Here is a 144,179-nt window from a genome sequence, read left to right on the forward strand (position 1 = left end):
TCAGACAACTGAATCCCTATGTAACTGCAAGACTCAGAAGAGCCCACACACTCAGCTCTTAACCCCAGTGTGCAGAAAGTGTCAAAACGTGATTTTCAGCAGAAATAAACATGTTTCTGCAAGTTTGGTCACCCCCATGTAAGTTATGGGGCAGTAACAGCACACTTTTGAAAACGTGTTTTTCAGCAAAATAAACGCGTTTTTTCAGACAACTGAATCCATATGTAACTGCAAGACTCAGAAGAGCCCACACACTCAGCTCTTAACCCCAGTGTGCAGAAAGTGTCAAAACGTGATTTTCAACAGAAATAAACATGTTTCTGCAAGTTTGGTCACCCCCATGTAAGTTATGGGGCAGTAACAGCACACTTTTGAAAACGTGTTTTTCAGCCCGAAATAAACGCGTTTTATCAGGCAACTGAATCCCTATGTAACTGCAAGGCTCAGAAGAGCCCACACACTCAGCTCTTAACCCCAGTGTGCAGAAAGTGTCAAAACGTGTTTTTCAGCAGAAATAAACATGTTTCTGCAAGTTTGGTCACCCCCATGTAAGTTATGGGGCAGTAACAGCACACTTTTGAAAACGTGTTTTTCAGCCCGAAATAAACGCGTTTTTTCAGACAACTGAATCCCTATGTAACTGCAAGGCTCAAAAGGGCCCACACACTCAGCTCTTAACCCCAGTGTGCAGAAAGTGTCAAAACGTGTTTTTCAGCAGAAATAAACATGTTTCTGCAAGTTTGGTCACCCCCATGTAAGTTATGGGGCAGTAACAGCACACTTTTGAAAACGTGTTTTTCAGCCCGAAATAAACGCGTTTTTTCAGACAACTGAATCCCTATGTAACTGCAAGACTCAGAAGAGCCCACACACTCAGCTCTTAACCCCAGTGTGCAGAAAGTGTCAAAACGTGATTTTCAGCAGAAATAAACATGTTTCTGCAAGTTTGGTCACCCCCATGTAAGTTATGGGGCAGTAACAGCACACTTTTGAAAACGTGTTTTTCAGCCCGAAATAAACGCGTTTTTTTCAGACAACTGAATCCCTATGTAACTGCAAGGCTCAAAAGAGCCCACACACTCAGCTCTTAACCCCAGTGTGCAGAAAGTGTCAAAACGTGTTTTTCAGCAGAAATAAACATGTTTCTGCAAGTTTGGTCACCCCCATGTAAGTTATGGGGCAGTAACAGCACACTTTTGAAAACGTGTTTTTCAGCCCGGAATAAACGCGTTTTTTCAGACAACTGAATCCCTATGTAGCTGCAAGGCTCAAAAGAGCCCACACACTCAGCTTTTAACCCAAGTGTGCAGAAAGTGTCAAAACGTGTTTTTCAGCAGAAATAAACATGTTTCTGCAAGTTTGGTCACCCCCATGTAAGTTATGGGGCAGTAACAGCACACTTTTGAAAACGTGTTTTTCAGCCCGAAATAAACGCGTTTTTTCAGACAACTGAATCCCTATGTAACTGCAAGGCTCAAAAGAGCCCACACACTCAGCTCTTAACCCCAGTGTGCAGAAAGTGTCAAAACGTGTTTTTCAGCAGAAATAAACATGTTTCTGCAAGTTTGGTCACCCCCATGTAAGTTATGGGGCAGTAACAGCACACTTTTGAAAACGTGTTTTTCAGCCCGAAATAAACGCGTTTTTTCAGACAACTGAATCCCTATGTAACTGCAAGACTCAGAAGAGCCCACACACTCAGCTCTTAACCCCAGTGTGCAGAAAGTGTCAAAACGTGTTTTTCAGCAGAAATAAACATGTTTCTGCAAGTTTGGTCACCCCCATGTAAGTTATGGGGCAGTAACAGCACACTTTTGAAAACGTGTTTTTCAGCCCGAAATAAACGCGTTTTTTCAGGCAACTGAATCCCTATGTAACTGCAAGACTCAGAAGAGCCCACACACTCAGCTCTTAACCCCAGTGTGCAGAAAGTGTCAAAACGTGTTTTTCAGCAGAAATAAACATGTTTCTGCAAGTTTGGTCACCCCCATCTAAGTTATGGGGCAGTAACAGCACACTTTTGAAAACGTGTTTTTCAGCCCGAAATAAACGCGTTTTTTCAGACAACTGAATCCCTATGTAACTGCAAGGCTCAAAAGAGCCCACACACTCAGCTCTTAACCCCAGTGTGCAGAAAGTGTCAAAACGTGATTTTCAGCAGAAATAAACATGTTTCTGCAAGTTTGGTCACCCCGATGTAAGTTATGGGGCAGTAACAGCACACTTTTGAAAACGTGTTTTTCAGCCCGAAATAATCGCGTTTTTTCAGACAACTGAATCCCTATGTAACTGCAAGGCTCAAAAGGGCCCACACACTCAGCTCTTAACCCCAGTGTGCAGAAAGTGTCAAAACGTGTTTTTCAGCAGAAATAAACATGTTTCTGCAAGTTTGGTCACCCCCATATAAGTTATGGGGCAGTAACAGCACACTTTTGAAAACGTGTTTTTCAGCCCGAAATAAACCCGTTTTTTCAGACAACTGAATCCCTATGTAACTGCAAGACTCAGAAGAGCCCACACACTCAGCTCTTAACCCCAGTGTGCAGAAAGTGTCAAAACGTGATTTTCAGCAGAAATAAACATGTTTCTGCAAGTTTGGTCACCCCGATGTAAGTTATGGGGCAGTAACAGCACACTTTTGAAAACGTGTTTTTCAGCCCGAAATAAACGCGTTTTTTCAGACAACTGAATCCCTATGTAACTGCAAGGCTCAGAAGAGCCCACACACTCAGCTCTTAACCCCAGTGTGCAGAAAGTGTTAAAACGTGATTTTCAGCAGAAATAAAAATGTTTCGTCAAGTTTGGTCAACCCCATGTAAGTTATGGGGCAGTAACAGCACAATTTTGAAAACGTGTTTTTCAGCCCGAAATAAACGCGTTTTTTCAGACAACTGAATCCCTATCTAACTGCAAGGCTCAAAAGAGCCCACACACTCAGCTCTTAACCCCAGTGTGCAGAAAGTGTCAAAACGTGGTTTTCAGCAGAAATAAAACATGTTTCTGCAAGTTTGGTCACCCCCATGTAAGTTATGGGGCAGTAACAGCACGCTTTTGAAAACGTGTTTTTCAGCCCGAAATAAACGCGTTTTTTCAGACAACTGAATCCCTATGTAACTGCAAGGCTCAAAAGAGCCCACACACTCAGCTCTTAACCCCAGTGTGCAGAAAGTGTCAAAACGTGTTTTTCAGCAGAAATAAACATGTTTCTGCAAGTTTGGTCACCCCCATGTAAGTTATGGGGCAGTAACAGCACACTTTTGAAAACGTGTTTTTCAGCCCGAAATAAACGCGTTTTTTCAGACAACTGAATCCCTATGTAACTGCAAGACTCAGAAGAGCCCACACACTCAGCTCTTAACCCCAGTGTGCAGAAAGTGTCAAAACGTGTTTTTCAGCAGAAATAAACATGTTTCTGCAAGTTTGGTCACCCCCATGTAAGTTATGGGGCAGTAACAGCACACTTTTGAAAACGTGTTTTTCAGCCCGAAATAAACGCGTTTTTTCAGACAACTGAATCCCTATGTAACTGCAAGGCTCAAAAGAGCCCACACACTCAGCTCTTAACCCCAGTGTGCAGAAAGTGTCAAAACGTGTTTTTCAGCAGAAATAAACATGTTTCTGCAAGTTTGGTCACCCCCATGTAAGTTATGGGGCAGTAACAGCACACTTTTGAAAACGTGTTTTTCAGCCCGAAATAAACGCGTTTTTTCAGGCAACTGAATCCCTATGTAACTGCAAGACTCAGAAGAGCCCACACACTCAGCTCTTAACCCCAGTGTGCAGAAAGTGTCAAAACGTGTTTTTCAGCAGAAATAAACATGTTTCTGCAAGTTTGGTCACCCCCATCTAAGTTATGGGGCAGTAACAGCACACTTTTGAAAACGTGTTTTTCAGCCCGAAATAAACGCGTTTTTTCAGACAACTGAATCCCTATGTAACTGCAAGACTCAGAAGAGCCCACACACTCAGCTCTTAACCCCAGTGTGCAGAAAGTGTCAAAACGTGATTTTCAGCAGAAATAAACATGTTTCTGCAAGTTTGGTCACCCCGATGTAAGTTATGGGGCAGTAACAGCACACTTTTGAAAACGTGTTTTTCAGCCCGAAATAATCGCGTTTTTTCAGACAACTGAATCCCTATGTAACTGCAAGGCTCAAAAGGGCCCACACACTCAGCTCTTAACCCCAGTGTGCAGAAAGTGTCAAAACGTGTTTTTCAGCAGAAATAAACATGTTTCTGCAAGTTTGGTCACCCCCATATAAGTTATGGGGCAGTAACAGCACACTTTTGAAAACGTGTTTTTCAGCCCGAAATAAACGCGTTTTTTCAGACAACTGAATCCCTATGTAACTGCAAGACTCAGAAGAGCCCACACACTCAGCTCTTAACCCCAGTGTGCAGAAAGTGTCAAAACGTGTTTTTCAGCAGAAATAAACATGTTTCTGCAAGTTTGGTCACCCCCATCTAAGTTATGGGGCAGTAACAGCACACTTTTGAAAACGTGTTTTTCAGCCCGAAATAAACGCGTTTTTTCAGACAGCTGAATCCCTATGTAACTGCAAGACTCAGAAGAGCCCACACACTCAGCTCTTAACCCCAGTGTGCAGAAAGTGTCAAAACGTGATTTTCAGCAGAAATAAACATGTTTCTGCAAGTTTGGTCACCCCGATGTAAGTTATGGGGCAGTAACAGCACACTTTTGAAAACGTGTTTTTCAGCCCGAAATAATCGCGTTTTTTCAGACAACTGAATCCCTATGTAACTGCAAGGCTCAAAAGGGCCCACACACTCAGCTCTTAACCCCAGTGTGCAGAAAGTGTCAAAACGTGTTTTTCAGCAGAAATAAACATGTTTCTGCAAGTTTGGTCACCCCCATATAAGTTATGGGGCAGTAACAGCACACTTTTGAAAACGTGTTTTTCAGCCCGAAATAAACGCGTTTTTTCAGACAACTGAATCCCTATGTAACTGCAAGACTCAGAAGAGCCCACACACTCAGCTCTTAACCCCAGTGTGCAGAAAGTGTCAAAACGTGATTTTCAGCAGAAATAAACATGTTTCTGCAAGTTTGGTCACCCCGATGTAAGTTATGGAGCAGTAACAGCACACTTTTGAAAACGTGTTTTTCAGCCCGAAATAAACGCGTTTTTTCAGACAACTGAATCCCTATGCAACTGCAAGACTCAGAAGAGCCCACACACTCAGCTCTTAACCCCAGTGTGCAGAAAGTGTCAAAACGTGTTTTTCAGCAGAAATAAACATGTTTCTGCAAGTTTGGTCACCCCCATCTAAGTTATGGGGCAGTAACAGCACACTTTTGAAAACGTGTTTTTCAGCCCGAAATAAACGGGTTTTTTCAGACAACTGAATCCCTATGTAACTGCAAGGCTCAAAAGAGCCCACACACTCAGCTCTTAACCCAAGTGTGCAGAAAGTGTCAAAACGTGTTTTTCAGCAGAAATAAACATGTTTCTGCAAGTTTGGTCACCCCCATGTAAGTTATGGGGCAGTAACAGCACACTTTTGAAAACGTGTTTTTCAGCCCGAAATAAACGCGTTTTTTCAGACAACTGAATCCCTATGTAACTGCAAGACTCAGAAGAGTCCACACACTCAGCTCTTAACCCCAGTGTGCAGAAAGTGTCAAAACGTGATTTTCAGCAGAAATAAACATGTTTCTGCAAGTTTGGTCACCCCCATGTAAGTTATGGGGCAGTAACAGCACACTTTTGAAAACGTGTTTTTCAGCCCGAAATAAACGCGATTTTTCAGGCAACTGAATCCCTATGTAACTGCAAGGCTCAGAAGAGCCCACACACTCAGCTCTTAACCCCAGGGTGCAGAAAGTGTCAAAACGTGATTTTCAGCAGAAATAAACATGTTTCTGCAAGTTTGGTCAACCCCATGTAAGTTATGGGGCAGTAACAGCACAATTTTGAAAACGTGTTTTTCAGCCCATAATAAACGCGTTTTTTCAGACAACTGAATCCCTATGTAACTGCAAGTCTCAAAAGAGCCCACACACTCAGCTCTTAACCCCAGTGTGCAGAAAGTGTCAAAACGTGTTTTTCAGCAGAAATAAACATGTTTCTGCAAGTTTGGTCACCCCCATGTAAGTTATGGGGCAGTAACAGCACACTTTTGAAAACGTGTTTTTCAGCCCGAAATAAACGCGTTTTTTCAGACAACTGAATCCCTATGTAACTGCAAGACTCAGAAGAGCCCACACACTCAGCTCTTAACCCCAGTGTGCAGAAAGTGTCAAAACGTGATTTTCAGCAGAAATAAACATGTTTCTGCAAGTTTGGTCACCCCCATGTAAGTTATGGGGCAGTAACAGCACACTTTTGAAAACGTGTTTTTCAGCCCGAAATAAACGCGTTTTTTCAGGCAACTGAATCCCTATGTAACTGCAAGACTCAGAAGAGCCCACACACTCAGCTCTTAACCCCAGTGTGCAGAAAGTGTCAAAACGTGTTTTTCAGCAGAAATAAACATGTTTCTGCAAGTTTGGTCACCCCCATCTAAGTTATGGGGCAGTAACAGCACACTTTTGAAAACGTGTTTTTCAGCCCGAAATAAACGCGTTTTTTCAGACAACTGAATCCCTATGTAACTGCAAGGCTCAAAAGAGCCCACACACTCAGCTCTTAACCCAAGTGTGCAGAAAGTGTCAAAACGTGTTTTTCAGCAGAAATAAACATGTTTCTGAAAGTTTGGTCACCCCCATGTAAGTTATGGGGCAGTAACAGCACACTTTTGAAAACGTGTTTTTCAGCCCGAAATAAACGCGTTTTTCAGGCAACTGAATCCCTATGTAACTGCAAGGCTCAGAAGAGCCCACACACTCAGCTCTTAACCCCAGTGTGCAGAAAGTGTCAAAACGTGTTTTTCAGCAGAAATAAACATGTTTCTGCAAGTTTGGTCACCCCCATGTAAGGTATGGGGCAGTAACAGCACACTTTTGAAAACGTGTTTTTCAGCCCGAAATTAACGCGTTTTTTCAGACAACTGAATCCCTATGTAACTGCAAGACTCAGAAGAGCCCACACACTCAGCTCTTAACCCCAGTGTGCAGAAAGTGTCAAAACGTGATTTTCAGCAGAAATAAACATGTTTCTGCATGTTTGGTCACCCCCATGTAAGTTATGGGGCAGTAACAGCACACTTTTGAAAACGTGTTTTTCAGCCCGAAATAAACGCGATTTTTCAGGCAACTGAATCCCTATGTAACTGCAAGGCTCAGAAGAGCCCACACACTCAGCTCTTAACCAAAGGGTGCAGAAAGTGTCAAAACGTGATTTTCAGCAGAAATAAACATGTTTCTGCAAGTTTGGTCAACCCCATGTAAGTTATGGGGCAGTAACAGCACAATTTTGAAAACGTGTTTTTCAGCCCGAAATAAACGCGTTTTTTCAGACAACTGAATCCCTATGTAACTGCAAGTCTCAAAAGAGCCCACACACTCAGCTCTTAACCCCAGTGTGCAGAAAGTGTCAAAACGTGTTTTTCAGCAGAAATAAACATGTTTCTGCAAGTTTGGTCACCCCCATGTAAGTTATGGGGCAGTAACAGCACACTTTTGAAAACGTGTTTTTCAGCCCGAAATAAACGCGTTTTTTCAGACAACTGAATCCCTATGTAACTGCAAGGCTCAAAAGAGCCCACACACTCAGCTCTTAACCCCAGTGTGCAGAAAGTGTCAAAACGTGTTTTTCAGCAGAAATAAACATGTTTCTGCAAGTTTGGTCACCCCCATGTAAGTTATGGGGCAGTAACAGCACACTTTTGAAAACGTGTTTTTCAGCCCGAAATAAACGCGTTTTTTCAGACAACTGAATCCCTATGTAACTGCAAGACTCAGAAGAGCCCACACACTCAGCTCTTAACCCCAGTGTGCAGAAAGTGTCAAAACGTGTTTTTCAGCAGAAATAAACATGTTTCTGCAAGTTTGGTCACCCCCATGTAAGTTATGGGGCAGTAACAGCACACTTTTGAAAACGTGTTTTTCAGCCCGAAATAAACGCGTTTTTTCAGGCAACTGAATCCCTATGTAACTGCAAGACTCAGAAGAGCCCACACACTCAGCTCTTAACCCCAGTGTGCAGAAAGTGTCAAAACGTGTTTTTCAGCAGAAATAAACATGTTTCTGCAAGTTTGGTCACCCCCATCTAAGTTATGGGGCAGTAACAGCACACTTTTGAAAACGTGTTTTTCAGCCCGAAATAAACGCGTTTTTTCAGACAACTGAATCCCTATGTAACTGCAAGACTCAGAAGAGCCCACACACTCAGCTCTTAACCCCAGTGTGCAGAAAGTGTCAAAACGTGATTTTCAGCAGAAATAAACATGTTTCTGCAAGTTTGGTCACCCCGATGTAAGTTATGGGGCAGTAACAGCACACTTTTGAAAACGTGTTTTTCAGCCCGAAATAATCGCGTTTTTTCAGACAACTGAATCCCTATGTAACTGCAAGGCTCAAAAGGGCCCACACACTCAGCTCTTAACCCCAGTGTGCAGAAAGTGTCAAAACGTGTTTTTCAGCAGAAATAAACATGTTTCTGCAAGTTTGGTCACCCCCATATAAGTTATGGGGCAGTAACAGCACACTTTTGAAAACGTGTTTTTCAGCCCGAAATAAACGCGTTTTTTCAGACAACTGAATCCCTATGTAACTGCAAGACTCAGAAGAGCCCACACACTCAGCTCTTAACCCCAGTGTGCAGAAAGTGTCAAAACGTGATTTTCAGCAGAAATAAACATGTTTCTGCAAGTTTGGTCACCCCGATGTAAGTTATGGGGCAGTAACAGCACACTTTTGAAAACGTGTTTTTCAGCCCGAAATAAACGCGTTTTTTCAGACAACTGAATCCCTATGTAACTGCAAGGCTCAGAAGAGCCCACACACTCAGCTCTTAACCCCAGTGTGCAGAAAGTGTTAAAACGTGATTTTCAGCAGAAATAAAAATGTTTCGTCAAGTTTGGTCAACCCCATGTAAGTTATGGGGCAGTAACAGCACAATTTTGAAAACGTGTTTTTCAGCCCGAAATAAACGCGTTTTTTCAGACAACTGAATCCCTATCTAACTGCAAGGCTCAAAAGAGCCCACACACTCAGCTCTTAACCCCAGTGTGCAGAAAGTGTCAAAACGTGGTTTTCAGCAGAAATAAACATGTTTCTGCAAGTTTGGTCACCCCCATGTAAGTTATGGGGCAGTAACAGCACGCTTTTGAAAACGTGTTTTTCAGCCCGAAATAAACGCGTTTTTTCAGACAACTGAATCCCTAAGTAACTGCAAGGCTCAAAAGAGCCCACACACTCAGCTCTTAACCCAAGTGTGCAGAAAGTGTCAAAACGTGTTTTTCAGCAGAAATAAACATGTTTCTGCAAGTTTGGTCACCCCCATGTAAGTTATGGGGCAGTAACAGCACAATTTTGAAAACGTGTTTTTCAGCCCGAAATAAACGCGTTTTTTCAGAAAACTGAATCCCTATGTAACTGCAAGTCTCAAAAGAGCCCACACACTCAGCTCTTAACCCCAGTGTGCAGAAAGTGTCAAAACGTGTTTTTCAGCAGAAATAAACATGTTTCTGCAAGTTTGGTCACCCCCATGTAAGTTATGGGGCAGTAACAGCACACTTTTGAAAACGTGTTTTTCAGCCCGAAATAAACGCGTTTTTTCAGACAACTGAATCCCTATGTAACTGCAAGGCTCAAAAGAGCCCACACACTCAGCTCTTAACCCCAGTGTGCAGAAAGTGTCAAAACGTGTTTTTCAGCAGAAATAAACATGTTTCTGCAAGTTTGGTCACCCCCATGTAAGTTATGGGGCAGTAACAGCACACTTTTGAAAACGTGTTTTTCAGCCCGAAATAAACGCGTTTTTTCAGACAACTGAATCCCTATGTAACTGCAAGACTCAGAAGAGCCCACACACTCAGCTCTTAACCCCAGTGTGCAGAAAGTGTCAAAACGTGTTTTTCAGCAGAAATAAACATGTTTCTGCAAGTTTGGTCACCCCCATGTAAGTTATGGGGCAGTAACAGCACACTTTTGAAAACGTGTTTTTCAGCCCGAAATAAACGCATTTTTTCAGACAACTGAATCCCTATGTAACTGCAAGGCTCAAAAGAGCCCACACACTCAGCTCTTAACCCCAGTGTGCAGAAAGTGTCAAAACGTGTTTTTCAGCAGAAATAAACATGTTTCTGCAAGTTTGGTCACCCCCATGTAAGTTATGGGGCAGTAACAGCACACTTTTGAAAACGTGTTTTTCAGCCCGAAATAAACGCGTTTTTTCAGACAACTGAATCCCTATGTAACTGCAAGACTCAGAAGAGCCCACACACTCAGCTCTTAACCCCAGTGTGCAGAAAGTGTCAAAACGTGTTTTTCAGCAGAAATAAACATGTTTCTGCAAGTTTGGTCACCCCCATGTAAGTTATGGGGCAGTAACAGCACACTTTTGAAAACGTGTTTTTCAGCCCGAAATAAACGCGTTTTTTCAGACAACTGAATCCCTATGTAACTGCAAGGCTCAAAAGAGCCCACACACTCAGCTCTTAACCCCAGTGTGCAGAAAGTGTCAAAACGTGTTTTTCAGCAGAAATAAACATGTTTCTGCAAGTTTGGTCACCCCCATGTAAGTTATGGGGCAGTAACAGCACACTTTTGAAAACGTGTTTTTCAGCCCGAAATAAACGCGTTTTTTCAGACAACTGAATCCCTATGTAACTGCAAGACTCAGAAGAGCCCACACACTCAGCTCTTAACCCCAGTGTGCAGAAAGTGTCAAAACGTGTTTTTCAGCAGAAATAAACATGTTTCTGCAAGTTTGGTCACCCCCATGTAAGTTATGGGGCAGTAACAGCACACTTTTGAAAACGTGTTTTTCAGCCCGAAATAAACGCGTTTTTTCAGACAACTGAATCCCTATGTAACTGCAAGGCTCAAAAGAGCCCACACACTCAGCTCTTAACCCCAGTGTGCAGAAAGTGTCAAAACGTGTTTTTCAGCAGAAATAAACATGTTTCTGCAAGTTTGGTCACCCCCATGTAAGTTATGGGGCAGTAACAGCACACTTTTGAAAACGTGTTTTTCAGCCCGAAATAAACGCGTTTTTTCAGACAACTGAATCCCTATGTAACTGCAAGACTCAGAAGAGCCCACACACTCAGCTCTTAACCCCAGTGTGCAGAAAGTGTCAAAACGTGTTTTTCAGCAGAAATAAACATGTTTCTGCAAGTTTGGTCACCCCCATGTAAGTTATGGGGCAGTAACAGCACACTTTTGAAAACGTGTTTTTCAGCCCGAAATAAACGCGTTTTTTCAGGCAACTGAATCCCTATGTAACTGCAAGACTCAGAAGAGCCCACACACTCAGCTCTTAACCCCAGTGTGCAGAAAGTGTCAAAACGTGTTTTTCAGCAGAAATAAACATGTTTCTGCAAGTTTGGTCACCCCCATCTAAGTTATGGGGCAGTAACAGCACACTTTTGAAAACGTGTTTTTCAGCCCGAAATAAACGCGTTTTTTCAGACAACTGAATCCCTATGTAACTGCAAGACTCAGAAGAGCCCACACACTCAGCTCTTAACCCCAGTGTGCAGAAAGTGTCAAAACGTGATTTTCAGCAGAAATAAACATGTTTCTGCAAGTTTGGTCACCCCGATGTAAGTTATGGGGCAGTAACAGCACACTTTTGAAAACGTGTTTTTCAGCCCGAAATAATCGCGTTTTTTCAGACAACTGAATCCCTATGTAACTGCAAGGCTCAAAAGGGCCCACACACTCAGCTCTTAACCCCAGTGTGCAGAAAGTGTCAAAACGTGTTTTTCAGCAGAAATAAACATGTTTCTGCAAGTTTGGTCACCCCCATATAAGTTATGGGGCAGTAACAGCACACTTTTGAAAACGTGTTTTTCAGCCCGAAATAAACGCGTTTTTTCAGACAACTGAATCCCTATGTAACTGCAAGACTCAGAAGAGCCCACACACTCAGCTCTTAACCCCAGTGTGCAGAAAGTGTCAAAACGTGATTTTCAGCAGAAATAAACATGTTTCTGCAAGTTTGGTCACCCCGATGTAAGTTATGGGGCAGTAACAGCACACTTTTGAAAACGTGTTTTTCAGCCCGAAATAAACGCGTTTTTTCAGACAACTGAATCCCTATGTAACTGCAAGGCTCAGAAGAGCCCACACACTCAGCTCTTAACCCCAGTGTGCAGAAAGTGTTAAAACGTGATTTTCAGCAGAAATAAAAATGTTTCGTCAAGTTTGGTCAACCCCATGTAAGTTATGGGGCAGTAACAGCACAATTTTGAAAACGTGTTTTTCAGCCCGAAATAAACGCGTTTTTTCAGACAACTGAATCCCTATCTAACTGCAAGGCTCAAAAGAGCCCACACACTCAGCTCTTAACCCCAGTGTGCAGAAAGTGTCAAAACGTGGTTTTCAGCAGAAATAAACATGTTTCTGCAAGTTTGGTCACCCCCATGTAAGTTATGGGGCAGTAACAGCACGCTTTTGAAAACGTGTTTTTCAGCCCGAAATAAACGCGTTTTTTCAGACAACTGAATCCCTAAGTAACTGCAAGGCTCAAAAGAGCCCACACACTCAGCTCTTAACCCAAGTGTGCAGAAAGTGTCAAAACGTGTTTTTCAGCAGAAATAAACATGTTTCTGCAAGTTTGGTCACCCCCATGTAAGTTATGGGGCAGTAACAGCACAATTTTGAAAACGTGTTTTTCAGCCCGAAATAAACGCGTTTTTTCAGAAAACTGAATCCCTATGTAACTGCAAGTCTCAAAAGAGCCCACACACTCAGCTCTTAACCCCAGTGTGCAGAAAGTGTCAAAACGTGTTTTTCAGCAGAAATAAACATGTTTCTGCAAGTTTGGTCACCCCCATGTAAGTTATGGGGCAGTAACAGCACACTTTTGAAAACGTGTTTTTCAGCCCGAAATAAACGCGTTTTTTCAGACAACTGAATCCCTATGTAACTGCAAGGCTCAAAAGAGCCCACACACTCAGCTCTTAACCCCAGTGTGCAGAAAGTGTCAAAACGTGTTTTTCAGCAGAAATAAACATGTTTCTGCAAGTTTGGTCACCCCCATGTAAGTTATGGGGCAGTAACAGCACACTTTTGAAAACGTGTTTTTCAGCCCGAAATAAACGCGTTTTTTCAGACAACTGAATCCCTATGTAACTGCAAGACTCAGAAGAGCCCACACACTCAGCTCTTAACCCCAGTGTGCAGAAAGTGTCAAAACGTGTTTTTCAGCAGAAATAAACATGTTTCTGCAAGTTTGGTCACCCCCATGTAAGTTATGGGGCAGTAACAGCACACTTTTGAAAACGTGTTTTTCAGCCCGAAATAAACGCGTTTTTTCAGACAACTGAATCCCTATCTAACTGCAAGGCTCAAAAGAGCCCACACACTCAGCTCTTAACCCCAGTGTGCAGAAAGTGTCAAAACGTGGTTTTCAGCAGAAATAAACATGTTTCTGCAAGTTTGGTCACCCCCATGTAAGTTATGGGGCAGTAACAGCACGCTTTTGAAAACGTGTTTTTCAGCCCGAAATAAACGCGTTTTTTCAGACAACTGAATCCCTAAGTAACTGCAAGGCTCAAAAGAGCCCACACACTCAGCTCTTAACCCAAGTGTGCAGAAAGTGTCAAAACGTGTTTTTCAGCAGAAATAAACATGTTTCTGCAAGTTTGGTCACCCCCATGTAAGTTATGGGGCAGTAACAGCACAATTTTGAAAACGTGTTTTTCAGCCCGAAATAAACGCGTTTTTTCAGAAAACTGAATCCCTATGTAACTGCAAGTCTCAAAAGAGCCCACACACTCAGCTCTTAACCCCAGTGTGCAGAAAGTGTCAAAACGTGTTTTTCAGCAGAAATAAACATGTTTCTGCAAGTTTGGTCACCCCCATGTAAGTTATGGGGCAGTAACAGCACACTTTTGAAAACGTGTTTTTCAGCCCGAAATAAACGCGTTTTTTCAGACAACTGAATCCCTATGTAACTGCAAGGCTCAAAAGAGCCCACACACTCAGCTCTTAACCCCAGTGTGCAGAAAGTGTCAAAACGTGTTTTTCAGCAGAAATAAACATGTTTCTGCAAGTTTGGTCACCCCCATGTAAGTTATGGGGCAGTAACAGCACACTTTTGAAAACGTGTTTTTCAGCCCGAAATAAACGCGTTTTTTCAGACAACTGAATCCCTATGTAACTGCAAGACTCAGAAGAGCCCACACACTCAGCTCTTAACCCCAGTGTGCAGAAAGTGTCAAAACGTGTTTTTCAGCAGAAATAAACATGTTTCTGCAAGTTTGGTCACCCCCATGTAAGTTATGGGGCAGTAACAGCACACTTTTGAAAACGTGTTTTTCAGCCCGAAATAAACGCGTTTTTTCAGACAACTGAATCCCTATCTAACTGCAAGGCTCAAAAGAGCCCACACACTCAGCTCTTAACCCCAGTGTGCAGAAAGTGTCAAAACGTGGTTTTCAGCAGAAATAAACATGTTTCTGCAAGTTTGGTCACCCCCATGTAAGTTATGGGGCAGTAACAGCACGCTTTTGAAAACGTGTTTTTCAGCCCGAAATAAACGCGTTTTTTCAGACAACTGAATCCCTAAGTAACTGCAAGGCTCAAAAGAGCCCACACACTCAGCTCTTAACCCAAGTGTGCAGAAAGTGTCAAAACGTGTTTTTCAGCAGAAATAAACATGTTTCTGCAAGTTTGGTCACCCCCATGTAAGTTATGGGGCAGTAACAGCACAATTTTGAAAACGTGTTTTTCAGCCCGAAATAAACGCGTTTTTTCAGAAAACTGAATCCCTATGTAACTGCAAGTCTCAAAAGAGCCCACACACTCAGCTCTTAACCCCAGTGTGCAGAAAGTGTCAAAACGTGTTTTTCAGCAGAAATAAACATGTTTCTGCAAGTTTGGTCACCCCCATGTAAGTTATGGGGCAGTAACAGCACACTTTTGAAAACGTGTTTTTCAGCCCGAAATAAACGCGTTTTTTCAGACAACTGAATCCCTATGTAACTGCAAGGCTCAAAAGAGCCCACACACTCAGCTCTTAACCCCAGTGTGCAGAAAGTGTCAAAACGTGTTTTTCAGCAGAAATAAACATGTTTCTGCAAGTTTGGTCACCCCCATGTAAGTTATGGGGCAGTAACAGCACACTTTTGAAAACGTGTTTTTCAGCCCGAAATAAACGCGTTTTTTCAGACAACTGAATCCCTATGTAACTGCAAGACTCAGAAGAGCCCACACACTCAGCTCTTAACCCCAGTGTGCAGAAAGTGTCAAAACGTGTTTTTCAGCAGAAATAAACATGTTTCTGCAAGTTTGGTCACCCCCATGTAAGTTATGGGGCAGTAACAGCACACTTTTGAAAACGTGTTTTTCAGCCCGAAATAAACGCGTTTTTTCAGACAACTGAATCCCTATGTAACTGCAAGGCTCAAAAGAGCCCACACACTCAGCTCTTAACCCCAGTGTGCAGAAAGTGTCAAAACGTGTTTTTCAGCAGAAATAAACATGTTTCTGCAAGTTTGGTCACCCCCATGTAAGTTATGGGGCAGTAACAGCACACTTTTGAAAACGTGTTTTTCAGCCCGAAATAAACGCGTTTTTTCAGGCAACTGAATCCCTATGTAACTGCAAGACTCAGAAGAGCCCACACACTCAGCTCTTAACCCCAGTGTGCAGAAAGTGTCAAAACGTGTTTTTCAGCAGAAATAAACATGTTTCTGCAAGTTTGGTCACCCCCATCTAAGTTATGGGGCAGTAACAGCACACTTTTGAAAACGTGTTTTTCAGCCCGAAATAAACGCGTTTTTTCAGACAACTGAATCCCTATGTAACTGCAAGACTCAGAAGAGCCCACACACTCAGCTCTTAACCCCAGTGTGCAGAAAGTGTCAAAACGTGATTTTCAGCAGAAATAAACATGTTTCTGCAAGTTTGGTCACCCCGATGTAAGTTATGGGGCAGTAACAGCACACTTTTGAAAACGTGTTTTTCAGCCCGAAATAATCGCGTTTTTTCAGACAACTGAATCCCTATGTAACTGCAAGGCTCAAAAGGGCCCACACACTCAGCTCTTAACCCCAGTGTGCAGAAAGTGTCAAAACGTGTTTTTCAGCAGAAATAAACATGTTTCTGCAAGTTTGGTCACCCCCATATAAGTTATGGGGCAGTAACAGCACACTTTTGAAAACGTGTTTTTCAGCCCGAAATAAACGCGTTTTTTCAGACAACTGAATCCCTATGTAACTGCAAGACTCAGAAGAGCCCACACACTCAGCTCTTAACCCCAGTGTGCAGAAAGTGTCAAAACGTGATTTTCAGCAGAAATAAACATGTTTCTGCAAGTTTGGTCACCCCGATGTAAGTTATGGGGCAGTAACAGCACACTTTTGAAAACGTGTTTTTCAGCCCGAAATAAACGCGTTTTTTCAGACAACTGAATCCCTATGTAACTGCAAGGCTCAGAAGAGCCCACACACTCAGCTCTTAACCCCAGTGTGCAGAAAGTGTTAAAACGTGGTTTTCAGCAGAAATAAACATGTTTCTGCAAGTTTGGTCACCCCCATGTAAGTTATGGGGCAGTAACAGCACGCTTTTGAAAACGTGTTTTTCAGCCCGAAATAAACGCGTTTTTTCAGACAACTGAATCCCTAAGTAACTGCAAGGCTCAAAAGAGCCCACACACTCAGCTCTTAACCCAAGTGTGCAGAAAGTGTCAAAACGTGTTTTTCAGCAGAAATAAACATGTTTCTGCAAGTTTGGTCACCCCCATGTAAGTTATGGGGCAGTAACAGCACACTTTTGAAAACGTGTTTTTCAGCCCGAAATAAACGCGTTTTTTCAGGCAACTGAATCCCTATGTAACTGCAAGACTCAGAAGAGCCCACACACTCAGCTCTTAACCCCAGTGTGCAGAAAGTGTCAAAACGTGTTTTTCAGCAGAAATAAACATGTTTCTGCAAGTTTGGTCACCCCCATCTAAGTTATGGGGCAGTAACAGCACACTTTTGAAAACGTGTTTTTCAGCCCGAAATAAACGCGTTTTTTCAGACAACTGAATCCCTATGTAACTGCAAGACTCAGAAGAGCCCACACACTCAGCTCTTAACCCCAGTGTGCAGAAAGTGTCAAAACGTGATTTTCAGCAGAAATAAACATGTTTCTGCAAGTTTGGTCACCCCGATGTAAGTTATGGGGCAGTAACAGCACACTTTTGAAAACGTGTTTTTCAGCCCGAAATAATCGCGTTTTTTCAGACAACTGAATCCCTATGTAACTGCAAGGCTCAAAAGGGCCCACACACTCAGCTCTTAACCCCAGTGTGCAGAAAGTGTCAAAACGTGTTTTTCAGCAGAAATAAACATGTTTCTGCAAGTTTGGTCACCCCCATATAAGTTATGGGGCAGTAACAGCACACTTTTGAAAACGTGTTTTTCAGCCCGAAATAAACGCGTTTTTTCAGACAACTGAATCCCTATGTAACTGCAAGACTCAGAAGAGCCCACACACTCAGCTCTTAACCCCAGTGTGCAGAAAGTGTCAAAACGTGATTTTCAGCAGAAATAAACATGTTTCTGCAAGTTTGGTCACCCCGATGTAAGTTATGGGGCAGTAACAGCACACTTTTGAAAACGTGTTTTTCAGCCCGAAATAAACGCGTTTTTTCAGACAACTGAATCCCTATGTAACTGCAAGACTCAGAAGAGCCCACACACTCAGCTCTTAACCCCAGTGTCCAGAAAGTGTTAAAACGTGATTTTCAGCAGAAATAAAAATGTTTCGTCAAGTTTGGTCAACCCCATGTAAGTTATGGGGCAGTAACAGCACAATTTTGAAAACGTGTTTTTCAGCCCGAAATAAACGCGTTTTTTCAGACAACTGAATCCCTATGTAACTGCAAGTCTCAAAAGAGCCCACACACTCAGCTCTTAACCCCAGTGTGCAGAAAGTGTCAAAACGTGTTTTTCAGCAGAAATAAACATGTTTCTGCAAGTTTGGTCACCCCCATGTTAGTTATGGGGCAGTAACAGCACACTTTTGAAAACGTGTTTTTCAGCCCGAAATAAACGCGTTTTTTCAGACAACTGAATCCCTATGTAACTGCAAGACTCAGAAGAGCCCACACACTCAGCTCTTAACCCCAGTGTGCAGAAAGTGTCAAAACGTGATTTTCAGCAGAAATAAACATGTTTCTGCAAGTTTGGTCACCCCCATGTAAGTTATGGGGCAGTAACAGCACACTTTTGAAAACGTGTTTTTCAGCCCGAAATAAACGCGTTTTTTCAGGCAACTGAATCCCTATGTAACTGCAAGACTCAGAAGAGCCCACACACTCAGCTCTTAACCCCAGTGTGCAGAAAGTGTCAAAACGTGTTTTTCAGCAGAAATAAACATGTTTCTGCAAGTTTGGTCACCCCCATCTAAGTTATGGGGCAGTAACAGCACACTTTTGAAAACGTGTTTTTCAGCCCGAAATAAACGCGTTTTTTCAGACAACTGAATCCCTATGTAACTGCAAGGCTCAAAAGAGCCCACACACTCAGCTCTTAACCCAAGTGTGCAGAAAGTGTCAAAACGTGTTTTTCAGCAGAAATAAACATGTTTCTGAAAGTTTGGTCACCCCCATGTAAGTTATGGGGCAGTAACAGCACACTTTTGAAAACGTGTTTTTCAGCCCGAAATAAACGCGTTTTTCAGGCAACTGAATCCCTATGTAACTTCAAGGCTCAGAAGAGCCCACACACTCAGCTCTTAACCCCAGTGTGCAGAAAGTGTCAAAACGTGTTTTTCAGCAGAAATAAACATGTTTCTGCAAGTTTGGTCACCCCCATGTAAGGTATGGGGCAGTAACAGCACACTTTTGAAAACGTGTTTTTCAGCCCGAAATTAACGCGTTTTTTCAGACAACTGAATCCCTATGTAACTGCAAGACTCAGAAGAGCCCACACACTCAGCTCTTAACCCCAGTGTGCAGAAAGTGTCAAAACGTGATTTTCAGCAGAAATAAACATGTTTCTGCATGTTTGGTCACCCCCATGTAAGTTATGGGGCAGTAACAGCACACTTTTGAAAACGTGTTTTTCAGCCCGAAATAAACGCGATTTTTCAGGCAACTGAATCCCTATGTAACTGCAAGGCTCAGAAGAGCCCACACACTCAGCTCTTAACCCCAGGGTGCAGAAAGTGTCAAAACGTGATTTTCAGCAGAAATAAACATGTTTCTGCAAGTTTGGTCAACCCCATGTAAGTTATGGGGCAGTAACAGCACAATTTTGAAAACGTGTTTTTCAGCCCGAAATAAACGCGTTTTTTCAGACAACTGAATCCCTATGTAACTGCAAGTCTCAAAAGAGCCCACACACTCAGCTCTTAACCCCAGTGTGCAGAAAGTGTCAAAACGTGTTTTTCAGCAGAAATAAACATGTTTCTGCAAGTTTGGTCACCCCCATGTAAGTTATGGGGCAGTAACAGCACACTTTTGAAAACGTGTTTTTCAGCCCGAAATAAACGCGTTTTTTCAGACAACTGAATCCCTATGTAACTGCAAGGCTCAAAAGAGCCCACACACTCAGCTCTTAACCCCAGTGTGCAGAAAGTGTCAAAACGTGTTTTTCAGCAGAAATAAACATGTTTCTGCAAGTTTGGTCACCCCCATGTAAGTTATGGGGCAGTAACAGCACACTTTTGAAAACGTGTTTTTCAGCCCGAAATAAACGCGTTTTTTCAGACAACTGAATCCCTATGTAACTGCAAGACTCAGAAGAGCCCACACACTCAGCTCTTAACCCCAGTGTGCAGAAAGTGTCAAAACGTGTTTTTCAGCAGAAATAAACATGTTTCTGCAAGTTTGGTCACCCCCATGTAAGTTATGGGGCAGTAACAGCACACTTTTGAAAACGTGTTTTTCAGCCCGAAATAAACGCGTTTTTTCAGGCAACTGAATCCCTATGTAACTGCAAGACTCAGAAGAGCCCACACACTCAGCTCTTAACCCCAGTGTGCAGAAAGTGTCAAAACGTGTTTTTCAGCAGAAATAAACATGTTTCTGCAAGTTTGGTCACCCCCATCTAAGTTATGGGGCAGTAACAGCACACTTTTGAAAACGTGTTTTTCAGCCCGAAATAAACGCGTTTTTTCAGACAACTGAATCCCTATGTAACTGCAAGACTCAGAAGAGCCCACACACTCAGCTCTTAACCCCAGTGTGCAGAAAGTGTCAAAACGTGATTTTCAGCAGAAATAAACATGTTTCTGCAAGTTTGGTCACCCCGATGTAAGTTATGGGGCAGTAACAGCACACTTTTGAAAACGTGTTTTTCAGCCCGAAATAATCGCGTTTTTTCAGACAACTGAATCCCTATGTAACTGCAAGGCTCAAAAGGGCCCACACACTCAGCTCTTAACCCCAGTGTGCAGAAAGTGTCAAAACGTGTTTTTCAGCAGAAATAAACATGTTTCTGCAAGTTTGGTCACCCCCATATAAGTTATGGGGCAGTAACAGCACACTTTTGAAAACGTGTTTTTCAGCCCGAAATAAACGCGTTTTTTCAGACAACTGAATCCCTATGTAACTGCAAGACTCAGAAGAGCCCACACACTCAGCTCTTAACCCCAGTGTGCAGAAAGTGTCAAAACGTGATTTTCAGCAGAAATAAACATGTTTCTGCAAGTTTGGTCACCCCGATGTAAGTTATGGGGCAGTAACAGCACACTTTTGAAAACGTGTTTTTCAGCCCGAAATAAACGCGTTTTTTCAGACAACTGAATCCCTATGTAACTGCAAGGCTCAGAAGAGCCCACACACTCAGCTCTTAACCCCAGTGTGCAGAAAGTGTTAAAACGTGATTTTCAGCAGAAATAAAAATGTTTCGTCAAGTTTGGTCAACCCCATGTAAGTTATGGGGCAGTAACAGCACAATTTTGAAAACGTGTTTTTCAGCCCGAAATAAACGCGTTTTTTCAGACAACTGAATCCCTATCTAACTGCAAGGCTCAAAAGAGCCCACACACTCAGCTCTTAACCCCAGTGTGCAGAAAGTGTCAAAACGTGGTTTTCAGCAGAAATAAACATGTTTCTGCAAGTTTGGTCACCCCCATGTAAGTTATGGGGCAGTAACAGCACGCTTTTGAAAACGTGTTTTTCAGCCCGAAATAAACGCGTTTTTTCAGACAACTGAATCCCTAAGTAACTGCAAGGCTCAAAAGAGCCCACACACTCAGCTCTTAACCCAAGTGTGCAGAAAGTGTCAAAACGTGTTTTTCAGCAGAAATAAACATGTTTCTGCAAGTTTGGTCACCCCCATGTAAGTTATGGGGCAGTAACAGCACAATTTTGAAAACGTGTTTTTCAGCCCGAAATAAACGCGTTTTTTCAGACAACTGAATCCCTATGTAACTGCAAGTCTCAAAAGAGCCCACACACTCAGCTCTTAACCCCAGTGTGCAGAAAGTGTCAAAACGTGTTTTTCAGCAGAAATAAACATGTTTCTGCAAGTTTGGTCACCCCCATGTAAGTTATGGGGCAGTAACAGCACACTTTTGAAAACGTGTTTTTCAGCCCGAAATAAACGCGTTTTTTCAGACAACTGAATCCCTATGTAACTGCAAGGCTCAAAAGAGCCCACACACTCAGCTCTTAACCCAAGTGTGCAGAAAGTGTCAAAACGTGTTTTTCAGCAGAAATAAACATGTTTCTGAAAGTTTGGTCACCCCCATGTAAGTTATGGGGCAGTAACAGCACACTTTTGAAAACGTGTTTTTCAGCCCGAAATAAACGCGTTTTTCAGGCAACTGAATCCCTATGTAACTGCAAGGCTCAGAAGAGCCCACACACTCAGCTCTTAACCCCAGTGTGCAGAAAGTGTCAAAACGTGTTTTTCAGCAGAAATAAACATGTTTCTGCAAGTTTGGTCACCCCCATGTAAGGTATGGGGCAGTAACAGCACACTTTTGAAAACGTGTTTTTCAGCCCGAAATTAACGCGTTTTTTCAGACAACTGAATCCCTATGTAACTGCAAGACTCAGAAGAGCCCACACACTCAGCTCTTAACCCCAGTGTGCAGAAAGTGTCAAAACGTGATTTTCAGCAGAAATAAACATGTTTCTGCATGTTTGGTCACCCCCATGTAAGTTATGGGGCAGTAACAGCACACTTTTGAAAACGTGTTTTTCAGCCCGAAATAAACGCGATTTTTCAGGCAACTGAATCCCTATGTAACTGCAAGGCTCAGAAGAGCCCACACACTCAGCTCTTAACCCCAGGGTGCAGAAAGTGTCAAAACGTGATTTTCAGCAGAAATAAACATGTTTCTGCAAGTTTGGTCAACCCCATGTAAGTTATGGGGCAGTAACAGCACAATTTTGAAAACGTGTTTTTCAGCCCGAAATAAACGCGTTTTTTCAGACAACTGAATCCCTATGTAACTGCAAGTCTCAAAAGAGCCCACACACTCAGCTCTTAACCCCAGTGTGCAGAAAGTGTCAAAACGTGTTTTTCAGCAGAAATAAACATGTTTCTGCAAGTTTGGTCACCCCCATGTAAGTTATGGGGCAGTAACAGCACACTTTTGAAAACGTGTTTTTCAGCCCGAAATAAACGCGTTTTTTCAGACAACTGAATCCCTATGTAACTGCAAGGCTCAAAAGAGCCCACACACTCAGCTCTTAACCCCAGTGTGCAGAAAGTGTCAAAACGTGTTTTTCAGCAGAAATAAACATGTTTCTGCAAGTTTGGTCACCCCCATGTAAGTTATGGGGCAGTAACAGCACACTTTTGAAAACGTGTTTTTCAGCCCGAAATAAACGCGTTTTTTCAGACAACTGAATCCCTATGTAACTGCAAGACTCAGAAGAGCCCACACACTCAGCTCTTAACCCCAGTGTGCAGAAAGTGTCAAAACGTGTTTTTCAGCAGAAATAAACATGTTTCTGCAAGTTTGGTCACCCCCATGTAAGTTATGGGGCAGTAACAGCACACTTTTGAAAACGTGTTTTTCAGCCCGAAATAAACGCGTTTTTTCAGGCAACTGAATCCCTATGTAACTGCAAGACTCAGAAGAGCCCACACACTCAGCTCTTAACCCCAGTGTGCAGAAAGTGTCAAAACGTGTTTTTCAGCAGAAATAAACATGTTTCTGCAAGTTTGGTCACCCCCATCTAAGTTATGGGGCAGTAACAGCACACTTTTGAAAACGTGTTTTTCAGCCCGAAATAAACGCGTTTTTTCAGACAACTGAATCCCTATGTAACTGCAAGACTCAGAAGAGCCCACACACTCAGCTCTTAACCCCAGTGTGCAGAAAGTGTCAAAACGTGATTTTCAGCAGAAATAAACATGTTTCTGCAAGTTTGGTCACCCCGATGTAAGTTATGGGGCAGTAACAGCACACTTTTGAAAACGTGTTTTTCAGCCCGAAATAATCGCGTTTTTTCAGACAACTGAATCCCTATGTAACTGCAAGGCTCAAAAGGGCCCACACACTCAGCTCTTAACCCCAGTGTGCAGAAAGTGTCAAAACGTGTTTTTCAGCAGAAATAAACATGTTTCTGCAAGTTTGGTCACCCCCATATAAGTTATGGGGCAGTAACAGCACACTTTTGAAAACGTGTTTTTCAGCCCGAAATAAACGCGTTTTTTCAGACAACTGAATCCCTATGTAACTGCAAGACTCAGAAGAGCCCACACACTCAGCTCTTAACCCCAGTGTGCAGAAAGTGTCAAAACGTGATTTTCAGCAGAAATAAACATGTTTCTGCAAGTTTGGTCACCCCGATGTAAGTTATGGGGCAGTAACAGCACACTTTTGAAAACGTGTTTTTCAGCCCGAAATAAACGCGTTTTTTCAGACAACTGAATCCCTATGTAACTGCAAGGCTCAGAAGAGCCCACACACTCAGCTCTTAACCCCAGTGTGCAGAAAGTGTTAAAACGTGATTTTCAGCAGAAATAAAAATGTTTCGTCAAGTTTGGTCAACCCCATGTAAGTTATGGGGCAGTAACAGCACAATTTTGAAAACGTGTTTTTCAGCCCGAAATAAACGCGTTTTTTCAGACAACTGAATCCCTATCTAACTGCAAGGCTCAAAAGAGCCCACACACTCAGCTCTTAACCCCAGTGTGCAGAAAGTGTCAAAACGTGGTTTTCAGCAGAAATAAACATGTTTCTGCAAGTTTGGTCACCCCCATGTAAGTTATGGGGCAGTAACAGCACGCTTTTGAAAACGTGTTTTTCAGCCCGAAATAAACGCGTTTTTTCAGACAACTGAATCCCTAAGTAACTGCAAGGCTCAAAAGAGCCCACACACTCAGCTCTTAACCCAAGTGTGCAGAAAGTGTCAAAACGTGTTTTTCAGTAGAAATAAACATGTTTCTGCAAGTTTGGTCACCCCCATGTAAGTTATGGGGCAGTAACAGCACAATTTTGAAAACGTGTTTTTCAGCCCGAAATAAACGCGTTTTTTCAGACAACTGAATCCCTATGTAACTGCAAGTCTCAAAAGAGCCCACACACTCAGCTCTTAACCCCAGTGTGCAGAAAGTGTCAAAACGTGTTTTTCAGCAGAAATAAACATGTTTCTGCAAGTTTGGTCACCCCCATGTAAGTTATGGGGCAGTAACAGCACACTTTTGAAAACGTGTTTTTCAGCCCGAAATAAACGCGTTTTTTCAGACAACTGAATCCCTATGTAACTGCAAGGCTCAAAAGAGCCCACACACTCAGCTCTTAACCCCAGTGTGCAGAAAGTGTCAAAACGTGTTTTTCAGCAGAAATAAACATGTTTCTGCAAGTTTGGTCACCCCCATGTAAGTTATGGGGCAGTAACAGCACACTTTTGAAAACGTGTTTTTCAGCCCGAAATAAACGCGTTTTTTCAGACAACTGAATCCCTATGTAACTGCAAGACTCAGAAGAGCCCACACACTCAGCTCTTAACCCCAGTGTGCAGAAAGTGTCAAAACGTGTTTTTCAGCAGAAATAAACATGTTTCTGCAAGTTTGGTCACCCCCATGTAAGTTATGGGGCAGTAACAGCACACTTTTGAAAACGTGTTTTTCAGCCCGAAATAAACGCGTTTTTTCAGACAACTGAATCCCTATGTAACTGCAAGGCTCAAAAGAGCCCACACACTCAGCTCTTAACCCCAGTGTGCAGAAAGTGTCAAAACGTGTTTTTCAGCAGAAATAAACATGTTTCTGCAAGTTTGGTCACCCCCATCTAAGTTATGGGGCAGTAACAGCACACTTTTGAAAACGTGTTTTTCAGCCCGAAATAAACGCGTTTTTTCAGACAACTGAATCCCTATGTAACTGCAAGACTCAGAAGAGCCCACACACTCAGCTCTTAACCCCAGTGTGCAGAAAGTGTCAAAACGTGATTTTCAGCAGAAATAAACATGTTTCTGCAAGTTTGGTCACCCCGATGTAAGTTATGGGGCAGTAACAGCACACTTTTGAAAACGTGTTTTTCAGCCCGAAATAATCGCGTTTTTTCAGACAACTGAATCCCTATGTAACTGCAAGGCTCAAAAGAGCCCACACACTCAGCTCTTAACCCCAGTGTGCAGAAAGTGTCAAAACGTGTTTTTCAGCAGAAATAAACATGTTTCTGCAAGTTTGGTCACCCCCATGTAAGTTATGGGGCAGTAACAGCACACTTTTGAAAACGTGTTTTTCAGCCCGAAATAAACGCGTTTTTTCAGGCAACTGAATCCCTATGTAACTGCAAGACTCAGAAGAGCCCACACACTCAGCTCTTAACCCCAGTGTGCAGAAAGTGTCAAAACGTGTTTTTCAGCAGAAATAAACATGTTTCTGCAAGTTTGGTCACCCCCATCTAAGTTATGGGGCAGTAACAGCACACTTTTGAAAACGTGTTTTTCAGCCCGAAATAAACGCGTTTTTTCAGACAACTGAATCCCTATGTAACTGCAAGACTCAGAAGAGCCCACACACTCAGCTCTTAACCCCAGTGTGCAGAAAGTGTCAAAACGTGATTTTCAGCAGAAATAAACATGTTTCTGCAAGTTTGGTCACCCCGATGTAAGTTATGGGGCAGTAACAGCACACTTTTGAAAACGTGTTTTTCAGCCCGAAATAATCGCGTTTTTTCAGACAACTGAATCCCTATGTAACTGCAAGGCTCAAAAGGGCCCACACACTCAGCTCTTAACCCCAGTGTGCAGAAAGTGTCAAAACGTGTTTTTCAGCAGAAATAAACATGTTTCTGCAAGTTTGGTCACCCCCATATAAGTTATGGGGCAGTAACAGCACACTTTTGAAAACGTGTTTTTCAGCCCGAAATAAACGCGTTTTTTCAGACAACTGAATCCCTATGTAACTGCAAGACTCAGAAGAGCCCACACACTCAGCTCTTAACCCCAGTGTGCAGAAAGTGTCAAAACGTGATTTTCAGCAGAAATAAACATGTTTCTGCAAGTTTGGTCACCCCGATGTAAGTTATGGGGCAGTAACAGCACACTTTTGAAAACGTGTTTTTCAGCCCGAAATAAACGCGTTTTTTCAGACAACTGAATCCCTATGTAACTGCAAGACTCAGAAGAGCCCACACACTCAGCTCTTAACCCCAGTGTGCAGAAAGTGTTAAAACGTGATTTTCAGCAGAAATAAAAATGTTTCGTCAAGTTTGGTCAACCCCATGTAAGTTATGGGGCAGTAACAGCACAATTTTGAAAACGTGTTTTTCAGCCCGAAATAAACGCGTTTTTTCAGACAACTGAATCCCTATGTAACTGCAAGGCTCAAAAGAGCCCACACACTCAGCTCTTAACCCCAGTGTGCAGAAAGTGTCAAAACGTGTTTTTCAGCAGAAATAAACATGTTTCTGCAAGTTTGGTCACCCCCATGTAAGTTATGGGGCAGTAACAGCACACTTTTGAAAACGTGTTTTTCAGCCCGAAATAAACGCGTTTTTTCAGACAACTGAATCCCTATGTAACTGCAAGACTCAGAAGAGCCCACACACTCAGCTCTTAACCCCAGTGTGCAGAAAGTGTCAAAACTTGATTTTCAGCAGAAATAAACATGTTTCTGCAAGTTTGGTCACCCCCATGTAAGTTATGGGGCAGTAACAGCACACTTTTGAAAACGTGTTTTTCAGCCCGAAATAAACGCGTTTTTTCAGGCAACTGAATCCCTATGTAACTGCAAGACTCAGAAGAGCCCACACACTCAGCTCTTAACCCCAGTGTGCAGAAAGTGTCAAAACGTGTTTTTCAGCAGAAATAAACATGTTTCTGCAAGTTTGGTCACCCCCATCTAAGTTATGGGGCAGTAACAGCACACTTTTGAAAACGTGTTTTTCAGCCCGAAATAAACGCGTTTTTTCAGACAACTGAATCCCTATGTAACTGCAAGGCTCAAAAGAGCCCACACACTCAGCTCTTAACCCAAGTGTGCAGAAAGTGTCAAAACGTGTTTTTCAGCAGAAATAAACATGTTTCTGAAAGTTTGGTCACCCCCATGTAAGTTATGGGGCAGTAACAGCACACTTTTGAAAACGTGTTTTTCAGCCCGAAATAAACGCGTTTTTCAGGCAACTGAATCCCTATGTAACTGCAAGGCTCAGAAGAGCCCACACACTCAGCTCTTAACCCCAGTGTGCAGAAAGTGTCAAAACGTGTTTTTCAGCAGAAATAAACATGTTTCTGCAAGTTTGGTCACCCCCATGTAAGGTATGGGGCAGTAACAGCACACTTTTGAAAACGTGTTTTTCAGCCCGAAATTAACGCGTTTTTTCAGACAACTGAATCCCTATGTAACTGCAAGACTCAGAAGAGCCCACACACTCAGCTCTTAACCCCAGTGTGCAGAAAGTGTCAAAACGTGATTTTCAGCAGAAATAAACATGTTTCTGCATGTTTGGTCACCCCCATGTAAGTTATGGGGCAGTAACAGCACACTTTTGAAAACGTGTTTTTCAGCCCGAAATAAACGCGATTTTTCAGGCAACTGAATCCCTATGTAACTGCAAGGCTCAGAAGAGCCCACACACTCAGCTCTTAACCCCAGGGTGCAGAAAGTGTCAAAACGTGATTTTCAGCAGAAATAAACATGTTTCTGCAAGTTTGGTCAACCCCATGTAAGTTATGGGGCAGTAACAGCACAATTTTGAAAACGTGTTTTTCAGCCCGAAATAAACGCGTTTTTTCAGACAACTGAATCCCTATGTAACTGCAAGTCTCAAAAGAGCCCACACACTCAGCTCTTAACCCCAGTGTGCAGAAAGTGTCAAAACGTGTTTTTCAGCAGAAATAAACATGTTTCTGCAAGTTTGGTCACCCCCATGTAAGTTATGGGGCAGTAACAGCACACTTTTGAAAACGTGTTTTTCAGCCCGAAATAAACGCGTTTTTTCAGACAACTGAATCCCTATGTAACTGCAAGGCTCAAAAGAGCCCACACACTCAGCTCTTAACCCCAGTGTGCAGAAAGTGTCAAAACGTGATTTTCAGCAGAAATAAACATGTTTCTGCAAGTTTGGTCACCCCGATGTAAGTTATGGGGCAGTAACAGCACACTTTTGAAAACGTGTTTTTCAGCCCGAAATAATCGCGTTTTTTCAGACAACTGAATCCCTATGTAACTGCAAGGCTCAAAAGGGCCCACACACTCAGCTCTTAACCCCAGTGTGCAGAAAGTGTCAAAACGTGTTTTTCAGCAGAAATAAACATGTTTCTGCAAGTTTGGTCACCCCCATATAAGTTATGGGGCAGTAACAGCACACTTTTGAAAACGTGTTTTTCAGCCCGAAATAAACGCGTTTTTTCAGACAACTGAATCCCTATGTAACTGCAAGACTCAGAAGAGCCCACACACTCAGCTCTTAACCCCAGTGTGCAGAAAGTGTCAAAACGTGATTTTCAGCAGAAATAAACATGTTTCTGCAAGTTTGGTCACCCCGATGTAAGTTATGGGGCAGTAACAGCACACTTTTGAAAACGTGTTTTTCAGCCCGAAATAAACGCGTTTTTTCAGACAACTGAATCCCTATGTAACTGCAAGGCTCAGAAGAGCCCACACACTCAGCTCTTAACCCCAGTGTGCAGAAAGTGTTAAAACGTGATTTTCAGCAGAAATAAAAATGTTTCGTCAAGTTTGGTCAACCCCATGTAAGTTATGGGGCAGTAACAGCACAATTTTGAAAACGTGTTTTTCAGCCCGAAATAAACGCGTTTTTTCAGACAACTGAATCCCTATCTAACTGCAAGGCTCAAAAGAGCCCACACACTCAGCTCTTAACCCCAGTGTGCAGAAAGTGTCAAAACGTGGTTTTCAGCAGAAATAAACATGTTTCTGCAAGTTTGGTCACCCCCATGTAAGTTATGGGGCAGTAACAGCACGCTTTTGAAAACGTGTTTTTCAGCCCGAAATAAACGCGTTTTTTCAGACAACTGAATCCCTAAGTAACTGCAAGGCTCAAAAGAGCCCACACACTCAGCTCTTAACCCAAGTGTGCAGAAAGTGTCAAAACGTGTTTTTCAGCAGAAATAAACATGTTTCTGCAAGTTTGGTCACCCCCATGTAAGTTATGGGGCAGTAACAGCACACTTTTGAAAACGTGTTTTTCAGCCCGAAATAAACGCGTTTTTTCAGACAACTGAATCCCTATGTAACTGCAAGGCTCAAAAGAGCCCACACACTCAGCTCTTAACCCCAGTGTGCAGAAAGTGTCAAAACGTGTTTTTCAGCAGAAATAAACATGTTTCTGCAAGTTTGGTCACCCCCATGTAAGTTATGGGGCAGTAACAGCACACTTTTGAAAACGTGTTTTTCAGCCCGAAATAAACGCGTTTTTTCAGGCAACTGAATCCCTATGTAACTGCAAGACTCAGAAGAGCCCACACACTCAGCTCTTAACCCCAGTGTGCAGAAAGTGTCAAAACGTGTTTTTCAGCAGAAATAAACATGTTTCTGCAAGTTTGGTCACCCCCATCTAAGTTATGGGGCAGTAACAGCACACTTTTGAAAACGTGTTTTTCAGCCCGAAATAAACGCGTTTTTTCAGACAACTGAATCCCTATGTAACTGCAAGACTCAGAAGAGCCCACACACTCAGCTCTTAACCCCAGTGTGCAGAAAGTGTCAAAACGTGATTTTCAGCAGAAATAAACATGTTTCTGCAAGTTTGGTCACCCCGATGTAAGTTATGGGGCAGTAACAGCACACTTTTGAAAACGTGTTTTTCAGCCCGAAATAATCGCGTTTTTTCAGACAACTGAATCCCTATGTAACTGCAAGGCTCAAAAGGGCCCACACACTCAGCTCTTAACCCCAGTGTGCAGAAAGTGTCAAAACGTGTTTTTCAGCAGAAATAAACATGTTTCTGCAAGTTTGGTCACCCCCATATAAGTTATGGGGCAGTAACAGCACACTTTTGAAAACGTGTTTTTCAGCCCGAAATAAACGCGTTTTTTCAGACAACTGAATCCCTATGTAACTGCAAGACTCAGAAGAGCCCACACACTCAGCTCTTAACCCCAGTGTGCAGAAAGTGTCAAAACGTGATTTTCAGCAGAAATAAACATGTTTCTGCAAGTTTGGTCACCCCGATGTAAGTTATGGGGCAGTAACAGCACACTTTTGAAAACGTGTTTTTCAGCCCGAAATAAACGCGTTTTTTCAGACAACTGAATCCCTATGTAACTGCAAGGCTCAGAAGAGCCCACACACTCAGCTCTTAACCCCAGTGTGCAGAAAGTGTTAAAACGTGGTTTTCAGCAGAAATAAACATGTTTCTGCAAGTTTGGTCACCCCCATGTAAGTTATGGGGCAGTAACAGCACGCTTTTGAAAACGTGTTTTTCAGCCCGAAATAAACGCGTTTTTTCAGACAACTGAATCCCTATGTAACTGCAAGACTCAGAAGAGCCCACACACTCAGCTCTTAACCCCAGTGTGCAGAAAGTGTCAAAACGTGTTTTTCAGCAGAAATAAACATGTTTCTGCAAGTTTGGTCACCCCCATCTAAGTTATGGGGCAGTAACAGCACACTTTTGAAAACGTGTTTTTCAGCCCGAAATAAACGCGTTTTTTCAGACAACTGAATCCCTATGTAACTGCAAGACTCAGAAGAGCCCACACACTCAGCTCTTAACCCCAGTGTGCAGAAAGTGTCAAAACGTGATTTTCAGCAGAAATAAACATGTTTCTGCAAGTTTGGTCACCCCGATGTAAGTTATGGGGCAGTAACAGCACACTTTTGAAAACGTGTTTTTCAGCCCGAAATAATCGCGTTTTTTCAGACAACTGAATCCCTATGTAACTGCAAGGCTCAAAAGGGCCCACACACTCAGCTCTTAACCCCAGTGTGCAGAAAGTGTCAAAACGTGATTTTCAGCAGAAATAAACATGTTTCTGCAAGTTTGGTCACCCCGATGTAAGTTATGGGGCAGTAACAGCACACTTTTGAAAACGTGTTTTTCAGCCCGAAATAAACGCGTTTTTTCAGACAACTGAATCCCTATGTAACTGCAAGACTCAGAAGAGCCCACACACTCAGCTCTTAACCCCAGTGTGCAGAAAGTGTTAAAACGTGATTTTCAGCAGAAATAAACATGTTTCTGCAAGTTTGGTCACCCCCATGTAAGTTATGGGGCAGTAACAGCACACTTTTGAAAACGTGTTTTTCAGCCCGAAATAAACGCGTTTTTTCAGGCAACTGAATCCCTATGTAACTGCAAGACTCAGAAGAGCCCACACACTCAGCTCTTAACCCCAGTGTGCAGAAAGTGTCAAAACGTGTTTTTCAGCAGAAATAAACATGTTTCTGCAAGTTTGGTCACCCCCATCTAAGTTATGGGGCAGTAACAGCACACTTTTGAAAACGTGTTTTTCAGCCCGAAATAAACGCGTTTTTTCAGACAACTGAATCCCTATGTAACTGCAAGGCTCAAAAGAGCCCACACACTCAGCTCTTAACCCAAGTGTGCAGAAAGTGTCAAAACGTGTTTTTCAGCAGAAATAAACATGTTTCTGAAAGTTTGGTCACCCCCATGTAAGTTATGGGGCAGTAACAGCACACTTTTGAAAACGTGTTTTTCAGCTCGAAATAAACGCGTTTTTCAGGCAACTGAATCCCTATGTAACTGCAAGGCTCAGAAGAGCCCACACACTCAGCTCTTAACCCCAGTGTGCAGAAAGTGTCAAAACGTGTTTTTCAGCAGAAATAAACATGTTTCTGCAAGTTTGGTCACCCCCATGTAAGGTATGGGGCAGTAACAGCACACTTTTGAAAACGTGTTTTTCAGCCCGAAATTAACGCGTTTTTTCAGACAACTGAATCCCTATGTAACTGCAAGACTCAGAAGAGCCCACACACTCAGCTCTTAACCCCAGTGTGCAGAAAGTGTCAAAACGTGATTTTCAGCAGAAATAAACATGTTTCTGCATGTTTGGTCACCCCCATGTAAGTTATGGGGCAGTAACAGCACACTTTTGAAAACGTGTTTTTCAGCCCGAAATAAACGCGATTTTTCAGGCAACTGAATCCCTATGTAACTGCAAGGCTCAGAAGAGCCCACACACTCAGCTCTTAACCCCAGGGTGCAGAAAGTGTCAAAACGTGATTTTCAGCAGAAATAAACATGTTTCTGCAAGTTTGGTCAACCCCATGTAAGTTATGGGGAAGTAACAGCACAATTTTGAAAACGTGTTTTTCAGCCCGAAATAAACGCGTTTTTTCAGACAACTGAATCCCTATGTAACTGCAAGTCTCAAAAGAGCCCACACACTCAGCTCTTAACCCCAGTGTGCAGAAAGTGTCAAAACGTGTTTTTCAGCAGAAATAAACATGTTTCTGCAAGTTTGGTCACCCCCATGTAAGTTATGGGGCAGTAACAGCACACTTTTGAAAACGTGTTTTTCAGCCCGAAATAAACGCGTTTTTTCAGACAACTGAATCCCTATGTAACTGCAAGGCTCAAAAGAGCCCACACACTCAGCTCTTAACCCCAGTGTGCAGAAAGTGTCAAAACGTGTTTTTCAGCAGAAATAAACATGTTTCTGCAAGTTTGGTCACCCCCATGTAAGTTATGGGGCAGTAACAGCACACTTTTGAAAACGTGTTTTTCAGCCCGAAATAAACGCGTTTTTTCAGACAACTGAATCCCTATGTAACTGCAAGACTCAGAAGAGCCCACACACTCAGCTCTTAACCCCAGTGTGCAGAAAGTGTCAAAACGTGTTTTTCAGCAGAAATAAACATGTTTCTGCAAGTTTGGTCACCCCCATGTAAGTTATGGGGCAGTAACAGCACACTTTTGAAAACGTGTTTTTCAGCCCGAAATAAACGCGTTTTTTCAGGCAACTGAATCCCTATGTAACTGCAAGACTCAGAAGAGCCCACACACTCAGCTCTTAACCCCAGTGTGCAGAAAGTGTCAAAACGTGTTTTTCAGCAGAAATAAACATGTTTCTGCAAGTTTGGTCACCCCCATCTAAGTTATGGGGCAGTAACAGCACACTTTTGAAAACGTGTTTTTCAGCCCGAAATAAACGCGTTTTTTCAGACAACTGAATCCCTATGTAACTGCAAGACTCAGAAGAGCCCACACACTCAGCTCTTAACCCCAGTGTGCAGAAAGTGTCAAAACGTGATTTTCAGCAGAAATAAACATGTTTCTGCAAGTTTGGTCACCCCGATGTAAGTTATGGGGCAGTAACAGCACACTTTTGAAAACGTGTTTTTCAGCCCGAAATAATCGCGTTTTTTCAGACAACTGAATCCCTATGTAACTGCAAGGCTCAAAAGGGCCCACACACTCAGCTCTTAACCCCAGTGTGCAGAAAGTGTCAAAACGTGTTTTTCAGCAGAAATAAACATGTTTCTGCAAGTTTGGTCACCCCCATATAAGTTATGGGGCAGTAACAGCACACTTTTGAAAACGTGTTTTTCAGCCCGAAATAAACGCGTTTTTTCAGACAACTGAATCCCTATGTAACTGCAAGACTCAGAAGAGCCCACACACTCAGCTCTTAACCCCAGTGTGCAGAAAGTGTCAAAACGTGATTTTCAGCAGAAATAAACATGTTTCTGCAAGTTTGGTCACCCCGATGTAAGTTATGGGGCAGTAACAGCACACTTTTGAAAACGTGTTTTTCAGCCCGAAATAAACGCGTTTTTTCAGACAACTGAATCCCTATGTAACTGCAAGGCTCAGAAGAGCCCACACACTCAGTTCTTAACCCCAGTGTGCAGAAAGTGTTAAAACGTGATTTTCAGCAGAAATAAAAATGTTTCGTCAAGTTTGGTCAACCCCATGTAAGTTATGGGGCAGTAACAGCACAATTTTGAAAACGTGTTTTTCAGCCCGAAATAAACGCGTTTTTTCAGACAACTGAATCCCTATCTAACTGCAAGGCTCAATAGAGCCCACACACTCAGCTCTTAACCCCAGTGTGCAGAAAGTGTCAAAACGTGGTTTTCAGCAGAAATAAACATGTTTCTGCAAGTTTGGTCACCCCCATGTAAGTTATGGGGCAGTAACAGCACGCTTTTGAAAACGTGTTTTTCAGCCCGAAATAAACGCGTTTTTTCAGACAACTGAATCCCTAAGTAACTGCAAGGCTCAAAAGAGCCCACACACTCAGCTCTTAACCCAAGTGTGCAGAAAGTGTCAAAACGTGTTTTTCAGCAGAAATAAACATGTTTCTGCAAGTTTGGTCACCCCCATGTAAGTTATGGGGCAGTAACAGCACACTTTTGAAAACGTGTTTTTCAGCCCGAAATAAACGCGTTTTTTCAGACAACTGAATCCCTATGTAACTGCAAGGCTCAAAAGAGCCCACACACTCAGCTCTTAACCCCAGTGTGCAGAAAGTGTCAAAACGTGTTTTTCAGCAGAAATAAACATGTTTCTGCAAGTTTGGTCACCCCCATGTAAGTTATGGGGCAGTAACAGCACACTTTTGAAAACGTGTTTTTCAGCCCGAAATAAACGCGTTTTTTCAGACAACTGAATCCCTATGTAACTGCAAGGCTCAAAAGAGCCCACACACTCAGCTCTTAACCCCAGTGTGCAGAAAGTGTCAAAACGTGTTTTTCAGCAGAAATAAACATGTTTCTGCAAGTTTGGTCACCCCCATCTAAGTTATGGGGCAGTAACAGCACACTTTTGAAAACGTGTTTTTCAGCCCGAAATAAACGCGTTTTTTCAGACAACTGAATCCCTATGTAACTGCAAGACTCAGAAGAGCCCACACACTCAGCTCTTAACCCCAGTGTGCAGAAAGTGTCAAAACGTGATTTTCAGCAGAAATAAACATGTTTCTGCAAGTTTGGTCACCCCGATGTAAGTTATGGGGCAGTAACAGCACACTTTTGAAAACGTGTTTTTCAGCCCGAAATAAACGCGTTTTTTCAGACAACTGAATCCCTATGTAACTGCAAGACTCAGAAGAGCCCACACACTCAGCTCTTAACCCCAGTGTGCAGAAAGTGTCAAAACGTGATTTTCAGCAGAAATAAACATGTTTCTGCAAGTTTGGTCACCCCGATGTAAGTTATGGGGCAGTAACAGCACACTTTTGAAAACGTGTTTTTCAGCCCGAAATAAACGCGTTTTTTCAGACAACTGAATCCCTATGTAACTGCAAGGCTCAGAAGAGCCCACACACTCAGCTCTTAACCCCAGTGTGCAGAAAGTGTTAAAACGTGATTTTCAGCAGAAATAAAAATGTTTCGTCAAGTTGGGTCAACCCCATGTAAGTTATGGGGCAGTAACAGCACAATTTTGAAAACGTGTTTTTCAGCCCGAAATAAACGCGTTTTTTCAGACAACTGAATCCCTATCTAACTGCAAGGCTCAAAAGAGCCCACACACTCAGCTCTTAACCCCAGTGTGCAGAAAGTGTCAAAACGTGGTTTTCAGCAGAAATAAACATGTTTCTGCAAGTTTGGTCACCCCCATGTAAGTTATGGGGCAGTAACAGCACGCTTTTGAAAACGTGTTTTTCAGCCCGAAATAAACGCGTTTTTTCAGACAACTGAATCCCTAAGTAACTGCAAGGCTCAAAAGAGCCCACACACTCAGCTCTTAACCCAAGTGTGCAGAAAGTGTCAAAACGTGTTTTTCAGCAGAAATAAACATGTTTCTGCAAGTTTGGTCACCCCCATGTAAGTTATGGGGCAGTAACAGCACACTTTTGAAAACGTGTTTTTCAGCCCGAAATAAACGCGTTTTATCAGGCAACTGAATCCCTATGTAACTGCAAGGCTCAGAAGAGCCCACACACTCAGCTCTTAACCCCAGTGTGCAGAAAGTGTCAAAACGTGTTTTTCAGCAGAAATAAACATGTTTCTGCAAGTTTGGTCACCCCCATGTAAGTTATGGGGCAGTAACAGCACACTTTTGAAAACGTGTTTTTCAGCCCGAAATAAACGCGTTTTTTCAGACAACTGAATCCCTATGTAACTGCAAGGCTCAAAAGAGCCCACACACTCAGCTCTTAACCCCAGTGTGCAGAAAGTGTCAAAACGTGTTTTTCAGCAGAAATAAACATGTTTCTGCAAGTTTGGTCACCCCCATCTAAGTTATGGGGCAGTAACAGCACACTTTTGAAAACGTGTTTTTCAGCCCGAAATAAACGCGTTTTTTCAGACAACTGAATCCCTATGTAACTGCAAGACTCAGAAGAGCCCACACACTCAGCTCTTAACCCCAGTGTGCAGAAAGTGTCAAAACGTGATTTTCAGCAGAAATAAACATGTTTCTGCAAGTTTGGTCACCCCGATGTAAGTTATGGGGCAGTAACAGCACACTTTTGAAAACGTGTTTTTCAGCCCGAAATAAACGCGTTTTTTCAGACAACTGAATCCCTATGTAACTGCAAGACTCAGAAGAGCCCACACACTCAGCTCTTAACCCCAGTGTGCAGAAAGTGTCAAAACGTGATTTTCAGCAGAAATAAACATGTTTCTGCAAGTTTGGTCACCCCGATGTAAGTTATGGGGCAGTAACAGCACACTTTTGAAAACGTGTTTTTCAGCCCGAAATAAACGCGTTTTTTCAGACAACTGAATCCCTATGTAACTGCAAGGCTCAGAAGAGCCCACACACTCAGCTCTTAACCCCAGTGTGCAGAAAGTGTTAAAACGTGATTTTCAGCAGAAATAAAAATGTTTCGTCAAGTTGGGTCAACCCCATGTAAGTTATGGGGCAGTAACAGCACAATTTTGAAAACGTGTTTTTCAGCCCGAAATAAACGCGTTTTTTCAGACAACTGAATCCCTATCTAACTGCAAGGCTCAAAAGAGCCCACACACTCAGCTCTTAACCCCAGTGTGCAGAAAGTGTCAAAACGTGGTTTTCAGCAGAAATAAACATGTTTCTGCAAGTTTGGTCACCCCCATGTAAGTTATGGGGCAGTAACAGCACGCTTTTGAAAACGTGTTTTTCAGCCCGAAATAAACGCGTTTTTTCAGACAACTGAATCCCTAAGTAACTGCAAGGCTCAAAAGAGCCCACACACTCAGCTCTTAACCCAAGTGTGCAGAAAGTGTCAAAACGTGTTTTTCAGCAGAAATAAACATGTTTCTGCAAGTTTGGTCACCCCCATGTAAGTTATGGGGCAGTAACAGCACACTTTTGAAAACGTGTTTTTCAGCCCGAAATAAACGCGTTTTATCAGGCAACTGAATCCCTATGTAACTGCAAGGCTCAGAAGAGCCCACACACTCAGCTCTTAACCCCAGTGTGCAGAAAGTGTCAAAACGTGTTTTTCAGCAGAAATAAACATGTTTCTGCAAGTTTGGTCACCCCCATGTAAGTTATGGGGCAGTAACAGCACGCTTTTGAAAACGTGTTTTTCAGCCCGAAATAAACGCGTTTTTTCAGACAACTGAATCCCTAAGTAACTGCAAGGCTCAAAAGAGCCCACACACTCAGCTCTTAACCCAAGTGTGCAGAAAGTGTCAAAATGTGTTTTTCAGCAGAAATAAACATGTTTCTGCAAGTTTGGTCACCCCCATGTAAGTTATGGGGCAGTAACAGCACACTTTTGAAAACGTGTTTTTCAGCCCGAAATAAACGCGTTTTTTCAGGCAACTGAATCCCTATGTAACTGCAAGACTCAGAAGAGCCCACACACTCAGCTCTTAACCCCAGTGTGCAGAAAGTGTCAAAACGTGTTTTTCAGCAGAAATAAACATGTTTCTGCAAGTTTGGTCACCCCCATCTAAGTTATGGGGCAGTAACAGCACACTTTTGAAAACGTGTTTTTCAGCCCGAAATAAACGCGTTTTTTCAGACAACTGAATCCCTATGTAACTGCAAGACTCAGAAGAGCCCACACACTCAGCTCTTAACCCCAGTGTGCAGAAAGTGTCAAAACGTGATTTTCAGCAGAAATAAACATGTTTCTGCAAGTTTGGTCACCCCGATGTAAGTTATGGGGCAGTAACAGCACACTTTTGAAAACGTGTTTTTCAGCCCGAAATAATCGCGTTTTTTCAGACAACTGAATCCCTATGTAACTGCAAGGCTCAAAAGGGCCCACACACTCAGCTCTTAACCCCAGTGTGCAGAAAGTGTCAAAACGTGTTTTTCAGCAGAAATAAACATGTTTCTGCAAGTTTGGTCACCCCCATATAAGTTATGGGGCAGTAACAGCACACTTTTGAAAACGTGTTTTTCAGCCCGAAATAAACGCGTTTTTTCAGACAACTGAATCCCTATGTAACTGCAAGACTCAGAAGAGCCCACACACTCAGCTCTTAACCCCAGTGTGCAGAAAGTGTCAAAACGTGATTTTCAGCAGAAATAAACATGTTTCTGCAAGTTTGGTCACCCCGATGTAAGTTATGGGGCAGTAACAGCACACTTTTGAAAACGTGTTTTTCAGCCCGAAATAAACGCGTTTTTTCAGACAACTGAATCCCTATGTAACTGCAAGGCTCAGAAGAGCCCACACACTCAGTTCTTAACCCCAGTGTGCAGAAAGTGTTAAAACGTGATTTTCAGCAGAAATAAAAATGTTTCGTCAAGTTTGGTCAACCCCATGTAAGTTATGGGGCAGTAACAGCACAATTTTGAAAACGTGTTTTTCAGCCCGAAATAAACGCGTTTTTTCAGACAACTGAATCCCTATCTAACTGCAAGGCTCAATAGAGCCCACACACTCAGCTCTTAACCCCAGTGTGCAGAAAGTGTCAAAACGTGGTTTTCAGCAGAAATAAACATGTTTCTGCAAGTTTGGTCACCCCCATGTAAGTTATGGGGCAGTAACAGCACGCTTTTGAAAACGTGTTTTTCAGCCCGAAATAAACGCGTTTTTTCAGACAACTGAATCCCTAAGTAACTGCAAGGCTCAAAAGAGCCCACACACTCAGCTCTTAACCCAAGTGTGCAGAAAGTGTCAAAACGTGTTTTTCAGCAGAAATAAACATGTTTCTGCAAGTTTGGTCACCCCCATGTAAGTTATGGGGCAGTAACAGCACACTTTTGAAAACGTGTTTTTCAGCCCGAAATAAACGCGTTTTTTCAGACAACTGAATCCCTATGTAACTGCAAGGCTCAAAAGAGCCCACACACTCAGCTCTTAACCCCAGTGTGCAGAAAGTGTCAAAACGTGTTTTTCAGCAGAAATAAACATGTTTCTGCAAGTTTGGTCACCCCCATGTAAGTTATGGGGCAGTAACAGCACACTTTTGAAAACGTGTTTTTCAGCCCGAAATAAACGCGTTTTTTCAGACAACTGAATCCCTATGTAACTGCAAGGCTCAAAAGAGCCCACACACTCAGCTCTTAACCCCAGTGTGCAGAAAGTGTCAAAACGTGTTTTTCAGCAGAAATAAACATGTTTCTGCAAGTTTGGTCACCCCCATCTAAGTTATGGGGCAGTAACAGCACACTTTTGAAAACGTGTTTTTCAGCCCGAAATAAACGCGTTTTTTCAGACAACTGAATCCCTATGTAACTGCAAGACTCAGAAGAGCCCACACACTCAGCTCTTAACCCCAGTGTGCAGAAAGTGTCAAAACGTGATTTTCAGCAGAAATAAACATGTTTCTGCAAGTTTGGTCACCCCGATGTAAGTTATGGGGCAGTAACAGCACACTTTTGAAAACGTGTTTTTCAGCCCGAAATAAACGCGTTTTTTCAGACAACTGAATCCCTATGTAACTGCAAGACTCAGAAGAGCCCACACACTCAGCTCTTAACCCCAGTGTGCAGAAAGTGTCAAAACGTGATTTTCAGCAGAAATAAACATGTTTCTGCAAGTTTGGTCACCCCGATGTAAGTTATGGGGCAGTAACAGCACACTTTTGAAAACGTGTTTTTCAGCCCGAAATAAACGCGTTTTTTCAGACAACTGAATCCCTATGTAACTGCAAGGCTCAGAAGAGCCCACACACTCAGCTCTTAACCCCAGTGTGCAGAAAGTGTTAAAACGTGATTTTCAGCAGAAATAAAAATGTTTCGTCAAGTTGGGTCAACCCCATGTAAGTTATGGGGCAGTAACAGCACAATTTTGAAAACGTGTTTTTCAGCCCGAAATAAACGCGTTTTTTCAGACAACTGAATCCCTATCTAACTGCAAGGCTCAAAAGAGCCCACACACTCAGCTCTTAACCCCAGTGTGCAGAAAGTGTCAAAACGTGGTTTTCAGCAGAAATAAACATGTTTCTGCAAGTTTGGTCACCCCCATGTAAGTTATGGGGCAGTAACAGCACGCTTTTGAAAACGTGTTTTTCAGCCCGAAATAAACGCGTTTTTTCAGACAACTGAATCCCTAAGTAACTGCAAGGCTCAAAAGAGCCCACACACTCAGCTCTTAACCCAAGTGTGCAGAAAGTGTCAAAACGTGTTTTTCAGCAGAAATAAACATGTTTCTGCAAGTTTGGTCACCCCCATGTAAGTTATGGGGCAGTAACAGCACACTTTTGAAAACGTGTTTTTCAGCCCGAAATAAACGCGTTTTATCAGGCAACTGAATCCCTATGTAACTGCAAGGCTCAGAAGAGCCCACACACTCAGCTCTTAACCCCAGTGTGCAGAAAGTGTCAAAACGTGTTTTTCAGCAGAAATAAACATGTTTCTGCAAGTTTGGTCACCCCCATGTAAGTTATGGGGCAGTAACAGCACACTTTTGAAAACGTGTTTTTCAGCCCGAAATAAACGCGTTTTTTCAGACAACTGAATCCCTATGTAACTGCAAGGCTCAAAAGAGCCCACACACTCAGCTCTTAACCCCAGTGTGCAGAAAGTGTCAAAACGTGTTTTTCAGCAGAAATAAACATGTTTCTGCAAGTTTGGTCACCCCCATCTAAGTTATGGGGCAGTAACAGCACACTTTTGAAAACGTGTTTTTCAGCCCGAAATAAACGCGTTTTTTCAGACAACTGAATCCCTATGTAACTGCAAGACTCAGAAGAGCCCACACACTCAGCTCTTAACCCCAGTGTGCAGAAAGTGTCAAAACGTGATTTTCAGCAGAAATAAACATGTTTCTGCAAGTTTGGTCACCCCGATGTAAGTTATGGGGCAGTAACAGCACACTTTTGAAAACGTGTTTTTCAGCCCGAAATAAACGCGTTTTTTCAGACAACTGAATCCCTATGTAACTGCAAGACTCAGAAGAGCCCACACACTCAGCTCTTAACCCCAGTGTGCAGAAAGTGTCAAAACGTGATTTTCAGCAGAAATAAACATGTTTCTGCAAGTTTGGTCACCCCGATGTAAGTTATGGGGCAGTAACAGCACACTTTTGAAAACGTGTTTTTCAGCCCGAAATAAACGCGTTTTTTCAGACAACTGAATCCCTATGTAACTGCAAGGCTCAGAAGAGCCCACACACTCAGCTCTTAACCCCAGTGTGCAGAAAGTGTTAAAACGTGATTTTCAGCAGAAATAAAAATGTTTCGTCAAGTTGGGTCAACCCCATGTAAGTTATGGGGCAGTAACAGCACAATTTTGAAAACGTGTTTTTCAGCCCGAAATAAACGCGTTTTTTCAGACAACTGAATCCCTATCTAACTGCAAGGCTCAAAAGAGCCCACACACTCAGCTCTTAACCCCAGTGTGCAGAAAGTGTCAAAACGTGGTTTTCAGCAGAAATAAACATGTTTCTGCAAGTTTGGTCACCCCCATGTAAGTTATGGGGCAGTAACAGCACGCTTTTGAAAACGTGTTTTTCAGCCCGAAATAAACGCGTTTTTTCAGACAACTGAATCCCTAAGTAACTGCAAGGCTCAAAAGAGCCCACACACTCAGCTCTTAACCCAAGTGTGCAGAAAGTGTCAAAACGTGTTTTTCAGCAGAAATAAACATGTTTCTGCAAGTTTGGTCACCCCCATGTAAGTTATGGGGCAGTAACAGCACACTTTTGAAAACGTGTTTTTCAGCCCGAAATAAACGCGTTTTATCAGGCAACTGAATCCCTATGTAACTGCAAGGCTCAGAAGAGCCCACACACTCAGCTCTTAACCCCAGTGTGCAGAAAGTGTCAAAACGTGTTTTTCAGCAGAAATAAACATGTTTCTGCAAGTTTGGTCACCCCCATGTAAGTTATGGGGCAGTAACAGCACGCTTTTGAAAACGTGTTTTTCAGCCCGAAATAAACGCGTTTTTTCAGACAACTGAATCCCTAAGTAACTGCAAGGCTCAAAAGAGCCCACACACTCAGCTCTTAACCCAAGTGTGCAGAAAGTGTCAAAACGTGTTTTTCAGCAGAAATAAACATGTTTCTGCAAGTTTGGTCACCCCCATGTAAGTTATGGGGCAGTAACAGCACACTTTTGAAAACGTGTTTTTCAGCCCGAAATAAACGCGTTTTTTCAGGCAACTGAATCCCTATGTAACTGCAAGACTCAGAAGAGCCCACACACTCAGCTCTTAACCCCAGTGTGCAGAAAGTGTCAAAACGTGTTTTTCAGCAGAAATAAACATGTTTCTGCAAGTTTGGTCACCCCCATCTAAGTTATGGGGCAGTAACAGCACACTTTTGAAAACGTGTTTTTCAGCCCGAAATAAACGCGTTTTTTCAGACAACTGAATCCCTATGTAACTGCAAGACTCAGAAGAGCCCACACACTCAGCTCTTAACCCCAGTGTGCAGAAAGTGTCAAAACGTGATTTTCAGCAGAAATAAACATGTTTCTGCAAGTTTGGTCACCCCGATGTAAGTTATGGGGCAGTAACAGCACACTTTTGAAAACGTGTTTTTCAGCCCGAAATAATCGCGTTTTTTCAGACAACTGAATCCCTATGTAACTGCAAGGCTCAAAAGGGCCCACACACTCAGCTCTTAACCCCAGTGTGCAGAAAGTGTCAAAACGTGTTTTTCAGCAGAAATAAACATGTTTCTGCAAGTTTGGTCACCCCCATATAAGTTATGGGGCAGTAACAGCACACTTTTGAAAACGTGTTTTTCAGCCCGAAATAAACGCGTTTTTTCAGACAACTGAATCCCTAAGTAACTGCAAGGCTCAAAAGAGCCCACACACTCAGCTCTTAACCCAAGTGTGCAGAAAGTGTCAAAACGTGTTTTTCAGCAGAAATAAACATGTTTCTGCAAGTTTGGTCACCCCCATCTAAGTTATGGGGCAGTAACAGCACACTTTTGAAAACGTGTTTTTCAGCCCGAAATAAACGCGTTTTTTCAGACAACTGAATCCCTATGTAACTGCAAGACTCAGAAGAGCCCACACACTCAGCTCTTAACCCCAGTGTGCAGAAAGTGTCAAAACGTGATTTTCAGCAGAAATAAACATGTTTCTGCAAGTTTGGTCACCCCGATGTAAGTTATGGGGCAGTAACAGCACACTTTTGAAAACGTGTTTTTCAGCCCGAAATAATCGCGTTTTTTCAGACAACTGAATCCCTATGTAACTGCAAGGCTCAAAAGGGCCCACACACTCAGCTCTTAACCCCAGTGTGCAGAAAGTGTCAAAACGTGTTTTTCAGCAGAAATAAACATGTTTCTGCAAGTTTGGTCACCCCCATATAAGTTATGGGGCAGTAACAGCACACTTTTGAAAACGTGTTTTTCAGCCCGAAATAAACGCGTTTTTTCAGACAACTGAATCCCTATGTAACTGCAAGACTCAGAAGAGCCCACACACTCAGCTCTTAACCCCAGTGTGCAGAAAGTGTCAAAACGTGATTTTCAGCAGAAATAAACATGTTTCTGCAAGTTTGGTCACCCCGATGTAAGTTATGGGGCAGTAACAGCACACTTTTGAAAACGTGTTTTTCAGCCCGAAATAAACGCGTTTTTTCAGACAACTGAATCCCTATGTAACTGCAAGGCTCAGAAGAGCCCACACACTCAGCTCTTAACCCCAGTGTGCAGAAAGTGTTAAAACGTGATTTTCAGCAGAAATAAAAATGTTTCGTCAAGTTTGGTCAACCCCATGTAAGTTATGGGGCAGTAACAGCACAATTTTGAAAACGTGTTTTTCAGCCCGAAATAAACGCGTTTTTTCAGACAACTGAATCCCTATGTAACTGCAAGGCTCAAAAGAGCCCACACACTCAGCTCTTAACCCCAGTGTGCAGAAAGTGTCAAAACGTGGTTTTCAGCAGAAATAAACATGTTTCTGCAAGTTTGGTCACCCCCATGTAAGTTATGGGGCAGTAACAGCACGCTTTTGAAAACGTGTTTTTCAGCCCGAAATAAACGCGTTTTTTCAGACAACTGAATCCCTAAGTAACTGCAAGGCTCAAAAGGGCCCACACACTCAGCTCTTAACCCCAGTGTGCAGAAAGTGTCAAAACGTGTTTTTCAGCAGAAATAAACATGTTTCTGCAAGTTTGGTCACCCCCATGTAAGTTATGGGGCAGTAACAGCACGCTTTTGAAAACGTGTTTTTCAGCCCGAAATAAACGCGTTTTTTCAGACAACTGAATCCCTAAGTAACTGCAAGGCTCAAAAGGGCCCACACACTCAGCTCTTAACCCCAGTGTGCAGAAAGTGTCAAAACGTGTTTTTCAGCAGAAATAAACATGTTTCTGCAAGTTTGGTCACCCCCATGTAAGTTATGGGGCAGTAACAGCACACTTTTGAAAACGTGTTTTTCAGCCCGAAATAAACGCGTTTTTCAGGCAACTGAATCCCTATGTAACTGCAAGACTCAGAAGAGCCCACACACTCAGCTCTTAACCCCAGTGTGCAGAAAGTGTCAAAACGTGATTTTCAGCAGAAATAAACATGTTTCTGCAAGTTTGGTCACCCCCATGTAAGTTATGGGGCAGTAACAGCACACTTTTGAAAACGTGTTTTTCAGCCCGAAATAAACGCGTTTTTTCAGACAACTGAATCCCTAAGTAACTGCAAGGCTCAAAAGAGCCCACACACTCAGCTCTTAACCCAAGTGTGCAGAAAGTGTCAAAACGTGTTTTTCAGCAGAAATAAACATGTTTCTGCAAGTTTGGTCACCCCCATGTAAGTTATGGGGCAGTAACAGCACACTTTTGAAAACGTGTTTTTCAGCCCGAAATAAACGCGTTTTTTCAGGCAACTGAATCCCTATGTAACTGCAAGGCTCAGAAGAGCCCACACACTCAGCTCTTAACCCCAGGGTGCAGAAAGTGTCAAAACGTGATTTTCAGCAGAAATAAACATGTTTCTGCAAGTTTGGTCACCCCCATGTAAGTTATGGGGCAGTAACAGCACACTTTTGAAAACGTGTTTTTCAGCCCGAAATAAACGCGTTTTTTCAGGCAACTGAATCCCTATGTAACTGCAAGGCTCAGAAGAGCCCACACACTCAGCTCTTAACCCCAGGGTGCAGAAAGTGTCAAAACGTGATTTTCAGCAGAAATAAACATGTTTCTGCAAGTTTGGTCAACCCCATGTAAGTTATGGGGCAGTAACAGCACAATTTTGAAAACGTGTTTTTCAGCCCGAAATAAACGCGTTTTTTCAGACAACTGAATCCCTATGTAACTGCAAGACTCAGAAGAGCCCACACACTCAGCTCTTAACCCCAGTGTGCAGAAAGTGTCAAAACGTGATTTTCAGCAGAAATAAACGTTTCTGCAAGTTTGGTCAACCCCATGTAAGTTATGGGGCAGTAACAGCACAATTTTGAAAACGTGTTTTTCAGCCCGAAATAAACGCGTTTTTTCAGACAACTGAATCCCTAAGTAACTGCAAGGCTCAAAAGGGCCCACACACTCAGCTCTTAACCCCAGTGTGCAGAAAGTGTCAAAACGTGTTTTTCAGCAGAAATAAACATGTTTCTGCAAGTTTGGTCACCCCCATGTAAGTTATGGGGCAGTAACAGCACACTTTTGAAAACGTGTTTTTCAGCAAAATAAACGCGTTTTTTCAGACAACTGAATCCATATGTAACTGCAAGACTCAGAAGAGCCCACACACTCAGCTCTTAACCCCAGTGTGCAGAAAGTGTCAAAACGTGATTTTCAACAGAAATAAACATGTTTCTGCAAGTTTGGTCACCCCCATGTAAGTTATGGGGCAGTAACAGCACACTTTTGAAAACGTGTTTTTCAGCCCGAAATAAACGCGTTTTATCAGGCAACTGAATCCCTATGTAACTGCAAGGCTCAGAAGAGCCCACACACTCAGCTCTTAACCCCAGTGTGCAGAAAGTGTCAAAACGTGTTTTTCAGCAGAAATAAACATGTTTCTGCAAGTTTGGTCACCCCCATGTAAGTTATGGGGCAGTAACAGCACACTTTTGAAAACGTGTTTTTCAGCCCGAAATAAACGCGTTTTTTCAGACAACTGAATCCCTATGTAACTGCAAGGCTCAAAAGGGCCCACACACTCAGCTCTTAACCCCAGTGTGCAGAAAGTGTCAAAACGTGTTTTTCAGCAGAAATAAACATGTTTCTGCAAGTTTGGTCACCCCCATGTAAGTTATGGGGCAGTAACAGCACACTTTTGAAAACGTGTTTTTCAGCCCGAAATAAACGCGTTTTTTCAGACAACTGAATCCCTATGTAACTGCAAGACTCAGAAGAGCCCACACACTCAGCTCTTAACCCCAGTGTGCAGAAAGTGTCAAAACGTGATTTTCAGCAGAAATAAACATGTTTCTGCAAGTTTGGTCACCCCCATGTAAGTTATGGGGCAGTAACAGCACACTTTTGAAAACGTGTTTTTCAGCCCGAAATAAACGCGTTTTTTTCAGACAACTGAATCCCTATGTAACTGCAAGGCTCAAAAGAGCCCACACACTCAGCTCTTAACCCCAGTGTGCAGAAAGTGTCAAAACGTGTTTTTCAGCAGAAATAAACATGTTTCTGCAAGTTTGGTCACCCCCATGTAAGTTATGGGGCAGTAACAGCACACTTTTGAAAACGTGTTTTTCAGCCCGGAATAAACGCGTTTTTTCAGACAACTGAATCCCTATGTAGCTGCAAGGCTCAAAAGAGCCCACACACTCAGCTTTTAACCCAAGTGTGCAGAAAGTGTCAAAACGTGTTTTTCAGCAGAAATAAACATGTTTCTGCAAGTTTGGTCACCCCCATGTAAGTTATGGGGCAGTAACAGCACACTTTTGAAAACGTGTTTTTCAGCCCGAAATAAACGCGTTTTTTCAGACAACTGAATCCCTATGTAACTGCAAGGCTCAAAAGAGCCCACACACTCAGCTCTTAACCCCAGTGTGCAGAAAGTGTCAAAACGTGTTTTTCAGCAGAAATAAACATGTTTCTGCAAGTTTGGTCACCCCCATGTAAGTTATGGGGCAGTAACAGCACACTTTTGAAAACGTGTTTTTCAGCCCGAAATAAACGCGTTTTTTCAGACAACTGAATCCCTATGTAACTGCAAGACTCAGAAGAGCCCACACACTCAGCTCTTAACCCCAGTGTGCAGAAAGTGTCAAAACGTGTTTTTCAGCAGAAATAAACATGTTTCTGCAAGTTTGGTCACCCCCATGTAAGTTATGGGGCAGTAACAGCACACTTTTGAAAACGTGTTTTTCAGCCCGAAATAAACGCGCTTTTTCAGGCAACTGAATCCCTATGTAACTGCAAGACTCAGAAGAGCCCACACACTCAGCTCTTAACCCCAGTGTGCAGAAAGTGTCAAAACGTGTTTTTCAGCAGAAATAAACATGTTTCTGCAAGTTTGGTCACCCCCATCTAAGTTATGGGGCAGTAACAGCACACTTTTGAAAACGTGTTTTTCAGCCCGAAATAAACGCGTTTTTTCAGACAACTGAATCCCTATGTAACTGCAAGACTCAGAAGAGCCCACACACTCAGCTCTTAACCCCAGTGTGCAGAAAGTGTCAAAACGTGATTTTCAGCAGAAATAAACATGTTTCTGCAAGTTTGGTCACCCCGATGTAAGTTATGGGGCAGTAACAGCACACTTTTGAAAACGTGTTTTTCAGCCCGAAATAATCGCGTTTTTTCAGACAACTGAATCCCTATGTAACTGCAAGGCTCAAAAGGGCCCACACACTCAGCTCTTAACCCCAGTGTGCAGAAAGTGTCAAAACGTGTTTTTCAGCAGAAATAAACATGTTTCTGCAAGTTTGGTCACCCCCATATAAGTTATGGGGCAGTAACAGCACACTTTTGAAAACGTGTTTTTCAGCCCGAAATAAACGCGTTTTTTCAGACAACTGAATCCCTATGTAACTGCAAGACTCAGAAGAGCCCACACACTCAGCTCTTAACCCCAGTGTGCAGAAAGTGTCAAAACGTGATTTTCAGCAGAAATAAACATGTTTCTGCAAGTTTGGTCACCCCGATGTAAGTTATGGGGCAGTAACAGCACACTTTTGAAAACGTGTTTTTCAGCCCGAAATAAACGCGTTTTTTCAGACAACTGAATCCCTATGTAACTGCAAGGCTCAGAAGAGCCCACACACTCAGCTCTTAACCCCAGTGTGCAGAAAGTGTTAAAACGTGATTTTCAGCAGAAATAAAAATGTTTCGTCAAGTTTCGTCAACCCCATGTAAGTTATGGGGCAGTAACAGCACAATTTTGAAAACGTGTTTTTCAGCCCGAAATAAACGCGTTTTTTCAGACAACTGAATCCCTATCTAACTGCAAGGCTCAAAAGAGCCCACACACTCAGCTCTTAACCCCAGTGTGCAGAAAGTGTCAAAACGTGGTTTTCAGCAGAAATAAACATGTTTCTGCAAGTTTGGTCACCCCCATGTAAGTTATGGGGCAGTAACAGCACGCTTTTGAAAACGTGTTTTTCAGCCCGAAATAAACGCGTTTTTTCAGACAACTGAATCCCTAAGTAACTGCAAGGCTCAAAAGAGCCCACACACTCAGCTCTTAACCCAAGTGTGCAGAAAGTGTCAAAACGTGTTTTTCAGCAGAAATAAACATGTTTCTGCAAGTTTGGTCACCCCCATGTAAGTTATGGGGCAGTAACAGCACAATTTTGAAAACGTGTTTTTCAGCCCGAAATAAACGCGTTTTTTCAGACAACTGAATCCCTATGTAACTGCAAGTCTCAAAAGAGCCCACACACTCAGCTCTTAACCCCAGTGTGCAGAAAGTGTCAAAACGTGTTTTTCAGCAGAAATAAACATGTTTCTGCAAGTTTGGTCACCCCCATGTAAGTTATGGGGCAGTAACAGCACACTTTTGAAAACGTGTTTTTCAGCCCGAAATAAACGCGTTTTTTCAGACAACTGAATCCCTATGTAACTGCAAGGCTCAAAAGAGCCCACACACTCAGCTCTTAACCCCAGTGTGCAGAAAGTGTCAAAACGTGTTTTTCAGCAGAAATAAACATGTTTCTGCAAGTTTGGTCACCCCCATCTAAGTTATGGGGCAGTAACAGCACACTTTTGAAAACGTGTTTTTCAGCCCGAAATAAACGCGTTTTTTCAGACAACTGAATCCCTATGTAACTGCAAGACTCAGAAGAGCCCACACACTCAGCTCTTAACCCCAGTGTGCAGAAAGTGTCAAAACGTGATTTTCAGCAGAAATAAACATGTTTCTGCAAGTTTGGTCACCCCGATGTAAGTTATGGGGCAGTAACAGCACACTTTTGAAAACGTGTTTTTCAGCCCGAAATAAACGCGTTTTTTCAGACAACTGAATCCCTATGTAACTGCAAGACTCAGAAGAGCCCACACACTCAGCTCTTAACCCCAGTGTGCAGAAAGTGTCAAAACGTGATTTTCAGCAGAAATAAACATGTTTCTGCAAGTTTGGTCACCCCGATGTAAGTTATGGGGCAGTAACAGCACACTTTTGAAAACGTGTTTTTCAGCCCGAAATAAACGCGTTTTTTCAGACAACTGAATCCCTATGTAACTGCAAGGCTCAGAAGAGCCCACACACTCAGCTCTTAACCCCAGTGTGCAGAAAGTGTTAAAACGTGATTTTCAGCAGAAATAAAAATGTTTCGTCAAGTTGGGTCAACCCCATGTAAGTTATGGGGCAGTAACAGCACAATTTTGAAAACGTGTTTTTCAGCCCGAAATAAACGCGTTTTTTCAGACAACTGAATCCCTATCTAACTGCAAGGCTCAAAAGAGCCCACACACTCAGCTCTTAACCCCAGTGTGCAGAAAGTGTCAAAACGTGGTTTTCAGCAGAAATAAACATGTTTCTGCAAGTTTGGTCACCCCCATGTAAGTTATGGGGCAGTAACAGCACGCTTTTGAAAACGTGTTTTTCAGCCCGAAATAAACGCGTTTTTTCAGACAACTGAATCCCTAAGTAACTGCAAGGCTCAAAAGAGCCCACACACTCAGCTCTTAACCCAAGTGTGCAGAAAGTGTCAAAACGTGTTTTTCAGCAGAAATAAACATGTTTCTGCAAGTTTGGTCACCCCCATGTAAGTTATGGGGCAGTAACAGCACACTTTTGAAAACGTGTTTTTCAGCCCGAAATAAACGCGTTTTATCAGGCAACTGAATCCCTATGTAACTGCAAGGCTCAGAAGAGCCCACACACTCAGCTCTTAACCCCAGTGTGCAGAAAGTGTCAAAACGTGTTTTTCAGCAGAAATAAACATGTTTCTGCAAGTTTGGTCACCCCCATGTAAGTTATGGGGCAGTAACAGCACGCTTTTGAAAACGTGTTTTTCAGCCCGAAATAAACGCGTTTTTTCAGACAACTGAATCCCTAAGTAACTGCAAGGCTCAAAAGAGCCCACACACTCAGCTCTTAACCCAAGTGTGCAGAAAGTGTCAAAACGTGTTTTTCAGCAGAAATAAACATGTTTCTGCAAGTTTGGTCACCCCCATGTAAGTTATGGGGCAGTAACAGCACACTTTTGAAAACGTGTTTTTCAGCCCGAAATAAACGCGTTTTTTCAGGCAACTGAATCCCTATGTAACTGCAAGACTCAGAAGAGCCCACACACTCAGCTCTTAACCCCAGTGTGCAGAAAGTGTCAAAACGTGTTTTTCAGCAGAAATAAACATGTTTCTGCAAGTTTGGTCACCCCCATCTAAGTTATGGGGCAGTAACAGCACACTTTTGAAAACGTGTTTTTCAGCCCGAAATAAACGCGTTTTTTCAGACAACTGAATCCCTATGTAACTGCAAGACTCAGAAGAGCCCACACACTCAGCTCTTAACCCCAGTGTGCAGAAAGTGTCAAAACGTGATTTTCAGCAGAAATAAACATGTTTCTGCAAGTTTGGTCACCCCGATGTAAGTTATGGGGCAGTAACAGCACACTTTTGAAAACGTGTTTTTCAGCCCGAAATAATCGCGTTTTTTCAGACAACTGAATCCCTATGTAACTGCAAGGCTCAAAAGGGCCCACACACTCAGCTCTTAACCCCAGTGTGCAGAAAGTGTCAAAACGTGTTTTTCAGCAGAAATAAACATGTTTCTGCAAGTTTGGTCACCCCCATATAAGTTATGGGGCAGTAACAGCACACTTTTGAAAACGTGTTTTTCAGCCCGAAATAAACGCGTTTTTTCAGACAACTGAATCCCTATGTAACTGCAAGACTCAGAAGAGCCCACACACTCAGCTCTTAACCCCAGTGTGCAGAAAGTGTCAAAACGTGATTTTCAGCAGAAATAAACATGTTTCTGCAAGTTTGGTCACCCCGATGTAAGTTATGGGGCAGTAACAGCACACTTTTGAAAACGTGTTTTTCAGCCCGAAATAAACGCGTTTTTTCAGACAACTGAATCCCTATGTAACTGCAAGACTCAGAAGAGCCCACACACTCAGCTCTTAACCCCAGTGTGCAGAAAGTGTTAAAACGTGATTTTCAGCAGAAATAAAAATGTTTCGTCAAGTTTGGTCAACCCCATGTAAGTTATGGGGCAGTAACAGCACAATTTTGAAAACGTGTTTTTCAGCCCGAAATAAACGCGTTTTTTCAGACAACTGAATCCCTATGTAACTGCAAGGCTCAAAAGAGCCCACACACTCAGCTCTTAACCCCAGTGTGCAGAAAGTGTCAAAACGTGTTTTTCAGCAGAAATAAACATGTTTCTGCAAGTTTGGTCACCCCCATGTAAGTTATGGGGCAGTAACAGCACGCTTTTGAAAACGTGTTTTTCAGCCCGAAATAAACGCGTTTTTTCAGACAACTGAATCCCTAAGTAACTGCAAGGCTCAAAAGGGCCCACACACTCAGCTCTTAACCCCAGTGTGCAGAAAGTGTCAAAACGTGTTTTTCAGCAGAAATAAACATGTTTCTGCAAGTTTGGTCACCCCCATGTAAGTTATGGGGCAGTAACAGCACGCTTTTGAAAACGTGTTTTTCAGCCCGAAATAAACGCGTTTTTTCAGACAACTGAATCCCTAAGTAACTGCAAGGCTCAAAAGGGCCCACACACTCAGCTCTTAACCCCAGTGTGCAGAAAGTGTCAAAACGTGTTTTTCAGCAGAAATAAACATGTTTCTGCAAGTTTGGTCACCCCCATGTAAGTTATGGGGCAGTAACAGCACACTTTTGAAAACGTGTTTTTCAGCCCGAAATAAACGCGTTTTTCAGGCAACTGAATCCCTATGTAACTGCAAGACTCAGAAGAGCCCACACACTCAGCTCTTAACCCCAGTGTGCAGAAAGTGTCAAAACGTGATTTTCAGCAGAAATAAACATGTTTCTGCAAGTTTGGTCACCCCCATGTAAGTTATGGGGCAGTAACAGCACACTTTTGAAAACGTGTTTTTCAGCCCGAAATAAACGCGTTTTTTCAGACAACTGAATCCCTAAGTAACTGCAAGGCTCAAAAGAGCCCACACACTCAGCTCTTAACCCAAGTGTGCAGAAAGTGTCAAAACGTGTTTTTCAGCAGAAATAAACATGTTTCTGCAAGTTTGGTCACCCCCATGTAAGTTATGGGGCAGTAACAGCACACTTTTGAAAACGTGTTTTTCAGCCCGAAATAAACGCGTTTTTTCAGGCAACTGAATCCCTATGTAACTGCAAGGCTCAGAAGAGCCCACACACTCAGCTCTTAACCCCAGGGTGCAGAAAGTGTCAAAACGTGATTTTCAGCAGAAATAAACATGTTTCTGCAAGTTTGGTCACCCCCATGTAAGTTATGGGGCAGTAACAGCACACTTTTGAAAACGTGTTTTTCAGCCCGAAATAAACGCGTTTTTTCAGGCAACTGAATCCCTATGTAACTGCAAGGCTCAGAAGAGCCCACACACTCAGCTCTTAACCCCAGGGTGCAGAAAGTGTCAAAACGTGATTTTCAGCAGAAATAAACATGTTTCTGCAAGTTTGGTCAACCCCATGTAAGTTATGGGGCAGTAACAGCACAATTTTGAAAACGTGTTTTTCAGCCCGAAATAAACGCGTTTTTTCAGACAACTGAATCCCTATGTAACTGCAAGACTCAGAAGAGCCCACACACTCAGCTCTTAACCCCAGTGTGCAGAAAGTGTCAAAACGTGATTTTCAGCAGAAATAAACGTTTCTGCAAGTTTGGTCAACCCCATGTAAGTTATGGGGCAGTAACAGCACAATTTTGAAAACGTGTTTTTCAGCCCGAAATAAACGCGTTTTTTCAGACAACTGAATCCCTAAGTAACTGCAAGGCTCAAAAGGGCCCACACACTCAGCTCTTAACCCCAGTGTGCAGAAAGTGTCAAAACGTGTTTTTCAGCAGAAATAAACATGTTTCTGCAAGTTTGGTCACCCCCATGTAAGTTATGGGGCAGTAACAGCACACTTTTGAAAACGTGTTTTTCAGCAAAATAAACGCGTTTTTTCAGACAACTGAATCCATATGTAACTGCAAGACTCAGAAGAGCCCACACACTCAGCTCTTAACCCCAGTGTGCAGAAAGTGTCAAAACGTGATTTTCAACAGAAATAAACATGTTTCTGCAAGTTTGGTCACCCCCATGTAAGTTATGGGGCAGTAACAGCACACTTTTGAAAACGTGTTTTTCAGCCCGAAATAAACGCGTTTTATCAGGCAACTGAATCCCTATGTAACTGCAAGGCTCAGAAGAGCCCACACACTCAGCTCTTAACCCCAGTGTGCAGAAAGTGTCAAAACGTGTTTTTCAGCAGAAATAAACATGTTTCTGCAAGTTTGGTCACCCCCATGTAAGTTATGGGGCAGTAACAGCACACTTTTGAAAACGTGTTTTTCAGCCCGAAATAAACGCGTTTTTTCAGACAACTGAATCCCTATGTAACTGCAAGGCTCAAAAGGGCCCACACACTCAGCTCTTAACCCCAGTGTGCAGAAAGTGTCAAAACGTGTTTTTCAGCAGAAATAAACATGTTTCTGCAAGTTTGGTCACCCCCATGTAAGTTATGGGGCAGTAACAGCACACTTTTGAAAACGTGTTTTTCAGCCCGAAATAAACGCGTTTTTTCAGACAACTGAATCCCTATGTAACTGCAAGACTCAGAAGAGCCCACACACTCAGCTCTTAACCCCAGTGTGCAGAAAGTGTCAAAACGTGATTTTCAGCAGAAATAAACATGTTTCTGCAAGTTTGGTCACCCCCATGTAAGTTATGGGGCAGTAACAGCACACTTTTGAAAACGTGTTTTTCAGCCCGAAATAAACGCGTTTTTTTCAGACAACTGAATCCCTATGTAACTGCAAGGCTCAAAAGAGCCCACACACTCAGCTCTTAACCCCAGTGTGCAGAAAGTGTCAAAACGTGTTTTTCAGCAGAAATAAACATGTTTCTGCAAGTTTGGTCACCCCCATGTAAGTTATGGGGCAGTAACAGCACACTTTTGAAAACGTGTTTTTCAGCCCGGAATAAACGCGTTTTTTCAGACAACTGAATCCCTATGTAGCTGCAAGGCTCAAAAGAGCCCACACACTCAGCTTTTAACCCAAGTGTGCAGAAAGTGTCAAAACGTGTTTTTCAGCAGAAATAAACATGTTTCTGCAAGTTTGGTCACCCCCATGTAAGTTATGGGGCAGTAACAGCACACTTTTGAAAACGTGTTTTTCAGCCCGAAATAAACGCGTTTTTTCAGACAACTGAATCCCTATGTAACTGCAAGGCTCAAAAGAGCCCACACACTCAGCTCTTAACCCCAGTGTGCAGAAAGTGTCAAAACGTGTTTTTCAGCAGAAATAAACATGTTTCTGCAAGTTTGGTCACCCCCATGTAAGTTATGGGGCAGTAACAGCACACTTTTGAAAACGTGTTTTTCAGCCCGAAATAAACGCGTTTTTTCAGGCAACTGAATCCCTATGTAACTGCAAGGCTCAGAAGAGCCCACACACTCAGCTCTTAACCCCAGGGTGCAGAAAGTGTCAAAACGTGATTTTCAGCAGAAATAAACATGTTTCTGCAAGTTTGGTCACCCCCATGTAAGTTATGGGGCAGTAACAGCACACTTTTGAAAACGTGTTTTTCAGCCCGAAATAAACGCGTTTTTTCAGGCAACTGAATCCCTATGTAACTGCAAGGCTCAGAAGAGCCCACACACTCAGCTCTTAACCCCAGGGTGCAGAAAGTGTCAAAACGTGATTTTCAGCAGAAATAAACATGTTTCTGCAAGTTTGGTCAACCCCATGTAAGTTATGGGGCAGTAACAGCACAATTTTGAAAACGTGTTTTTCAGCCCGAAATAAACGCGTTTTTTCAGACAACTGAATCCCTATGTAACTGCAAGACTCAGAAGAGCCCACACACTCAGCTCTTAACCCCAGTGTGCAGAAAGTGTCAAAACGTGATTTTCAGCAGAAATAAACGTTTCTGCAAGTTTGGTCAACCCCATGTAAGTTATGGGGCAGTAACAGCACAATTTTGAAAACGTGTTTTTCAGCCCGAAATAAACGCGTTTTTTCAGACAACTGAATCCCTAAGTAACTGCAAGGCTCAAAAGGGCCCACACACTCAGCTCTTAACCCCAGTGTGCAGAAAGTGTCAAAACGTGTTTTTCAGCAGAAATAAACATGTTTCTGCAAGTTTGGTCACCCCCATGTAAGTTATGGGGCAGTAACAGCACACTTTTGAAAACGTGTTTTTCAGCAAAATAAACGCGTTTTTTCAGACAACTGAATCCATATGTAACTGCAAGACTCAGAAGAGCCCACACACTCAGCTCTTAACCCCAGTGTGCAGAAAGTGTCAAAACGTGATTTTCAACAGAAATAAACATGTTTCTGCAAGTTTGGTCACCCCCATGTAAGTTATGGGGCAGTAACAGCACACTTTTGAAAACGTGTTTTTCAGCCCGAAATAAACGCGTTTTATCAGGCAACTGAATCCCTATGTAACTGCAAGGCTCAGAAGAGCCCACACACTCAGCTCTTAACCCCAGTGTGCAGAAAGTGTCAAAACGTGTTTTTCAGCAGAAATAAACATGTTTCTGCAAGTTTGGTCACCCCCATGTAAGTTATGGGGCAGTAACAGCACACTTTTGAAAACGTGTTTTTCAGCCCGAAATAAACGCGTTTTTTCAGACAACTGAATCCCTATGTAACTGCAAGGCTCAAAAGGGCCCACACACTCAGCTCTTAACCCCAGTGTGCAGAAAGTGTCAAAACGTGTTTTTCAGCAGAAATAAACATGTTTCTGCAAGTTTGGTCACCCCCATGTAAGTTATGGGGCAGTAACAGCACACTTTTGAAAACGTGTTTTTCAGCCCGAAATAAACGCGTTTTTTCAGACAACTGAATCCCTATGTAACTGCAAGACTCAGAAGAGCCCACACACTCAGCTCTTAACCCCAGTGTGCAGAAAGTGTCAAAACGTGATTTTCAGCAGAAATAAACATGTTTCTGCAAGTTTGGTCACCCCCATGTAAGTTATGGGGCAGTAACAGCACACTTTTGAAAACGTGTTTTTCAGCCCGAAATAAACGCGTTTTTTTCAGACAACTGAATCCCTATGTAACTGCAAGGCTCAAAAGAGCCCACACACTCAGCTCTTAACCCCAGTGTGCAGAAAGTGTCAAAACGTGTTTTTCAGCAGAAATAAACATGTTTCTGCAAGTTTGGTCACCCCCATGTAAGTTATGGGGCAGTAACAGCACACTTTTGAAAACGTGTTTTTCAGCCCGGAATAAACGCGTTTTTTCAGACAACTGAATCCCTATGTAGCTGCAAGGCTCAAAAGAGCCCACACACTCAGCTTTTAACCCAAGTGTGCAGAAAGTGTCAAAACGTGTTTTTCAGCAGAAATAAACATGTTTCTGCAAGTTTGGTCACCCCCATGTAAGTTATGGGGCAGTAACAGCACACTTTTGAAAACGTGTTTTTCAGCCCGAAATAAACGCGTTTTTTCAGACAACTGAATCCCTATGTAACTGCAAGGCTCAAAAGAGCCCACACACTCAGCTCTTAACCCCAGTGTGCAGAAAGTGTCAAAACGTGTTTTTCAGCAGAAATAAACATGTTTCTGCAAGTTTGGTCACCCCCATGTAAGTTATGGGGCAGTAACAGCACACTTTTGAAAACGTGTTTTTCAGCCCGAAATAAACGCGTTTTTTCAGACAACTGAATCCCTATGTAACTGCAAGACTCAGAAGAGCCCACACACTCAGCTCTTAACCCCAGTGTGCAGAAAGTGTCAAAACGTGTTTTTCAGCAGAAATAAACATGTTTCTGCAAGTTTGGTCACCCCCATGTAAGTTATGGGGCAGTAACAGCACACTTTTGAAAACGTGTTTTTCAGCCCGAAATAAACGCGTTTTTTCAGGCAACTGAATCCCTATGTAACTGCAAGACTCAGAAGAGCCCACACACTCAGCTCTTAACCCCAGTGTGCAGAAAGTGTCAAAACGTGTTTTTCAGCAGAAATAAACATGTTTCTGCAAGTTTGGTCACCCCCATCTAAGTTATGGGGCAGTAACAGCACACTTTTGAAAACGTGTTTTTCAGCCCGAAATAAACGCGTTTTTTCAGACAACTGAATCCCTATGTAACTGCAAGACTCAGAAGAGCCCACACACTCAGCTCTTAACCCCAGTGTGCAGAAAGTGTCAAAACGTGATTTTCAGCAGAAATAAACATGTTTCTGCAAGTTTGGTCACCCCGATGTAAGTTATGGGGCAGTAACAGCACACTTTTGAAAACGTGTTTTTCAGCCCGAAATAATCGCGTTTTTTCAGACAACTGAATCCCTATGTAACTGCAAGGCTCAAAAGGGCCCACACACTCAGCTCTTAACCCCAGTGTGCAGAAAGTGTCAAAACGTGTTTTTCAGCAGAAATAAACATGTTTCTGCAAGTTTGGTCACCCCCATATAAGTTATGGGGCAGTAACAGCACACTTTTGAAAACGTGTTTTTCAGCCCGAAATAAACGCGTTTTTTCAGACAACTGAATCCCTATGTAACTGCAAGACTCAGAAGAGCCCACACACTCAGCTCTTAACCCCAGTGTGCAGAAAGTGTCAAAACGTGATTTTCAGCAGAAATAAACATGTTTCTGCAAGTTTGGTCACCCCGATGTAAGTTATGGGGCAGTAACAGCACACTTTTGAAAACGTGTTTTTCAGCCCGAAATAAACGCGTTTTTTCAGACAACTGAATCCCTATGTAACTGCAAGGCTCAGAAGAGCCCACACACTCAGCTCTTAACCCCAGTGTGCAGAAAGTGTTAAAACGTGATTTTCAGCAGAAATAAAAATGTTTCGTCAAGTTTGGTCAACCCCATGTAAGTTATGGGGCAGTAACAGCACAATTTTGAAAACGTGTTTTTCAGCCCGAAATAAACGCGTTTTTTCAGACAACTGAATCCCTATCTAACTGCAAGGCTCAAAAGAGCCCACACACTCAGCTCTTAACCCCAGTGTGCAGAAAGTGTCAAAACGTGGTTTTCAGCAGAAATAAACATGTTTCTGCAAGTTTGGTCACCCCCATGTAAGTTATGGGGCAGTAACAGCACGCTTTTGAAAACGTGTTTTTCAGCCCGAAATAAACGCGTTTTTTCAGACAACTGAATCCCTAAGTAACTGCAAGGCTCAAAAGAGCCCACACACTCAGCTCTTAACCCAAGTGTGCAGAAAGTGTCAAAACGTGTTTTTCAGCAGAAATAAACATGTTTCTGCAAGTTTGGTCACCCCCATGTAAGTTATGGGGCAGTAACAGCACAATTTTGAAAACGTGTTTTTCAGCCCGAAATAAACGCGTTTTTTCAGACAACTGAATCCCTATGTAACTGCAAGTCTCAAAAGAGCCCACACACTCAGCTCTTAACCCCAGTGTGCAGAAAGTGTCAAAACGTGTTTTTCAGCAGAAATAAACATGTTTCTGCAAGTTTGGTCACCCCCATGTAAGTTATGGGGCAGTAACAGCACACTTTTGAAAACGTGTTTTTCAGCCCGAAATAAACGCGTTTTTTCAGACAACTGAATCCCTATGTAACTGCAAGGCTCAAAAGAGCCCACACACTCAGCTCTTAACCCCAGTGTGCAGAAAGTGTCAAAACGTGTTTTTCAGCAGAAATAAACATGTTTCTGCAAGTTTGGTCACCCCCATCTAAGTTATGGGGCAGTAACAGCACACTTTTGAAAACGTGTTTTTCAGCCCGAAATAAACGCGTTTTTTCAGACAACTGAATCCCTATGTAACTGCAAGACTCAGAAGAGCCCACACACTCAGCTCTTAACCCCAGTGTGCAGAAAGTGTCAAAACGTGATTTTCAGCAGAAATAAACATGTTTCTGCAAGTTTGGTCACCCCGATGTAAGTTATGGGGCAGTAACAGCACACTTTTGAAAACGTGTTTTTCAGCCCGAAATAAACGCGTTTTTTCAGACAACTGAATCCCTATGTAACTGCAAGACTCAGAAGAGCCCACACACTCAGCTCTTAACCCCAGTGTGCAGAAAGTGTCAAAACGTGATTTTCAGCAGAAATAAACATGTTTCTGCAAGTTTGGTCACCCCGATGTAAGTTATGGGGCAGTAACAGCACACTTTTGAAAACGTGTTTTTCAGCCCGAAATAAACGCGTTTTTTCAGACAACTGAATCCCTATGTAACTGCAAGGCTCAGAAGAGCCCACACACTCAGCTCTTAACCCCAGTGTGCAGAAAGTGTTAAAACGTGATTTTCAGCAGAAATAAAAATGTTTCGTCAAGTTGGGTCAACCCCATGTAAGTTATGGGGCAGTAACAGCACAATTTTGAAAACGTGTTTTTCAGCCCGAAATAAACGCGTTTTTTCAGGCAACTGAATCCCTATGTAACTGCAAGGCTCAGAAGAGCCCACACACTCAGCTCTTAACCCCAGTGTGCAGAAAGTGTCAAAACGTGTTTTTCAGCAGAAATAAACATGTTTCTGCAAGTTTGGTCACCCCCATGTAAGTTATGGGGCAGTAACAGCACGCTTTTGAAAACGTGTTTTTCAGCCCGAAATAAACGCGTTTTTTCAGACAACTGAATCCCTAAGTAACTGCAAGGCTCAAAAGAGCCCACACACTCAGCTCTTAACCCCAGTGTGCAGAAAGTGTCAAAACGTGTTTTTCAGCAGAAATAAACATGTTTCTGCAAGTTTGGTCACCCCCATGTAAGTTATGGGGCAGTAACAGCACACTTTTGAAAACGTGTTTTTCAGCCCGAAATAAACGCGTTTTTTCAGGCAACTGAATCCCTATGTAACTGCAAGACTCAGAAGAGCCCACACACTCAGCTCTTAACCCCAGTGTGCAGAAAGTGTCAAAACGTGTTTTTCAGCAGAAATAAACATGTTTCTGCAAGTTTGGTCACCCCCATCTAAGTTATGGGGCAGTAACAGCACACTTTTGAAAACGTGTTTTTCAGCCCGAAATAAACGCGTTTTTTCAGACAACTGAATCCCTATGTAACTGCAAGACTCAGAAGAGCCCACACACTCAGCTCTTAACCCCAGTGTGCAGAAAGTGTCAAAACGTGATTTTCAGCAGAAATAAACATGTTTCTGCAAGTTTGGTCACCCCCATGTAAGTTATGGGGCAGTAACAGCACACTTTTGAAAACGTGTTTTTCAGCCCGAAATAATCGCGTTTTTTCAGACAACTGAATCCCTATGTAACTGCAAGGCTCAAAAGGGCCCACACACTCAGCTCTTAACCCCAGTGTGCAGAAAGTGTCAAAACGTGTTTTTCAGCAGAAATAAACATGTTTCTGCAAGTTTGGTCACCCCCATATAAGTTATGGGGCAGTAACAGCACACTTTTGAAAACGTGTTTTTCAGCCCGAAATAAACGCGTTTTTTCAGACAACTGAATCCCTATGTAACTGCAAGACTCAGAAGAGCCCACACACTCAGCTCTTAACCCCAGTGTGCAGAAAGTGTCAAAACGTGATTTTCAGCAGAAATAAACATGTTTCTGCAAGTTTGGTCACCCCGATGTAAGTTATGGGGCAGTAACAGCACACTTTTGAAAACGTGTTTTTCAGCCCGAAATAAACGCGTTTTTTCAGACAACTGAATCCCTATGTAACTGCAAGACTCAGAAGAGCCCACACACTCAGCTCTTAACCCCAGTGTGCAGAAAGTGTTAAAACGTGATTTTCAGCAGAAATAAAAATGTTTCGTCAAGTTTGGTCAACCCCATGTAAGTTATGGGGCAGTAACAGCACAATTTTGAAAACGTGTTTTTCAGCCCGAAATAAACGCGTTTTTTCAGACAACTGAATCCCTATGTAACTGCAAGGCTCAAAAGAGCCCACACACTCAGCTCTTAACCCCAGTGTGCAGAAAGTGTCAAAACGTGTTTTTCAGCAGAAATAAACATGTTTCTGCAAGTTTGGTCACCCCCATGTAAGTTATGGGGCAGTAACAGCACGCTTTTGAAAACGTGTTTTTCAGCCCGAAATAAACGCGTTTTTTCAGACAACTGAATCCCTAAGTAACTGCAAGGCTCAAAAGGGCCCACACACTCAGCTCTTAACCCCAGTGTGCAGAAAGTGTCAAAACGTGTTTTTCAGCAGAAATAAACATGTTTCTGCAAGTTTGGTCACCCCCATGTAAGTTATGGGGCAGTAACAGCACGCTTTTGAAAACGTGTTTTTCAGCCCGAAATAAACGCGTTTTTTCAGACAACTGAATCCCTAAGTAACTGCAAGGCTCAAAAGGGCCCACACACTCAGCTCTTAACCCCAGTGTGCAGAAAGTGTCAAAACGTGTTTTTCAGCAGAAATAAACATGTTTCTGCAAGTTTGGTCACCCCCATGTAAGTTATGGGGCAGTAACAGCACACTTTTGAAAACGTGTTTTTCAGCCCGAAATAAACGCGTTTTTCAGGCAACTGAATCCCTATGTAACTGCAAGACTCAGAAGAGCCCACACACTCAGCTCTTAACCCCAGTGTGCAGAAAGTGTCAAAACGTGATTTTCAGCAGAAATAAACATGTTTCTGCAAGTTTGGTCACCCCCATGTAAGTTATGGGGCAGTAACAGCACACTTTTGAAAACGTGTTTTTCAGCCCGAAATAAACGCGTTTTTTCAGGCAACTGAATCCCTATGTAACTGCAAGGCTCAGAAGAGCCCACACACTCAGCTCTTAACCCCAGGGTGCAGAAAGTGTCAAAACGTGATTTTCAGCAGAAATAAACATGTTTCTGCAAGTTTGGTCACCCCCATGTAAGTTATGGGGCAGTAACAGCACACTTTTGAAAACGTGTTTTTCAGCCCGAAATAAACGCGTTTTTTCAGGCAACTGAATCCCTATGTAACTGCAAGGCTCAGAAGAGCCCACACACTCAGCTCTTAACCCCAGGGTGCAGAAAGTGTCAAAACGTGATTTTCAGCAGAAATAAACATGTTTCTGCAAGTTTGGTCAACCCCATGTAAGTTATGGGGCAGTAACAGCACAATTTTGAAAACGTGTTTTTCAGCCCGAAATAAACGCGTTTTTTCAGTCAACTGAATCCCTATGTAACTGCAAGACTCAGAAGAGCCCACACACTCAGCTCTTAACCCCAGTGTGCAGAAAGTGTCAAAACGTGATTTTCAGCAGAAATAAACGTTTCTGCAAGTTTGGTCAACCCCATGTAAGTTATGGGGCAGTAACAGCACAATTTTGAAAACGTGTTTTTCAGCCCGAAATAAACGCGTTTTTTCAGACAACTGAATCCCTAAGTAACTGCAAGGCTCAAAAGGGCCCACACACTCAGCTCTTAACCCCAGTGTGCAGAAAGTGTCAAAACGTGTTTTTCAGCAGAAATAAACATGTTTCTGCAAGTTTGGTCACCCCCATGTAAGTTATGGGGCAGTAACAGCACACTTTTGAAAACGTGTTTTTCAGCAAAATAAACGCGTTTTTTCAGACAACTGAATCCATATGTAACTGCAAGACTCAGAAGAGCCCACACACTCAGCTCTTAACCCCAGTGTGCAGAAAGTGTCAAAACGTGATTTTCAACAGAAATAAACATGTTTCTGCAAGTTTGGTCACCCCCATGTAAGTTATGGGGCAGTAACAGCACACTTTTGAAAACGTGTTTTTCAGCCCGAAATAAACGCGTTTTATCAGGCAACTGAATCCCTATGTAACTGCAAGGCTCAGAAGAGCCCACACACTCAGCTCTTAACCCCAGTGTGCAGAAAGTGTCAAAACGTGTTTTTCAGCAGAAATAAACATGTTTCTGCAAGTTTGGTCACCCCCATGTAAGTTATGGGGCAGTAACAGCACACTTTTGAAAACGTGTTTTTCAGCCCGAAATAAACGCGTTTTTTCAGACAACTGAATCCCTATGTAACTGCAAGGCTCAAAAGGGCCCACACACTCAGCTCTTAACCCCAGTGTGCAGAAAGTGTCAAAACGTGTTTTTCAGCAGAAATAAACATGTTTCTGCAAGTTTGGTCACCCCCATGTAAGTTATGGGGCAGTAACAGCACACTTTTGAAAACGTGTTTTTCAGCCCGAAATAAACGCGTTTTTTCAGACAACTGAATCCCTATGTAACTGCAAGACTCAGAAGAGCCCACACACTCAGCTCTTAACCCCAGTGTGCAGAAAGTGTCAAAACGTGATTTTCAGCAGAAATAAACATGTTTCTGCAAGTTTGGTCACCCCCATGTAAGTTATGGGGCAGTAACAGCACACTTTTGAAAACGTGTTTTTCAGCCCGAAATAAACGCGTTTTTTTCAGACAACTGAATCCCTATGTAACTGCAAGGCTCAAAAGAGCCCACACACTCAGCTCTTAACCCCAGTGTGCAGAAAGTGTCAAAACGTGTTTTTCAGCAGAAATAAACATGTTTCTGCAAGTTTGGTCACCCCCATGTAAGTTATGGGGCAGTAACAGCACACTTTTGAAAACGTGTTTTTCAGCCCGGAATAAACGCGTTTTTTCAGACAACTGAATCCCTATGTAGCTGCAAGGCTCAAAAGAGCCCACACACTCAGCTTTTAACCCAAGTGTGCAGAAAGTGTCAAAACGTGTTTTTCAGCAGAAATAAACATGTTTCTGCAAGTTTGGTCACCCCCATGTAAGTTATGGGGCAGTAACAGCACACTTTTGAAAACGTGTTTTTCAGCCCGAAATAAACGCGTTTTTTCAGACAACTGAATCCCTATGTAACTGCAAGGCTCAAAAGAGCCCACACACTCAGCTCTTAACCCCAGTGTGCAGAAAGTGTCAAAACGTGTTTTTCAGCAGAAATAAACATGTTTCTGCAAGTTTGGTCACCCCCATGTAAGTTATGGGGCAGTAACAGCACACTTTTGAAAACGTGTTTTTCAGCCCGAAATAAACGCGTTTTTTCAGACAACTGAATCCCTATGTAACTGCAAGACTCAGAAGAGCCCACACACTCAGCTCTTAACCCCAGTGTGCAGAAAGTGTCAAAACGTGTTTTTCAGCAGAAATAAACATGTTTCTGCAAGTTTGGTCACCCCCATGTAAGTTATGGGGCAGTAACAGCACACTTTTGAAAACGTGTTTTTCAGCCCGAAATAAACGCGTTTTTTCAGGCAACTGAATCCCTATGTAACTGCAAGACTCAGAAGAGCCCACACACTCAGCTCTTAACCCCAGTGTGCAGAAAGTGTCAAAACGTGTTTTTCAGCAGAAATAAACATGTTTCTGCAAGTTTGGTCACCCCCATCTAAGTTATGGGGCAGTAACAGCACACTTTTGAAAACGTGTTTTTCAGCCCGAAATAAACGCGTTTTTTCAGACAACTGAATCCCTATGTAACTGCAAGACTCAGAAGAGCCCACACACTCAGCTCTTAACCCCAGTGTGCAGAAAGTGTCAAAACGTGATTTTCAGCAGAAATAAACATGTTTCTGCAAGTTTGGTCACCCCGATGTAAGTTATGGGGCAGTAACAGCACACTTTTGAAAACGTGTTTTTCAGCCCGAAATAATCGCGTTTTTTCAGACAACTGAATCCCTATGTAACTGCAAGGCTCAAAAGGGCCCACACACTCAGCTCTTAACCCCAGTGTGCAGAAAGTGTCAAAACGTGTTTTTCAGCAGAAATAAACATGTTTCTGCAAGTTTGGTCACCCCCATATAAGTTATGGGGCAGTAACAGCACACTTTTGAAAACGTGTTTTTCAGCCCGAAATAAACGCGTTTTTTCAGACAACTGAATCCCTATGTAACTGCAAGACTCAGAAGAGCCCACACACTCAGCTCTTAACCCCAGTGTGCAGAAAGTGTCAAAACGTGATTTTCAGCAGAAATAAACATGTTTCTGCAAGTTTGGTCACCCCGATGTAAGTTATGGGGCAGTAACAGCACACTTTTGAAAACGTGTTTTTCAGCCCGAAATAAACGCGTTTTTTCAGACAACTGAATCCCTATGTAACTGCAAGGCTCAGAAGAGCCCACACACTCAGCTCTTAACCCCAGTGTGCAGAAAGTGTTAAAACGTGATTTTCAGCAGAAATAAAAATGTTTCGTCAAGTTTGGTCAACCCCATGTAAGTTATGGGGCAGTAACAGCACAATTTTGAAAACGTGTTTTTCAGCCCGAAATAAACGCGTTTTTTCAGACAACTGAATCCCTATCTAACTGCAAGGCTCAAAAGAGCCCACACACTCAGCTCTTAACCCCAGTGTGCAGAAAGTGTCAAAACGTGGTTTTCAGCAGAAATAAACATGTTTCTGCAAGTTTGGTCACCCCCATGTAAGTTATGGGGCAGTAACAGCACGCTTTTGAAAACGTGTTTTTCAGCCCGAAATAAACGCGTTTTTTCAGACAACTGAATCCCTATGTAACTGCAAGGCTCAAAAGAGCCCACACACTCAGCTCTTAACCCCAGTGTGCAGAAAGTGTCAAAACGTGTTTTTCAGCAGAAATAAACATGTTTCTGCAAGTTTGGTCACCCCCATGTAAGTTATGGGGCAGTAACAGCACAATTTTGAAAACGTGTTTTTCAGCCCGAAATAAACGCGTTTTTTCAGACAACTGAATCCCTATGTAACTGCAAGTCTCAAAAGAGCCCACACACTCAGCTCTTAACCCCAGTGTGCAGAAAGTGTCAAAACGTGTTTTTCAGCAGAAATAAACATGTTTCTGCAAGTTTGGTCACCCCCATGTAAGTTATGGGGCAGTAACAGCACACTTTTGAAAACGTGTTTTTCAGCCCGAAATAAACGCGTTTTTTCAGACAACTGAATCCCTATGTAACTGCAAGGCTCAAAAGAGCCCACACACTCAGCTCTTAACCCCAGTGTGCAGAAAGTGTCAAAACGTGTTTTTCAGCAGAAATAAACATGTTTCTGCAAGTTTGGTCACCCCCATGTAAGTTATGGGGCAGTAACAGCACACTTTTGAAAACGTGTTTTTCAGCCCGAAATAAACGCGTTTTTTCAGACAACTGAATCCCTATGTAACTGCAAGACTCAGAAGAGCCCACACACTCAGCTCTTAACCCCAGTGTGCAGAAAGTGTCAAAACGTGTTTTTCAGCAGAAATAAACATGTTTCTGCAAGTTTGGTCACCCCCATGTAAGTTATGGGGCAGTAACAGCACACTTTTGAAAACGTGTTTTTCAGCCCGAAATAAACGCGTTTTTTCAGACAACTGAATCCCTATGTAACTGCAAGGCTCAAAAGAGCCCACACACTCAGCTCTTAACCCCAGTGTGCAGAAAGTGTCAAAACGTGTTTTTCAGCAGAAATAAACATGTTTCTGCAAGTTTGGTCACCCCCATGTAAGTTATGGGGCAGTAACAGCACACTTTTGAAAACGTGTTTTTCAGCCCGAAATAAACGCGTTTTTTCAGGCAACTGAATCCCTATGTAACTGCAAGACTCAGAAGAGCCCACACACTCAGCTCTTAACCCCAGTGTGCAGAAAGTGTCAAAACGTGTTTTTCAGCAGAAATAAACATGTTTCTGCAAGTTTGGTCACCCCCATCTAAGTTATGGGGCAGTAACAGCACACTTTTGAAAACGTGTTTTTCAGCCCGAAATAAACGCGTTTTTTCAGACAACTGAATCCCTATGTAACTGCAAGACTCAGAAGAGCCCACACACTCAGCTCTTAACCCCAGTGTGCAGAAAGTGTCAAAACGTGATTTTCAGCAGAAATAAACATGTTTCTGCAAGTTTGGTCACCCCGATGTAAGTTATGGGGCAGTAACAGCACACTTTTGAAAACGTGTTTTTCAGCCCGAAATAAACGCGTTTTTTCAGACAACTGAATCCCTATGTAACTGCAAGACTCAGAAGAGCCCACACACTCAGCTCTTAACCCCAGTGTGCAGAAAGTGTCAAAACGTGATTTTCAGCAGAAATAAACATGTTTCTGCAAGTTTGGTCACCCCGATGTAAGTTATGGGGCAGTAACAGCACACTTTTGAAAACGTGTTTTTCAGCCCGAAATAAACGCGTTTTTTCAGACAACTGAATCCCTATGTAACTGCAAGGCTCAGAAGAGCCCACACACTCAGCTCTTAACCCCAGTGTGCAGAAAGTGTTAAAACGTGATTTTCAGCAGAAATAAAAATGTTTCGTCAAGTTGGGTCAACCCCATGTAAGTTATGGGGCAGTAACAGCACAATTTTGAAAACGTGTTTTTCAGCCCGAAATAAACGCGTTTTTTCAGACAACTGAATCCCTATCTAACTGCAAGGCTCAAAAGAGCCCACACACTCAGCTCTTAACCCCAGTGTGCAGAAAGTGTCAAAACGTGGTTTTCAGCAGAAATAAACATGTTTCTGCAAGTTTGGTCACCCCCATGTAAGTTATGGGGCAGTAACAGCACGCTTTTGAAAACGTGTTTTTCAGCCCGAAATAAACGCGTTTTTTCAGACAACTGAATCCCTAAGTAACTGCAAGGCTCAAAAGAGCCCACACACTCAGCTCTTAACCCAAGTGTGCAGAAAGTGTCAAAACGTGTTTTTCAGCAGAAATAAACATGTTTCTGCAAGTTTGGTCACCCCCATGTAAGTTATGGGGCAGTAACAGCACACTTTTGAAAACTTGTTTTTCAGCCCGAAATAAACGCGTTTTTTCAGGCAACTGAATCCCTATGTAACTGCAAGACTCAGAAGAGCCCACACACTCAGCTCTTAACCCCAGTGTGCAGAAAGTGTCAAAACGTGTTTTTCAGCAGAAATAAACATGTTTCTGCAAGTTTGGTCACCCCCATCTAAGTTATGGGGCAGTAACAGCACACTTTTGAAAACGTGTTTTTCAGCCCGAAATAAACGCGTTTTTTCAGACAACTGAATCCCTATGTAACTGCAAGACTCAGAAGAGCCCACACACTCAGCTCTTAACCCCAGTGTGCAGAAAGTGTCAAAACGTGATTTTCAGCAGAAATAAACATGTTTCTGCAAGTTTGGTCACCCCGATGTAAGTTATGGGGCAGTAACAGCACACTTTTGAAAACGTGTTTTTCAGCCCGAAATAATCGCGTTTTTTCAGACAACTGAATCCCTATGTAACTGCAAGGCTCAAAAGGGCCCACACACTCAGCTCTTAACCCCAGTGTGCAGAAAGTGTCAAAACGTGTTTTTCAGCAGAAATAAACATGTTTCTGCAAGTTTGGTCACCCCCATATAAGTTATGGGGCAGTAACAGCACACTTTTGAAAACGTGTTTTTCAGCCCGAAATAAACGCGTTTTTTCAGACAACTGAATCCCTATGTAACTGCAAGACTCAGAAGAGCCCACACACTCAGCTCTTAACCCCAGTGTGCAGAAAGTGTCAAAACGTGATTTTCAGCAGAAATAAACATGTTTCTGCAAGTTTGGTCACCCCGATGTAAGTTATGGGGCAGTAACAGCACACTTTTGAAAACGTGTTTTTCAGCCCGAAATAAACGCGTTTTTTCAGACAACTGAATCCCTATGTAACTGCAAGGCTCAGAAGAGCCCACACACTCAGCTCTTAACCCCAGTGTGCAGAAAGTGTTAAAACGTGATTTTCAGCAGAAATAAAAATGTTTCGTCAAGTTTGGTCAACCCCATGTAAGTTATGGGGCAGTAACAGCACAATTTTGAAAACGTGTTTTTCAGCCCGGAATAAACGCGTTTTTTCAGACAACTGAATCCCTATGTAGCTGCAAGGCTCAAAAGAGCCCACACACTCAGCTTTTAACCCAAGTGTGCAGAAAGTGTCAAAACGTGTTTTTCAGCAGAAATAAACATGTTTCTGCAAGTTTGGTCACCCCCATGTAAGTTATGGGGCAGTAACAGCACACTTTTGAAAACGTGTTTTTCAGCCCGAAATAAACGCGTTTTTTCAGACAACTGAATCCCTATCTAACTGCAAGGCTCAAAAGAGCCCACACACTCAGCTCTTAACCCCAGTGTGCAGAAAGTGTCAAAACGTGTTTTTCAGCAGAAATAAACATGTTTCTGCAAGTTTGGTCACCCCCATGTAAGTTATGGGGCAGTAACAGCACACTTTTGAAAACGTGTTTTTCAGCCCGAAATAAACGCGTTTTTTCAGACAACTGAATCCCTATGTAACTGCAAGACTCAGAAGAGCCCACACACTCAGCTCTTAACCCCAGTGTGCAGAAAGTGTCAAAACGTGTTTTTCAGCAGAAATAAACATGTTTCTGCAAGTTTGGTCACCCCCATGTAAGTTATGGGGCAGTAACAGCACACTTTTGAAAACGTGTTTTTCAGCCCGAAATAAACGCGTTTTTTCAGGCAACTGAATCCCTATGTAACTGCAAGACTCAGAAGAGCCCACACACTCAGCTCTTAACCCCAGTGTGCAGAAAGTGTCAAAACGTGTTTTTCAGCAGAAATAAACATGTTTCTGCAAGTTTGGTCACCCCCATCTAAGTTATGGGGCAGTAACAGCACACTTTTGAAAACGTGTTTTTCAGCCCGAAATAAACGCGTTTTTTCAGACAACTGAATCCCTATGTAACTGCAAGACTCAGAAGAGCCCACACACTCAGCTCTTAACCCCAGTGTGCAGAAAGTGTCAAAACGTGATTTTCAGCAGAAATAAACATGTTTCTGCAAGTTTGGTCACCCCGATGTAAGTTATGGGGCAGTAACAGCACACTTTTGAAAACGTGTTTTTCAGCCCGAAATAATCGCGTTTTTTCAGACAACTGAATCCCTATGTAACTGCAAGGCTCAAAAGGGCCCACACACTCAGCTCTTAACCCCAGTGTGCAGAAAGTGTCAAAACGTGTTTTTCAGCAGAAATAAACATGTTTCTGCAAGTTTGGTCACCCCCATATAAGTTATGGGGCAGTAACAGCACACTTTTGAAAACGTGTTTTTCAGCCCGAAATAAACGCGTTTTTTCAGACAACTGAATCCCTATGTAACTGCAAGACTCAGAAGAGCCCACACACTCAGCTCTTAACCCCAGTGTGCAGAAAGTGTCAAAACGTGATTTTCAGCAGAAATAAACATGTTTCTGCAAGTTTGGTCACCCCGATGTAAGTTATGGGGCAGTAACAGCACACTTTTGAAAACGTGTTTTTCAGCCCGAAATAAACGCGTTTTTTCAGACAACTGAATCCCTATGTAACTGCAAGACTCAGAAGAGCCCACACACTCAGCTCTTAACCCCAGTGTGCAGAAAGTGTTAAAACGTGATTTTCAGCAGAAATAAAAATGTTTCGTCAAGTTTGGTCAACCCCATGTAAGTTATGGGGCAGTAACAGCACAATTTTGAAAACGTGTTTTTCAGCCCGAAATAAACGCGTTTTTTCAGACAACTGAATCCCTATGTAACTGCAAGGCTCAAAAGAGCCCACACACTCAGCTCTTAACCCCAGTGTGCAGAAAGTGTCAAAACGTGTTTTTCAGCAGAAATAAACATGTTTCTGCAAGTTTGGTCACCCCCATGTAAGTTATGGGGCAGTAACAGCACGCTTTTGAAAACGTGTTTTTCAGCCCGAAATAAACGCGTTTTTTCAGACAACTGAATCCCTAAGTAACTGCAAGGCTCAAAAGGGCCCACACACTCAGCTCTTAACCCCAGTGTGCAGAAAGTGTCAAAACGTGTTTTTCAGCAGAAATAAACATGTTTCTGCAAGTTTGGTCACCCCCATGTAAGTTATGGGGCAGTAACAGCACGCTTTTGAAAACGTGTTTTTCAGCCCGAAATAAACGCGTTTTTTCAGACAACTGAATCCCTAAGTAACTGCAAGGCTCAAAAGGGCCCACACACTCAGCTCTTAACCCCAGTGTGCAGAAAGTGTCAAAACGTGTTTTTCAGCAGAAATAAACATGTTTCTGCAAGTTTGGTCACCCCCATGTAAGTTATGGGGCAGTAACAGCACACTTTTGAAAACGTGTTTTTCAGCCCGAAATAAACGCGTTTTTCAGGCAACTGAATCCCTATGTAACTGCAAGACTCAGAAGAGCCCACACACTCAGCTCTTAACCCCAGTGTGCAGAAAGTGTCAAAACGTGATTTTCAGCAGAAATAAACATGTTTCTGCAAGTTTGGTCACCCCCATGTAAGTTATGGGGCAGTAACAGCACACTTTTGAAAACGTGTTTTTCAGCCCGAAATAAACGCGTTTTTTCAGACAACTGAATCCCTAAGTAACTGCAAGGCTCAAAAGAGCCCACACACTCAGCTCTTAACCCAAGTGTGCAGAAAGTGTCAAAACGTGTTTTTCAGCAGAAATAAACATGTTTCTGCAAGTTTGGTCACCCCCATGTAAGTTATGGGGCAGTAACAGCACACTTTTGAAAACGTGTTTTTCAGCCCGAAATAAACGCGTTTTTTCAGGCAACTGAATCCCTATGTAACTGCAAGGCTCAGAAGAGCCCACACACTCAGCTCTTAACCCCAGGGTGCAGAAAGTGTCAAAACGTGATTTTCAGCAGAAATAAACATGTTTCTGCAAGTTTGGTCACCCCCATGTAAGTTATGGGGCAGTAACAGCACACTTTTGAAAACGTGTTTTTCAGCCCGAAATAAACGCGTTTTTTCAGGCAACTGAATCCCTATGTAACTGCAAGGCTCAGAAGAGCCCACACACTCAGCTCTTAACCCCAGGGTGCAGAAAGTGTCAAAACGTGATTTTCAGCAGAAATAAACATGTTTCTGCAAGTTTGGTCAACCCCATGTAAGTTATGGGGCAGTAACAGCACAATTTTGAAAACGTGTTTTTCAGCCCGAAATAAACGCGTTTTTTCAGACAACTGAATCCCTATGTAACTGCAAGACTCAGAAGAGCCCACACACTCAGCTCTTAACCCCAGTGTGCAGAAAGTGTCAAAACGTGATTTTCAGCAGAAATAAACGTTTCTGCAAGTTTGGTCAACCCCATGTAAGTTATGGGGCAGTAACAGCACAATTTTGAAAACGTGTTTTTCAGCCCGAAATAAACGCGTTTTTTCAGACAACTGAATCCCTAAGTAACTGCAAGGCTCAAAAGGGCCCACACACTCAGCTCTTAACCCCAGTGTGCAGAAAGTGTCAAAACGTGTTTTTCAGCAGAAATAAACATGTTTCTGCAAGTTTGGTCACCCCCATGTAAGTTATGGGGCAGTAACAGCACACTTTTGAAAACGTGTTTTTCAGCAAAATAAACGCGTTTTTTCAGACAACTGAATCCATATGTAACTGCAAGACTCAGAAGAGCCCACACACTCAGCTCTTAACCCCAGTGTGCAGAAAGTGTCAAAACGTGATTTTCAACAGAAATAAACATGTTTCTGCAAGTTTGGTCACCCCCATGTAAGTTATGGGGCAGTAACAGCACACTTTTGAAAACGTGTTTTTCAGCCCGAAATAAACGCGTTTTATCAGGCAACTGAATCCCTATGTAACTGCAAGGCTCAGAAGAGCCCACACACTCAGCTCTTAACCCCAGTGTGCAGAAAGTGTCAAAACGTGTTTTTCAGCAGAAATAAACATGTTTCTGCAAGTTTGGTCACCCCCATGTAAGTTATGGGGCAGTAACAGCACACTTTTGAAAACGTGTTTTTCAGCCCGAAATAAACGCGTTTTTTCAGACAACTGAATCCCTATGTAACTGCAAGGCTCAAAAGGGCCCACACACTCAGCTCTTAACCCCAGTGTGCAGAAAGTGTCAAAACGTGTTTTTCAGCAGAAATAAACATGTTTCTGCAAGTTTGGTCACCCCCATGTAAGTTATGGGGCAGTAACAGCACACTTTTGAAAACGTGTTTTTCAGCCCGAAATAAACGCGTTTTTTCAGACAACTGAATCCCTATGTAACTGCAAGACTCAGAAGAGCCCACACACTCAGCTCTTAACCCCAGTGTGCAGAAAGTGTCAAAACGTGATTTTCAGCAGAAATAAACATGTTTCTGCAAGTTTGGTCACCCCCATGTAAGTTATGGGGCAGTAACAGCACACTTTTGAAAACGTGTTTTTCAGCCCGAAATAAACGCGTTTTTTTCAGACAACTGAATCCCTATGTAACTGCAAGGCTCAAAAGAGCCCACACACTCAGCTCTTAACCCCAGTGTGCAGAAAGTGTCAAAACGTGTTTTTCAGCAGAAATAAACATGTTTCTGCAAGTTTGGTCACCCCCATGTAAGTTATGGGGCAGTAACAGCACACTTTTGAAAACGTGTTTTTCAGCCCGGAATAAACGCGTTTTTTCAGACAACTGAATCCCTATGTAGCTGCAAGGCTCAAAAGAGCCCACACACTCAGCTTTTAACCCAAGTGTGCAGAAAGTGTCAAAACGTGTTTTTCAGCAGAAATAAACATGTTTCTGCAAGTTTGGTCACCCCCATGTAAGTTATGGGGCAGTAACAGCACACTTTTGAAAACGTGTTTTTCAGCCCGAAATAAACGCGTTTTTTCAGACAACTGAATCCCTATGTAACTGCAAGGCTCAAAAGAGCCCACACACTCAGCTCTTAACCCCAGTGTGCAGAAAGTGTCAAAACGTGTTTTTCAGCAGAAATAAACATGTTTCTGCAAGTTTGGTCACCCCCATGTAAGTTATGGGGCAGTAACAGCACACTTTTGAAAACGTGTTTTTCAGCCCGAAATAAACGCGTTTTTTCAGACAACTGAATCCCTATGTAACTGCAAGACTCAGAAGAGCCCACACACTCAGCTCTTAACCCCAGTGTGCAGAAAGTGTCAAAACGTGTTTTTCAGCAGAAATAAACATGTTTCTGCAAGTTTGGTCACCCCCATGTAAGTTATGGGGCAGTAACAGCACACTTTTGAAAACGTGTTTTTCAGCCCGAAATAAACGCGTTTTTTCAGGCAACTGAATCCCTATGTAACTGCAAGACTCAGAAGAGCCCACACACTCAGCTCTTAACCCCAGTGTGCAGAAAGTGTCAAAACGTGTTTTTCAGCAGAAATAAACATGTTTCTGCAAGTTTGGTCACCCCCATCTAAGTTATGGGGCAGTAACAGCACACTTTTGAAAACGTGTTTTTCAGCCCGAAATAAACGCGTTTTTTCAGACAACTGAATCCCTATGTAACTGCAAGACTCAGAAGAGCCCACACACTCAGCTCTTAACCCCAGTGTGCAGAAAGTGTCAAAACGTGATTTTCAGCAGAAATAAACATGTTTCTGCAAGTTTGGTCACCCCGATGTAAGTTATGGGGCAGTAACAGCACACTTTTGAAAACGTGTTTTTCAGCCCGAAATAATCGCGTTTTTTCAGACAACTGAATCCCTATGTAACTGCAAGGCTCAAAAGGGCCCACACACTCAGCTCTTAACCCCAGTGTGCAGAAAGTGTCAAAACGTGTTTTTCAGCAGAAATAAACATGTTTCTGCAAGTTTGGTCACCCCCATATAAGTTATGGGGCAGTAACAGCACACTTTTGAAAACGTGTTTTTCAGCCCGAAATAAACGCGTTTTTTCAGACAACTGAATCCCTATGTAACTGCAAGACTCAGAAGAGCCCACACACTCAGCTCTTAACCCCAGTGTGCAGAAAGTGTCAAAACGTGATTTTCAGCAGAAATAAACATGTTTCTGCAAGTTTGGTCACCCCGATGTAAGTTATGGGGCAGTAACAGCACACTTTTGAAAACGTGTTTTTCAGCCCGAAATAAACGCGTTTTTTCAGACAACTGAATCCCTATGTAACTGCAAGGCTCAGAAGAGCCCACACACTCAGCTCTTAACCCCAGTGTGCAGAAAGTGTTAAAACGTGATTTTCAGCAGAAATAAAAATGTTTCGTCAAGTTTGGTCAACCCCATGTAAGTTATGGGGCAGTAACAGCACAATTTTGAAAACGTGTTTTTCAGCCCGAAATAAACGCGTTTTTTCAGACAACTGAATCCCTATCTAACTGCAAGGCTCAAAAGAGCCCACACACTCAGCTCTTAACCCCAGTGTGCAGAAAGTGTCAAAACGTGGTTTTCAGCAGAAATAAACATGTTTCTGCAAGTTTGGTCACCCCCATGTAAGTTATGGGGCAGTAACAGCACGCTTTTGAAAACGTGTTTTTCAGCCCGAAATAAACGCGTTTTTTCAGACAACTGAATCCCTAAGTAACTGCAAGGCTCAAAAGAGCCCACACACTCAGCTCTTAACCCAAGTGTGCAGAAAGTGTCAAAACGTGTTTTTCAGCAGAAATAAACATGTTTCTGCAAGTTTGGTCACCCCCATGTAAGTTATGGGGCAGTAACAGCACAATTTTGAAAACGTGTTTTTCAGCCCGAAATAAACGCGTTTTTTCAGACAACTGAATCCCTATGTAACTGCAGGTCTCAAAAGAGCCCACACACTCAGCTCTTAACCCCAGTGTGCAGAAAGTGTCAAAACGTGTTTTTCAGCAGAAATAAACATGTTTCTGCAAGTTTGGTCACCCCCATGTAAGTTATGGGGCAGTAACAGCACACTTTTGAAAACGTGTTTTTCAGCCCGAAATAAACGCGTTTTTTCAGACAACTGAATCCCTATGTAACTGCAAGGCTCAAAAGAGCCCACACACTCAGCTCTTAACCCCAGTGTGCAGAAAGTGTCAAAACGTGTTTTTCAGCAGAAATAAACATGTTTCTGCAAGTTTGGTCACCCCCATCTAAGTTATGGGGCAGTAACAGCACACTTTTGAAAACGTGTTTTTCAGCCCGAAATAAACGCGTTTTTTCAGACAACTGAATCCCTATGTAACTGCAAGACTCAGAAGAGCCCACACACTCAGCTCTTAACCCCAGTGTGCAGAAAGTGTCAAAACGTGATTTTCAGCAGAAATAAACATGTTTCTGCAAGTTTGGTCACCCCGATGTAAGTTATGGGGCAGTAACAGCACACTTTTGAAAACGTGTTTTTCAGCCCGAAATAAACGCGTTTTTTCAGACAACTGAATCCCTATGTAACTGCAAGACTCAGAAGAGCCCACACACTCAGCTCTTAACCCCAGTGTGCAGAAAGTGTCAAAACGTGATTTTCAGCAGAAATAAACATGTTTCTGCAAGTTTGGTCACCCCGATGTAAGTTATGGGGCAGTAACAGCACACTTTTGAAAACGTGTTTTTCAGCCCGAAATAAACGCGTTTTTTCAGACAACTGAATCCCTATGTAACTGCAAGGCTCAGAAGAGCCCACACACTCAGCTCTTAACCCCAGTGTGCAGAAAGTGTTAAAACGTGATTTTCAGCAGAAATAAAAATGTTTCGTCAAGTTGGGTCAACCCCATGTAAGTTATGGGGCAGTAACAGCACAATTTTGAAAACGTGTTTTTCAGCCCGAAATAAACGCGTTTTTTCAGGCAACTGAATCCCTATGTAACTGCAAGGCTCAGAAGAGCCCACACACTCAGCTCTTAACCCCAGTGTGCAGAAAGTGTCAAAACGTGTTTTTCAGCAGAAATAAACATGTTTCTGCAAGTTTGGTCACCCCCATGTAAGTTATGGGGCAGTAACAGCACGCTTTTGAAAACGTGTTTTTCAGCCCGAAATAAACGCGTTTTTTCAGACAACTGAATCCCTAAGTAACTGCAAGGCTCAAAAGAGCCCACACACTCAGCTCTTAACCCCAGTGTGCAGAAAGTGTCAAAACGTGTTTTTCAGCAGAAATAAACATGTTTCTGCAAGTTTGGTCACCCCCATGTAAGTTATGGGGCAGTAACAGCACACTTTTGAAAACGTGTTTTTCAGCCCGAAATAAACGCGTTTTTTCAGGCAACTGAATCCCTATGTAACTGCAAGACTCAGAAGAGCCCACACACTCAGCTCTTAACCCCAGTGTGCAGAAAGTGTCAAAACGTGTTTTTCAGCAGAAATAAACATGTTTCTGCAAGTTTGGTCACCCCCATCTAAGTTATGGGGCAGTAACAGCACACTTTTGAAAACGTGTTTTTCAGCCCGAAATAAACGCGTTTTTTCAGACAACTGAATCCCTATGTAACTGCAAGACTCAGAAGAGCCCACACACTCAGCTCTTAACCCCAGTGTGCAGAAAGTGTCAAAACGTGATTTTCAGCAGAAATAAACATGTTTCTGCAAGTTTGGTCACCCCGATGTAAGTTATGGGGCAGTAACAGCACACTTTTGAAAACGTGTTTTTCAGCCCGAAATAATCGCGTTTTTTCAGACAACTGAATCCCTATGTAACTGCAAGGCTCAAAAGGGCCCACACACTCAGCTCTTAACCCCAGTGTGCAGAAAGTGTCAAAACGTGTTTTTCAGCAGAAATAAACATGTTTCTGCAAGTTTGGTCACCCCCATATAAGTTATGGGGCAGTAACAGCACACTTTTGAAAACGTGTTTTTCAGCCCGAAATAAACGCGTTTTTTCAGACAACTGAATCCCTATGTAACTGCAAGACTCAGAAGAGCCCACACACTCAGCTCTTAACCCCAGTGTGCAGAAAGTGTCAAAACGTGATTTTCAGCAGAAATAAACATGTTTCTGCAAGTTTGGTCACCCCGATGTAAGTTATGGGGCAGTAACAGCACACTTTTGAAAACGTGTTTTTCAGCCCGAAATAAACGCGTTTTTTCAGACAACTGAATCCCTATGTAACTGCAAGACTCAGAAGAGCCCACACACTCAGCTCTTAACCCCAGTGTGCAGAAAGTGTTAAAACGTGATTTTCAGCAGAAATAAAAATGTTTCGTCAAGTTTGGTCAACCCCATGTAAGTTATGGGGCAGTAACAGCACAATTTTGAAAACGTGTTTTTCAGCCCGAAATAAACGCGTTTTTTCAGACAACTGAATCCCTATGTAACTGCAAGGCTCAAAAGAGCCCACACACTCAGCTCTTAACCCCAGTGTGCAGAAAGTGTCAAAACGTGTTTTTCAGCAGAAATAAACATGTTTCTGCAAGTTTGGTCACCCCCATGTAAGTTATGGGGCAGTAACAGCACGCTTTTGAAAACGTGTTTTTCAGCCCGAAATAAACGCGTTTTTTCAGACAACTGAATCCCTAAGTAACTGCAAGGCTCAAAAGGGCCCACACACTCAGCTCTTAACCCCAGTGTGCAGAAAGTGTCAAAACGTGTTTTTCAGCAGAAATAAACATGTTTCTGCAAGTTTGGTCACCCCCATGTAAGTTATGGGGCAGTAACAGCACGCTTTTGAAAACGTGTTTTTCAGCCCGAAATAAACGCGTTTTTTCAGACAACTGAATCCCTAAGTAACTGCAAGGCTCAAAAGGGCCCACACACTCAGCTCTTAACCCCAGTGTGCAGAAAGTGTCAAAACGTGTTTTTCAGCAGAAATAAACATGTTTCTGCAAGTTTGGTCACCCCCATGTAAGTTATGGGGCAGTAACAGCACACTTTTGAAAACGTGTTTTTCAGCCCGAAATAAACGCGTTTTTTCAGGCAACTGAATCCCTATGTAACTGCAAGGCTCAGAAGAGCCCACACACTCAGCTCTTAACCCCAGGGTGCAGAAAGTGTCAAAACGTGATTTTCAGCAGAAATAAACATGTTTCTGCAAGTTTGGTCACCCCCATGTAAGTTATGGGGCAGTAACAGCACACTTTTGAAAACGTGTTTTTCAGCCCGAAATAAACACGTTTTTTCAGGCAACTGAATCCCTATGTAACTGCAAGGCTCAGAAGAGCCCACACACTCAGCTCTTAACCCCAGGGTGCAGAAAGTGTCAAAACGTGATTTTCAGCAGAAATAAACATGTTTCTGCAAGTTTGGTCAACCCCATGTAAGTTATGGGGCAGTAACAGCACAATTTTGAAAACGTGTTTTTCAGCCCGAAATAAACGCGTTTTTTCAGTCAACTGAATCCCTATGTAACTGCAAGACTCAGAAGAGCCCACACACTCAGCTCTTAACCCCAGTGTGCAGAAAGTGTCAAAACGTGATTTTCAGCAGAAATAAACGTTTCTGCAAGTTTGGTCAACCCCATGTAAGTTATGGGGCAGTAACAGCACAATTTTGAAAACGTGTTTTTCAGCCCGAAATAAACGCGTTTTTTCAGACAACTGAATCCCTAAGTAACTGCAAGGCTCAAAAGGGCCCACACACTCAGCTCTTAACCCCAGTGTGCAGAAAGTGTCAAAACGTGTTTTTCAGCAGAAATAAACATGTTTCTGCAAGTTTGGTCACCCCCATGTAAGTTATGGGGCAGTAACAGCACACTTTTGAAAACGTGTTTTTCAGCAAAATAAACGCGTTTTTTCAGACAACTGAATCCATATGTAACTGCAAGACTCAGAAGAGCCCACACACTCAGCTCTTAACCCCAGTGTGCAGAAAGTGTCAAAACGTGATTTTCAACAGAAATAAACATGTTTCTGCAAGTTTGGTCACCCCCATGTAAGTTATGGGGCAGTAACAGCACACTTTTGAAAACGTGTTTTTCAGCCCGAAATAAACGCGTTTTATCAGGCAACTGAATCCCTATGTAACTGCAAGGCTCAGAAGAGCCCACACACTCAGCTCTTAACCCCAGTGTGCAGAAAGTGTCAAAACGTGTTTTTCAGCAGAAATAAACATGTTTCTGCAAGTTTGGTCACCCCCATGTAAGTTATGGGGCAGTAACAGCACACTTTTGAAAATGTGTTTTTCAGCCCGAAATAAACGCGTTTTTTCAGACAACTGAATCCCTATGTAACTGCAAGGCTCAAAAGGGCCCACACACTCAGCTCTTAACCCCAGTGTGCAGAAAGTGTCAAAACGTGTTTTTCAGCAGAAATAAACATGTTTCTGCAAGTTTGGTCACCCCCATGTAAGTTATGGGGCAGTAACAGCACACTTTTGAAAACGTGTTTTTCAGCCCGAAATAAACGCGTTTTTTCAGACAACTGAATCCCTATGTAACTGCAAGACTCAGAAGAGCCCACACACTCAGCTCTTAACCCCAGTGTGCAGAAAGTGTCAAAACGTGATTTTCAGCAGAAATAAACATGTTTCTGCAAGTTTGGTCACCCCCATGTAAGTTATGGGGCAGTAACAGCACACTTTTGAAAACGTGTTTTTCAGCCCGAAATAAACGCGTTTTTTTCAGACAACTGAATCCCTATGTAACTGCAAGGCTCAAAAGAGCCCACACACTCAGCTCTTAACCCCAGTGTGCAGAAAGTGTCAAAACGTGTTTTTCAGCAGAAATAAACATGTTTCTGCAAGTTTGGTCACCCCCATGTAAGTTATGGGGCAGTAACAGCACACTTTTGAAAACGTGTTTTTCAGCCCGGAATAAACGCGTTTTTTCAGACAACTGAATCCCTATGTAGCTGCAAGGCTCAAAAGAGCCCACACACTCAGCTTTTAACCCAAGTGTGCAGAAAGTGTCAAAACGTGTTTTTCAGCAGAAATAAACATGTTTCTGCAAGTTTGGTCACCCCCATGTAAGTTATGGGGCAGTAACAGCACACTTTTGAAAACGTGTTTTTCAGCCCGAAATAAACGCGTTTTTTCAGACAACTGAATCCCTATGTAACTGCAAGGCTCAAAAGAGCCCACACACTCAGCTCTTAACCCCAGTGTGCAGAAAGTGTCAAAACGTGTTTTTCAGCAGAAATAAACATGTTTCTGCAAGTTTGGTCACCCCCATGTAAGTTATGGGGCAGTAACAGCACACTTTTGAAAACGTGTTTTTCAGCCCGAAATAAACGCGTTTTTTCAGACAACTGAATCCCTATGTAACTGCAAGACTCAGAAGAGCCCACACACTCAGCTCTTAACCCCAGTGTGCAGAAAGTGTCAAAACGTGTTTTTCAGCAGAAATAAACATGTTTCTGCAAGTTTGGTCACCCCCATGTAAGTTATGGGGCAGTAACAGCACACTTTTGAAAACGTGTTTTTCAGCCCGAAATAAACGCGTTTTTTCAGGCAACTGAATCCCTATGTAACTGCAAGACTCAGAAGAGCCCACACACTCAGCTCTTAACCCCAGTGTGCAGAAAGTGTCAAAACGTGTTTTTCAGCAGAAATAAACATGTTTCTGCAAGTTTGGTCACCCCCATCTAAGTTATGGGGCAGTAACAGCACACTTTTGAAAACGTGTTTTTCAGCCCGAAATAAACGCGTTTTTTCAGACAACTGAATCCCTATGTAACTGCAAGACTCAGAAGAGCCCACACACTCAGCTCTTAACCCCAGTGTGCAGAAAGTGTCAAAACGTGATTTTCAGCAGAAATAAACATGTTTCTGCAAGTTTGGTCACCCCGATGTAAGTTATGGGGCAGTAACAGCACACTTTTGAAAACGTGTTTTTCAGCCCGAAATAATCGCGTTTTTTCAGACAACTGAATCCCTATGTAACTGCAAGGCTCAAAAGGGCCCACACACTCAGCTCTTAACCCCAGTGTGCAGAAAGTGTCAAAACGTGTTTTTCAGCAGAAATAAACATGTTTCTGCAAGTTTGGTCACCCCCATATAAGTTATGGGGCAGTAACAGCACACTTTTGAAAACGTGTTTTTCAGCCCGAAATAAACGCGTTTTTTCAGACAACTGAATCCCTATGTAACTGCAAGACTCAGAAGAGCCCACACACTCAGCTCTTAACCCCAGTGTGCAGAAAGTGTCAAAACGTGATTTTCAGCAGAAATAAACATGTTTCTGCAAGTTTGGTCACCCCGATGTAAGTTATGGGGCAGTAACAGCACACTTTTGAAAACGTGTTTTTCAGCCCGAAATAAACGCGTTTTTTCAGACAACTGAATCCCTATGTAACTGCAAGGCTCAGAAGAGCCCACACACTCAGCTCTTAACCCCAGTGTGCAGAAAGTGTTAAAACGTGATTTTCAGCAGAAATAAAAATGTTTCGTCAAGTTTGGTCAACCCCATGTAAGTTATGGGGCAGTAACAGCACAATTTTGAAAACGTGTTTTTCAGCCCGAAATAAACGCGTTTTTTCAGACAACTGAATCCCTATCTAACTGCAAGGCTCAAAAGAGCCCACACACTCAGCTCTTAACCCCAGTGTGCAGAAAGTGTCAAAACGTGGTTTTCAGCAGAAATAAACATGTTTCTGCAAGTTTGGTCACCCCCATGTAAGTTATGGGGCAGTAACAGCACGCTTTTGAAAACGTGTTTTTCAGCCCGAAATAAACGCGTTTTTTCAGACAACTGAATCCCTAAGTAACTGCAAGGCTCAAAAGAGCCCACACACTCAGCTCTTAACCCAGGTGTGCAGAAAGTGTCAAAACGTGTTTTTCAGCAGAAATAAACATGTTTCTGCAAGTTTGGTCACCCCCATGTAAGTTATGGGGCAGTAACAGCACAATTTTGAAAACGTGTTTTTCAGCCCGAAATAAACGCGTTTTTTCAGACAACTGAATCCCTATGTAACTGCAAGTCTCAAAAGAGCCCACACACTCAGCTCTTAACCCCAGTGTGCAGAAAGTGTCAAAACGTGTTTTTCAGCAGAAATAAACATGTTTCTGCAAGTTTGGTCACCCCCATGTAAGTTATGGGGCAGTAACAGCACACTTTTGAAAACGTGTTTTTCAGCCCGAAATAAACGCGTTTTTTCAGACAACTGAATCCCTATGTAACTGCAAGGCTCAAAAGAGCCCACACACTCAGCTCTTAACCCCAGTGTGCAGAAAGTGTCAAAACGTGTTTTTCAGCAGAAATAAACATGTTTCTGCAAGTTTGGTCACCCCCATGTAAGTTATGGGGCAGTAACAGCACACTTTTGAAAACGTGTTTTTCAGCCCGAAATAAACGCGTTTTTTCAGACAACTGAATCCCTATGTAACTGCAAGACTCAGAAGAGCCCACACACTCAGCTCTTAACCCCAGTGTGCAGAAAGTGTCAAAACGTGTTTTTCAGCAGAAATAAACATGTTTCTGCAAGTTTGGTCACCCCCATGTAAGTTATGGGGCAGTAACAGCACACTTTTGAAAACGTGTTTTTCAGCCCGAAATAAACGCGTTTTTTCAGACAACTGAATCCCTATGTAACTGCAAGGCTCAAAAGAGCCCACACACTCAGCTCTTAACCCCAGTGTGCAGAAAGTGTCAAAACGTGTTTTTCAGCAGAAATAAACATGTTTCTGCAAGTTTGGTCACCCCCATGTAAGTTATGGGGCAGTAACAGCACACTTTTGAAAACGTGTTTTTCAGCCCGAAATAAACGCGTTTTTTCAGGCAACTGAATCCCTATGTAACTGCAAGACTCAGAAGAGCCCACACACTCAGCTCTTAACCCCAGTGTGCAGAAAGTGTCAAAACGTGTTTTTCAGCAGAAATAAACATGTTTCTGCAAGTTTGGTCACCCCCATCTAAGTTATGGGGCAGTAACAGCACACTTTTGAAAACGTGTTTTTCAGCCCGAAATAAACGCGTTTTTTCAGACAACTGAATCCCTATGTAACTGCAAGACTCAGAAGAGCCCACACACTCAGCTCTTAACCCCAGTGTGCAGAAAGTGTCAAAACGTGATTTTCAGCAGAAATAAACATGTTTCTGCAAGTTTGGTCACCCCGATGTAAGTTATGGGGCAGTAACAGCACACTTTTGAAAACGTGTTTTTCAGCCCGAAATAAACGCGTTTTTTCAGACAACTGAATCCCTATGTAACTGCAAGACTCAGAAGAGCCCACACACTCAGCTCTTAACCCCAGTGTGCAGAAAGTGTCAAAACGTGATTTTCAGCAGAAATAAACATGTTTCTGCAAGTTTGGTCACCCCGATGTAAGTTATGGGGCAGTAACAGCACACTTTTGAAAACGTGTTTTTCAGCCCGAAATAAACGCGTTTTTTCAGACAACTGAATCCCTATGTAACTGCAAGGCTCAGAAGAGCCCACACACTCAGCTCTTAACCCCAGTGTGCAGAAAGTGTTAAAACGTGATTTTCAGCAGAAATAAAAATGTTTCGTCAAGTTGGGTCAACCCCATGTAAGTTATGGGGCAGTAACAGCACAATTTTGAAAACGTGTTTTTCAGCCCGAAATAAACGCGTTTTTTCAGACAACTGAATCCCTATCTAACTGCAAGGCTCAAAAGAGCCCACACACTCAGCTCTTAACCCCAGTGTGCAGAAAGTGTCAAAACGTGGTTTTCAGCAGAAATAAACATGTTTCTGCAAGTTTGGTCACCCCCATGTAAGTTATGGGGCAGTAACAGCACGCTTTTGAAAACGTGTTTTTCAGCCCGAAATAAACGCGTTTTTTCAGACAACTGAATCCCTAAGTAACTGCAAGGCTCAAAAGAGCCCACACACTCAGCTCTTAACCCAAGTGTGCAGAAAGTGTCAAAACGTGTTTTTCAGCAGAAATAAACATGTTTCTGCAAGTTTGGTCACCCCCATGTAAGTTATGGGGCAGTAACAGCACACTTTTGAAAACTTGTTTTTCAGCCCGAAATAAACGCGTTTTTTCAGGCAACTGAATCCCTATGTAACTGCAAGACTCAGAAGAGCCCACACACTCAGCTCTTAACCCCAGTGTGCAGAAAGTGTCAAAACGTGTTTTTCAGCAGAAATAAACATGTTTCTGCAAGTTTGGTCACCCCCATGTAAGTTATGGGGCAGTAACAGCACGCTTTTGAAAACGTGTTTTTCAGCCCGAAATAAACGCGTTTTTTCAGACAACTGAATCCCTAAGTAACTGCAAGGCTCAAAAGAGCCCACACACTCAGCTCTTAACCCAAGTGTGCAGAAAGTGTCAAAACGTGTTTTTCAGCAGAAATAAACATGTTTCTGCAAGTTTGGTCACCCCCATGTAAGTTATGGGGCAGTAACAGCACAATTTTGAAAACGTGTTTTTCAGCCCGAAATAAACGCGTTTTTTCAGACAACTGAATCCCTATGTAACTGCAGGTCTCAAAAGAGCCCACACACTCAGCTCTTAACCCCAGTGTGCAGAAAGTGTCAAAACGTGTTTTTCAGCAGAAATAAACATGTTTCTGCAAGTTTGGTCACCCCCATGTAAGTTATGGGGCAGTAACAGCACACTTTTGAAAACGTGTTTTTCAGCCCGAAATAAACGCGTTTTTTCAGACAACTGAATCCCTATGTAACTGCAAGGCTCAAAAGAGCCCACACACTCAGCTCTTAACCCCAGTGTGCAGAAAGTGTCAAAACGTGTTTTTCAGCAGAAATAAACATGTTTCTGCAAGTTTGGTCACCCCCATCTAAGTTATGGGGCAGTAACAGCACACTTTTGAAAACGTGTTTTTCAGCCCGAAATAAACGCGTTTTTTCAGACAACTGAATCCCTATGTAACTGCAAGACTCAGAAGAGCCCACACACTCAGCTCTTAACCCCAGTGTGCAGAAAGTGTCAAAACGTGATTTTCAGCAGAAATAAACATGTTTCTGCAAGTTTGGTCACCCCGATGTAAGTTATGGGGCAGTAACAGCACACTTTTGAAAACGTGTTTTTCAGCCCGAAATAAACGCGTTTTTTCAGACAACTGAATCCCTATGTAACTGCAAGACTCAGAAGAGCCCACACACTCAGCTCTTAACCCCAGTGTGCAGAAAGTGTCAAAACGTGATTTTCAGCAGAAATAAACATGTTTCTGCAAGTTTGGTCACCCCGATGTAAGTTATGGGGCAGTAACAGCACACTTTTGAAAACGTGTTTTTCAGCCCGAAATAAACGCGTTTTTTCAGACAACTGAATCCCTATGTAACTGCAAGGCTCAGAAGAGCCCACACACTCAGCTCTTAACCCCAGTGTGCAGAAAGTGTTAAAACGTGATTTTCAGCAGAAATAAAAATGTTTCGTCAAGTTGGGTCAACCCCATGTAAGTTATGGGGCAGTAACAGCACAATTTTGAAAACGTGTTTTTCAGCCCGAAATAAACGCGTTTTTTCAGACAACTGAATCCCTAAGTAACTGCAAGGCTCAAAAGAGCCCACACACTCAGCTCTTAACCCCAGTGTGCAGAAAGTGTCAAAACGTGTTTTTCAGCAGAAATAAACATGTTTCTGCAAGTTTGGTCACCCCCATGTAAGTTATGGGGCAGTAACAGCACACTTTTGAAAACGTGTTTTTCAGCCCGAAATAAACGCGTTTTTTCAGGCAACTGAATCCCTATGTAACTGCAAGACTCAGAAGAGCCCACACACTCAGCTCTTAACCCCAGTGTGCAGAAAGTGTCAAAACGTGTTTTTCAGCAGAAATAAACATGTTTCTGCAAGTTTGGTCACCCCCATCTAAGTTATGGGGCAGTAACAGCACACTTTTGAAAACGTGTTTTTCAGCCCGAAATAAACGCGTTTTTTCAGACAACTGAATCCCTATGTAACTGCAAGACTCAGAAGAGCCCACACACTCAGCTCTTAACCCCAGTGTGCAGAAAGTGTCAAAACGTGATTTTCAGCAGAAATAAACATGTTTCTGCAAGTTTGGTCACCCCGATGTAAGTTATGGGGCAGTAACAGCACACTTTTGAAAACGTGTTTTTCAGCCCGAAATAATCGCGTTTTTTCAGACAACTGAATCCCTATGTAACTGCAAGGCTCAAAAGGGCCCACACACTCAGCTCTTAACCCCAGTGTGCAGAAAGTGTCAAAACGTGTTTTTCAGCAGAAATAAACATGTTTCTGCAAGTTTGGTCACCCCCATATAAGTTATGGGGCAGTAACAGCACACTTTTGAAAACGTGTTTTTCAGCCCGAAATAAACGCGTTTTTTCAGACAACTGAATCCCTATGTAACTGCAAGACTCAGAAGAGCCCACACACTCAGCTCTTAACCCCAGTGTGCAGAAAGTGTCAAAACGTGATTTTCAGCAGAAATAAACATGTTTCTGCAAGTTTGGTCACCCCGATGTAAGTTATGGGGCAGTAACAGCACACTTTTGAAAACGTGTTTTTCAGCCCGAAATAAACGCGTTTTTTCAGACAACTGAATCCCTATGTAACTGCAAGACTCAGAAGAGCCCACACACTCAGCTCTTAACCCCAGTGTGCAGAAAGTGTTAAAACGTGATTTTCAGCAGAAATAAAAATGTTTCGTCAAGTTTGGTCAACCCCATGTAAGTTATGGGGCAGTAACAGCACAATTTTGAAAACGTGTTTTTCAGCCCGAAATAAACGCGTTTTTTCAGACAACTGAATCCCTATGTAACTGCAAGGCTCAAAAGAGCCCACACACTCAGCTCTTAACCCCAGTGTGCAGAAAGTGTCAAAACGTGTTTTTCAGCAGAAATAAACATGTTTCTGCAAGTTTGGTCACCCCCATGTAAGTTATGGGGCAGTAACAGCACGCTTTTGAAAACGTGTTTTTCAGCCCGAAATAAACGCGTTTTTTCAGACAACTGAATCCCTAAGTAACTGCAAGGCTCAAAAGGGCCCACACACTCAGCTCTTAACCCCAGTGTGCAGAAAGTGTCAAAACGTGTTTTTCAGCAGAAATAAACATGTTTCTGCAAGTTTGGTCACCCCCATGTAAGTTATGGGGCAGTAACAGCACGCTTTTGAAAACGTGTTTTTCAGCCCGAAATAAACGCGTTTTTTCAGACAACTGAATCCCTAAGTAACTGCAAGGCTCAAAAGGGCCCACACACTCAGCTCTTAACCCCAGTGTGCAGAAAGTGTCAAAACGTGTTTTTCAGCAGAAATAAACATGTTTCTGCAAGTTTGGTCACCCCCATGTAAGTTATGGGGCAGTAACAGCACACTTTTGAAAACGTGTTTTTCAGCCCGAAATAAACGCGTTTTTTCAGGCAACTGAATCCCTATGTAACTGCAAGGCTCAGAAGAGCCCACACACTCAGCTCTTAACCCCAGGGTGCAGAAAGTGTCAAAACGTGATTTTCAGCAGAAATAAACATGTTTCTGCAAGTTTGGTCACCCCCATGTAAGTTATGGGGCAGTAACAGCACACTTTTGAAAACGTGTTTTTCAGCCCGAAATAAACACGTTTTTTCAGGCAACTGAATCCCTATGTAACTGCAAGGCTCAGAAGAGCCCACACACTCAGCTCTTAACCCCAGGGTGCAGAAAGTGTCAAAACGTGATTTTCAGCAGAAATAAACATGTTTCTGCAAGTTTGGTCAACCCCATGTAAGTTATGGGGCAGTAACAGCACAATTTTGAAAACGTGTTTTTCAGCCCGAAATAAACGCGTTTTTTCAGTCAACTGAATCCCTATGTAACTGCAAGACTCAGAAGAGCCCACACACTCAGCTCTTAACCCCAGTGTGCAGAAAGTGTCAAAACGTGATTTTCAGCAGAAATAAACGTTTCTGCAAGTTTGGTCAACCCCATGTAAGTTATGGGGCAGTAACAGCACAATTTTGAAAACGTGTTTTTCAGCCCGAAATAAACGCGTTTTTTCAGACAACTGAATCCCTAAGTAACTGCAAGGCTCAAAAGGGCCCACACACTCAGCTCTTAACCCCAGTGTGCAGAAAGTGTCAAAACGTGTTTTTCAGCAGAAATAAACATGTTTCTGCAAGTTTGGTCACCCCCATGTAAGTTATGGGGCAGTAACAGCACACTTTTGAAAACGTGTTTTTCAGCAAAATAAACGCGTTTTTTCAGACAACTGAATCCATATGTAACTGCAAGACTCAGAAGAGCCCACACACTCAGCTCTTAACCCCAGTGTGCAGAAAGTGTCAAAACGTGATTTTCAACAGAAATAAACATGTTTCTGCAAGTTTGGTCACCCCCATGTAAGTTATGGGGCAGTAACAGCACACTTTTGAAAACGTGTTTTTCAGCCCGAAATAAACGCGTTTTATCAGGCAACTGAATCCCTATGTAACTGCAAGGCTCAGAAGAGCCCACACACTCAGCTCTTAACCCCAGTGTGCAGAAAGTGTCAAAACGTGTTTTTCAGCAGAAATAAACATGTTTCTGCAAGTTTGGTCACCCCCATGTAAGTTATGGGGCAGTAACAGCACACTTTTGAAAATGTGTTTTTCAGCCCGAAATAAACGCGTTTTTTCAGACAACTGAATCCCTATGTAACTGCAAGGCTCAAAAGGGCCCACACACTCAGCTCTTAACCCCAGTGTGCAGAAAGTGTCAAAACGTGTTTTTCAGCAGAAATAAACATGTTTCTGCAAGTTTGGTCACCCCCATGTAAGTTATGGGGCAGTAACAGCACACTTTTGAAAACGTGTTTTTCAGCCCGAAATAAACGCGTTTTTTCAGACAACTGAATCCCTATGTAACTGCAAGACTCAGAAGAGCCCACACACTCAGCTCTTAACCCCAGTGTGCAGAAAGTGTCAAAACGTGATTTTCAGCAGAAATAAACATGTTTCTGCAAGTTTGGTCACCCCCATGTAAGTTATGGGGCAGTAACAGCACACTTTTGAAAACGTGTTTTTCAGCCCGAAATAAACGCGTTTTTTTCAGACAACTGAATCCCTATGTAACTGCAAGGCTCAAAAGAGCCCACACACTCAGCTCTTAACCCCAGTGTGCAGAAAGTGTCAAAACGTGTTTTTCAGCAGAAATAAACATGTTTCTGCAAGTTTGGTCACCCCCATGTAAGTTATGGGGCAGTAACAGCACACTTTTGAAAACGTGTTTTTCAGCCCGGAATAAACGCGTTTTTTCAGACAACTGAATCCCTATGTAGCTGCAAGGCTCAAAAGAGCCCACACACTCAGCTTTTAACCCAAGTGTGCAGAAAGTGTCAAAACGTGTTTTTCAGCAGAAATAAACATGTTTCTGCAAGTTTGGTCACCCCCATGTAAGTTATGGGGCAGTAACAGCACACTTTTGAAAACGTGTTTTTCAGCCCGAAATAAACGCGTTTTTTCAGACAACTGAATCCCTATGTAACTGCAAGGCTCAAAAGAGCCCACACACTCAGCTCTTAACCCCAGTGTGCAGAAAGTGTCAAAACGTGTTTTTCAGCAGAAATAAACATGTTTCTGCAAGTTTGGTCACCCCCATGTAAGTTATGGGGCAGTAACAGCACACTTTTGAAAACGTGTTTTTCAGCCCGAAATAAACGCGTTTTTTCAGACAACTGAATCCCTATGTAACTGCAAGACTCAGAAGAGCCCACACACTCAGCTCTTAACCCCAGTGTGCAGAAAGTGTCAAAACGTGTTTTTCAGCAGAAATAAACATGTTTCTGCAAGTTTGGTCACCCCCATGTAAGTTATGGGGCAGTAACAGCACACTTTTGAAAACGTGTTTTTCAGCCCGAAATAAACGCGTTTTTTCAGGCAACTGAATCCCTATGTAACTGCAAGACTCAGAAGAGCCCACACACTCAGCTCTTAACCCCAGTGTGCAGAAAGTGTCAAAACGTGTTTTTCAGCAGAAATAAACATGTTTCTGCAAGTTTGGTCACCCCCATCTAAGTTATGGGGCAGTAACAGCACACTTTTGAAAACGTGTTTTTCAGCCCGAAATAAACGCGTTTTTTCAGACAACTGAATCCCTATGTAACTGCAAGACTCAGAAGAGCCCACACACTCAGCTCTTAACCCCAGTGTGCAGAAAGTGTCAAAACGTGATTTTCAGCAGAAATAAACATGTTTCTGCAAGTTTGGTCACCCCGATGTAAGTTATGGGGCAGTAACAGCACACTTTTGAAAACGTGTTTTTCAGCCCGAAATAATCGCGTTTTTTCAGACAACTGAATCCCTATGTAACTGCAAGGCTCAAAAGGGCCCACACACTCAGCTCTTAACCCCAGTGTGCAGAAAGTGTCAAAACGTGTTTTTCAGCAGAAATAAACATGTTTCTGCAAGTTTGGTCACCCCCATATAAGTTATGGGGCAGTAACAGCACACTTTTGAAAACGTGTTTTTCAGCCCGAAATAAACGCGTTTTTTCAGACAACTGAATCCCTATGTAACTGCAAGACTCAGAAGAGCCCACACACTCAGCTCTTAACCCCAGTGTGCAGAAAGTGTCAAAACGTGATTTTCAGCAGAAATAAACATGTTTCTGCAAGTTTGGTCACCCCGATGTAAGTTATGGGGCAGTAACAGCACACTTTTGAAAACGTGTTTTTCAGCCCGAAATAAACGCGTTTTTTCAGACAACTGAATCCCTATGTAACTGCAAGGCTCAGAAGAGCCCACACACTCAGCTCTTAACCCCAGTGTGCAGAAAGTGTTAAAACGTGATTTTCAGCAGAAATAAAAATGTTTCGTCAAGTTTGGTCAACCCCATGTAAGTTATGGGGCAGTAACAGCACAATTTTGAAAACGTGTTTTTCAGCCCGAAATAAACGCGTTTTTTCAGACAACTGAATCCCTATCTAACTGCAAGGCTCAAAAGAGCCCACACACTCAGCTCTTAACCCCAGTGTGCAGAAAGTGTCAAAACGTGGTTTTCAGCAGAAATAAACATGTTTCTGCAAGTTTGGTCACCCCCATGTAAGTTATGGGGCAGTAACAGCACGCTTTTGAAAACGTGTTTTTCAGCCCGAAATAAACGCGTTTTTTCAGACAACTGAATCCCTAAGTAACTGCAAGGCTCAAAAGAGCCCACACACTCAGCTCTTAACCCAGGTGTGCAGAAAGTGTCAAAACGTGTTTTTCAGCAGAAATAAACATGTTTCTGCAAGTTTGGTCACCCCCATGTAAGTTATGGGGCAGTAACAGCACAATTTTGAAAACGTGTTTTTCAGCCCGAAATAAACGCGTTTTTTCAGACAACTGAATCCCTATGTAACTGCAAGTCTCAAAAGAGCCCACACACTCAGCTCTTAACCCCAGTGTGCAGAAAGTGTCAAAACGTGTTTTTCAGCAGAAATAAACATGTTTCTGCAAGTTTGGTCACCCCCATGTAAGTTATGGGGCAGTAACAGCACACTTTTGAAAACGTGTTTTTCAGCCCGAAATAAACGCGTTTTTTCAGACAACTGAATCCCTATGTAACTGCAAGGCTCAAAAGAGCCCACACACTCAGCTCTTAACCCCAGTGTGCAGAAAGTGTCAAAACGTGTTTTTCAGCAGAAATAAACATGTTTCTGCAAGTTTGGTCACCCCCATGTAAGTTATGGGGCAGTAACAGCACACTTTTGAAAACGTGTTTTTCAGCCCGAAATAAACGCGTTTTTTCAGACAACTGAATCCCTATGTAACTGCAAGACTCAGAAGAGCCCACACACTCAGCTCTTAACCCCAGTGTGCAGAAAGTGTCAAAACGTGTTTTTCAGCAGAAATAAACATGTTTCTGCAAGTTTGGTCACCCCCATGTAAGTTATGGGGCAGTAACAGCACACTTTTGAAAACGTGTTTTTCAGCCCGAAATAAACGCGTTTTTTCAGACAACTGAATCCCTATGTAACTGCAAGGCTCAAAAGAGCCCACACACTCAGCTCTTAACCCCAGTGTGCAGAAAGTGTCAAAACGTGTTTTTCAGCAGAAATAAACATGTTTCTGCAAGTTTGGTCACCCCCATGTAAGTTATGGGGCAGTAACAGCACACTTTTGAAAACGTGTTTTTCAGCCCGAAATAAACGCGTTTTTTCAGGCAACTGAATCCCTATGTAACTGCAAGACTCAGAAGAGCCCACACACTCAGCTCTTAACCCCAGTGTGCAGAAAGTGTCAAAACGTGTTTTTCAGCAGAAATAAACATGTTTCTGCAAGTTTGGTCACCCCCATCTAAGTTATGGGGCAGTAACAGCACACTTTTGAAAACGTGTTTTTCAGCCCGAAATAAACGCGTTTTTTCAGACAACTGAATCCCTATGTAACTGCAAGACTCAGAAGAGCCCACACACTCAGCTCTTAACCCCAGTGTGCAGAAAGTGTCAAAACGTGATTTTCAGCAGAAATAAACATGTTTCTGCAAGTTTGGTCACCCCGATGTAAGTTATGGGGCAGTAACAGCACACTTTTGAAAACGTGTTTTTCAGCCCGAAATAAACGCGTTTTTTCAGACAACTGAATCCCTATGTAACTGCAAGACTCAGAAGAGCCCACACACTCAGCTCTTAACCCCAGTGTGCAGAAAGTGTCAAAACGTGATTTTCAGCAGAAATAAACATGTTTCTGCAAGTTTGGTCACCCCGATGTAAGTTATGGGGCAGTAACAGCACACTTTTGAAAACGTGTTTTTCAGCCCGAAATAAACGCGTTTTTTCAGACAACTGAATCCCTATGTAACTGCAAGGCTCAGAAGAGCCCACACACTCAGCTCTTAACCCCAGTGTGCAGAAAGTGTTAAAACGTGATTTTCAGCAGAAATAAAAATGTTTCGTCAAGTTGGGTCAACCCCATGTAAGTTATGGGGCAGTAACAGCACAATTTTGAAAACGTGTTTTTCAGCCCGAAATAAACGCGTTTTTTCAGACAACTGAATCCCTATCTAACTGCAAGGCTCAAAAGAGCCCACACACTCAGCTCTTAACCCCAGTGTGCAGAAAGTGTCAAAACGTGGTTTTCAGCAGAAATAAACATGTTTCTGCAAGTTTGGTCACCCCCATGTAAGTTATGGGGCAGTAACAGCACGCTTTTGAAAACGTGTTTTTCAGCCCGAAATAAACGCGTTTTTTCAGACAACTGAATCCCTAAGTAACTGCAAGGCTCAAAAGAGCCCACACACTCAGCTCTTAACCCAAGTGTGCAGAAAGTGTCAAAACGTGTTTTTCAGCAGAAATAAACATGTTTCTGCAAGTTTGGTCACCCCCATGTAAGTTATGGGGCAGTAACAGCACACTTTTGAAAACTTGTTTTTCAGCCCGAAATAAACGCGTTTTTTCAGGCAACTGAATCCCTATGTAACTGCAAGACTCAGAAGAGCCCACACACTCAGCTCTTAACCCCAGTGTGCAGAAAGTGTCAAAACGTGTTTTTCAGCAGAAATAAACATGTTTCTGCAAGTTTGGTCACCCCCATCTAAGTTATGGGGCAGTAACAGCACACTTTTGAAAACGTGTTTTTCAGCCCGAAATAAACGCGTTTTTTCAGACAACTGAATCCCTATGTAACTGCAAGACTCAGAAGAGCCCACACACTCAGCTCTTAACCCCAGTGTGCAGAAAGTGTCAAAACGTGATTTTCAGCAGAAATAAACATGTTTCTGCAAGTTTGGTCACCCCGATGTAAGTTATGGGGCAGTAACAGCACACTTTTGAAAACGTGTTTTTCAGCCCGAAATAATCGCGTTTTTTCAGACAACTGAATCCCTATGTAACTGCAAGGCTCAAAAGGGCCCACACACTCAGCTCTTAACCCCAGTGTGCAGAAAGTGTCAAAACGTGTTTTTCAGCAGAAATAAACATGTTTCTGCAAGTTTGGTCACCCCCATATAAGTTATGGGGCAGTAACAGCACACTTTTGAAAACGTGTTTTTCAGCCCGAAATAAACGCGTTTTTTCAGACAACTGAATCCCTATGTAACTGCAAGACTCAGAAGAGCCCACACACTCAGCTCTTAACCCCAGTGTGCAGAAAGTGTCAAAACGTGATTTTCAGCAGAAATAAACATGTTTCTGCAAGTTTGGTCACCCCGATGTAAGTTATGGGGCAGTAACAGCACACTTTTGAAAACGTGTTTTTCAGCCCGAAATAAACGCGTTTTTTCAGACAACTGAATCCCTATGTAACTGCAAGGCTCAGAAGAGCCCACACACTCAGCTCTTAACCCCAGTGTGCAGAAAGTGTTAAAACGTGATTTTCAGCAGAAATAAAAATGTTTCGTCAAGTTTGGTCAACCCCATGTAAGTTATGGGGCAGTAACAGCACAATTTTGAAAACGTGTTTTTCAGCCCGGAATAAACGCGTTTTTTCAGACAACTGAATCCCTATGTAGCTGCAAGGCTCAAAAGAGCCCACACACTCAGCTTTTAACCCAAGTGTGCAGAAAGTGTCAAAACGTGTTTTTCAGCAGAAATAAACATGTTTCTGCAAGTTTGGTCACCCCCATGTAAGTTATGGGGCAGTAACAGCACACTTTTGAAAACGTGTTTTTCAGCCCGAAATAAACGCGTTTTTTCAGACAACTGAATCCCTATGTAACTGCAAGGCTCAAAAGAGCCCACACACTCAGCTCTTAACCCCAGTGTGCAGAAAGTGTCAAAACGTGTTTTTCAGCAGAAATAAACATGTTTCTGCAAGTTTGGTCACCCCCATGTAAGTTATGGGGCAGTAACAGCACACTTTTGAAAACGTGTTTTTCAGCCCGAAATAAACGCGTTTTTTCAGACAACTGAATCCCTATGTAACTGCAAGACTCAGAAGAGCCCACACACTCAGCTCTTAACCCCAGTGTGCAGAAAGTGTCAAAACGTGTTTTTCAGCAGAAATAAACATGTTTCTGCAAGTTTGGTCACCCCCATGTAAGTTATGGGGCAGTAACAGCACACTTTTGAAAACGTGTTTTTCAGCCCGAAATAAACGCGTTTTTTCAGGCAACTGAATCCCTATGTAACTGCAAGACTCAGAAGAGCCCACACACTCAGCTCTTAACCCCAGTGTGCAGAAAGTGTCAAAACGTGTTTTTCAGCAGAAATAAACATGTTTCTGCAAGTTTGGTCACCCCCATCTAAGTTATGGGGCAGTAACAGCACACTTTTGAAAACGTGTTTTTCAGCCCGAAATAAACGCGTTTTTTCAGACAACTGAATCCCTATGTAACTGCAAGACTCAGAAGAGCCCACACACTCAGCTCTTAACCCCAGTGTGCAGAAAGTGTCAAAACGTGATTTTCAGCAGAAATAAACATGTTTCTGCAAGTTTGGTCACCCCGATGTAAGTTATGGGGCAGTAACAGCACACTTTTGAAAACGTGTTTTTCAGCCCGAAATAATCGCGTTTTTTCAGACAACTGAATCCCTATGTAACTGCAAGGCTCAAAAGGGCCCACACACTCAGCTCTTAACCCCAGTGTGCAGAAAGTGTCAAAACGTGTTTTTCAGCAGAAATAAACATGTTTCTGCAAGTTTGGTCACCCCCATATAAGTTATGGGGCAGTAACAGCACACTTTTGAAAACGTGTTTTTCAGCCCGAAATAAACGCGTTTTTTCAGACAACTGAATCCCTATGTAACTGCAAGACTCAGAAGAGCCCACACACTCAGCTCTTAACCCCAGTGTGCAGAAAGTGTCAAAACGTGATTTTCAGCAGAAATAAACATGTTTCTGCAAGTTTGGTCACCCCGATGTAAGTTATGGGGCAGTAACAGCACACTTTTGAAAACGTGTTTTTCAGCCCGAAATAAACGCGTTTTTTCAGACAACTGAATCCCTATGTAACTGCAAGGCTCAGAAGAGCCCACACACTCAGCTCTTAACCCCAGTGTGCAGAAAGTGTTAAAACGTGATTTTCAGCAGAAATAAAAATGTTTCGTCAAGTTTGGTCAACCCCATGTAAGTTATGGGGCAGTAACAGCACAATTTTGAAAACGTGTTTTTCAGCCCGAAATAAACGCGTTTTTTCAGACAACTGAATCCCTATCTAACTGCAAGGCTCAAAAGAGCCCACACACTCAGCTCTTAACCCCAGTGTGCAGAAAGTGTCAAAACGTGGTTTTCAGCAGAAATAAACATGTTTCTGCAAGTTTGGTCACCCCCATGTAAGTTATGGGGCAGTAACAGCACGCTTTTGAAAACGTGTTTTTCAGCCCGAAATAAACGCGTTTTTTCAGACAACTGAATCCCTAAGTAACTGCAAGGCTCAAAAGAGCCCACACACTCAGCTCTTAACCCAAGTGTGCAGAAAGTGTCAAAACGTGTTTTTCAGCAGAAATAAACATGTTTCTGCAAGTTTGGTCACCCCCATGTAAGTTATGGGGCAGTAACAGCACAATTTTGAAAACGTGTTTTTCAGCCCGAAATAAACGCGTTTTTTCAGACAACTGAATCCCTATGTAACTGCAAGTCTCAAAAGAGCCCACACACTCAGCTCTTAACCCCAGTGTGCAGAAAGTGTCAAAACGTGTTTTTCAGCAGAAATAAACATGTTTCTGCAAGTTTGGTCACCCCCATGTAAGTTATGGGGCAGTAACAGCACACTTTTGAAAACGTGTTTTTCAGCCCGAAATAAACGCGTTTTTTCAGACAACTGAATCCCTATGTAACTGCAAGGCTCAAAAGAGCCCACACACTCAGCTCTTAACCCCAGTGTGCAGAAAGTGTCAAAACGTGTTTTTCAGCAGAAATAAACATGTTTCTGCAAGTTTGGTCACCCCCATGTAAGTTATGGGGCAGTAACAGCACACTTTTGAAAACGTGTTTTTCAGCCCGAAATAAACGCGTTTTTTCAGGCAACTGAATCCCTATGTAACTGCAAGACTCAGAAGAGCCCACACACTCAGCTCTTAACCCCAGTGTGCAGAAAGTGTCAAAACGTGTTTTTCAGCAGAAATAAACATGTTTCTGCAAGTTTGGTCACCCCCATCTAAGTTATGGGGCAGTAACAGCACACTTTTGAAAACGTGTTTTTCAGCCCGAAATAAACGCGTTTTTTCAGACAACTGAATCCCTATGTAACTGCAAGACTCAGAAGAGCCCACACACTCAGCTCTTAACCCCAGTGTGCAGAAAGTGTCAAAACGTGATTTTCAGCAGAAATAAACATGTTTCTGCAAGTTTGGTCACCCCGATGTAAGTTATGGGGCAGTAACAGCACACTTTTGAAAACGTGTTTTTCAGCCCGAAATAAACGCGTTTTTTCAGACAACTGAATCCCTATGTAACTGCAAGACTCAGAAGAGCCCACACACTCAGCTCTTAACCCCAGTGTGCAGAAAGTGTCAAAACGTGATTTTCAGCAGAAATAAACATGTTTCTGCAAGTTTGGTCACCCCGATGTAAGTTATGGGGCAGTAACAGCACACTTTTGAAAACGTGTTTTTCAGCCCGAAATAAACGCGTTTTTTCAGACAACTGAATCCCTATGTAACTGCAAGGCTCAGAAGAGCCCACACACTCAGCTCTTAACCCCAGTGTGCAGAAAGTGTTAAAACGTGATTTTCAGCAGAAATAAAAATGTTTCGTCAAGTTGGGTCGACCCCATGTAAGTTATGGGGCAGTAACAGCACAATTTTGAAAACGTGTTTTTCAGCCCGAAATAAACGCGTTTTTTCAGACAACTGAATCCCTATCTAACTGCAAGGCTCAAAAGAGCCCACACACTCAGCTCTTAACCCCAGTGGGCAGAAAGTGTCAAAACGTGGTTTTCAGCAGAAATAAACATGTTTCTGCAAGTTTGGTCACCCCCATGTAAGTTATGGGGCAGTAACAGCACGCTTTTGAAAACGTGTTTTTCAGCCCGAAATAAACGCGTTTTTTCAGACAACTGAATCCCTAAGTAACTGCAAGGCTCAAAAGAGCCCACACACTCAGCTCTTAACCCAAGTGTGCAGAAAGTGTCAAAACGTGTTTTTCAGCAGAAATAAACATGTTTCTGCAAGTTTGGTCACCCCCATGTAAGTTATGGGGCAGTAACAGCACACTTTTGAAAACGTGTTTTTCAGCCCGAAATAAACGCGTTTTTTCAGGCAACTGAATCCCTATGTAACTGCAAGACTCAGAAGAGCCCACACACTCAGCTCTTAACCCCAGTGTGCAGAAAGTGTCAAAACGTGTTTTTCAGCAGAAATAAACATGTTTCTGCAAGTTTGGTCACCCCCATCTAAGTTATGGGGCAGTAACAGCACACTTTTGAAAACGTGTTTTTCAGCCCGAAATAAACGCGTTTTTTCAGACAACTGAATCCCTATGTAACTGCAAGACTCAGAAGAGCCCACACACTCAGCTCTTAACCCCAGTGTGCAGAAAGTGTCAAAACGTGATTTTCAGCAGAAATAAACATGTTTCTGCAAGTTTGGTCACCCCGATGTAAGTTATGGGGCAGTAACAGCACACTTTTGAAAACGTGTTTTTCAGCCCGAAATAATCGCGTTTTTTCAGACAACTGAATCCCTATGTAACTGCAAGGCTCAAAAGGGCCCACACACTCAGCTCTTAACCCCAGTGTGCAGAAAGTGTCAAAACGTGTTTTTCAGCAGAAATAAACATGTTTCTGCAAGTTTGGTCACCCCCATATAAGTTATGGGGCAGTAACAGCACACTTTTGAAAACGTGTTTTTCAGCCCGAAATAAACGCGTTTTTTCAGACAACTGAATCCCTATGTAACTGCAAGACTCAGAAGAGCCCACACACTCAGCTCTTAACCCCAGTGTGCAGAAAGTGTCAAAACGTGATTTTCAGCAGAAATAAACATGTTTCTGCAAGTTTGGTCACCCCGATGTAAGTTATGGGGCAGTAACAGCACACTTTTGAAAACGTGTTTTTCAGCCCGAAATAAACGCGTTTTTTCAGACAACTGAATCCCTATGTAACTGCAAGGCTCAGAAGAGCCCACACACTCAGCTCTTAACCCCAGTGTGCAGAAAGTGTTAAAACGTGATTTTCAGCAGAAATAAAAATGTTTCGTCAAGTTTGGTCAACCCCATGTAAGTTATGGGGCAGTAACAGCACAATTTTGAAAACGTGTTTTTCAGCCCGAAATAAACGCGTTTTTTCAGACAACTGAATCCCTATGTAACTGCAAAGCTCAGAAGAGCCCACACACTCAGCTCTTAACCCCAGTGTGCAGAAAGTGTCAAAACGTGATTTTCAGCAGAAATAAACATGTTTCTGCAAGTTTGGTCACCCCCATGTAAGTTATGGGGCAGTAACAGCACACTTTTGAAAACGTGTTTTTAAGCCCGAAATAAACGCGTTTTTTCAGGCAACTGAATCCCTATGTAACTGCAAGGCTCAGAAGAGCCCACACACTCAGCTCTTAACCCCAGGGTGCAGAAAGTGTCAAAACGTGATTTTCAGCAGAAATAAACATGTTTCTGCAAGTTTGGTCAACCCCATGTAAGTTATGGGGCAGTAACAGCACAATTTTGAAAACGTGTTTTTCAGCCCGAAATAAACGCGTTTTTTCAGACAACTGAATCCCTATGTAACTGCAAGTCTCAAAAGAGCCCACACACTCAGCTCTTAACCCCAGTGTGCAGAAAGTGTCAAAACGTGTTTTTCAGCAGAAATAAACATGTTTCTGCAAGTTTGGTCACCCCCATGTAAGTTATGGGGCAGTAACAGCACACTTTTGAAAACGTGTTTTTCAGCCCGAAATAAACGCGTTTTTTCAGACAACTGAATCCCTATGTAACTGCAAGGCTCAAAAGAGCCCACACACTCAGCTCTTAACCCCAGTGTGCAGAAAGTGTCAAAACGTGTTTTTCAGCAGAAATAAACATGTTTCTGCAAGTTTGGTCACCCCCATGTAAGTTATGGGGCAGTAACAGCACACTTTTGAAAACGTGTTTTTCAGCCCGAAATAAACGCGTTTTTTCAGACAACTGAATCCCTATGTAACTGCAAGACTCAGAAGAGCCCACACACTCAGCTCTTAACCCCAGTGTGCAGAAAGTGTCAAAACGTGTTTTTCAGCAGAAATAAACATGTTTCTGCAAGTTTGGTCACCCCCATGTAAGTTATGGGGCAGTAACAGCACACTTTTGAAAACGTGTTTTTCAGCCCGAAATAAACGCGTTTTTTCAGACAACTGAATCCCTATGTAACTGCAAGGCTCAAAAGAGCCCACACACTCAGCTCTTAACCCCAGTGTGCAGAAAGTGTCAAAACGTGTTTTTCAGCAGAAATAAACATGTTTCTGCAAGTTTGGTCACCCCCATGTAAGTTATGGGGCAGTAACAGCACACTTTTGAAAACGTGTTTTTCAGCCCGAAATAAACGCGTTTTTTCAGGCAACTGAATCCCTATGTAACTGCAAGACTCAGAAGAGCCCACACACTCAGCTCTTAACCCCAGTGTGCAGAAAGTGTCAAAACGTGTTTTTCAGCAGAAATAAACATGTTTCTGCAAGTTTGGTCACCCCCATCTAAGTTATGGGGCAGTAACAGCACACTTTTGAAAACGTGTTTTTCAGCCCGAAATAAACGCGTTTTTTCAGACAACTGAATCCCTATGTAACTGCAAGACTCAGAAGAGCCCACACACTCAGCTCTTAACCCCGGTGTGCAGAAAGTGTCAAAACGTGATTTTCAGCAGAAATAAACATGTTTCTGCAAGTTTGGTCACCCCGATGTAAGTTATGGGGCAGTAACAGCACACTTTTGAAAACGTGTTTTTCAGCCCGAAATAATCGCGTTTTTTCAGACAACTGAATCCCTATGTAACTGCAAGGCTCAAAAGGGCCCACACACTCAGCTCTTAACCCCAGTGTGCAGAAAGTGTCAAAACGTGTTTTTCAGCAGAAATAAACATGTTTCTGCAAGTTTGGTCACCCCCATATAAGTTATGGGGCAGTAACAGCACACTTTTGAAAACGTGTTTTTCAGCCCGAAATAAACGCGTTTTTTCAGACAACTGAATCCCTATGTAACTGCAAGACTCAGAAGAGCCCACACACTCAGCTCTTAACCCCAGTGTGCAGAAAGTGTCAAAACGTGATTTTCAGCAGAAATAAACATGTTTCTGCAAGTTTGGTCACCCCGATGTAAGTTATGGGGCAGTAACAGCACACTTTTGAAAACGTGTTTTTCAGCCCGAAATAAACGCGTTTTTTCAGACAACTGAATCCCTATGTAACTGCAAGGCTCAGAAGAGCCCACACACTCAGCTCTTAACCCCAGTGTGCAGAAAGTGTTAAAACGTGATTTTCAGCAGAAATAAAAATGTTTCGTCAAGTTGGGTCAACCCCATGTAAGTTATGGGGCAGTAACAGCACAATTTTGAAAACGTGTTTTTCAGCCCGAAATAAACGCGTTTTTTCAGACAACTGAATCCCTATCTAACTGCAAGGCTCAAAAGAGCCCACACACTCAGCTCTTAACCCCAGTGTGCAGAAAGTGTCAAAACGTGGTTTTCAGCAGAAATAAACATGTTTCTGCAAGTTTGGTCACCCCCATGTAAGTTATGGGGCAGTAACAGCACGCTTTTGAAAACGTGTTTTTCAGCCCGAAATAAACGCGTTTTTTCAGACAACTGAATCCCTAAGTAACTGCAAGGCTCAAAAGAGCCCACACACTCAGCTCTTAACCCAAGTGTGCAGAAAGTGTCAAAACGTGTTTTTCAGCAGAAATAAACATGTTTCTGCAAGTTTGGTCACCCCCATGTAAGTTATGGGGCAGTAACAGCACACTTTTGAAAACGTGTTTTTCAGCCCGAAATAAACGCGTTTTTTCAGGCAACTGAATCCCTATGTAACTGCAAGACTCAGAAGAGCCCACACACTCAGCTCTTAACCCCAGTGTGCAGAAAGTGTCAAAACGTGTTTTTCAGCAGAAATAAACATGTTTCTGCAAGTTTGGTCACCCCCATCTAAGTTATGGGGCAGTAACAGCACACTTTTGAAAACGTGTTTTTCAGCCCGAAATAAACGCGTTTTTTCAGACAACTGAATCCCTATGTAACTGCAAGACTCAGAAGAGCCCACACACTCAGCTCTTAACCCCAGTGTGCAGAAAGTGTCAAAACGTGATTTTCAGCAGAAATAAACATGTTTCTGCAAGTTTGGTCACCCCGATGTAAGTTATGGGGCAGTAACAGCACACTTTTGAAAACGTGTTTTTCAGCCCGAAATAATCGCGTTTTTTCAGACAACTGAATCCCTATGTAACTGCAAGGCTCAAAAGGGCCCACACACTCAGCTCTTAACCCCAGTGTGCAGAAAGTGTCAAAACGTGTTTTTCAGCAGAAATAAACATGTTTCTGCAAGTTTGGTCACCCCCATATAAGTTATGGGGCAGTAACAGCACACTTTTGAAAACGTGTTTTTCAGCCCGAAATAAACGCGTTTTTTCAGACAACTGAATCCCTATGTAACTGCAAGACTCAGAAGAGCCCACACACTCAGCTCTTAACCCCAGTGTGCAGAAAGTGTTAAAACGTGATTTTCAGCAGAAATAAAAATGTTTCGTCAAGTTTGGTCAACCCCATGTAAGTTATGGGGCAGTAACAGCACAATTTTGAAAACGTGTTTTTCAGCCCGAAATAAACGCGTTTTTTCAGACAACTGAATCCCTATGTAACTGCAAGGCTCAAAAGAGCCCACACACTCAGCTCTTAACCCCAGTGTGCAGAAAGTGTCAAAACGTGTTTTTCAGCAGAAATAAACATGTTTCTGCAAGTTTGGTCACCCCCATGTAAGTTATGGGGCAGTAACAGCACGCTTTTGAAAACGTGTTTTTCAGCCCGAAATAAACGCGTTTTTTCAGACAACTGAATCCCTAAGTAACTGCAAGGCTCAAAAGGGCCCACACACTCAGCTCTTAACCCCAGTGTGCAGAAAGTGTCAAAACGTGTTTTTCAGCAGAAATAAACATGTTTCTGCAAGTTTGGTCACCCCCATGTAAGTTATGGGGCAGTAACAGCACACTTTTGAAAACGTGTTTTTCAGCCCGAAATAAACGCGTTTTTCAGGCAACTGAATCCCTATGTAACTGCAAGGCTCAGAAGAGCCCACACACTCAGCTCTTAACCCCAGTGTGCAGAAAGTGTCAAAACGTGTTTTTCAGCAGAAATAAACATGTTTCTGCAAGTTTGGTCACCCCCATGTAAGGTATGGGGCAGTAACAGCACACTTTTGAAAACGTGTTTTTCAGCCCGAAATAAACGCGTTTTTTCAGACAACTGAATCCCTATGTAACTGCAAGACTCAGAAGAGCCCACACACTCAGCTCTTAACCCCAGTGTGCAGAAAGTGTCAAAACGTGATTTTCAGCAGAAATAAACATGTTTCTGGAAGTTTGGTCACCCCCATGTAAGTTATGGGGCAGTAACAGCACACTTTTGAAAACGTGTTTTTCAGCCCGAAATAAACGCGTTTTTTCAGGCAACTGAATCCCTATGTAACTGCAAGACTCAGAAGAGCCCACACACTCAGCTCTTAACCCCAGTGTGCAGAAAGTGTCAAAACGTGATTTTCAGCAGAAATAAACGTTTCTGCAAGTTTGGTCAAACCCATGTAAGTTATGGGGCAGTAACAGCACAATTTTGAAAACGTGTTTTTCAGCCCGAAATAAACGCGTTTTTTCAGACAACTGAATCCCTAAGTAACTGCAAGGCTCAAAAGGGCCCACACACTCAGCTCTTAACCCCAGTGTGCAGAAAGTGTCAAAACGTGTTTTTCAGCAGAAATAAACATGTTTCTGCAAGTTTGGTCACCCCCATGTAAGTTATGGGGCAGTAACAGCACACTTTTGAAAACGTGTTTTTCAGCAAAATAAACGCGTTTTTTCAGACAACTGAATCCATATGTAACTGCAAGACTCAGAAGAGCCCACACACTCAGCTCTTAACCCCAGTGTGCAGAAAGTGTCAAAACGTGATTTTCAACAGAAATAAACATGTTTCTGCAAGTTTGGTCACCCCCATGTAAGTTATGGGGCAGTAACAGCACACTTTTGAAAACGTGTTTTTCAGCCCGAAATAAACGCGTTTTATCAGGCAACTGAATCCCTATGTAACTGCAAGGCTCAGAAGAGCCCACACACTCAGCTCTTAACCCCAGTGTGCAGAAAGTGTCAAAACGTGTTTTTCAGCAGAAATAAACATGTTTCTGCAAGTTTGGTCACCCCCATGTAAGTTATGGGGCAGTAACAGCACACTTTTGAAAACGTGTTTTTCAGCCCGAAATAAACGCGTTTTTTCAGACAACTGAATCCCTATGTAACTGCAAGGCTCAAAAGGGCCCACACACTCAGCTCTTAACCCCAGTGTGCAGAAAGTGTCAAAACGTGTTTTTCAGCAGAAATAAACATGTTTCTGCAAGTTTGGTCACCCCCATGTAAGTTATGGGGCAGTAACAGCACACTTTTGAAAACGTGTTTTTCAGCCCGAAATAAACGCGTTTTTTCAGACAACTGAATCCCTATGTAACTGCAAGACTCAGAAGAGCCCACACACTCAGCTCTTAATCCCAGTGTGCAGAAAGTGTCAAAACGTGATTTTCAGCAGAAATAAACATGTTTCTGCAAGTTTGGTCACCCCCATGTAAGTTATGGGGCAGTAACAGCACACTTTTGAAAACGTGTTTTTCAGCCCGAAATAAACGCGTTTTTTTCAGACAACTGAATCCCTATGTAACTGCAAGGCTCAAAAGAGCCCACACACTCAGCTCTTAACCCCAGTGTGCAGAAAGTGTCAAAACGTGTTTTTCAGCAGAAATAAACATGTTTCTGCAAGTTTGGTCACCCCCATGTAAGTTATGGGGCAGTAACAGCACACTTTTGAAAACGTGTTTTTCAGCCCGAAATAAACGCGTTTTTTCAGACAACTGAATCCCTATGTAGCTGCAAGGCTCAAAAGAGCCCACACACTCAGCTTTTAACCCAAGTGTGCAGAAAGTGTCAAAACGTGTTTTTCAGCAGAAATAAACATGTTTCTGCAAGTTTGGTCACCCCCATGTAAGTTATGGGGCAGTAACAGCACACTTTTGAAAACGTGTTTTTCAGCCCGAAATAAACGCGTTTTTTCAGACAACTGAATCCCTATGTAACTGCAAGGCTCAAAAGAGCCCACACACTCAGCTCTTAACCCCAGTGTGCAGAAAGTGTCAAAACGTGTTTTTCAGCAGAAATAAACATGTTTCTGCAAGTTTGGTCACCCCCATTTAAGTTATGGGGCAGTAACAGCACACTTTTGAAAACGTGTTTTTCAGCCCGAAATAAACGCGTTTTTTCAGACAACTGAATCCCTATGTAACTGCAAGACTCAGAAGAGCCCACACACTCAGCTCTTAACCCCAGTGTGCAGAAAGTGTCAAAACGTGTTTTTCAGCAGAAATAAACATGTTTCTGCAAGTTTGGTCACCCCCATGTAAGTTATGGGGCAGTAACAGCACACTTTTGAAAACGTGTTTTTCAGCCCGAAATAAACGCGTTTTTTCAGGCAACTGAATCCCTATGTAACTGCAAGACTCAGAAGAGCCCACACACTCAGCTCTTAACCCCAGTGTGCAGAAAGTGTCAAAACGTGTTTTTCAGCAGAAATAAACATGTTTCTGCAAGTTTGGTCACCCCCATCTAAGTTATGGGGCAGTAACAGCACACTTTTGAAAACGTGTTTTTCAGCCCGAAATAAACGCGTTTTTTCAGACAACTGAATCCCTATGTAACTGCAAGACTCAGAAGAGCCCACACACTCAGCTCTTAACCCCAGTGTGCAGAAAGTGTCAAAACGTGATTTTCAGCAGAAATAAACATGTTTCTGCAAGTTTGGTCACCCCGATGTAAGTTATGGGGCAGTAACAGCACACTTTTGAAAACGTGTTTTTCAGCCCGAAATAATCGCGTTTTTTCAGCAACTGAATCCCTATGTAACTGCAAGGCTCAAAAGGGCCCACACACTCAGCTCTTAACCCCAGTGTGCAGAAAGTGTCAAAACGTGTTTTTCAGCAGAAATAAACATGTTTCTGCAAGTTTGGTCACCCCCATATAAGTTATGGGGCAGTAACAGCACACTTTTGAAAACGTGTTTTTCAGCCCGAAATAAACGCGTTTTTTCAGACAACTGAATCCCTATGTAACTGCAAGACTCAGAAGAGCCCACACACTCAGCTCTTAACCCCAGTGTGCAGAAAGTGTCAAAACGTGATTTTCAGCAGAAATAAACATGTTTCTGCAAGTTTGGTCACTCCGATGTAAGTTATGGGGCAGTAACAGCACACTTTTGAAAACGTGTTTTTCAGCCCGAAATAAACGCGTTTTTTCAGACAACTGAATCCCTATGTAACTGCAAGGCTCAGAAGAGCCCACACACTCAGCTCTTAACCCCAGTGTGCAGAAAGTGTTAAAACGTGATTTTCAGCAGAAATAAAAATGTTTCGTCAAGTTTGGTCAACCCCATGTAAGTTATGGGGCAGTAACAGCACAATTTTGAAAACGTGTTTTTCAGCCCGAAATAAACGCGTTTTTTCAGACAACTGAATCCCTATCTAACTGCAAGGCTCAAAAGAGCCCACACACTCAGCTCTTAACCCCAGTGTGCAGAAAGTGTCAAAACGTGGTTTTCAGCAGAAATAAACATGTTTCTGCAAGTTTGGTCACCCCCATGTAAGTTATGGGGCAGTAACAGCACGCTTTTGAAAACGTGTTTTTCAGCCCGAAATAAACGCGTTTTTTCAGACAACTGAATCCCTAAGTAACTGCAAGGCTCAAAAGAGCCCACACACTCAGCTCTTAACCCAAGTGTGCAGAAAGTGTCAAAACGTGTTTTTCAGCAGAAATAAACATGTTTCTGCAAGTTTGGTCACCCCCATGTAAGTTATGGGGCAGTAACAGCACAATTTTGAAAACGTGTTTTTCAGCCCGAAATAAACGCGTTTTTTCAGACAACTGAATCCCTAAGTAACTGCAAGGCTCAAAAGGGCCCACACACTCAGCTCTTAACCCCAGTGTGCAGAAAGTGTCAAAACGTGTTTTTCAGCAGAAATAAACATGTTTCTGCAAGTTTGGTCACCCCCATGTAAGTTATGGGGCAGTAACAGCACACTTTTGAAAACGTGTTTTTCAGCCCGAAATAAACGCGTTTTTTCAGACAACTGAATCCCTATGTAACTGCAAGGCTCAAAAGAGCCCACACACTCAGCTCTTAACCCCAGTGTGCAGAAAGTGTCAAAACGTGTTTTTCAGCAGAAATAAACATGTTTCTGCAAGTTTGGTCACCCCCATGTAAGTTATGGGGCAGTAACAGCACACTTTTGAAAACGTGTTTTTCAGCCCGAAATAAACGCGTTTTTTCAGACAACTGAATCCCTATGTAACTGCAAGACTCAGAAGAGCCCACACACTCAGCTCTTAACCCCAGTGTGCAGAAAGTGTCAAAACGTGTTTTTCAGCAGAAATAAACATGTTTCTGCAAGTTTGGTCACCCCCATGTAAGTTATGGGGCAGTAACAGCACACTTTTGAAAACGTGTTTTTCAGCCCGAAATAAACGCGTTTTTTCAGACAACTGAATCCCTATGTAACTGCAAGGCTCAAAAGAGCCCACACACTCAGCTCTTAACCCCAGTGTGCAGAAAGTGTCAAAACGTGTTTTTCAGCAGAAATAAACATGTTTCTGCAAGTTTGGTCACCCCCATGTAAGTTATGGGGCAGTAACAGCACACTTTTGAAAACGTGTTTTTCAGCCCGAAATAAACGCGTTTTTTCAGGCAACTGAATCCCTATGTAACTGCAAGACTCAGAAGAGCCCACACACTCAGCTCTTAACCCCAGTGTGCAGAAAGTGTCAAAACGTGTTTTTCAGCAGAAATAAACATGTTTCTGCAAGTTTGGTCACCCCCATCTAAGTTATGGGGCAGTAACAGCACACTTTTGAAAACGTGTTTTTCAGCCCGAAATAAACGCGTTTTTTCAGACAACTGAATCCCTATGTAACTGCAAGACTCAGAAGAGCCCACACACTCAGCTCTTAACCCCAGTGTGCAGAAAGTGTCAAAACGTGATTTTCAGCAGAAATAAACATGTTTCTGCAAGTTTGGTCACCCCGATGTAAGTTATGGGGCAGTAAGAGCACACTTTTGAAAACGTGTTTTTCAGCCCGAAATAATCGCGTTTTTTCAGACAACTGAATCCCTATGTAACTGCAAGGCTCAAAAGGGCCCACACACTCAGCTCTTAACCCCAGTGTGCAGAAAGTGTCAAAACGTGTTTTTCAGCAGAAATAAACATGTTTCTGCAAGTTTGGTCACCCCCATATAAGTTATGGGGCAGTAACAGCACACTTTTGAAAACGTGTTTTTCAGCCCGAAATAAACGCGTTTTTTCAGACAACTGAATCCCTATGTAACTGCAAGGCTCAGAAGAGCCCACACACTCAGCTCTTAACCCCAGTGTGCAGAAAGTGTTAAAACGTGATTTTCAGCAGAAATAAAAATGTTTCGTCAAGTTGGGTCAACCCCATGTAAGTTATGGGGCAGTAACAGCACAATTTTGAAAACGTGTTTTTCAGCCCGAAATAAACGCGTTTTTTCAGACAACTGAATCCCTATCTAACTGCAAGGCTCAAAAGAGCCCACACACTCAGCTCTTAACCCCAGTGTGCAGAAAGTGTCAAAACGTGGTTTTCAGCAGAAATAAACATGTTTCTGCAAGTTTGGTCACCCCCATGTAAGTTATGGGGCAGTAACAGCACGCTTTTGAAAACGTGTTTTTCAGCCCGAAATAAACGCGTTTTTTCAGACAACTGAATCCCTAAGTAACTGCAAGGCTCAAAAGAGCCCACACACTCAGCTCTTAACCCAAGTGTGCAGAAAGTGTCAAAACGTGTTTTTCAGCAGAAATAAACATGTTTCTGCAAGTTTGGTCACCCCCATGTAAGTTATGGGGCAGTAACAGCACACTTTTGAAAACGTGTTTTTCAGCCCGAAATAAACGCGTTTTTTCAGGCAACTGAATCCCTATGTAACTGCAAGACTCAGAAGAGCCCACACACTCAGCTCTTAACCCCAGTGTGCAGAAAGTGTCAAAACGTGTTTTTCAGCAGAAATAAACATGTTTCTGCAAGTTTGGTCACCCCCATCTAAGTTATGGGGCAGTAACAGCACACTTTTGAAAACGTGTTTTTCAGCCCGAAATAAACGCGTTTTTTCAGACAACTGAATCCCTATGTAACTGCAAGACTCAGAAGAGCCCACACACTCAGCTCTTAACCCCAGTGTGCAGAAAGTGTCAAAACGTGATTTTCAGCAGAAATAAACATGTTTCTGCAAGTTTGGTCACCCCGATGTAAGTTATGGGGCAGTAACAGCACACTTTTGAAAACGTGTTTTTCAGCCCGAAATAATCGCGTTTTTTCAGACAACTGAATCCCTATGTAACTGCAAGGCTCAAAAGGGCCCACACACTCAGCTCTTAACCCCAGTGTGCAGAAAGTGTCAAAACGTGTTTTTCAGCAGAAATAAACATGTTTCTGCAAGTTTGGTCACCCCCATATAAGTTATGGGGCAGTAACAGCACACTTTTGAAAACGTGTTTTTCAGCCCGAAATAAACGCGTTTTTTCAGACAACTGAATCCCTATGTAACTGCAAGACTCAGAAGAGCCCACACACTCAGCTCTTAACCCCAGTGTGCAGAAAGTGTCAAAACGTGATTTTCAGCAGAAATAAACATGTTTCTGCAAGTTTGGTCACCCCGATGTAAGTTATGGGGCAGTAACAGCACACTTTTGAAAACGTGTTTTTCAGCCCGAAATAAACGCGTTTTTTCAGACAACTGAATCCCTATGTAACTGCAAGGCTCAGAAGAGCCCACACACTCAGCTCTTAACCCCAGTGTGCAGAAAGTGTTAAAACGTGATTTTCAGCAGAAATAAACATGTTTCTGCAAGTTTGGTCAACCCCATGTAAGTTATGGGGCAGTAACAGCACAATTTTGAAAACGTGTTTTTCAGCCCGAAATAAACGCGTTTTTTCAGACAACTGAATCCCTATGTAACTGCAAGGCTCAAAAGAGCCCACACACTCAGCTCTTAACCCCAGTGTGCAGAAAGTGTCAAAACGTGTTTTTCAGCAGAAATAAACATGTTTCTGCAAGTTTGGTCACCCCCATGTAAGTTATGGGGCAGTAACAGCACACTTTTGAAAACGTGTTTTTCAGCCCGAAATAAACGCGTTTTTTCAGACAACTGAATCCCTATGTAACTGCAAGACTCAGAAGAGCCCACACACTCAGCTCTTAACCCCAGTGTGCAGAAAGTGTCAAAACGTGATTTTCAGCAGAAATAAACATGTTTCTGCAAGTTTGGTCACCCCGATGTAAGTTATGGGGCAGTAACAGCACACTTTTGAAAACGTGTTTTTCAGCCCGAAATAATCGCGTTTTTTCAGACAACTGAATCCCTATGTAACTGCAAGGCTCAAAAGGGCCCACACACTCAGCTCTTAACCCCAGTGTGCAGAAAGTGTCAAAACGTGTTTTTCAGCAGAAATAAACATGTTTCTGCAAGTTTGGTCACCCCCATGTAAGTTATGGGGCAGTAACAGCACACTTTTGAAAACGTGTTTTTCAGCAAAATAAACGCGTTTTTTCAGACAACTGAATCCATATGTAACTGCAAGACTCAGAAGAGCCCACACACTCAGCTCTTAACCCCAGTGTGCAGAAACTGTCAAAACGTGATTTTCAACAGAAATAAACATGTTTCTGCAAGTTTGGTCACCCCCATGTAAGTTATGGGGCAGTAACAGCACACTTTTGAAAACGTGTTTTTCAGCCCGAAATAAACGCGTTTTTTCAGACAACTGAATCCCTATGTAACTGCAAGACTCAGAAGAGCCCACACACTCAGCTCTTAACCCCAGTGTGCAGAAAGTGTCAAAACGTGATTTTCAGCAGAAATAAACATGTTTCTGCAAGTTTGGTCACCCCGATGTAAGTTATGGGGCAGTAACAGCACACTTTTGAAAACGTGTTTTTCAGCCCGAAATAATCGCGTTTTTTCAGACAACTGAATCCCTATGTAACTGCAAGGCTCAAAAGGGCCCACACACTCAGCTCTTAACCCCAGTGTGCAGAAAGTGTCAAAACGTGTTTTTCAGCAGAAATAAACATGTTTCTGCAAGTTTGGTCACCCCCATATAAGTTATGGGGCAGTAACAGCACACTTTTGAAAACGTGTTTTTCAGCCCGAAATAAACGCGTTTTTTCAGACAACTGAATCCCTATGTAACTGCAAGACTCAGAAGAGCCCACACACTCAGCTCTTAACCCCAGTGTGCAGAAAGTGTCAAAACGTGATTTTCAGCAGAAATAAACATGTTTCTGCAAGTTTGGTCACCCCGATGTAAGTTATGGGGCAGTAACAGCACACTTTTGAAAACGTGTTTTTCAGCCCGAAATAAACGCGTTTTTTCAGACAACTGAATCCCTATGTAACTGCAAGGCTCAGAAGAGCCCACACACTCAGCTCTTAACCCCAGTGTGCAGAAAGTGTTAAAACGTGATTTTCAGCAGAAATAAACATGTTTCTGCAAGTTTGGTCAACCCCATGTAAGTTATGGGGCAGTAACAGCACAATTTTGAAAACGTGTTTTTCAGCCCGAAATAAACGCGTTTTTTCAGACAACTGAATCCCTATGTAAATGCAAGGCTCAAAAGAGCCCACACACTCAGCTCTTAATCCCAGTGTGCAGAAAGTGTCAAAACGTGTTTTTCAGCAGAAATAAACATGTTTCTGCAAGTTTGGTCACCCCCATGTAAGTTATGGGGCAGTAACAGCACACTTTTGAAAACGTGTTTTTCAGCCCGAAATAAACGCGTTTTTTCAGACAACTGAATCCCTATGTAACTGCAAGACTCAGAAGAGCCCACACACTCAGCTCTTAACCCCAGTGTGCAGAAAGTGTCAAAACGTGATTTTCAGCAGAAATAAACGTTTCTGCAAGTTTGGTCAACCCCATGTAAGTTATGGGGCAGTAACAGCACAATTTTGAAAACGTGTTTTTCAGCCCGAAATAAACGCGTTTTTTCAGACAACTGAATCCCTAAGTAACTGCAAGGCTCAAAAGGGCCCACACACTCAGCTCTTAACCCCAGTGTGCAGAAAGTGTCAAAACGTGTTTTTCAGCAGAAATAAACATGTTTCTGCAAGTTTGGTCACCCCCATGTAAGTTATGGGGCAGTAACAGCACACTTTTGAAAACGTGTTTTTCAGCAAAATAAACGCGTTTTTTCAGACAACTGAATCCATATGTAACTGCAAGACTCAGAAGAGCCCACACACTCAGCTCTTAACCCCAGTGTGCAGAAAGTGTCAAAACGTGATTTTCAACAGAAATAAACATGTTTCTGCAAGTTTGGTCACCCCCATGTAAGTTATGGGGCAGTAACAGCACACTTTTGAAAACGTGTTTTTCAGCCCGAAATAAACGCGTTTTATCAGGCAACTGAATCCCTATGTAACTGCAAGACTCAGAAGAGCCCACACACTCAGCTCTTAACCCCAGTGTGCAGAAAGTGTCAAAACGTGTTTTTCAGCAGAAATAAACATGTTTCTGCAAGTTTGGTCACCCCCATGTAAGTTATGGGGCAGTAACAGCACACTTTTGAAAACGTGTTTTTCAGCCCGAAATAAACGCGTTTTTTCAGACAACTGAATCCCTATGTAACTGCAAGACTCAGAAGAGCCCACACACTCAGCTCTTAACCCCAGTGTGAAGAAAGTGTCAAAACGTGTTTTTCAGCAGAAATAAACATGTTTCTGCAAGTTTGGTCACCCCCATCTAAGTTATGGGGCAGTAACAGCACACTTTTGAAAACGTGTTTTTCAGCCCGAAATAAACGCGTTTTTTCAGACAACTGAATCCCTATGTAACTGCAAGACTCAGAAGAGCCCACACACTCAGCTCTTAACCCCAGTGTGCAGAAAGTGTCAAAACGTGATTTTCAGCAGAAATAAACATGTTTCTGCAAGTTTGGTCACCCCGATGTAAGTTATGGGGCAGTAACAGCACACTTTTGAAAACGTGTTTTTCAGCCCGAAATAATCGCGTTTTTTCAGACAACTGAATCCCTATGTAACTGCAAGGCTCAAAAGGGCCCACACACTCAGCTCTTAACCCCAGTGTGCAGAAAGTGTCAAAACGTGTTTTTCAGCAGAAATAAACATGTTTCTGCAAGTTTGGTCACCCCCATATAAGTTATGGGGCAGTAACAGCACACTTTTGAAAACGTGTTTTTCAGCCCGAAATAAACGCGTTTTTTCAGACAACTGAATCCCTATGTAACTGCAAGACTCAGAAGAGCCCACACACTCAGCTCTTAACCCCAGTGTGCAGAAAGTGTCAAAACGTGATTTTCAGCAGAAATAAACATGTTTCTGCAAGTTTGGTCACCCCGATGTAAGTTATGGGGCAGTAACAGCACACTTTTGAAAACGTGTTTTTCAGCCCGAAATAAACGCGTTTTTTCAGACAACTGAATCCCTATGTAACTGCAAGGCTCAGAAGAGCCCACACACTCAGCTCTTAACCCCAGTGTGCAGAAAGTGTTAAAACGTGATTTTCAGCAGAAATAAAAATGTTTCGTCAAGTTTGGTCAACCCCATGTAAGTTATGGGGCAGTAACAGCACAATTTTGAAAACGTGTTTTTCAGCCCGAAATAAACGCGTTTTTTCAGACAACTGAATCCCTATGTAACTGCAAAGCTCAAAAGAGCCCACACACTCAGCTCTTAACCCCAGTGTGCAGAAAGTGTCAAAACGTGATTTTCAGCAGAAATAAACATGTTTCTGCAAGTTTGGTTACCCCCATGTAAGTTATGGGGCAGTAACAGCACACTTTTGAAAACGTGTTTTTCAGCCCGAAATAAACGCTTTTTTTCAGGCAACTGAATCCCTATGTAACTGCAAGGCTCAGAAGAGCCCACACACTCAGCTCTTAACCCCAGGGTGCAGAAAGTGTCAAAACGTGATTTTCAGCAGAAATAAACATGTTTCTGCAAGTTTGGTCAACCCCATGTAAGTTATGGGGCAGTAACAGCACAATTTTGAAAACGTGTTTTTCAGCCCGAAATAAACGCGTTTTTTCAGACAACTGAATCCCTATGTAACTGCAAGGCTCAAAAGAGCCCACACACTCAGCTCTTAACCCCAGTGTGCAGAAAGTGTCAAAACGTGTTTTTCAGCAGAAATAAACATGTTTCTGCAAGTTTGGTCACCCCCATGTAAGTTATGGGGCAGTAACAGCACACTTTTGAAAACGTGTTTTTCAGCCCGAAATAAACGCGTTTTTTCAGACAACTGAATCCCTATGTAACTGCAAGACTCAGAAGAGCCCACACACTCAGCTCTTAACCCCAGTGTGCAGAAAGTGTCAAAACGTGATTTTCAGCAGAAATAAACGTTTCGGCAAGTTTGGTCAACCCCATGTAAGTTATGGGGCAGTAACAGCACAATTTTGAAAACGTGTTTTTCAGCCCGAAATAAACGCGTTTTTTCAGACAACTGAATCTCTAAGTAACTGCAAGGCTCAAAAGGGCCCACACACTCAGCTCTTAACCCCAGTGTGCAGAAAGTGTCAAAACGTGTTTTTCAGCAGAAATAAACATGTTTCTGCAAGTTTGGTCACCCCCATGTAAGTTATGGGGCAGTAACAGCACACTTTTGAAAACGTGTTTTTCAGCAAAATAAACGCGTTTTTTCAGACAACTGAATCCATATGTAACTGCAAGACTCAGAAGAGCCCACACACTCAGCTCTTAACCCCAGTGTGCAGAAAGTGTCAAAACGTGATTTTCAACAGAAATAAACATGTTTCTGCAAGTTTGGTCACCCCCATGTAAGTTATGGGGCAGTAACAGCACACTTTTGAAAACGTGTTTTTCAGCCCGAAATAAACGCGTTTTATCAGGCAACTGAATCCCTATGTAACTGCAAGGCTCAGAAGAGCCCACACACTCAGCTCTTAACCCCAGTGTGCAGAAAGTGTCAAAACGTGTTTTTCAGCAGAAATAAACATGTTTCTGCAAGTTTGGTCACCCCCATGTAAGTTATGGGGCAGTAACAGCACACTTTTGAAAACGTGTTTTTCAGCCCGAAATAAACGCGTTTTTTCAGACAACTGAATCCCTATGTAACTGCAAGGCTCAAAAGGGCCCACACACTCAGCTCTTAACCCCAGTGTGCAGAAAGTGTCAAAACGTGTTTTTCAGCAGAAATAAACATGTTTCTGCAAGTTTGGTCACCCCCATGTAAGTTATGGGGCAGTAACAGCACACTTTTGAAAACGTGTTTTTCAGCCCGAAATAAACGCGTTTTTTCAGACAACTGAATCCCTATGTAACTGCAAGACTCAGAAGAGCCCACACACTCAGCTCTTAACCCCAGTGTGCAGAAAGTGTCAAAACGTGATTTTCAGCAGAAATAAACATGTTTCTGCAAGTTTGGTCACCCCCATGTAAGTTATGGGGCAGTAACAGCACACTTTTGAAAACGTGTTTTTCAGCCCGAAATAAACGCGTTTTTTTCAGACAACTGAATCCCTATGTAACTGCAAGGCTCAAAAGAGCCCACACACTCAGCTCTTAACCCCAGTGTGCAGAAAGTGTCAAAACGTGTTTTTCAGCAGAAATAAACATGTTTCTGCAAGTTTGGTCACCCCCATGTAAGTTATGGGGCAGTAACAGCACACTTTTGAAAACGTGTTTTTCAGCCCGAAATAAACGCGTTTTTTCAGACAACTGAATCCCTATGTAGCTGCAAGGCTCAAAAGAGCCCACACACTCAGCTTTTAACCCAAGTGTGCAGAAAGTGTCAAAACGTGTTTTTCAGCAGAAATAAACATGTTTCTGCAAATTTGGTCACCCCCATGTAAGTTATGGGGCAGTAACAGCACACTTTTGAAAACGTGTTTTTCAGCCCGAAATAAAAGCGTTTTTTCAGACAACTGAATCCCTATGTAACTGCAAGGCTCAGAAGAGCCCACACACTCAGCTCTTAACCCCAGTGTGCAGAAAGTGTCAAAACGTGTTTTTCAGCAGAAATAAACATGTTTCTGCAAGTTTGGTCACCCCCATGTAAGTTATGGGGCAGTAACAGCACACTTTTGAAAACGTGTTTTTCAGCCCGAAATAAACGCGTTTTTTCAGACAACTGAATCCCTATGTAACTGCAAGGCTCAAAAGAGCCCACACACTCAGCTCTTAACCCCAGTGTGCAGAAAGTGTCAAAACGTGTTTTTCAGCAGAAATAAACATGTTTCTGCAAGTTTGGTCACCCCCATGTAAGTTATGGGGCAGTAACAGCACACTTTTGAAAACGTGTTTTTCAGCCCGAAATAAACGCGTTTTTTCAGACAACTGAATCCCTATGTAACTGCAAGACTCAGAAGAGCCCACACACTCAGCTCTTAACCCCAGGGTGCAGAAAGTGTCAAAACGTGATTTTCAGCAGAAATAAACATGTTTCTGCAAGTTTGGTCAACCCCATGTAAGTTATGGGGCAGTAACAGCACAATTTTGAAAACGTGTTTTTCAGCCCGAAATAAACGCGTTTTTTCAGACAACTGAATCCCTATGTAACTGCAAGACTCAGAAGAGCCCACACACTCAGCTCTTAACCCCAGTGTGCAGAAAGTGTCAAAACGTGATTTTCAGCAGAAATAAACATGTTTCTGCAAGTTTGGTCACCCCCATGTAAGTTATGGGGCAGTAACAGCACACTTTTGAAAACGTGTTTTTCAGCCCGAAATAAACGCATTTTTTTTAGACAACTGAATCCCTATGTAACTGCAAGGCTCAAAAGAGCCCACACACTCAGCTCTTAACCCCAGTGTGCAGAAAGTGTCAAAACGTGTTTTTCAGCAGAAATTAACATGTTTCTGCAAGTTTGGTCACCCCCATGTAAGTTATGGGGCAGTAACAGCACACTTTTGAAAACGTGTTTTTCAGCCCGAAATAAACGCGTTTTATCAGGCAACTGAATCCCTATGTAACTGCAAGGCTCAGAAGAGCCCACACACTCAGCTCTTAACACCAGTGTGCAGAAAGTGTCAAAACGTGATTTTCAGCAGAAATAAACATGTTTCTGCAAGTTTGGTCACCCCCATGTAAGTTATGGGGCAGTAACAGCACACTTTTGAAAACGTGTTTTTCAGCCCGAAATAAACGCGTTTTTTCAGACAACTGAATCCCTATGTAGCTGCAAGGCTCAAAAGAGCCCACACACTCAGCTTTTAACCCAAGTGTGCAGAAAGTGTCAAAACGTGTTTTTCAGCAGAAATAAACATGTTTCTGCAAATTTGGTCACCCCCATGTAAGTTATGGGGCAGTAACAGCACACTTTTGAAAACGTGTTTTTCAGCCCGAAATAAAAGCGTTTTTTCAGACAACTGAATCCCTATGTAACTGCAAGGCTCAGAAGAGCCCACACACTCAGCTCTTAACCCCAGTGTGCAGAAAGTGTCAAAACGTGTTTTTCAGCAGAAATAAACATGTTTCTGCAAGTTTGGTCACCCCCATGTAAGTTATGGGGCAGTAACAGCACACTTTTGAAAACGTGTTTTTCAGCCCGAAATAAACGCGTTTTTTCAGACAACTGAATCCCTATGTAACTGCAAGGCTCAAAAGAGCCCACACACTCAGCTCTTAACCCCAGTGTGCAGAAAGTGTCAAAACGTGTTTTTCAGCAGAAATAAACATGTTTCTGCAAGTTTGGTCACCCCCATGTAAGTTATGGGGCAGTAACAGCACACTTTTGAAAACGTGTTTTTCAGCCCGAAATAAACGCGTTTTTTCAGACAACTGAATCCCTATGTAACTGCAAGACTCAGAAGAGCCCACACACTCAGCTCTTAACCCCAGGGTGCAGAAAGTGTCAAAACGTGATTTTCAGCAGAAATAAACATGTTTCTGCAAGTTTGGTCAACCCCATGTAAGTTATGGGGCAGTAACAGCACAATTTTGAAAACGTGTTTTTCAGCCCGAAATAAACGCGTTTTTTCAGACAACTGAATCCCTATGTAACTGCAAGACTCAGAAGAGCCCACACACTCAGCTCTTAACCCCAGTGTGCAGAAAGTGTCACAACGTGATTTTCAGCAGAAATAAACATGTTTCTGCAAGTTTGGTCACCCCCATGTAAGTTATGGGGCAGTAACAGCACACTTTTGAAAACGTGTTTTTCAGCCCGAAATAAACGCATTTTTTTTAGACAACTGAATCCCTATGTAACTGCAAGGCTCAAAAGAGCCCACACACTCAGCTCTTAACCCCAGTGTGCAGAAAGTGTCAAAACGTGTTTTTCAGCAGAAATTAACATGTTTCTGCAAGTTTGGGCACCCCCATGTAAGTTATGGGGCAGTAACAGCACACTTTTGAAAACGTGTTTTTCAGCCCGAAATAAACGCGTTTTATCAGGCAACTGAATCCCTATGTAACTGCAAGGCTCAGAAGAGCCCACACACTCAGCTCTTAACACCAGTGTGCAGAAAGTGTCAAAGTGTGTTTTTCAGCAGAAATAAACATGTTTCTGCAAGTTTGGTCACCCCCATGTAAGTTATGGGGCAGTAACAGCACACTTTTGAAAATGTGTTTTTCAGCCCGAAATAAACGCGTTTTTTCAGACAACTGAATCCCTATGTAACTGCAAGGCTCAAAAGGGCCCACACACTCAGCTCTTAACCCCAGTGTGCAGAAAGTGTCAAAACGTGTTTTTCAGCAGAAATAAACATGTTTCTGCAAGTTTGGTCACCCCCATGTAAGTTATGGGGCAGTAACAGCACACTATTGAAAACGTGTTTTTCAGCCCGAAATAAACGCGTTTTTTCAGGCAACTGAATCCCTATGTAACTGCAAGGCTCAGAAGAGCCCACACACTCAGCTCTTAACCCCAGGGTGCAGAAAGTGTCAAAACGTGTTTTTCAGCAGAAATAAACATGTTTCTGCAAGTTTGGTCACCCCCATGTAAGTTATGGGGCAGTAACAGCACACTTTTGAAAACGTGTTTTTCAGCCCGAAATAAACGCGTTTTTTCAGACAACTGAATCCCTATGTAACTGCAAGACTCAGAAGAGCCCACACACTCAGCTCTTAACCCCAGTGTGCAGAAAGTGTCAAAACGTGATTTTCAGCAGAAATAAACGTTTCTGCAAGTTTGGTCACCCCCATGTAAGTTATGGGGCAGTAACAGCACACTTTTGAAAACGTGTTTTTCAGCAAAATAAACGCGTTTTTTCAGACAACTGAATCCATATGTAACTGCAAGACTCAGAAGAGCCCACACACTCAGCTCTTAACCCCAGTGTGCAGAAAGTGTCAAAACGTGATTTTCAGCAGAAATAAACATGTTTCTGCAAGTTTGGTCACCCCCATGTAAGTTATGGGGCAGTAACAGCACACTTTTGAAAACGTGTTTTTCAGCCCGAAATAAACGCGTTTTATCAGGCAACTGAATCCCTATGTAACTGCAAGGCTCAGAAGAGCCCACACACTCAGCTCTTAACCCCAGTGTGCAGAAAGTGTCAAAACGTGTTTTTCAGCAGAAATAAACATGTTTCTGCAAGTTTGGTCACCCCCATGTAAGTTATGGGGCAGTAACAGCACACTTTTGAAAACGTGTTTTTCAGCCCGAAATAAACGCGTTTTTTCAGACAACTGAATCCCTATGTAGCTGCAAGGCTCAAAAGAGCCCACACACTCAGCTTTTAACCCAAGTGTGCAGAAAGTGTCAACACGTGTTTTTCAGCAGAAATAAACATGTTTCTGCAAATTTGGTCACCCCCATGTAAGTTATGGGGCAGTAACAGCACACTTTTGAAAACGTGTTTTTCAGCCCGAAATAAAAGCGTTTTTTCAGACAACTGAATCCCTATGTAACTGCAAGGCTCAGAAGAGCCCACACACTCAGCTCTTAACCCCAGTGTGCAGAAAGTGTCAAAACGTGTTTTTCAGCAGAAATAAACATGTTTCTGCAAGTTTGGTCACCCCCATGTAAGTTATGGGGCAGTAACAGCACACTTTTGAAAACGTGTTTTTCAGCCCGAAATAAACGCGTTTTTTCAGACAACTGAATCCCTATGTAACTGCAAGGCTCAAAAGAGCCCACACACTCAGCTCTTAACCCCAGTGTGCAGAAAGTGTCAAAACGTGTTTTACAGCAGAAATAAACATGTTTCTGCAAGTTTGGTCACCCCCATGTAAGGTATGGGGCAGTAACAGCACACTTTTGAAAACGTGTTTTTCAGCCCGAAATAAACGCGTTTTTTCAGACAACTGAATCCCTATGTAACTGCAAGACTCAGAAGAGCCCACACACTCAGCTCTTAACCCCAGTGTGCAGAAAGTGTCAAAACGTGATTTTCAGCAGAAATAAACATGTTTCTGCAAGTTTGGTCACCCCCATGTAAGTTATGGGGCAGTAACAGCACACTTTTGAAAACGTGTTTTTCAGCCCGAAATAAACGCGTTTTTTCAGACAACTGAATCCCTATGTAACTGCAAGGCTCAAAAGAGCCCACACACTCAGCTCTTAACCCCAGTGTGCAGAAAGTGTCAAAACGTGTTTTTCAGCAGAAATTAACATGTTTCTGCAAGTTTGGTCACCCCCATGTAAGTTATGGGGCAGTAACAGCACACTTTTGAAAACGTGTTTTTCAGCCCGAAATAAACGCGTTTTATCAGGCAACTGAATCCCTATGTAACTGCAAGGCTCAGAAGAGCCCACACACTCAGCTCTTAACACCAGTGTGCAGAAAGTGTCAAAACGTGTTTTTCAGCAGAAATAAACATGTTTCTGCAAGTTTGGTCACCCCCATGTAAGTTATGGGGCAGTAACAGCACACTTTTGAAAACGTGTTTTTCAGCCCGAAATAAACGCGTTTTTTCAGACAACTGAATCCCTATGTAACTGCAAGGCTCAAAAGGGCCCACACACTCAGCTCTTAACCCCAGTGTGCAGAAAGTGTCAAAACGTGTTTTTCAGCAGAAATAAACATGTTTCTGCAAGTTTGGTCACCCCCATGTAAGTTATGGGGCAGTAACAGCACACTTTTGAAAACGTGTTTTTCAGCCCGAAATAAACGCGTTTTTTCAGACAACTGAATCCCTATGTAACTGCAAGGCTCAAAAGAGCCCACACACTCAGCTCTTAACCCCAGTGTGCAGAAAGTGTCAAAACGTGTTTTACAGCAGAAATAAACATGTTTCTGCAAGTTTGGTCACCCCCATGTAAGGTATGGGGCAGTAACAGCACACTTTTGAAAACGTGTTTTTCAGCCCGAAATAAACGCGTTTTTTCAGACAACTGAATCCCTATGTAACTGCAAGACTCAGAAGAGCCCACACACTCAGCTCTTAACCCCAGTGTGCAGAAAGTGTCAAAACGTGATTTTCAGCAGAAATAAACATGTTTCTGCAAGTTTGGTCACCCCCATGTAAGTTATGGGGCAGTAACAGCACACTTTTGAAAACGTGTTTTTCAGCCCGAAATAAACGCGTTTTTTCAGACAACTGAATCCCTATGTAACTGCAAGGCTCAAAAGAGCCCACACACTCAGCTCTTAACCCAAGTGTGCAGAAAGTGTCAAAACGTGTTTTTCAGCAGAAATAAACATGTTTCTGCAAATTTGGTCACCCCCATGTAAGTTATGGGGCAGTAACAGCACACTTTTGAAAACGTGTTTTTCAGGCCGAAATAAAAGCGTTTTTTCAGACAACTGAATCCCTATGTAACTGCAAGGCTCAGAAGAGCCCACACACTCAGCTCTTAACCCCAGTGTGCAGAAAGTGTCAAAACGTGTTTTTCAGCAGAAATAAACATGTTTCTGCAAGTTTGGTCACCCCCATCTAAGTTATGGGGCAGTAACAGCACACTTTTGAAAACGTGTTTTTCAGCCCGAAATAAACGCGTTTTTTCAGACAACTGAATCCCTATGTAACTGCAAGGCTCAAAAGAGCCCACACACTCAGCTCTTAACCCCAGTGTGCAGAAAGTGTCAAAACGTGTTTTTCAGCAGAAATAAACATGTTTCTGCAAGTTTGGTCACCCCCATGTAAGTTATGGGGCAGTAACAGCACACTTTTGAAAACGTGTTTTTTCAGCCCGAAATAAACGCGTTTTTTCAGACAACTGAATCCCTATGTAACTGCAAGGCTCAGAAGAGCCCACACACTCAGCTCTTAACCCCAGTGTGCAGAAAGTGTCAAAACGTGTTTTTCAGCAGAAATAAACATGTTTCTGCAAGTTTGGTCACCCCCATGTAAGGTATGGGGCAGTAACAGCACACTTTTGAAAACGTGTTTTTCAGCCCGAAATAAACGCGTTTTTTCAGACAACTGAATCCCTATGTAACTGCAAGACTCAGAAGAGCCCACACACTCAGCTCTTAACCCCAGTGTGCAGAAAGTGTCAAAACGTGTTTTTCAGCTGAAATAAACATGTTTCTGCAAGTTTGGTCACCCCCATCTAAGTTATGGGGCAGTAACAGCACACTTTTGAAAACGTGTTTTTCAGCCCGAAATAAACGCGTTTTTTCAGACAACTGAATCCCTATGAAACTGCAAGGCTCAAAAGAGCTCACACACTCAGCTCTTAACCCAAGTGTGCAGAAAGTGTCAAAACGTGTTTTTCAGCAGAAATAAACATGTTTCTGCAAGTTTGGTCACCCCCATGTAAGTTATGGGGCAGTAACAGCACACTTTTGAAAACGTGTTTTTCAGCCCGAAATAAACGCGTTTTTTCAGACAACTGAATCCCTATGTAACTGCAAGGCTCAAAAGAGCCCACACACTCAGCTCTTAACCCAAGTGTGCAGAAAGTGTCAAAACGTGTTTTTCAGCAGAAATAAACATGTTTCTGCAAATTTGGTCACCCCCATGTAAGTTATGGGGCAGTAACAGCACACTTTTGAAAACGTGTTTTTCAGCCCGAAATAAACGCGTTTTTTCAGACAACTGAATCCCTATGTAACTGCAAGACTCAGAAGAGCCCACACACTCAGCTCTTAACCCCAGTGTGCAGAAAGTGTCAAAACGTGATTTTCAGCAGAAATAAACATGTTTCTGCAAGTTTGGTCACCCCCATGTAAGTTATGGGGCAGTAACAGCACACTTTTGAAAACGTGTTTTTCAGCCCGAAATAAACGCGTTTTTTCAGGCAACTGAATCCCTATGTAACTGCAAGACTCAGAAGAGCCCACACACTCAGCTCTTAACCCCAGTGTACAGAAAGTGTCAAAACGTGTTTTTCAGCAGAAATAAACATGTTTCTGCAAGTTTGGTCACCCCCATCTAAGTTATGGGGCAGTAACAGCACACTTTTGAAAACGTGTTTTTCAGCCCGAAATAAACGCGTTTTTTCAGACAACTGAATCCCTATGTAACTGCAAGGCTCAAAAGAGCCCACACACTCAGCTCTTAACCCCAGTGTGCAGAAAGTGTCAAAACGTGTTTTTCAGCAGAAATAAACATGTTTCTGCAAGTTTGGTCACCCCCATGTAAGTTATGGGGCAGTAACAGCACACTTTTGAAAACGTGTTTTTCAGCCCGAAATAAACGCGTTTTTCAGGCAACTGAATCCCTATGTAACTGCAAGGCTCAGAAGAGCCCACACACTCAGCTCTTAACCCCAGTGTACAGAAAGTGTCAAAACGTGTTTTTCAGCAGAAATAAACATGTTTCTGCAAGTTTGGTCAACCCCATCTAAGTTATGGGGCAGTAACAGCACACTTTTGAAAACGTGTTTTTCAGCCCGAAATAAACGCGTTTTTTCAGACAACTGAATCCCTATGTAACTGCAAGGCTCAAAAGAGCCCACACACTCAGCTCTTAACCCAAGTGTGCAGAAAGTGTCAAAACGTGATTTTCAGCAGAAATAAACATGTTTCTGCAAGTTTGGTCACCCCCATGTAAGTTATGGGGCAGTAACAGCACACTTTTGAAAACGTGTTTTTCAGCCCGAAATAAACGCGTTTTTTCAGGCAACTGAATCCCTATGTAACTGCAAGACTCAGAAGAGCCCACACACTCAGCTCTTAACCCCAGTGTACAGAAAGTGTCAAAACGTGTTTTTCAGCAGAAATAAACGTTTCTGCAAGTTTGGTCACCCCCATCTAAGTTATGGGGCAGTAACAGCACACTTTTGAAAACGTGTTTTTCAGCCCGAAATAAACGCGTTTTTTCAGACAACTGAATCCCTATGTAACTGCAAGGCTCAAAAGAGCCCACACACTCAGCTCTTAACCCAAGTGTGCAGAAAGTGTCAAAACGTGTTTTTCAGCAGAAATAAACATGTTTCTGCAAGTTTGGTCACCCCCATGTAAGTTATGGGGCAGTAACAGCACACTTTTGAAAACGTGTTTTTCAGCCCGAAATAAACGCGTTTTTCAGGCAACTGAATCCCTATGTAACTGCAAGGCTCAGAAGAGCCCACACACTCAGCTCTTAACCCCAGTGTGCAGAAAGTGTCAAAACGTGTTTTTCAGCAGAAATAAACATGTTTCTGCAAGTTTGGTCACCCCCATGTAAGTTATGGGGCAGTAACAGCACACTTTTGAAAACGTGTTTTTCAGCCCGAAATAAACGCGTTTTTTCAGACAACTGAATCCCTATGTAACTGCAAGGCTCAAAAGAGCCCACACACTCAGCTCTTAACCCAAGTGTGCAGAAAGTGTCAAAACGTGTTTTTCAGCAGAAATAAACATGTTTCTGCAAATTTGGTCACCCCCATGTAAGTTATGGGGCAGTAACAGCACACTTTTGAAAACGTGTTTTTCAGGCCGAAATAAAAGCGTTTTTTCAGACAACTGAATCCCTATGTAACTGCAAGGCTCAGAAGAGCCCACACACTCAGCTCTTAACCCCAGTGTGCAGAAAGTGTCAAAACGTGTTTTTCAGCAGAAATAAACATGTTTCTGCAAGTTTGGTCACCCCCATGTAAGTTATGGGGCAGTAACAGCACACTTTTGAAAACTTGTTTTTCAGCCCGAAATAAACGCGTTTTTTCAGACAACTGAATCCCTATGTAACTGCAAGGCTCAAAAGAGCCCACACACTCAGCTCTTAACCCCAGTGTGCAGAAAGTGTCAAAACGTGTTTTTCAGCAGAAATAAACATGTTTCTGCAAGTTTGGTCACCCCCATGTAAGTTATGGGGCAGTAACAGCACACTTTTGAAAACGTGTTTTTCAGCCCGAAATAAACGCGTTTTTTCAGACAACTGAATCCCTATGTAACTGCAAGGCTCAAAAGAGCCCACACACTCAGCTCTTAACCCAAGTGTGCAGAAAGTGTCAAAACGTATTTTTCAGCAGAAATAAACATGTTTCTGCAAATTTGGTCACCCCCATGTAAGTTATGGGGCAGTAACAGCACACTTTTGAAAACGTGTTTTTCAGCCCGAAATAAACGCGTTTTTTCAGACAACTGAATCCCTATGTAACTGCAAGACTCAGAAGAGCCCACACACTCAGCTCTTAAACTCAGTGTGCAGAAAGTGTCAAAACGTGATTTTCAGCAGAAATAAACATGTTTCTGCAAGTTTGGTCACCCCCATGTAAGTTATGGGGCAGTAACAGCACACTTTTGAAAACGTGTTTTTCAGCCCGAAATAAACGCGTTTTTTCAGGCAACTGAATCCCTATGTAACTGCAAGGCTCAGAAGAGCCCACACACTCAGCTCTTAACCCCAGTGTGCAGAAAGTGTCAAAACGTGTTTTTCAGCAGAAATAAACATGTTTCTGCAAGTTTGGTCACCCCCATGTAAGTTATGGGGCAGTAACAGCACACTTTTGAAAACGTGTTTTTCAGCCAGAAAATAAACGCGTTTTTTCAGACAACTGAATCCCTATGTAACTGCAAGGCTCAAAAGAGCCCACACACTCAGCTCTTAACCCAAGTGTGCAGAAAGTGTCAAAATGTGTTTTTCAGCAGAAATAAACATGTTTCTGCAAATTTGGTCACCCCCATGTAAGTTATGGGGCAGTAACAGCACACTTTTGAAAACGTGTTTTTCAGGCCGAAATAAAAGCGTTTTTTCAGACAACTGAATCCCTATGTAACTGCAAGGCTCAGAAGAGCCCACACACTCAGCTCTTAACCCCAGTGTGCAGAAAGTGTCAAAACGTGTTTTTCAGCAGAAATAAACATGTTTCTGCAAGTTTGGTCACCCCCATGTAAGTTATGGGGCAGTAACAGCACACTTTTGAAAACGTGTTTTTCATCCCGAAATAAACGCGTTTTTTCAGACAACTGAATCCCTATGTAACTGCAAGGCTCAAAAGAGCCCACACACTCAGCTCTTAACCCCAGTGTGCAGAAAGTGTCAAAACGTGTTTTTCAGCAGAAATAAACATGTTTCTGCAAGTTTGGTCACCCCCATGTAAGTTATGGGGCAGTAACAGCACACTTTTGAAAACGTGTTTTTCAGCCCGAAATAAACGCGTTTTTTCAGACAACTGAATCCCTATGTAACTGCAAGGCTCAAAAGAGCCCACACACTCAGCTCTTAACCCAAGTGTGCAGAAAGTGTCAAAACGTGTTTTTCAGCAGAAATAAACATGTTTCTGCAAATTTGGTCACCCCCATGTAAGTTATGGGGCAGTAACAGCACACTTTTGAAAACGTGTTTTTCAGCCCGAAATAAACGCGTTTTTTCAGACAACTGAATCCCTATGTAACTGCAAGACTCAGAAGAGCCCACACACTCAGCTCTTAACCCCAGTGTGCAGAAAGTGTCAAAACGTGATTTTCAGCAGAAATAAACATGTTTCTGCAAGTTTGGTCACCCCCATGTAAGTTATGGGGCAGTAACAGCACACTTTTGAAAACGTGTTTTTCAGCCCGAAATAAACGCGTTTTTTCAGACAACTGAATCCCTATGTAACTGCAAGGCTCAAAAGAGCCCACACACTCAGCTCTTAACCCAAGTGTGCAGAAAGTGTCAAAACGTGTTTTTCAGCAGAAATAAACATGTTTCTGCAAGTTTGGTCACCCCCATGTAAGTTATGGGGCAGTAACAGCACACTTTTGAAAACGTGTTTTTCAGCCCGAAATAAACGCGTTTTTCAGGCAACTGAATCCCTATGTAACTGCAAGGCTCAGAAGAGCCCACACACTCAGCTCTTAACCCCAGTGTGCAGAAAGTGTCAAAACGTGTTTTTCAGCAGAAATAAACATGTTTCTGCAAGTTTGGTCACCCCCATGTAAGTTATGGGGCAGTAACAGCACACTTTTGAAAACGTGTTTTTCAGCCCGAAATAAACGCGTTTTTTCAGACAACTGAATCCCTATGTAACTGCAAGGCTCAAAAGAGCCCACACACTCAGCTCTTAACCCAAGTGTGCAGAAAGTGTCAAAACGTGTTTTTCAGCAGAAATAAACATGTTTCTGCAAGTTTGGTCACCCCCATGTAAGTTATGGGGCAGTAACAGCACACTTTTGAAAACGTGTTTTTCAGCCCGAAATAAACGCGTTTTTCAGGCAACTGAATCCCTATGTAACTGCAAGGCTCAGAAGAGCCCACACACTCAGCTCTTAACCCCAGTGTGCAGAAAGTGTCAAAACGTGTTTTTCAGCAGAAATAAACATGTTTCTGCAAGTTTGGTCACCCCCATGTAAGTTATGGGGCAGTAACAGCACACTTTTGAAAACGTGTTTTTCAGCCCGAAATAAACGCGTTTTTTCAGACAACTGAATCCCTATGTAACTGCAAGGCTCAAAAGAGCCCACACACTCAGCTCTTAACCCAAGTGTGCAGAAAGTGTCAAAACGTGTTTTTCAGCAGAAATAAACATGTTTCTGCAAGTTTGGTCACCCCCATGTAAGTTATGGGGCAGTAACAGCACACTTTTGAAAACGTGTTTTTCAGCCCGAAATAAACGCGTTTTTTCAGACAACTGAATCCCTATGTAACTGCAAGGCTCAAAAGAGCCCACACACTCAGCTCTTAACCCAAGTGTGCAGAAAGTGTCAAAACGTGTTTTTCAGCAGAAATAAACATGTTTCTGCAAATTTGGTCACCCCCATGTAAGTTATGGGGCAGTAACAGCACACTTTTGAAAACGTGTTTTTCAGCCCGAAATAAACGCGTTTTTTCAGACAACTGAATCCCTATGTAACTGCAAGACTCAGAAGAGCCCACACACTCAGCTCTTAACCCCAGTGTGCAGAAAGTGTCAAAACGTGATTTTCAGCAGAAATAAACATGTTTCTGCAAGTTTGGTCACCCCCATGTAAGTTATGGGGCAGTAACAGCACACTTTTGAAAACGTGTTTTTCAGCCCGAAATAAACGCGTTTTTTCAGGCAACTGAATCCCTATGTAACTGCAAGACTCAGAAGAGCCCACACACTCAGCTCTTAACCCCAGTGTGCAGAAAGTGTCAAAACGTGTTTTTCAGCAGAAATAAACATGTTTCTGCAAGTTTGGTCACCCCCATGTAAGTTATGGGGCAGTAACAGCACACTTTTGAAAACGTGTTTTTCAGCCCGAAATAAACGCGTTTTTTCAGACAACTGAATCCCTATGTAACTGCAAGGCTCAAAAGAGCCCACACACTCAGCTCTTAACCCAAGTGTGCAGAAAGTGTCAAAACGTGTTTTTCAGCAGAAATAAACATGTTTCTGCAAGTTTGGTCACCCCCATGTAAGTTATGGGGCAGTAACAGCACACTTTTGAAAACGTGTTTTTCAGCCCGAAATAAACGCGTTTTTCAGGCAACTGAATCCCTATGTAACTGCAAGGCTCAGAAGAGCCCACACACTCAGCTCTTAACCCCAGTGTGCAGAAAGTGTCAAAACGTGTTTTTCAGCAGAAATAAACATGTTTCTGCAAGTTTGGTCACCCCCATGTAAGGTATGGGGCAGTAACAGCACACTTTTGAAAACGTGTTTTTCAGCCCGAAATAAACGCGTTTTTTCAGACAACTGAATCCCTATGTAACTGCAAGACTCAGAAGAGCCCACACACTCAGCTCTTAACCCCAGTGTGCAGAAAGTGTCAAAACGTGATTTTCAGCAGAAATAAACATGTTTCTGCAAGTTTGGTCACCCCCATGTAAGTTATGGGGCAGTAACAGCACACTTTTGAAAAAGTGTTTTTCAGCCCGAAATAAACGCGATTTTTCAGGCAACTGAATCCCTATGTAACTGCAAGGCTCAGAAGAGCCCACACACTCAGCTCTTAACCCCAGGGTGCAGAAAGTGTCAAAACGTGATTTTCAGCAGAAATAAACATGTTTCTGCAAGTTTGGTCAACCCCATGTAAGTTATGGGGCAGTAACAGCACACTTTTGAAAACGTGTTTTTCAGCCCGAAATAAACGCGTTTTATCAGGCAACTGAATCCCTATGTAACTGCAAGGCTCAGAAGAGCCCACACACTCAGCTCTTAACACCAGTGTGCAGAAAGTGTCAAAACGTGTTTTTCAGCAGAAATAAACATGTTTCTGCAAGTTTGGTCACCCCCATGTAAGTTATGGGGCAGAAACAGCACACTTTTGAAAACGTGTTTTTCAGCCCGAAATAAACGCGTTTTTTCAGACAACTGAATCCCTATGTAACTGCAAGGCTCAAAAGGGCCCACACACTCAGCTCTTAACCCCAGTGTGCAGAAAGTGTCAAAACGTGTTTTTCAGCAGAAATAAACATGTTTCTGCAAGTTTGGTCACCCCCATGTAAGTAATGGGGCAGTAACAGCACACTTTTGAAAACGTGTTTTTCAGCCGGAAATAAACGCGTTTTTTCAGACAACTGAATCCCTATGTAACTGCAAGACTCAGAAGAGCCCACACACTCAGCTCTTAACCCCAGTGTGCAGAAAGTGTCAAAACGTGATTTTCAGCAGAAATAAACATGTTTCTGCAAGTTTGGTCACCCCCATGTAAGTTATGGGGCAGTAACAGCACACTTTTGAAAACGTGTTTTTCAGCCCGAAATAAACGCGTTTTTTCAGGCAACTGAATCCCTATGTAACTGCAAGACTCAGAAGAGCCCACACACTCAGCTCTTAACCCCAGTGTGCAGAAAGTGTCAAAACGTGTTTTTCAGCAGAAATAAACATGTTTCTGCAAGTTTGGTCACCCCCATCTAAGTTATGGGGCAGTAACAGCACACTTTTGAAAACGTGTTTTTCAGCCCGAAATAAACGCGTTTTTTCAGACAACTGAATCCCTATGTAACTGCAAGGCTCAAAAGAGCCCACACACTCAGCTCTTAACCCAAGTGTGCAGAAAGTGTCAAAACGTGTTTTTCAGCAGAAATAAACATGTTTCTGCAAGTTTGGTCACCCCCATGTAAGTTATGGGGCAGTAACAGCACACTTTTGAAAACGTGTTTTTCAGCCCGAAATAAACGCGTTTTTCAGGCAACTGAATCCCTATGTAACTGCAAGGCTCAGAAGAGCCCACACACTCAGCTCTTAACCCCAGTGTGCAGAAAGTGTCAAAACGTGTTTTTCAGCAGAAATAAACATGTTTCTGCAAGTTTGGTCACCCCCATGTAAGGTATGGGGCAGTAACAGCACACTTTTGAAAACGTGTTTTTCAGCCCGAAATAAACGCGTTTTTTCAGACAACTGAATCCCTATGTAACTGCAAGACTCAGAAGAGCCCACACACTCAGCTCTTAACCCCAGTGTGCAGAAAGTGTCAAAACGTGATTTTCAGCAGAAATAAACATGTTTCTGCAAGTTTGGTCACCCCCATGTAAGTTATGGGGCAGTAACAGCACACTTTTGAAAAAGTGTTTTTCAGCCCGAAATAAACGCGATTTTTCAGGCAACTGAATCCCTATGTAACTGCAAGGCTCAGAAGAGCCCACACACTCAGCTCTTAACCCCAGGGTGCAGAAAGTGTCAAAACGTGATTTTCAGCAGAAATAAACATGTTTCTGCAAGTTTGGTCAACCCCATGTAAGTTATGGGGCAGTAACAGCACACTTTTGAAAACGTGTTTTTCAGCCCGAAATAAACGCGTTTTTTCAGACAACTGAATCCCTATGTAACTGCAAGACTCAGAAGAGCCCACACACTCAGCTCTTAACCCCAGTGTGCAGAAAGTGTCAAAACGTGATTTTCAGCAGAAATAAACGTTTCTGCAAGTTTGGTCAACCCCATGTAAGTTATGGGGCAGTAACAGCACACTTTTGAAAAAGTGTTTTTCAGCCCGAAATAAACGCGATTTTTCAGGCAACTGAATCCCTATGTAACTGCAAGGCTCAGAAGAGCCCACACACTCAGCTCTTAACCCCAGGGTGCAGAAAGTGTCAAAACGTGATTTTCAGCAGAAATAAACATGTTTCTGCAAGTTTGGTCACCCCCATGTAAGTTATGGGGCAGTAACAGCACACTTTTGAAAACGTGTTTTTCAGCCCGAAATAAACGCGTTTTTTCAGACAACTGAATCCCTATGTAACTGCAAGGCTCAAAAGAGCCCACACACTCAGCTCTTAACCCCAGTGTGCAGAAAGTGTCAAAACGTGTTTTTCAGCAGAAATTAACATGTTTCTGCAAGTTTGGTCACCCCCATGTAAGTTATGGGGCAGTAACAGCACACTTTTGAAAACGTGTTTTTCAGCCCGAAATAAACGCGTTTTATCAGGCAACTGAATCCCTATGTAACTGCAAGGCTCAGAAGAGCCCACACACTCAGCTCTTAACACCAGTGTGCAGAAAGTGTCAAAACGTGTTTTTCAGCAGAAATAAACATGTTTCTGCAAGTTTGGTCACCCCCATGTAAGTTATGGGGCAGTAACAGCACACTTTTGAAAACGTGTTTTTCAGCCCGAAATAAACGCGTTTTTTCAGACAACTGAATCCCTATGTAACTGCAAGGCTCAAAAGAGCCCACACACTCAGCTCTTAACCCAAGTGTGCAGAAAGTGTCAAAACGTGTTTTTCAGCAGAAATAAACATGTTTCTGCAAATTTGGTCACCCCCATGTAAGTTATGGGGCAGTAACAGCACACTTTTGAAAACGTGTTTTTCAGCCCGAAATAAACGCGTTTTTTCAGACAACTGAATCCCTATGTAACTGCAAGACTCAGAAGAGCCCACACACTCAGCTCTTAACCCCAGTGTGCAGAAAGTGTCAAAACGTGATTTTCAGCAGAAATAAACATGTTTCTGCAAGTTTGGTCACCCCCATGTAAGTTATGGGGCAGTAACAGCACACTTTTGAAAACGTGTTTTTCAGCCCGAAATAAACGCGTTTTTTCAGACAACTGAATCCCTATGTAACTGCAAGGCTCAAAAGAGCCCACACACTCAGCTCTTAACCCAAGTGTGCAGAAAGTGTCAAAACGTGTTTTTCAGCAGAAATAAACATGTTTCTGCAAGTTTGGTCACCCCCATGTAAGTTATGGGGCAGTAAAAGCACACTTTTGAAAACGTGTTTTTCAGCCCGAAATAAACGCGTTTTTCAGGCAACTGAATCCCTATGTAACTGCAAGGCTCAGAAGAGCCCACACACTCAGCTCTTAACCCCAGTGTGCAGAAAGTGTCAAAACGTGTTTTTCAGCAGAAATAAACATGTTTCTGCAAGTTTGGTCACCCCCATGTAAGTTATGGGGCAGTAACAGCACACTTTTGAAAACGTGTTTTTCAGCCCGAAATAAACGCGTTTTTTCAGACAACTGAATCCCTATGTAACTGCAAGGCTCAAAAGAGCCCACACACTCAGCTCTTAACCCAAGTGTGCAGAAAGTGTCAAAACGTGTTTTTCAGCAGAAATAAACATGTTTCTGCAAGTTTGGTCACCCCCATGTAAGTTATGGGGCAGTAACAGCACACTTTTGAAAACGTGTTTTTCAGCCCGAAATAAACGCGTTTTTCAGGCAACTGAATCCCTATGTAACTGCAAGGCTCAGAAGAGCCCACACACTCAGCTCTTAACCCCAGTGTGCAGAAAGTGTCAAAACGTGTTTTTCAGCAGAAATAAACATGTTTCTGCAAGTTTGGTCAGCCCCATGTAAGTTATGGGGCAGTAACAGCACACTTTTGAAAACGTGTTTTTCAGCCCGAAATAAACGCGTTTTTTCAGACAACTGAATCCCTATGTAACTGCAAGGCTCAAAAGAGCCCACACACTCAGCTCTTAACCCAAGTGTGCAGAAAGTGTCAAAACGTGTTTTTCAGCAGAAATAAACATGTTTCTGCAAGTTTGGTCACCCCCATGTAAGTTATGGGGCAGTAACAGCACACTTTTGAAAACGTGTTTTTCAGCCCGAAATAAACGCGTTTTTTCAGACAACTGAATCCCTATGTAACTGCAAGGCTCAAAAGAGCCCACACACTCAGCTCTTAACCCAAGTGTGCAGAAAGTGTCAAAACGTGTTTTTCAGCAGAAATAAACATGTTTCTGCAAATTTGGTCACCCCCATGTAAGTTATGGGGCAGTAACAGCACACTTTTGAAAACGTGTTTTTCAGCCCGAAATAAACGCGTTTTTTCAGACAACTGAATCCCTATGTAACTGCAAGACTCAGAAGAGCCCACACACTCAGCTCTTAACCCCAGTGTGCAGAAAGTGTCAAAACGTGATTTTCAGCAGAAATAAACATGTTTCTGCAAGTTTGGTCACCCCCATGTAAGTTATGGGGCAGTAACAGCACACTTTTGAAAACGTGTTTTTCAGCCCGAAATAAACGCGTTTTTTCAGGCAACTGAATCCCTATGTAACTGCAAGACTCAGAAGAGCCCACACACTCAGCTCTTAACCCCAGTGTGCAGAAAGTGTCAAAACGTGTTTTTCAGCAGAAATAAACATGTTTCTGCAAGTTTGGTCACCCCCATCTAAGTTATGGGGCTGTAACAGCACACTTTTGAAAACGTGTTTTTCAGCCCGAAATAAACGCGTTTTTTCAGACAACTGAATCCCTATGTAACTGCAAGGCTCAAAAGAGCCCACACACTCAGCTCTTAACCCAAGTGTGCAGAAAGTGTCAAAACGTGTTTTTCAGCAGAAATAAACATGTTTCTGCAAGTTTGGTCACCCCCATGTAAGTTATGGGGCAGTAACAGCACACTTTTGAAAACGTGTTTTTCAGCCCGAAATAAACGCGTTTTTCAGGCAACTGAATCCCTATGTAACTGCAAGGCTCAGAAGAGCCCACACACTCAGCTCTTAACCCCAGTGTGCAGAAAGTGTCAAAACGTGTTTTTCAGCAGAAATAAACATGTTTCTGCAAGTTTGGTCACCCCCATGTAAGGTATGGGGCAGTAACAGCACACTTTTGAAAACGTGTTTTTCAGCCCGAAATAAACGCGTTTTTTCAGACAACTGAATCCCTATGTAACTGCAAGACTCAGAAGAGCCCACACACTCAGCTCTTAACCCCAGTGTGCAGAAAGTGTCAAAACGTGATTTTCAGCAGAAATAAACATGTTTCTGCAAGTTTGGTCACCCCCATGTAAGTTATGGGGCAGTAACAGCACACTTTTGAAAAAGTGTTTTTCAGCCCGAAATAAACGCGATTTTTCAGGCAACTGAATCCCTATGTAACTGCAAGGCTCAGAAGAGCCCACACACTCAGCTCTTAACCCCAGGGTGCAGAAAGTGTCAAAACGTGATTTTCAGCAGAAATAAACATGTTTCTGCAAGTTTGGTCAACCCCATGTAAGTTATGGGGCAGTAACAGCACACTTTTGAAAACGTGTTTTTCAGCCCGAAATAAACGCGTTTTATCAGGCAACTGAATCCCTATGTAACTGCAAGGCTCAGAAGAGCCCACACACTCAGCTCTTAACACCAGTGTGCAGAAAGTGTCAAAACGTGTTTTTCAGCAGAAATAAACATGTTTCTGCAAGTTTGGTCACCCCCATGTAAGTTATGGGGCAGAAACAGCACACTTTTGAAAACGTGTTTTTCAGCCCGAAATAAACGCGTTTTTTCAGACAACTGAATCCCTATGTAACTGCAAGGCTCAAAAGGGCCCACACACTCAGCTCTTAACCCCAGTGTGCAGAAAGTGTCAAAACGTGTTTTTCAGCAGAAATAAACATGTTTCTGCAAGTTTGGTCACCCCCATGTAAGTAATGGGGCAGTAACAGCACACTTTTGAAAACGTGTTTTTCAGCCGGAAATAAACGCGTTTTTTCAGACAACTGAATCCCTATGTAACTGCAAGACTCAGAAGAGCCCACACACTCAGCTCTTAACCCCAGTGTGCAGAAAGTGTCAAAACGTGATTTTCAGCAGAAATAAACATGTTTCTGCAAGTTTGGTCACCCCCATGTAAGTTATGGGGCAGTAACAGCACACTTTTGAAAACGTGTTTTTCAGCCCGAAATAAACGCGTTTTTTCAGGCAACTGAATCCCTATGTAACTGCAAGACTCAGAAGAGCCCACACACTCAGCTCTTAACCCCAGTGTGCAGAAAGTGTCAAAACGTGTTTTTCAGCAGAAATAAACATGTTTCTGCAAGTTTGGTCACCCCCATCTAAGTTATGGGGCAGTAACAGCACACTTTTGAAAACGTGTTTTTCAGCCCGAAATAAACGCGTTTTTTCAGACAACTGAATCCCTATGTAACTGCAAGGCTCAAAAGAGCCCACACACTCAGCTCTTAACCCAAGTGTGCAGAAAGTGTCAAAACGTGTTTTTCAGCAGAAATAAACATGTTTCTGCAAGTTTGGTCACCCCCATGTAAGTTATGGGGCAGTATCAGCACACTTTTGAAAACGTGTTTTTCAGCCCGAAATAAACGCGTTTTTCAGGCAACTGAATCCGTATGTAACTGCAAGGCTCAGAAGAGCCCACACACTCAGCTCTTAACCCCAGTGTGCAGAAAGTGTCAAAACGTGTTTTTCAGCAGAAATAAACATGTTTCTGCAAGTTTGGTCACCCCCATGTAAGGTATGGGGCAGTAACAGCACACTTTTGAAAACGTGTTTTTCAGCCCGAAATAAACGCGTTTTTTCAGACAACTGAATCCCTATGTAACTGCAAGACTCAGAAGAGCCCACACACTCAGCTCTTAACCCCAGTGTGCAGAAAGTGTCAAAACGTGATTTTCAGCAGAAATAAACATGTTTCTGCAAGTTTGGTCACCCCCATGTAAGTTATGGGGCAGTAACAGCACACTTTTGAAAAAGTGTTTTTCAGCCCGAAATAAACGCGATTTTTCAGGCAACTGAATCCCTATGTAACTGCAAGGCTCAGAAGAGCCCACACACTCAGCTCTTAACCCCAGGGTGCAGAAAGTGTCAAAACGTGATTTTCAGCAGAAATAAACATGTTTCTGCAAGTTTGGTCAACCCCATGTAAGTTATGGGGCAGTAACAGCACACTTTTGAAAACGTGTTTTTCAGCCCGAAATAAACGCGTTTTTTCAGACAACTGAATCCCTATGTTACTGCAAGACTCAGAAGAGCCCACACACTCAGCTCTTAACCCCAGTGTGCAGAAAGTGTCAAAACGTGATTTTCAGCAGAAATAAACGTTTCTGCAAGTTTGGTCAACCCCATGTAAGTTATGGGGCAGTAACAGCACACTTTTGAAAAAGTGTTTTTCAGCCCGAAATAAACGCGATTTTTCAGGCAACTGAATCCCTATGTAACTGCAAGGCTCAGAAGAGCCCACACACTCAGCTCTTAACCCCAGGGTGCAGAAAGTGTCAAATAGTGATTTTCAGCAGAAATAAACATGTTTCTGCAAGTTTGGTCACCCCCATGTAAGTTATGGGGCAGTAACAGCACACTTTTGAAAACGTGTTTTTCAGCCCGAAATAAACGCGTTTTTTCAGACAACTGAATCCCTATGTAACTGCAAGGCTCAAAAGAGCCCACACACTCAGCTCTTAACCCCAGTGTGCAGAAAGTGTCAAAACGTGTTTTTCAGCAGAAATTAACATGTTTCTGCAAGTTTGGTCACCCCCATGTAAGTTATGGGGCAGTAACAGCACACTTTTGAAAACGTGTTTTTCAGCCCGAAATAAACGCGTTTTATCAGGCAACTGAATCCCTATGTAACTGCAAGGCTCAGAAGAGCCCACACACTCAGCTCTTAACACCAGTGTGCAGAAAGTGTCAAAACGTGTTTTTCAGCAGAAATAAACATGTTTCTGCAAGTTTGGTCACCCCCATGTAAGTTATGGGGCAGTAACAGCACACTTTTGAAAACGTGTTTTTCAGCCCGAAATAAACGCGTTTTTTCAGACAACTGAATCCCTATGTAACTGCAAGGCTCAAAAGGGCCCACACACTCAGCTCTTAACCCCAGTGTGCAGAAAGTGTCAAAACGTGTTTTTCAGCAGAAATAAACATGTTTCTGCAAGTTTGGTCACCCCCATGTAAGTTATGGGGCAGTAACAGCACACTTTTGAAAACGTGTTTTTCAGCCCGAAATAAACGCGTTTTTTCAGACAACTGAATCCCTATGTAACTGCAAGACTCAGAAGAGCCCACACACTCAGCTCTTAACCCCAGTGTGCAGAAAGTGTCAAAACGTGATTTTCAGCAGAAATAAACGTTTCTGCAAGTTTGGTCAACCCCATGTAAGTTATGGGGCAGTAACAGCACACTTTTGAAAACGTGTTTTTCAGCCCGAAATAAACGCGTTTTTTCAGACAACTGAATCCCTATGTAACTGCAAGGCTCAAAAGAGCCCACACACTCAGCTCTTAACCCCAGTGTGCAGAAAGTGTCAAAACGTGTTTTTCAGCAGAAATAAACATGTTTCTGCAAGTTTGGTCACCCCCATGTAAGTTATGGGGCAGTAACAGCACACTTTTGAAAACGTGTTTTTCAGCCCGAAATAAACGCGTTTTTTCAGACAACTGAATCCCTATGTAACTGCAAGGCTCAAAAGAGCCCACACACTCAGCTCTTAACCCAAGTGTGCAGAAAGTGTCAAAACGTGTTTTTCAGCAGAAATAAACATGTTTCTGCAAATTTGGTCACCCCCATGTAAGTTATGGGGCAGTAACAGCACACTTTTGAAAACGTGTTTTTCAGGCCGAAATAAAAGCGTTTTTTCAGACAACTGAATCCCTATGTAACTGCAAGGCTCAGAAGAGCCCACACACTCAGCTCTTAACCCCAGTGTGCAGAAAGTGTCAAAACGTGTTTTTCAGCAGAAATAAACATGTTTTTGCAAGTTTGGTCACCCCCATGTAAGTTATGGGGCAGTAACAGCACACTTTTGAAAACGTGTTTTTCAGCCCGAAATAAACGCGTTTTTTCAGACAACTGAATCCCTATGTAACTGCAAGACTCAGAAGAGCCCACACACTCAGCTCTTAACCCCAGTGTGCAGAAAGTGTCAAAACGTGATTTTCAGCAGAAATAAACATGTTTCTGCAAGTTTGGTCACCCCCATGTAAGTTATGGGGCAGTAACAGCACACTTTTGAAAACGTGTTTTTCAGCCCGAAATAAACGCGTTTTTTCAGACAACTGAATCCCTATGTAACTGCAAGGCTCAAAAGGGCCCACACACTCAGCTCTTAACCCCAGTGTGCAGAAAGTGTCAAAACGTGTTTTTCAGCAGAAATAAACATGTTTCTGCAAGTTTGGTCACCCCCATGTAAGTTATGGGGCAGTAACAGCACACTTTTGAAAACGTGTTTTTCAGCCCGAAATAAACGCGTTTTTTCAGACAACTGAATCCCTATGTAACTGCAAGACTCAGAAGAGCCCACACACTCAGCTCTTAACCCCAGTGTGCAGAAAGTGTCAAAACGTGATTTTCAGCAGAAATAAACGTTTCTGCAAGTTTGGTCAACCCCATGTAAGTTATGGGGCAGTAACAGCACACTTTTGAAAACGTGTTTTTCAGCCCGAAATAAACGCGTTTTTTCAGACAACTGAATCCCTATGTAACTGCAAGGCTCAAAAGAGCCCACACACTCAGCTCTTAACCCCAGTGTGCAGAAAGTGTCAAAACGTGTTTTTCAGCAGAAATAAACATGTTTCTGCAAATTTGGTCACCCCCATGTAAGTTATGGGGCAGTAACAGCACACTTTTGAAAACGTGTTTTTCAGGCCGAAATAAAAGCGTTTTTTCAGACAACTGAATCCCTATGTAACTGCAAGGCTCAGAAGAGCCCACACACTCAGCTCTTAACCCCAGTGTGCAGAAAGTGTCAAAACGTGTTTTTCAGCAGAAATAAACATGTTTTTGCAAGTTTGGTCACCCCCATGTAAGTTATGGGGCAGTAACAGCACACTTTTGAAAACGTGTTTTTCAGCCCGAAATAAACGCGTTTTTTCAGACAACTGAATCCCTATGTAACTGCAAGACTCAGAAGAGCCCACACACTCAGCTCTTAACCCCAGTGTGCAGAAAGTGTCAAAACGTGATTTTCAGCAAAAATAAACATGTTTCTGCAAGTTTGGTCACCCCCATGTAAGTTATGGGGCAGTAACAGCACACTTTTGAAAACGTGTTTTTCAGCCCGAAATAAACGCGTTTTTTCAGGCAACTGAATCCCTATGTAACTGCAAGACTCAGAAGAGCCCACACACTCAGCTCTTAACCCCAGTGTGCAGAAAGTGTCAAAACGTGTTTTTCAGCAGAAATAAACGTTTATGCAAGTTTGGTCACCCCCATCTAAGTTATGGGGCAGTAACAGCACACTTTTGAAAACGTGTTTTTCAGCCCGAAATAAACGCGTTTTTTCAGACAACTGAATCCCTATGTAACTGCAAGGCTCAAAAGAGCCCACACACTCAGCTCTTAACCCAAGTGTGCAGAAAGTGTCAAAACGTGTTTTTCAGCAGAAATAAACATGTTTCTGCAAGTTTGGTCACCCCCATGTAAGTTATGGGGCAGTAACAGCACACTTTTGAAAACGTGTTTTTCAGCCCGAAATAAACGCGTTTTTCAGGCAACTGAATCCCTATGTAACTGCAAGGCTCAGAAGAGCCCACACACTCAGCTCTTAACCCCAGTGTGCAGAAAGTGTCAAAACGTGTTTTTCAGCAGAAATAAACATGTTTCTGCAAGTTTGGTCACCCCCATGTAAGGTATGGGGCAGTAACAGCACACTTTTGAAAACGTGTTTTTCAGCCCGAAATAAACGCGTTATTTCAGACAACTGAATCCCTATGTAACTGCAAGGCTCAAAAGAGCCCACACACTCAGCTCTTAACCCAAGTGTGCAGAAAGTGTCAAAACGTGTTTTTCAGCAGAAATAAACATGTTTCTGCAAATTTGGTCACCCCCATGTAAGTTATGGGGCAGTAACAGCACACTTTTGAAAACGTGTTTTTCAGGCCGAAATAAAAGCGTTTTTTCAGACAACTGAATCCCTATGTAACTGCAAGGCTCAGAAGAGCCCACACACTCAGCTCTTAACCCCAGTGTGCAGAAAGTGTCAAAACGTGTTTTTCAGCAGAAATAAACATGTTTCTGCAAGTTTGGTCACCCCCATGTAAGTTATGGGGCAGTAACAGCACACTTTTGAAAACGTGTTTTTCAGCCCGAAATAAACGCGTTTTTTCAGACAACTGAATCCCTATGTAACTGCAAGGCTCAGAAGAGCCCACACACTCAGCTCTTAACCCCAGTGTGCAGAAAGTGTCAAAACGTGTTTTTCAGCAGAAATAAACATGTTTCTGCAAGTTTGGTCACCCCCATGTAAGGTATGGGGCAGTAACAGCACACTTTTGAAAACGTGTTTTTCAGCCCGAAATAAACGCGTTTTTTCAGACAACTGAATCCCTATGTAACTGCAAGACTCAGAAGAGCCCACACACTCAGCTCTTAACCCCAGTGTGCAGAAAGTGTCAAAACGTGATTTTCAGCAGAAATAAACATGTTTCTGCAAGTTTGGTCACCCCCATGTAAGTTATGGGGCAGTAACAGCACACTTTTGAAAACGTGTTTTTCAGCCCGAAATAAACGCGATTTTTCAGGCAACTGAATCCCTATGTAACTGCAAATCTCAGAAGAGCCCACACACTCAGCTCTTAACCCCAGGGTGCAGAAAGTGTCAAAACGTGATTTTCAGCAGAAATAAACATGTTTCTGCAAGTTTGGTCAACCCCATGTAAGTTATGGGGCAGTAACAGCACACTTTTGAAAACGTGTTTTTCAGCCCGAAATAAACGCGTTTTTTCAGACAACTGAATCCCTATGTAACTGCAAGACTCAGAAGAGCCCACACACTCAGCTCTTAACCCCAGTGTGCAGAAAGTGTCAAAACGTGTTTTTCAGCAGAAATAAACATGTTTCTGCAAGTTTGGTCACCCCCATGTAAGTTATGGGGCAGTAACAGCACACTTTTGAAAACGTGTTTTTCAGCCCGAAATAAACGCGTTTTTCAGGCAACTGAATCCCTATGTAACTGCAAGGCTCAGAAGAGCCCACACACTCAGCTCTTAACCCCAGTGTGCAGAAAGTGTCAAAACGTGTTTTTCAGCAGAAATAAACATGTTTCTGCAAGTTTGGTCACCCCCATGTAAGTTATGGGGCAGTAACAGCACACTTTTGAAAACGTGTTTTTCAGCCCGAAATAAACGCGTTTTTTCAGACAACTGAATCCCTATGTAACTGCAAGGCTCAAAAGAGCCCACACACTCAGCTCTTAACCCAAGTGTGCAGAAAGTGTCAAAACGTGTTTTTCAGCAGAAATAAACATGTTTCTGCAAGTTTGGTCACCCCCATGTAAGTTATGGGGCAGTAACAGCACACTTTTGAAAACGTGTTTTTCAGCCCGAAATAAACGCGTTTTTTCAGACAACTGAATCCCTATGTAACTGCAAGGCTCAAAAGAGCCCACACACTCAGCTCTTAACCCAAGTGTGCAGAAAGTGTCAAAACGTGTTTTTCAGCAGAAATAAACATGTTTCTGCAAATTTGGTCACCCCCATGTAAGTTATGGGGCAGTAACAGCACACTTTTGAAAACGTGTTTTTCAGCCCGAAATAAACGCGTTTTTTCAGACAACTGAATCCCTATGTAACTGCAAGACTCAGAAGAGCCCACACACTCAGCTCTTAACCCCAGTGTGCAGAAAGTGTCAAAACGTGATTTTCAGCAGAAATAAACATGTTTCTGCAAGTTTGGTCACCCCCATGTAAGTTATGGGGCAGTAACAGCACACTTTTGAAAACGTGTTTTTCAGCCCGAAATAAACGCGTTTTTTCAGGCAACTGAATCCCTATGTAACTGCAAGACTCAGAAGAGCCCACACACTCAGCTCTTAACCCCAGTGTGCAGAAAGTGTCAAAACGTGTTTTTCAGCAGAAATAAACATGTTTCTGCAAGTTTGGTCACCCCCATCTAAGTTATGGGGCAGTAACAGCACACTTTTGAAAACGTGTTTTTCAGCCCGAAATAAACGCGTTTTTTCAGACAACTGAATCCCTATGTAACTGCAAGGCTCAAAAGAGCCCACACACTCAGCTCTTAACCCAAGTGTGCAGAAAGTGTCAAAACGTGTTTTTCAGCAGAAATAAACATGTTTCTGCAAGTTTGGTCACCCCCATGTAAGTTATGGGGCAGTAACAGCACACTTTTGAAAACGTGTTTTTCAGCCCGAAATAAACGCGTTTTTCAGGCAACTGAATCCCTATGTAACTGCAAGGCTCAGAAGAGCCCACACACTCAGCTCTTAACCCCAGTGTGCAGAAAGTGTCAAAACGTGTTTTTCAGCAGAAATAAACATGTTTCTGCAAGTTTGGTCACCCCCATGTAAGGTATGGGGCAGTAACAGCACACTTTTGAAAACGTGTTTTTCAGCCCGAAATAAACGCGTTTTTTCAGACAACTGAATCCCTATGTAACTGCAAGACTCAGAAGAGCCCACA

Source organism: Lepisosteus platostomus, chromosome 21 (assembly GCF_059453375.1).
Source record: "Lepisosteus platostomus isolate fLepPlt1 chromosome 21, fLepPlt1.hap1, whole genome shotgun sequence".
NCBI lineage: Eukaryota > Metazoa > Chordata > Actinopteri > Semionotiformes > Lepisosteidae > Lepisosteus > Lepisosteus platostomus.